At 39.9% G+C, this 112,904-nt stretch overlaps 6 protein-coding genes across 8 annotated transcripts; 2 read left to right on the top strand and 4 right to left on the bottom strand.

Moving 5' to 3' along the window:
* Nucleotides 1-6,338: 6,338 nt before the first annotated feature.
* On the bottom strand, nucleotides 6,339-20,861 carry utp4 (UTP4 small subunit processome component). Its single transcript, XM_080875077.1, has 17 exons — nucleotides 20,713-20,861; nucleotides 19,114-19,278; nucleotides 16,041-16,229; nucleotides 15,847-15,931; nucleotides 15,367-15,456; nucleotides 15,038-15,249; nucleotides 14,788-14,959; nucleotides 12,933-13,024; nucleotides 12,622-12,718; nucleotides 11,998-12,062; nucleotides 11,136-11,255; nucleotides 10,581-10,737; nucleotides 9,453-9,559; nucleotides 9,271-9,366; nucleotides 8,998-9,183; nucleotides 7,656-7,766; nucleotides 6,339-6,591 (listed from the first exon to the last, which is right to left on the bottom strand). Exons 2-17 carry the CDS (start codon nucleotides 19,270-19,272, stop codon nucleotides 6,475-6,477), a joined length of 2,055 nt encoding a protein of 684 aa, XP_080731203.1. The 5' UTR covers nucleotides 19,273-19,278; nucleotides 20,713-20,861; the 3' UTR covers nucleotides 6,339-6,474.
* Nucleotides 20,862-21,059: 198 nt separating this feature from the next.
* On the top strand, nucleotides 21,060-24,879 carry chtf8 (CTF8, chromosome transmission fidelity factor 8 homolog). The gene is made up of 3 exons (XM_080875078.1): nucleotides 21,060-21,224; nucleotides 22,444-22,567; nucleotides 23,452-24,879. The coding sequence occupies exons 1-3, from the start codon at nucleotides 21,205-21,207 to the stop codon at nucleotides 23,716-23,718; spliced, it is 411 nt and encodes a 136-aa protein (XP_080731204.1). The 5' UTR covers nucleotides 21,060-21,204; the 3' UTR covers nucleotides 23,719-24,879.
* A 1,679-nt stretch (nucleotides 24,880-26,558) lies between these two features.
* has3 (hyaluronan synthase 3) lies at nucleotides 26,559-47,162 on the bottom strand. The gene is made up of 5 exons (XM_080868414.1): nucleotides 44,109-47,162; nucleotides 36,141-36,234; nucleotides 35,515-36,050; nucleotides 33,788-33,889; nucleotides 26,559-31,912 (listed from the first exon to the last, which is right to left on the bottom strand). Exons 2-5 carry the CDS (start codon nucleotides 36,232-36,234, stop codon nucleotides 30,983-30,985), a joined length of 1,662 nt encoding a protein of 553 aa, XP_080724540.1. The 5' UTR covers nucleotides 44,109-47,162; the 3' UTR covers nucleotides 26,559-30,982.
* Nucleotides 47,163-47,300: 138 nt separating this feature from the next.
* tango6 (transport and golgi organization 6 homolog) lies at nucleotides 47,301-69,025 on the bottom strand. The gene is made up of 18 exons (XM_080868402.1): nucleotides 68,814-69,025; nucleotides 67,595-68,235; nucleotides 67,277-67,393; nucleotides 66,869-67,013; nucleotides 66,497-66,603; nucleotides 66,094-66,256; nucleotides 65,240-65,307; nucleotides 64,451-64,563; nucleotides 63,685-63,861; nucleotides 62,794-62,920; nucleotides 62,019-62,219; nucleotides 60,084-60,227; nucleotides 58,721-59,206; nucleotides 56,877-56,934; nucleotides 56,636-56,794; nucleotides 52,239-52,390; nucleotides 49,833-49,946; nucleotides 47,301-47,643 (listed from the first exon to the last, which is right to left on the bottom strand). Exons 1-18 carry the CDS (start codon nucleotides 68,863-68,865, stop codon nucleotides 47,467-47,469), a joined length of 3,201 nt encoding a protein of 1,066 aa, XP_080724528.1. The 5' UTR covers nucleotides 68,866-69,025; the 3' UTR covers nucleotides 47,301-47,466.
* A 4,414-nt stretch (nucleotides 69,026-73,439) lies between these two features.
* LOC308392637 (uncharacterized protein) lies at nucleotides 73,440-75,590 on the bottom strand. Of its 2 annotated transcripts, XM_080875756.1 has the most exons (4): nucleotides 75,041-75,590; nucleotides 74,860-74,918; nucleotides 74,317-74,773; nucleotides 73,440-74,231 (listed from the first exon to the last, which is right to left on the bottom strand). In XM_080875756.1, exons 1-3 carry the CDS (start codon nucleotides 75,043-75,045, stop codon nucleotides 74,361-74,363), a joined length of 477 nt encoding a protein of 158 aa, XP_080731882.1. In that variant the 5' UTR covers nucleotides 75,046-75,590; the 3' UTR covers nucleotides 73,440-74,231; nucleotides 74,317-74,360. The 2 variants fall into 2 exon arrangements, with proteins under 2 accessions (XP_080731882.1, XP_080731881.1); XM_080875755.1 differs by having other exon boundaries at nucleotides 73,440-74,773.
* A 12,952-nt stretch (nucleotides 75,591-88,542) lies between these two features.
* cry2 (cryptochrome circadian regulator 2) lies at nucleotides 88,543-106,549 on the top strand. Of its 2 annotated transcripts, none has more exons than XM_080874420.1 (13): nucleotides 88,543-88,832; nucleotides 92,814-92,922; nucleotides 93,612-93,754; nucleotides 94,778-94,962; nucleotides 95,134-95,222; nucleotides 96,822-96,962; nucleotides 98,666-98,791; nucleotides 99,078-99,263; nucleotides 99,386-99,537; nucleotides 99,933-100,135; nucleotides 101,494-101,574; nucleotides 101,675-102,129; nucleotides 103,866-106,549. In XM_080874420.1, exons 1-12 carry the CDS (start codon nucleotides 88,675-88,677, stop codon nucleotides 102,121-102,123), a joined length of 2,022 nt encoding a protein of 673 aa, XP_080730546.1. In that variant the 5' UTR covers nucleotides 88,543-88,674; the 3' UTR covers nucleotides 102,124-102,129; nucleotides 103,866-106,549. The 2 variants fall into 2 exon arrangements, with proteins under 2 accessions (XP_080730546.1, XP_080730547.1); XM_080874421.1 differs by lacking the exon at nucleotides 103,866-106,549 and having other exon boundaries at nucleotides 101,675-101,809; nucleotides 101,917-102,099.
* Nucleotides 106,550-112,904: the final 6,355 nt, after the last annotated feature.

Raw genomic sequence — 112,904 nt, 5'->3', positions numbered from 1 at the left:
TAGAATAGCCTGCAACCCCATTGCATCTCCCTTCTTATTAACCACTAAAGTAACAGATGAAAGGCTTCCTAAGAGAACCAAGGCACTCAGCACCAATGCTCAAGCTAAGCACTCTGCAGGTAAACCAGGGACCTTAATTTCAAAGCCAAGACCACCATGCTTCGTCTGCAACGATGAAACACACGGTGTCGCCAAGTGCCCAACCTTTGCCACAAGGCTTCCTGATGAAAAGAGAGCTTTCATTCGTGAAAACCATCTTTGCTTCGGCTGTTTAAGAAAGGGTCACACTAGTAAAGAATGCAAAAGAAGGCACACATGCACTATATGTGGTCGAAATCATCCAACTTGCTTGCACATAGAGAGAATTGAGGGAGCCAGTGAAATGTTAAACAGTGATTCACCATCTGCAGGAAATGAGACAAAGGAAGTCCGCAATGTCATGTCACACACATTGACAAGATACTCCTCAGCTACGTCTAGCATTGTTCCAGTTTTTGTGTCATTGGCAGAAGACCCCCACAGTGAGATTCTCACATATGCTCCGCTCGACACACAGAGCGATTCAACTTTCATCTTGGGAGATCTGGTCTCTGCACTAAATGTGAAGACTCAGCCAGTGCAATTAAGGCTCAGTACAATGACAGCAGTAGACACAGTCATAGCTAGCAAAGTGGCTTGTGGATTGCAAGTTCGTGGGCTCCATAGTGAGTCGCATGTTCAGCTACGCCAGGCATACACAAGGGATTTCATCCCAGTCAATAAGTCTCACATTCCTACAAAGGACACCGCACTTCAGTGGCCACATCTGAGGCAACTGGCAAACAAGCTGCAGCCACTTCAAGACTGTGAAGTGGGATTGCTGATTGGCTATGATTGCCCATCAGCACTGGCCCCATTGGGTATCATACAGAAGGGCTACATGTTACATATTATATCCCAAACAGTCCATTAGAACTGCTGAATAACTTTTAAAAGAACATTAATACCGATAATAGTCATTTTCAAGCTGACAAAAAGTGATTGGCGCCTATATCCTGTCACTGAAATAATATTTCTGCTTCAAATTTTATGGACATCATTCCCAAGGGTTATATGCAACACATTTTGCTGCAAATTTAAATCAAGCCTTTATTGCACAGTGTATAAAACCTCAAATTTCAAAAATGTTGTAATTCAAAAATAATACAAAACAAGGATAATGGCCAAATGGAAACAGGTGGGAGGAGATCTGCTTAAACAAATTAGGAACACTGAGTAATAGGAAAGAGAAAACAAGCGGTAATAAAAATGTCGATCCAATACAGCACTTATTAATTGAAACGAAAACCAAAAACGAATAACAATTACATCCAATTAAAGAAGAAACCACCAGTTAAAATAAACTAACAAATAGACCAGAAACAGGGGGTATAGCGGAAGCTCAACACCAGTAAACCATGGAACAACATATATATTAATTCTTTGCATACAGTAACTATGCTAACATGTTAGGAAACACAAAATAATTGAATAATCCTACAAACAAATTGCAATCAAAGCTGAACTCTAATGTTGTGAACAACACAGAAACGCACACAGCAACACGAACATAAATTAATGAATAAATAAACAAATAAACAACCAATAAATATTATAGGAGACAACGATACAAAACAAGAAACATTTCAAATCCCTAGAAAAATTGACAGCGTCCCTAACTTTCTGACCAGCATGCTTCACAAACAAATGGGGTTTTTTTTTTGCTCTTGTGGGGCTTTTTTTGGGGGGGGGGGGAACAATGTTTAAAGCAATAACAATAATAATATTTATATTTATGACAAGGTGCAATAATAATTAATGTGCAATAATAACAGTGTGCAATACACATACACTTCTTCTTTTTTTTATTACTAAGTTAATATACTGTGTTGTGTTGTTTGTGTTGCGTTGTGATGTGTCATATCGTGTCGTGTTGTATTATATGTATTGCCGACATAGGACAGTTTTCCAATCTCATTGTACTATTGTACTATGTATGACTGTGCAATGAAGAGTTATCTTATCTCTTCTTGGCACAGCTCCTGTGGTACCACCGTGGGTAAATGTTGCAGCCAGTATGAATTAGACAAAACAAGGTAACACGAGTATTTTGTTAAAAGTGTTATACAAATAAGTATGTAAATAACAATCTTGCAAAATACTCAGATCATAAAGCAGTCCACCATTCATTACAACTACAATAAGTCATATGATGTGTGGTCTGTGATATTTTTAAAATTACATTTTGTTTCATGATTTTTTTTATCATCTTTTTAAGCTGAATAGGCTGAGGACATGTAAAACAAAAGCATTTATCCATTGAGTGTCACCATCGTGGTTCCCACAATAGTGGCATAGGTCAGTCAGGTCATCTTCAAATACAAGAAGCAAATACTTTACTTTTAACAATAATGAACTCTGTTTGCAAGACTACATAATAAGATTATAGCAAAAAAAGAACAATATTAAAAACACATTCAAGATAACAGTCTGTATTTTACCATTTAATTTATATTTGTAATGATACCTGTATTCTCAAGAAGACATATTGCAATCTGTTGTCTCTGACTTGCAATACTTGAAGCAGAGTTCTCAAACTCTACTGGAACATCTTTTAAGATGCACTCTGCAAACTGTGAATAAAATATATAACAATGCAGTCATTATTTGAAGTAACATTTGCTATTCAAAAAATTTGAATCATATTTATTTTTAGAAAAATCACAGTAAGTGCTTGTGTTGAACAAGAACGAGGACACAAATGGATACAATGGAGGAGACAGAGCAGAGACTAGAACCAAAAGCAAGTGGTTTTATTAAGGCAGGTAAACATGAACAAAACGCCAGCAAAGATGGAACAGGAGTAACAACTAAAGTGGGAAAATAATTATGAAAACTGTTATGAAACTATGATAAATATGAACCAATTTCGACAACTATCACAGCTCCTTCCTGAAACATCCTTGCTGCAGGAAGGAGCGCTTTCCCAGATAATTCATCCCAACAGCAGTTAGACTCTATAACTCAATCACGATGTCATAATTCACTGGACTTTGTGGACATCCATGGTTACAATTCATGCACATTGCACCTTCTATGTTTATGGACGTGCAGGTATACAGTATATGTATGTATATGTATACATATGTATATTTAGTGTGTACATATGTGTGTTCATGTATATCTATACGTATAGATATCTATTACTTTATGTGAACAGTAGTGGTAGAATGGTTATGTTAAGTTATGTTTTTGAAATGGTTTTCTAGGGATTTGAAATGTTTCTTGTTTTGTATCGTTGTCTCCTATAATATTTATTGGTTGTTTATTTGTTTATTTATTCATTAATTTATGTTCGTGTTGCTGTGTGCGTTTCTGTGTTGTTCACAACATTAGAGTTCAGCTTTGATTGCAATTTGTTTGTAGGATTATTCAATTATTTTGTGTTTCCTAACATGTTAGCATAGTTACTGTATGCAAAGAATTAATATATATGTTGTTCCATGGTTTACTGGTGTTGAGCTTCCGCTATACCCCCTGTTTCTGGTCTATTTGTTAGTTTATTTTAACTGGTGGTTTCTTCTTTAATTGGATGTAATTGTTATTCGTTTTTGGTTTTCGTTTCAATTAATAAGTGCTGTATTGGATCGACATTTTTATTACCGCTTGTTTTCTCTTTCCTATTACTCAGTGTTCCTAATTTGTTTAAGCAGATCTCCTCCCACCTGTTTCCATTTGGCCATTGTCCTTGTTTTGTATTATTTTTGAATTACAACATTTTTGACGTTTTATGCACAGGTTGAAAATGACATGTTATCGGTATTAATGTTCTTTTAAAAGTTATTCAGCAGTTCTGAGGGAATGTTTGGGCTCCTGTGTGTCACATTTAACCCTTCTTGATGATACCCAACAAGTTTGAAGCCGAAATATTGTTTCTGTCACGAGTTAGGACACACACACACACACACACACACACACACACACACACACACACACACACACACACACACACACACACACACACACACACACGTTATATCAGTTGCACGGAAGTATCTGGCAACGCAAGTAATCCGGGCGCTGCAGCTTTAAGCAGCTGCGCGCGCTCCCGCGGACGGCAATCACTTTCTGGCACATCACCTGCTGCGGTGAGATAAGGAAGACAGGATAAACGCTTGCGTCGTTGTTTCACAGAACAGCATTATCAAAATGTGGCGATGGTCACATTATCCAGCAGACGTCACCGTGGAGATGGGCTCGAATGTTTCAGTGTTTCACGGAGCCTCGCCCTGTCCAACACTAGTTAAAAGTACAAACCGTGGATATATAAGTAAATAATATTCTGCGCTTGACAAACACGTAAATTCCCACACTTGCTCAATGAGCAAGACCTACCACACCTGGTGCACAGGTGTGCACCTCCCACTACACCCGCTATTGTCAGTGCTGCCAATTCTCCTGGGGATCTCGGAATTCCCAGACAATACACAATCGTCATTTGAAAAAAAACGGGAAAGTGGGTGGAGAAGAAGCAACAGTTTCACGAAAATCCCACAAATGTGTTCATCCGCCCACACTTTTCGATCAGACAGAGGGCGGAGATTGGTTTTCACCAGCATGACTACGTCACTGGAGGTATGCGACTGCCCAATGTTGACCCCAACTCTGCCCGTGGAAACTTTTATTTCCTGTGTAGATTTAGAAAAAAAAAAAAGGCAAACTTCAGTCAGTAGTTGCATATCTTTGGTACAGAGTCCCTACCCAAGTCAAAGTTGTTGCTGCAGAGGCAACACTGAGAGATGATACTTCTTCCAAGGTGATACTTGAATGTGCCATAGTTACAAGTAATGTTATTATTTTGGAGGATACTTAAAGTAAATACAGTTAAGCATATACAGTGGATATTATTCTGGTCTCGGACAGAAAAAACAATGTCAATCGGTTTATTTTTCTAAGCGCTAAATTAACTCAGGTTTGAGGGGGTATTCAAGCCTTTCCCAGCTGTGTTCAGTTAACTGTCGGGTTCACGCTCAAATCCACACCACTGATCAGTTTAAAATCACTAACCTGGTGTGAGGAAACCGAAGAACCCGGAGAAAGCATGCAAACTCAAAGCAATGACCTCATTCTGAAATGTGTGAATGTGAGCTTGAATTGTTGTCTGTGACTCTGCAGCCCACCACATCTCTTAAGTGGCATGCTTTAGCTAATCGACACCCTTGAATTGGGGAGGGGGGTGATTTATGGATATTTCACAGTCATTAATTACCCACATGGGAAGCACAGTTGTGCATCAAGAACATCCTGAGCTCTCATTTGGTGGGTCCTCTCGGGGTTCCTCCCACAGCCCATAGACATGCAGTTAGTGGGGTCAGGGTTTGCTGGTGATTCTAAATTGGTTGTCGGTTTCTCTGTGTTAGCGCTACATAAGCAGAGTGAATCAAAGACCATCTATACTGAGAGGTGACAAGTTTTAGATTTAATAGAATATATTTACCATTTGTATACTTCAGGTAATGTAATGCTATAGACTTTTCCCCCCAAGTGTCTATAAATGATTCTTTCCCAATTAACTGGCTGTAGCTCAGGTGGCAGAGCAGGTCAGCCACTAATCAGAAGGTCGGTGGTTCGATCCCAGGCTGCACGCCAAATATCCTTGGGCAAGATACTAACCCTGTGTTTGCCTACTGGTGGTGGTCAGAGGGCCCGGTGGCGCCTGTGTCCGGCAGCCTCTCCTCTGTCAGTGCGCCCCAGGGCAGCTGTGGCTACAATGTAGCTTGCTATTGCCAGTGTGTGAATGTGTATGTGAATGGGTGGATGACTGAATGTAGTGTAAAGCGCTTTGGGGTCCTATGGACTAGAAAAGCGCTATACAAATGCAGGCCATAACTGTGCAGATTAATTTATTCCATTAAAGGGAACAACATGAACATTTTAAAAACACAAATTAACACCAAAGCACAGGTTTAAAAACGTTCGCTTCATATGTCAACAGTACTGTAATCAGAGTGGCATTTGGCTTTATTTTCTCTAAAAGCATACAGTTCTGTGAGATATAAGTCATGCATGAACTAGTTTTCAGCACTACTGAGACAGGATGTTTCCAATTATAGAGATCTTGTGCAAATGCAAGTCCTACATATTTGTTTAATAGTCACACGGAAGGAAAAGGAAATCCAGGTTAAAGATTAGAAGTCATCCAGGTCTTTGTGTCTTTGAAACATTCCATCATTTGTCTTTTCCCCATCATATAGCTCCAGTCTGGTTTACACTTTTGGTTTCCAGCAAGTTCATAACATTAAGTGAAGAAGAGACAAAGATTTCAGCGCACTTCTGCATCCAACACAGATAACAGTAAATACTTTATTTTATTTTCAAATTACATTATCAAAACTTTTTGTACAAAATGGATACTTAATACAACGAGGTAACAATCTCATCCTATCACATGTACTTTTAGGTTGCAAACTTCTTCTGGCGGACAGGTGCTGGCAGCTGAGACATGATGTCCAGGAGGGGGCGCTCCACTACCACCAGAGAGAGATCCTCCAATAGACTGACACACATGAGGTGCTGTGGGACAAAAGATCAGTAGAAGAGATGTCAGCAGAAAAGTGGTAACTAAGTGGCTTGGTGAAAGAAGCATCAAAATTCTGGATCCATGGCCAGGAAACGGCACAGAACCCACTGAGAACTTGCAGTGAATCCTCAAGAAGCTGGTGGACAAACAAAACCCACAAATTCTGACGAACTCCAAGCACTGGTTATGCAAGAACGTATAACCAGTATAATATCCACAGAGGCAGGTGTCTGCCACAGCCAACGAACCCAAGTGCTACAATCTACAACACACATTAGCAGAATGTGAGATACAAGTTGGAACGGCATAAACTGAGACACACAACCAAGTGGTTGTGATAGTGTACAGGAATATTTGTGCCGCCGTCTCCCTCTGGAAGATATCAGCAGCTGTGGTTGTGAACAACAGTGCCAAGGTCCTGTGGGACTTGAAATTCCAGACAAACAAGGAACTGCTAGTTCTAAACTTCCAGGATCTTCTCTCCCTTACACGAATCTAAAAATAAAGTGCTCTGCTATTGGACTGAGCTACAAACAATGAACTGAAAACCGTTGCTGTACATCCACCCTTACCTGACATAGTGCACCTTACAACACAAAAACATATTTTATTTTCCAGCATGTTTATAACTTTAGCCAATAGCAGGACTTTCTCTTTTCATTTGCTCTGGTTAACTTTGTGTCTTCCTCACTCACAGTGAAGAACAGTCACACTTTAGTGACACGTGGCTACAAGTGTGCGAGCTAGTATAACAGCTTCATGTGAAGGATTAATGGAAGCTGAAAGTTATTTTTTATTATTTGTAGTTTATTGTTTATTTGTTGCAACAACAATGACATTGCTCAAATGTCTCATTTGAAACAAGGTGGTTTCTTTGCTTTTTGACCACCGTGCAGCTCTGAATTATTTGTCTGACTGTGATGATGTGTATTTCACAAGGTGGGATTTCATCCTTGAAAATTACTACATGTGCGCTTATAAACATAGATGAGTGTGAAGCGGACGCTACTGTTTGAAGGAGTAAAATGAAAGATTGTAGTCACCATAAATATCCTACCTGGAAACTCTTACAGATCTTAAAGGCATGGCTTTGTCCAATCCTCTGTGACACAGGAAGGCTCTTTAATGTCATTTGATTCCAGAGCACTGCATTCAATTCTGGGAAGGGCTGCATGTAGATACAAAGACACAGAAATACACAGTGACAGAAAGAGATTAGTAAAGCCTCAAGATTCTCAAAAAATCTTTCTAAAAATATAGCCAGCTCTTGACAGAGGCGGTCGCACTTTCTCCCTCTCCCTTATCTTTCCTGCTTGGCTTCTCATGTCTTTTGTATAGTCTCGCTTATTCTAACCCTAAGAGAGTCTCCCAGACTTGTTCTCTAAAAACCTAAAGAAGAATTATGGATTTGATCAACTGGTCCCTTAACAGAATTGACACCCTCCTGGGCTTGGGAGAGCCTGATTGTCCTGCGGAGACGTTTGTTGCCAGATACTCGATGGTTGGTTGCGTCGTGTGTCTGGCGACACTCTCGATGGAGGACATTGAACAGCTGATTGGAGCTGGCTCGGACCTGGCTTATCGAAGAACATGAAGCGGCTATAGCTGTTCAAAATCCCACAAGGCTGGCCGACATGATAGACGATGGGCAGGGCTGTGAGTACTCAGACTGTGTTTGTTTTTAAACGCAATATGGATAAGATCTTGAAGAAGAACAATGGGAATTGAGAGACCTGTTGACCAGTGACTGACATTAGACCAACTGTAAAATTGGAAGCAGTTTGTTCGCACTAACCAAAACAACTACCATCTTCCTCTCATGCGACCCCCCCTGGCGCCAGCTGGATGCTCAAGGCAAAAGCTGGCGGGAATAACAAAAATTCTCCCAAGGACTTCTCGATTAATTGTCCTAATGGATACATACAAACTAATCCAAAGATATTAGTTAATCAGTCATACAAGGGAACATCAGTGAAGAGGAGTATAAATGCAGACCACAGAATGTTCAACAAGGTCTGAAATAACTGCTGAACTGTCCATAAATCCTTGGAGAGGGTTAAAATGTTTGCTCATGACTCAGACACACACAGATGTTTAAACTGCAGTGGTGTCCATAGTAGGAAACCACAGAAACAGCTGCTGCTCTCCACAGAAGTCTGCAGTGCTTTGTAGTTTTGTGTGCTCAAAAACAACACTGCTGAATTAGTTATGATGTAGCATGAAGAGAGAGGCAAGCACAGTGGTGTTAGTCACATGATCAGGGCTGCCACTGGTTCTGGACTTCCTGTTATTAAAGCTTATCGAGACCATTGAATCATATTCAGCTTTCTCCTCCATCTCTATCACACTGACGCCTGGGCCAACTATTTTAACACAGCTATGGACATGCACACACATACCAGACTCTGATCAATGATGCAGAACATGTATGTGTCGTGCAGAATGATGTGATCCGGGTTTTTCGGGTTGAAGGTAATGTGGGTGATGGGCGTGTCCCGCTCCAGCCACAGGGAAAGCAGTCCTTGTGTCTGCAGTCTTCGACTCCACTGTGTGTACTCCTTCTGCACCAAGGAGAATTCAAAGATCTGCACACGACAGAGAACACATGCAGTTACAGGATCTGTTGGTTACTATGAGATCTGAGTAAAACTAAATCTTAAGCTGTTTCTGACCTGCTGGTCAGCATGCACAGAGATGAGATTGTTGGTCACTGGGTGGATGGCGATTGTAGTCGGACAGGAGTTGTACACAGGAACCATACAGTGGAGCTACAACAAAACAAAAATTACAATTTTACAAACTCCAATCTATCAAAAATGATTCAAGTTTGACACATCAATAAATCAGAACTCACCTTCATCTTGTGGAGGTTGTAGATGTGGATCTCACAGTCAGTGTTTGCTGTAGCCAGCCATTTACCATCATCACTGGCACAAAGGAGGTGCACTGGCTGTCTGGAACCTTGATATCCAACACACATACATACACACACCAGTTATGCAAGATGTTATCAAACAGTTACAACTGCACAGTATAGCTGCATGTAGCATTGGCAGGGAATGGCCTTCGTGCATTAGGATTTGTTTACATGTGACCACACTGGCAATTTGCATCATGGAGCAGAAGCAGTGAGGATCTCTGGCAAGAAGCCTGAGGAGAGTTAAGCAAGAGTTGAGTCTACTGCTACAATCTACAAAGAGGAAACAATAACTTGACAGAAAGAGCTGCATCAGGTCGGGAATGCCTACTGGTTACCATTTAAGTCCGGCTTTGATCTGTCCCTGTAAATATCGGGCTTTACAGAACCGTCCCTAGACATTTGAGGGAGAACATTTAGTGCAATCATTTCTTTATATTTTCCTTCCAAGGGGCCAGACCTTCTTGTACCGTAATCTTATTACAAGAAGCTATGATGAATCCAAATTTGATATTTTTGATGCGTCATAAATATGTATAAAGGAGGTCAGAACAGCGAGTTTACAGGCATCTGTAAAACATGGTGGAACGTCTTGCTTGGCTTAGGATTATTTTTGAACCAGAAGTATTGTTAAAATTATTGCAATTGTAATTAAATGAACACACAATCACTGTCAGCTTTTTGATCACCATGCAATATCATCTGGACAGTGGTTTCATTTATCAGCATGACAAAGATCCCAAACAGTCTCCCAGCGCAGTAAAACTATACCTGGATAGAAAAGTGGAAAAAAAATGCACACAATGGTGTGCGTGTGTGTGTGTTGGACTCTGGACTCACTAACAGGCTCCGAGGAGCATGGAGTCTAGGAGCCAGCTTCAAGTTCCAAAAACGCATTCACTCGAATGCATTTTTGGAACTTTAGCCTTGGTGAGATCACTCAGGCCTGGGCATTAATTTGCTTCAAAATATGATGCATGTACACAATATATTGTGTTTAAGGTACTGTCTTGTCTTTCCGTTTGGTTTGGCTTCTGTGGGTTGTGCTCCTGGCTTTCCACTCACCGGTCTTATGTTTAAGGGTATGAAGATATCTGCACTCCTGTTGACTGACAGCAACAACAATAACTGAAGATTGGCAGGAGGAAGCAAAGAGTTTGGAGGAGTCAGAGGAGAAGCAGAGCTGGTGGACCGAGCGAAGCTCTTTAGGCAGCTTGGACACCTGGAGAGATGAAGACACAGAGACCATCACACTTTGTTATATTTAGTCAAAGGCATCATTTTACTCTTGTGATTATTTGAGCAGCTTTACATGTAAAAACTTTTGTTGGATGGTAAATTGACACATCCAGTGAACCTGCGGTCTACACCCCGGTAGCTTGTCAAGGGGGGTAAATGTTAGTTTTAGCCACTCTGTGGTGCATTGAGAGAAGAGCTGTGCACTGTTTGCACTCACAGTTCTTGACAAGAGGGACATCCCACACAGTACTTAAGACACATACATTGCTGAAGTTACTTTACACCTTTAGAAAAACAAAAGAAAACAAAAACTCCTGCTATGATTTAAAGTTGTGTTATTTAAGTGCAATGTCACAGGCATGCTCGTGCTAAGGTACCCACCTTGTTAATGCTGATGGTGTTGTTATACTGTATTCTGTAGAGACGAACACTGGAGACAGTGGAATATGCCAACCAGCCTCCACATGCAGACAAAGCACTACAGCAGATGTGATCCTCTCCCTGCAGGAAGCGACACACAAAGTATGGATACATCAAGCACACTAGCGCCTAAAGCTAATTCTTCAAGGGTCATTGTTAAGTGTCTTGTTCAATCTGACTGAAAGGAAACAGAAAGGCCACACTAACACACTAGGGACATCATTTCCCTGCAATTAAATTAAATGTATTTTATTAGAAGACAATGTAATTATATTTAAAGCTGGTCACATTAGAATTAGAAGGTCAAAGTCTGTTTTTTTAATTTTATTTATTTATGTATTTATTTAACACACTATAAAGACATAATACAATTGCAGTGCACCCCCAATTTTGTTGCACATGTACAATTACAATAAAGGACGTTTCTATTATTAGGATGTTTTGCTGGACTCTTACCATGTGTGCAATCATGCTGCTGTAGTTTTAGCAAATGTCCTATAAAGTTATTTTGTGAATCACAGGACGTACACAAGAAAACTTCACTGTAAAAACACTTTTCGCACATATAAGGGCGTTAAACACACAAACAAGACAGATTATATATTTTAGTGTTTATGTCAACTAAACACTGATAAGTTACCAGATTTCATGATTGTAGAGAATTGTTTTTTCCTGTACACTTTCTAAAAATGTGACATTCCTTGTGAACAGAAAGGCCTTGACGCCACAGCTCGAAAGGAAGCAGCCAACTTTTAGAGCGTTGCAGCAAACCAAATGTTGCTCTGAAAGAAACTACGGATACATCGAAAATATTAACACATACCTTCCTCTTCAGCTCGATCAGCTTCTCTGGTTTCCTCTTCACAGGTAGACGGTCACCAGGTTTTCCTGTGTGTACATAACAGAATTATTACACTTTAGCTTTTCCACCAGTACCTACTCGGCACAACTCAATTAAACTCCACTCGGTTTCTGCCACATCTATTACAACTGAGCACCACCTAATGCATGTGGGATTGTTACAGCAGTGCAGCCAAAAGTCCTGTGACGCAGTATGTGACACAAACACAGCACAGCGATGGAGGTCGTCAAGGCGATGGTACACCTGCTGTCATTATTATTATTATTATTATTTACTCATCAAGGATTCTCATTACTGGACTGTAATTCATGCAAAGCTGCTGTAGTATTCAAGAATAAACTGTGGAACTGGAAATAATCATTTGTTTTATTTGTCCCTTCAAGGGCAATTTTCATTGTTAGCAAATCAGTGAAGGTGCCGAGTGCACAATTAGCACGACGAACAAAGCTGAAGCAGACACAATAAGGGGATTATTCTCAATAGCAGTAGAATTTTTTTGTTTCATTGTTGATTAACTACGTAGATCAAAGAGCTCCTTACATTTTCTTATAGTTAAATGTTTCTCTATTCAAGTGTGTTGCTCACCATGTCCTTCACTTTCTCCAAGTTTCCACAGCTCTAAGCGATCAGGGAACTGGAAGAGAAGGAGTCCAGCTTTCTTTGCACAGCCAACCAGGCTCCTCTACAAGAAGACAGAAAAAAAGGTCACTGCACATTGTAACAGGAACAGTCATGGACAACATTGTTTTAATAAATGGTATTAAACATTATTAAAGTGCTTCAGAATAATTTGTTAACAGGCTAATCCATGAAATACAGATAGAATAACAGGTTAGTTCAATTTTAAAGACGCCACTTTAGCTGAATTGACTTGTTCGACGTTTTCTTCTACTCACATGTGGAAAAGCTATTTTGCGCAGTGCTGACTCTTGAGTGTTCTTCTCCACCTTATCCAGCAATGGGCGCACCACCAACTGGGTGTCCATACCTGAAGGAAAATATCGAAACTTTACATCTAAACTTTAAATCCCTGGGTTGCTTCTTTAGCCACTTTGATTTAATGCGCTGATTTGCATGATCCCAAATGTTTTTTCCTTTTGTCACCTTAACTTTTTACAAACACACATCATGAGACCAGCATGACTGAATTTGAATGTAAAACTAACGGCAGCAACAGCAACTTGACTTTTAAAAGACAGGCCCTCTCTATACCCAGCTCTATTATCCATCTGGACACTACCATAACCACAAACAGACCACTAATAGGGACATGACATTGTGTTCAATAAGACTTCTATACAAGCCACCTTCTTTGTGCAACCAGGGTTGTTGCCTGTACTGGCCATTAGAATGAGCACAGATTTGAAGCACAGAAGCGAGCCATCCTTTATTTTCCACATTTTCCAGCCTTCGTTTCTCACATGTACCAAACAGCAGAAAATAGTCTGCTCCAGATGCTTCTGGACAAGTGGAAATACTCAGTGTTATTTAGGTGAGGTTGCTGCCTTGAGAGGATGCACTGGAGGCAACACTGGTGATGCCCTCTTTGTAGAGGTAAATGCAGTTACCTACACTTTGCACATCAGGCAATCTGACATCACAGACTTTGTCCTGGGGAGGTGGCAGGTTAACACAGTGTTGAATACTTGCATTCCTACATTCATCTCTAGATCAGTGATTTTCAGAGTGAGCCGGGGCCCCCTGGTGGCCACAAAGATACTACTGCAGAAGGGCCGCAGAAATAACAGAAATTCAGCTTGAAATTACTCTGTGTACAGCTACATATTCATATAAATGTATTTTTTTTTATATAAAAAGCAAATTAAAACATATAATTTGAGATGGTTAGTTTGTGATATTATTCATTACGTTGACCTGAATTTACTGCTTTTGTATTTAGGTTTGTGTCTAAGTGGCAGGTGAGTCTCACTTTGTCTTTAACACTTTGCGTATGACTGGGTAACATTCACAAGGACATAACTCTCCCTCATCTTTTGATTAGAGTGAAGATTTAAGCTTGGGTGGGCTCTATGGGAGTTTCTTGTTTTTAAGTAGGCCACAGCACTCTTGAATTTGGGAATGGGTGCTCTAGAGAGCAGGTCACAGGAAACTTCAAGGCTGAAATATTGGCTAAAAAAACCAAAAAAAGACATGTTAAAATATGCTGCAAATACTAACTTCTATGTTTGCTTGAGGTGAGGAGGATGACATTTTATTAAGACGCTTTGTCCCTTTCCTTCTCATTCATTTATTGGGGAGCCCGTCTCCAATGATTAAACAGCATGAACCTTCATGCTGGCACACATTTAAATGTCTCTACGGCACACGAACACCTCTGACGTCTGTCCCTGTGCCTTTGGTGTACTACATATGAGCTCACGTGATTACTCCTATGTATTTTTAAAAGATAAATTTATGTGAATGCATCACTTTGTTTGAAATTACACATTAATCTCTAAATTTGAGCATAATATCATTTTTTCCTATTAAATGACCTAAAAATTACTGACTGTACCTTTAATCTAATAAGGCAGCTCTACTCCTTTGGAAGATCAAAAAACTAGTTCAGTTACAGCTTCACCTACAAAGCTCATCTTTCGCTACCAGCCATCATGTCAATAGCAACATTAAAAGAACACTTAGAAAACATCTTTACTGACAGAATCGTGGACTCATCGCCTGTATAAACTTTGAAACATCAACAATAACCGATTACATATAGAAACTTCCAAAAGCAGATTTAACACTTACCTCCAGAAACCACTGCGGTGTCTGTGTGAGCAAGTGCACTCACATCATGGGAGTGGTTTCGAAACGTCCTGGTCCGGACCCACTCTTTATCATGCTGGTCCACGGTTGAGGAGATGAACTGGAACTGGATGACAGTGCCCTCGGATGTTCCAGCTATGACACTGCTCTCATCCTGTGAAGCATTTATAACCAGTGACTTTACAGGTGTGTGCACCCATAGCTAGCTGCAGCAGTGAGTGTATCATCTCACCTTTGAAACGGACAGAACCAGAACATCCCACTTGGTGACCAGGTAAGTTCTAACCAGAGTTCCTGTGAGTCCGTTCCAGATCTGGACCTTTCCTGCAGAATCACCACTGATGATGGTGTGGTCGGACAGATAACCAACACTCCAAACAACCACTTCTTTATTCTTTGATGCTCCCATAGCCCTGTCCACCAGCAGTCTGCGTGTAGCATGCCCTGCAGTCACAAACACAATCACATCAGTAAAGAACACACATCTCTTCTCATGCTCCATTTCAGTTTTAACTGATTGTATTTCTGCTAATTGTGCAAAGCAGCTCAAGGAGAAAATACCCGTCTCTGCATCAAAGATTGTGATCATGTCAGTCATTCCAGCAGCAATCTGTGCACTCGATGGATGCCAGCACAAAGATATGATGCGTCCTAAAGAGGTCAAATACAACTGAATCAGGCGGGTTCACAAACACAAATATTTGTTTAAGACAGTTTTGTCATCCAGTGGTTAATAACACAAATGATCTCATCTTCTCATTAGTATAGGTGCTGTCTCTGTCTCTCCAGAGCGCAGACTCCAAGTTGGAGTCAGAAAAAACTCGATGCACCATTTGTGGTACAAATTTGTATTATGCAAAAGCACAGCCTGACACCATTTTAAGTTCAGTTGATCTGTTTTCAATACAACACACAGACGACAATCGCAGCTGCAGTAATATTAGCTGTTCTACTGTTCACTGTCTAACGTTTGTAGCCATTTTAAAGACAGAAATGTAGACTCTTTAAAGAAAAGACCTGTGAACTAGTTTGTCGTCTTACCTTTATGTCTGTTGAGGTTTCTTTGAAACTGGATCCTCTCCTCCAATATTGCAAATATCTTTACAGTCCCGTCCTCACAACCAACCTGACCCAGAAAACATTTCTTGTGATTAATGTATCAACAAGACTTCCTGATGAGTCTGACACAGGAAATATCTGAAGTGTAAAATAACATCCAGAAGGTTTACACTCACTGCCAGCTGTGTTCCCTGGCTGTTGCTACTGATGGTCCAGATTGGTCCTCCATATGCATCTACAGTATACTGGGGCCTCAGGTTCTCCAGGTCATACTCTATGATCTCTCCATTCAAACCAGCACTGAACAGTCGATGGCCCACCCAACACAGAGCCTCAGTAGCTCGGCCATCCTGTCCTGGGATCACCTGAGAAAATTAAAACCAGTGTGGAGGTTAGGTTCATTTGGTCTGCAGCCGTGAATCATCTACCTTCCTTCTGCCATTACAGAAACAACAGACACAACACAAAAGCAAAGTACAAAATACCCAAACCAAAAATTTATAATAATTTTAGCATCATATTATTACCCTCAAGACCACTTTTACAAAACTCCATTATGCGATTGAGGGGTTTGAAAAAATGTAGAAAAATGCAAACCCTGAGCTTTGGCACCTGACACATCTCGCACTCACAGCAGTGATCATCATGCCTGTGGCTACATTTAACCACTTTCATTGGCTTTTAGCAATAAAAAAAAAAGAAAGAAATTTGGACAGTAACCAGAAGCCTTGGTCTTGAACATCCACCCATCATCCACACTTCAAACGGTGAGGTGGATGTGTCTCTTTGTGCAGTTCGAGTGTCTGGCTAGGCTCTTTAACATGGTTACTGGGGGTGAGGGGGTTCCCATGCCTGCCACTCTCCACTTGTCGTGGGAGCTTCCTGACATCTTCTCTCTCACACACTAACACACAGCAGAATTGTATTTTTGTTTATCTCCTTTTATTTTTTAAGGTGCTATGTGCATTTTTAGATCTATTTGGTACAGATGCAGGAGTTGGAGACCCAGTGTCTCTGTTGGCTTCATCCTTGACTCCTTCAATAATGAGGGAAATTACTGCACAAAAAAACAACACTATGGTTTAAGAGTGTGACAAAAAGTGATACAGAGCAGTGAAGGGTTCCCTACAATTAATCTTCCAGCCATTATCAAAACTACACTATACTGCTGAAGTAATCACTTATCTGCCTTCACGCGCATTTGAATTTGATGGACGTCTCATTCTTAATCCATAGGGTTCGATATGATGCCAGCCCACCCTTTGCAGCTGTGACAGCATCATCCTCCCTGGGAAGGCTTTCCACAGGTTAGGAGTGTGTTTATGGAAATGTTTCATCATTCTTCCATAAACACATTTATGCGTCCAGACACTAATGTTGGATGAGGAGGTCTGGCTCAGTCTCCGCTCCAATTCAAATTCAAATTCAAATTTTATTTGTCACGTACACAGTCATACACAGTACGATATGTAGTGAAATGCTTGGACAACTGCTCGTGACCTAAAGAGAACAAAAAGGAAAGGCTATGAATAAGATAGGAAATAAATATGAAAAATTAAAAAGGGTAAATTTAACTAGGAAGGAATAAAATATAAATTAAGGTTAAAAATGAAATAACTGTACAACACAAATTAGAATGAAGGGTAAATTTAACTGGGAAAGAATAAGATAAAATATATAAATTAAAGTTGAAAATAAAATAACTGTACAACAAAATACACAATATAGAACTATATAAGAATGTATGAAGAAATCTAAATATAAATAAATATATACACAATAACAGCAGCTGTACAAGTATTAACCGGAAATGAAGAATATAGTGACCAGTGTTGTGCAAAACCAAAGTCCAGAAAGTCCAGTGTGTGTGTAAGAACCATATGTGTGGGTCAGTACTGTGTGGTGGTGTGATTAAGAGACCGTATCGCCTGCAGGAAGAAGCTCCTCCTCAGTCTCTCTGTGTTGGTCTTCAGGGAGCGGAATCGCTTTCCTGACCTCAACAGAGAGAACAGTCTGTTGTTGGGATGGCTGAGGTCCTTCACGATCTTCCTGGCCTTGGTCCAGCACCGCCTGCTGTAGATTGAGTGCAGGTCAGGGAGCTCGGAGCGGATGGTGCGCTCAGCTGACCGCACAACCCTCTGTAGAGCTCGTCTGTCCTGCATGGTGCTGTTCCCGAACCAGGTTAAGATGTTTCCCGTCAGGATGCTCTCTATGGTGCACGAGTAAAAGTTCCTGAGCACCTTGGAGGGCAGTTGGAAGTCTCTCAAGCGTCTGAGGTGGTAGAGACGCTGTCGGGCCTTTTTCACCCCCATCCCAAAGATGTTCTGTTGGGTTGAGATTAGGACTCTGTGCAGGTCAGTCAAGTTCTTCCACGCCAAACTGTTCATGTCTATATGGACTTTGTTTTGTGCACTGGTGTGCAGTCATGTTGGAACAGGAAGGGACCATCCCCAAACTGTTCCCACAAAGTTGGGAGCATGAAATTGCCAAAAATGTGTGAGCATGCTGAAGGGTTTAGGGTTTCTTTCACTGGAACTATGGGACCAAGCCCAACCCCTGAAAAACAACCCCACACCACCAAACGTAACACTTGGCACAACACAATCATACAAGTACTCTTCTCCTAGCAACCTCCAAACCCAGACTCATCCATTGGATTGCCAGATGGAAAAACGCTCCATTACTCAAGAAAACATGTTTCCACTACTCTAGGAACCAGTGGTGGCGTGCTTACACCACCTGTATGTGACGCTTGGTGATGTAAGGGTTGGATGCAGTTGCTTGGTCGTGGAAACACATTCTATGAATCTCTCTATGCATTGTTCTGGAGGCCATATGAAGTTTAGAGGTCTGTAACAAATGAACCTGCAGAAAGTTGGAGACTTCTGCAGACTATGCACCTCAGCACCTGATCTCACTCTGTGATTTTACACATCGTACCATTTTATGGCTGAGTTCCTGTTTACAGTACTACTAACAGTGGACTGTGGAATGGTTAGTAGAGAGGTAATTTCACAACTGAGCTTGTTGCACTGGTGGCATCTTCTCACAGTACAATGCTGGAGTTCACTGAGCTTTTGAAATTGATCCATTCTTTCACAAATGATTGTAGAAGCAGTCTGCATACCTAGCTGCTTGATTTTATATACTTGTAGCCAACTCGGGTGTTCCAATGGATGATTTGGATGTGTGAATGAATACTTAGTGCATTTAAACCATGCAGTAATGTCATCTATCTGATGGCATTACCTTTTCTTGGAAGAAATTGTCATTGAAGTTGAAGATTTCTACTGCGCCATCAGCCCGGGCCACAGCCAGCCGCTCAGTTTGACTGTTGAACGCCATGGTCCGGATAGCACTCGGCATGTAGTCGAAGAAGCGGACTCGGTGTACTTTAAACTCGCCCATTATTGACTAGAAAACAGGAAAAAAGGTAGTCTCATTTCAGTGACAGCTGGGCAAAAGAAGCAAAACAATACTCATAAAACAACCTTTAATGGCATTTTGAAGTTCATTGAAGGTTTTTCTTAGTAAGAAATTGACAATTCCAAAAAGCCCAAATTATTTTTTGAAAACACTTACTGCCGATCTGAAAATGTACCTAGAATACATAGACGTTTCTTACAATTTGCAGTTTTATCATATAAAACGCTTCGTCCTTTTCCACGAGCAGTCACCTCTGCCTGCCAGTATATCACAAAGTTTGACAAGATTAAGACCTTGTATCAAAGCAATAAAATGAAAAGTTCGCCATCTCCAGTTCATAAAATATACAGAAATGAGCAGTCTTTTCACTGTAATGGAGATTAAAAAAAAATCATCCAAAAGTTCAGGAAAAAAACCCAGATAGATACAAATGATAAAATTTTTTGTACATGATTAAGTGAAATAACTATTTGATGCCTTGAAGCCCAGTCAAAATTCTGGCTCCCACAGACTGGCTATGCCCCCTTGTGGCACATCTCAACATGAGTTTTGTCTCATCTATGGTGATGGCACACCATAGATGAGACAAAACAGCTGTCAGATGAGCTCTGATGAGATACAAGACCATCAGAAAGGAGCTTTGTGAGAGGGTGACAACTTCCGGTGAATCGGGATCCTGCTATGTGGAGTTGTTTACAATACATCTGCTCCCTACACCATCTTGCTGCGGACCCTAACTCGGGGAATGTTGAATGCCCAGTCCAGATACCTCGAACTCCGGAGTTAGCGCGTTCAAGAAAAAGCGAGGGAGGAAAAACAGGCTTTTGCATCAACACCACATATGAGTGGACGGAGTGAGGCCTAGGGTCTTTTCCGGAGCACTTCAGAGTTTGTGTGTGTGTGTGTGTGTGTGTGTGTGTGTGTGTGTGTGTACGGCGTCCATTTCTGTGTCTCCATGTTGGGTGAGTGTTTATATATGCGTGCATGAGGGTGGGAATGTATGTTTGTGTCTGTGTGTGCTTGTTTGTCTGTGTGTCAAAACGCGTCTTAGACTCCCTCTTTCTCTTATAACATCTCAGCCCCCCAGGTGTGGGGGAGCCTGAGATGTTCTACTTTGTTCGTTACAACGGGCTGACATGTGGATAAACATAACCAGTTAATGTGAACTGTAACACCGGTCTGCCACCTGAGGTACATAATGAGTAAACGAGTTAAAAATCTCTCACACGCTGCGCTGAATATATTAATCAAACAAATATCACAAAATTCACACATCTAGGTAAAAAAAAGTGCTCGCTCTGTGTGCTAATATAAGAAGCACTGCGACAACCTACTCGTTAGCAAAGTGTAACACCTTACAGCTCATTACAAACACGTCGTGTAATTCAGTTGCATTAATTATTAATGTAAAACATAAGTTACCAACTGTGCCTCTTCGCTGTCGCCAGACTATCTTGAACACCAACTGAGACACGCCAGGACCCACGTTGTTACCCTTTGAACCGGTAGTGGATTCATGGACATACGTCATCACGTCGACAGTACGGACAACGGCTTGGATAAAATGTAGTGGATAGTAGTTGCATATGGATTTATTGGAATGGTTCATTCAACTGCTCCAAGTATCAGGGAGTTGGTAATTGGTGCATGGATTCTTTGTGGAATGGGAATCTCCCATCGTGTGCTGTAGATTACATCCCGGAGTCTTGTTACTTCAGTTCAGTAGGTGGCGGTAATACACCTGGTTGTTGATGTCAAGCGCCGAAGAAGACGACGAAGAAGAAACGCTCCCAGTGGGCGGGAAATACTGTCGGAATACGAACTGAGTGAAGAGTGCTGGTTTGTTACTGCAGCTGAAGCGCTACATCGGTAGCAAATTAGTTAGTGTTATTGCCAATCGTTATTGACGGGAGGATGGTTCAAATAATGATCAGGTAAAACTGATGAGCGAACTTTATCTTTCCATTACTTAGTGCCAAATATATGTTTATGGGGGAAATACTCAAGGCAAGTTCACGCTAATGATCGGAACAACTATAGTGTCATTAGCCACATTTTAAGAGGAGAGTAGAATTGATACTTAAATTTAAAGCGGGATTTATGGTCCAGCAACACTTCTGACAAAGACTAGACCATTGAAAGGCTTAATGTTTGGTTTGTTAAAAGTAAGAAAAGGCTCATTTCATATTTATATCCTGTTCATAGCCTGTACATAGCTTGTACTCACTACAGCCTGTACATACTTATAGTTATAGAATATTCACAACATACTTCATACCGTGTACATTATAACATACCATAATAGACCCATTTCTGTAATATACTTACATATCTATACTATTGCTAATATATATTGTAATATATCTATAGCACTAAAGCACTTCTGGATGGATGCAAACTGCATTTCGTTGCCCTGTACCTGTGACATGTGCAATGACAATAAAGTTGAATTCTATTCTATTCTATTCTATTCTTAAAAACTCAGGACCTGGGTATTCAAGCTCTAGTAAATCCTCCTGTGGTTTTGCCATGATGCTGACAGAGAGGGAGAGAAATGTTAGACATCCCTGTGTAGGCTTGGACAGGTGCATTCATCAGAGGATGAGATGGTTTTTTTTTTTTCATTTTAACAAAATTAGGTTTAGGAAATTTATATCATTATACAGTATTGCTATCACATTATACATGCGGAGATAAAATACTTGTTTTAGCTCAATAAGTTTGTAGGAGAATGAGGGAAGTCAAGGTTTAAGTCTAAAGTTGAATCTGTTTCGTACATGTGAGTGGTGTGTGCCTGAGCTAACAGTGTGAATATTTATATTTTTTCTTTTTAGAATATATTGACACTTGAATGTTTGTTTTTTTACAATTAAGTTTTTAGGGGTACCTTTTTATTATAGAAAATTATAACTGTAAAATGTATTGAAATCTTTCACCACAAGGTGGCAGGATTTTATCAGAAAGTTTTGCTTAATTGTCCAGCATTGCCATTATTAAACGCAACTTTGAAAGGATGTTGTATTGCTCTTGAAATATAACTTTTAATCTGATGTTTTTTTATGTTAATTAAAAACATATGCTCTTTTATCTACCGAATTAAACAGGCTGAGTATGACTGCTTTATAGGCTGTTGATATGCATCTGCTCTTGTAGAGGCAGCCCGGATGGCAGCAGTCCCCCCGAGTGGCTGGTGGTGGAATTACAGGGGGAGATGGTGTCTAGACACAACTCTGGTCTGGCAGGAAATGTGATGGGAGATCTACTGTATACCAAAGAGGTACACAACATGCTGAAAAACACAGTATAGCCCCCCAAAAAAGATCATTTATGTATTTACTAAAATCCAGCATCATTTCCCTCAAAAATAATAGCAGTGTTTATAAATCAATTAAAATTAAGTTTATACGAGAATAGCACAATCTCACACAGAAGAAAGTACTTTAGGTAGTAATAAAGCAAGTTTATTTATGAAATGGGACAGTATTGGTACAAAATACAGACTGACATGAAAAGCTCTGTTTTCTGAATTTTTTCATTTTCAGTTTTGTTTTGAGTTGTCATTGTGTCACCCAAATGCAAGTTTTGGATAATACAAAGATTAATTAAAGAAATGCAAATAGTTTACAGGCTTCCAAACTTAGCTAACAATGTTAACAGAATGTGAAGAAACAGCTGCTATGTTATGTCGAAAACATCTGTGTACTTTGATTAATTTAATTCAGTTTCAAAATGCAGTCACATCAGTGCAAAAATGGCTGGTGAGAGAAAATGAGATGCTTAGGAATTTTCCATTCCCAGCATAAACACCATGGTCATACCAGCCACACAGACTCGTGAAGTCAGCATACTTGATGATAATATCAACATGTACAACTGAAGTAACAACAATGTTCGCTTCCACTTGTCTCAGTTGGGCTGTGCCTGTGGCTGCACAAGACTGCCATCAACTTGGCACTTAAGCGTCTGTTTGATACCCCTTTTTAGGGCTAAGACAGCAGACTTCCAAAAATGAACCCATGAGTCCTATTGTGTCAATAAATAACCAAATCATCAGATCAAAGAAAAAGTGGTACTTAAGTTGTTCTTGTAAATGGTCATCGTGTTGGGGGAAAGCTGAGAATCCACTGCCACTGTATTATTATTTTGTTTCCCATCCACCAGGGGGTGCCAGTGCTGATTGTAGGACATCACATTATCTACGGGAAGCAGGTCAAACTGGAGAAACCCTTTGCTGTTCTCACCAAGCACTCGGGCCATTCACAGGGCAGTCACAGCAGTAACAACGATGAAATAACACAGGAAGCAATGGAAACAGACCAACAAGGCTCTGCTTCCACATCTTATTCTGTGTCCGCACTCATTAAAACAAAACTGATTTTTAAGATCCGCCCCAAACCTATCATCACTAATGTACCCAAGAAGGTGTAGCAGGACTACATTTCATTGCTGGGACAGAGTCCCTGTCTGACTTGTCTTATTCTAAGAAGTATTTATACTGTGATGGTTTCTGATCTGAATGTTGTTGAAGGCAGCTTTTGGAAAGCAAAATAAGACATCAATGGGTTTGTCACTACCTGACTTTCTGTCCAAATTTAAAGAAAAACTGCAAATGAAAATTGTCATTTCCTTTTAATCATAGGAAAGACTGTATATGCTGGGCGGACTGATGGACAGGTGAAGCGTGTCTGAAGGCAAAAATTATATTTGTCATATATAATAACTGATGCACTCAACCTCAACCTTCGTGCCTCGCAACAAGAAGGTTTTCTCTTCCTCCCACAGGATGAAGGCCTGCAGTTAGTGGGTCTTATCCTGTCTGTATTTCCTTTCCTGGGTGTCCCGTGCCTGTTGCGCCTGTGGTAGCTGGGATAGGCTCTAAACCTGTGACCCTGATAAGGACAAGTGAAAGAGATGTTTGTAACAGCAGTTTTTGTGTGCAGTCATGAATATATATTATAAAGAAATACTGGTGCAGACAAAGTTTTTTAGGGGCTTTGAACCAGAAATTAGACATACTTTCACTTACACTTTCTGTTTTACTTTTATTTTTGGTAAAATAGATTTAATTAAAATGGATTCATCGAGATAAAAATCAGATGATGCTAATTGTTTTGTAGTTTTAGTTCACCTTAACACTCTGGAGGGGAAGGGCACTGCAAATCAATACACATTTATTCGGAGTAACACATTTTGATCATTCCAGAGATTTGGGAACTCTGCCAGTGCACACTGAATTTGTTCTAGCATCACATAGTAGCCCAGAGTCTGAGAGCATTTTGAATTGGACTTTAAAAAAATAAAAAAATAAGCACTCACACACTCTCTCACAGATGCAGTGGATTTGGGTTCAGTATCTTCCCCAAAGATACATGCACACTGTGAGTCACTGAGCTATCTTCTCATCCCTTCTGTGTTTCTTTACTGTCTTTGGATTGATGCAGCAGTTGTATTATAATAAACTGAAGTGTAGATGATGAAATTGAATGATGTTAAAACTGAATAAATGTGATGTTTGAAACAAATACAGTTAAAAATAAAGGTTTATGGGCAGTTTAAGAATATGTACATGAATAAATTCAATATGTAATACTGTAATTGTCTAATGTGTTTTTGTTTTATCTGAATATTCCGTTCAGTTTGATTTATATAGCATCACAACAACAGTTGCCTCAAGGTGCTTTACATTATAAGGTAAAGGCCCTACAATAATAGAGAGAAATCCCATCAAACAACCCTCTTGGAGCAAGCATTTGGTGACAGTGTGAAGGAAAAACTCCCTTTTAACAGGAAGAAAGCTCTGGCAGAACAGATTTTAAGGAGGGTTCGCCATCTCCCACAGTCAGTTGGAGGTGATGGGAGAAAGACAGGATAAAAGACACTGTGGAAGACATGCATAGCTTGAAATGAATCGCAGGTTATGATGGAGGAGGCCTTCAGACAGGTGGGAACCCTGGCATGAGTCAGGGAGAGGTTGAACAGCCTGATGAGGATCCTTGCCAGCTGGCAAGGCTTTGACCACAGCCCTGGGGTGACAGGGCTAATATAAGAGAGGCTATAGTGGCATTGCTTTGGATTGTAGGCAGACTAGAGGTAAGTCAGCAGGGGGCTGAGCATTAACTGCAGTGTTGAATCTGTTAAAGACTGGCTCTCCTCACCACCCTCAGCTCTTCTGCTGTTGGATGGCAGGAATCCAGTGATTGTCTTCTTGCCACTCCACATCTCTCATGTTGTTCTGCTGGAGTATCCACTCCAGCTTTCTCTTGTAATTAGTAAATTGTATTTCCACTGTATATATCAGAAATTTTTAAAGCTTTTATTTTACAAGAAGTGCAGAGAGCAGTGGGAAAAGCAGGGCTGCAACTTTGAAATCATTTGCGTGGAATCCAAGACTGTCCTTCACGTGACTCCTTCAGAAAGCTTCACGAGGAGGAACAGGACATAGACGTTATTTCACTTTGGGAAATTCACATTATAGCAGCAAGGAAAAGCGAATTAAAGATATAGCAGAAAAAATAAATGAATAAGAAAAAATTCTGTACAAAAAAGCAAAAAAATAAAACCTATAAAATGTATAATATTTACAAATATTTATAAAGAGTCAATGCACTCAAATTGAGAATTTTTTGTTTCATATGCATATAAAGTGCAGTAGGATTGATGCTATAAAGAACTGTATAATGTTTTGATCCAGCCTAGGAAGGATGAACTTAATTAAAATTTGTGTAGAATCGCTTATCAGAATTTCCACTTTATGTAATTTGTCTGGTTACATTTTCACTATTTTTGCTTTATCTAGTTGGCAAGGGATTTTGCAGATTTAATGCCATGTTTAGAGTTCTCCAAACACAGTCTTGGCACCAGAAATTATGTCTTCCTATCAATTCTTTAATTCAATTCCAGTTTTAGTTTTCTCAGGTGGGAAGGCTGTAGTAGAGCAGGTCATGTACTAATGGGGAGGTGGCTCTGTCCCTGGCTGCTCCAAGCTATCTTTGGGCAACATGCTGTGTTCACTTAGTCTGTCTGTCTTGTATGTCTCTGTATATCTTTGTTTAATGTGTTTTTTTGCTTTTTCTGTGTCTGTACTGTATGTTAATGAACCAAATAGCAGCGTGAAAGGCAAAAATATTGCTGATTGCAGAAAAAGATAAGAAAAGACACAAAAAAGACTGAAGAGTGACGACACTAAAGAACGATTCCAAAGTGACTTATTAAAAATGAATTTTATGTTTTCAAGTGAACAAAAAATACAGTAAAAAAACAGTCAGAAAATGATTTTAAACAGGGGGGAAATCCATGTAGTCCTTTAAATGAGACATTTTCTGTATCATATGAATAGGATTTTTGTGTTCTAAATAGAAAGCAGTTTAATGACTTTCAGCATCCTGTTGATGCCCAGAGATGGAAACAGCAGAAGATCAAGAAACAAGAGCTACAAAATGTCAGAGTTGTAATGTTCCTTTAAATGTATGTGACCTTTTCACCTTTCAAGTTGAAGCTTTTACATCTCAAAATAAAGCAATATGAATATAACTTAAATATTTTAAAGTGTCCATTATGCAGATGTTTCTCACACGAAACATACAGATACAGGTTTTTGGAACATATCCTAGAAAAAAACTTTGGTGTTTAGTCTTTTTGTTGGTGTGAACAGAAAATCAAAATCTAGTGTAAAATGTGTAAATGACCCACATCAACATAACTGTATCCAGCAGAAAAACACACAGATATAATATATAATTCATTATATAAAAAAGACTTCTGAATTAAACTACAACACACCGAGAACTGTAAAATAACGATTCTAACAATGACACTGCTCAGCCACAACAAAATGCAGCCCTACCTTCAGAGATGTTTGGATTCTCTTTTCTGGTAAATCATAGTGGATGATAATGCTGTTCGTGATTCATGAGAAACACGCAAAGTCTAGAAAACTTCCACACCTATCCTGTATACTTCCAAATGCAATCAGTGTCTCAGTAGGAACAGATTTCAGGTCTGGTTTTGATACAGTACACACTTTAGCATGTATGCAGAAGGGAGGTTCATAGTACTGTCTGAAATCACTATATAACTTCCAAACATCATTAAACTTTAATACAGTTGTGTCAACATACTGTTGTCTGATAAGATGGTCACTGTTTTTAGATTTTGACAAGAAGACTTTGATACCCCAGTAGAACAAATGACAATTGCACCTCGACCACATACTTTGAATCATTAAAGGTATTAATATGGATTTTTTTCTCCTCATAGTTGCTGCAAAATCAGTTGTTTCAAAAATTTATCACAACAATGTTTAAGACAGTTGTTTATATTGGCATGCCTACGCATTACTAGAAAAACGCCCATTTTAGGGTTATCCCCAGGAATTTCAGAATTGTAGTGCCATGCTGTAGTGGCAGTTTGCGGCAGTGTAAAATCTGTAGGCCTATTGCTTTAGTCAATTTGCCAGCTTGCTAACTAGCACAAAAGATATTAATGTCTTGAATGCCCCCTTCCCGATTTCCTATGTTTTTGTCTGTTTGTCACACTCAAATGTTTCAGATAATTAAACAAATCTAAATATTAGACAAAGATAACACACGTAAACACAAAATGTAGTTTCTAAATGATGGCATTTATTATTAAGGGGGGGGGGAATCCAAAAATAATCCAAACATAAATCGACCTGTGTGAAAAAGGGATTGGACCCCCCTGTTATAACATAAATTAACCGTGGCATATCACATCTTTGGATGTGATATCCATGTTGAATTTCTGTGGCCACATCCAGGCCTGATTGCTGCCACATCTGTTCTCAATTAAGAAATCACTTAAATAGGACCTGCCTGACAAAGTGGAGTAGACCAAAAGATCCTCAAAAGCCAGAGTTGATGCCACGGTCCAAGGAAATTCAGGAGCAAATCAGACACATCTCTCAGTCTCGAAAAGGTTATAAAGCATTTCTAAAGCTGTGGGACTCCAGCCAACAATAAGAGCCATTATCCACAAATGGCGAAAGGACGGAACAGTTTTGAACCTTCCAAGGAGTGACCGGCCGACCTAAATTACCCTAAGAGCACATTGATGACTCATCCAGGAGGTCACAAAAGACCCCAGAACAACACCTAAAGAACTGCAGGCCTCACTTGCCTCAGTTAAGGTCAGTGTCACAACTCCACCATAAGAAAGACGGAAAAAAATGGCCTGCATGGCAGAGTTTTAATATGAAAAGCACCGCGGAGCAAAAGGAACATCAAGTCTCAATTTTACCAGAAAACATCTTGATGATCCTCAAGATTTTTGGGAAAATACTCTGTGGACTGATGAGACAAAAGTTAAACTTTTTGGAAGGTGTGTGTCCCGTTACATCTGACATAAAAGTAACACAGCATTTCAGAAAAGGAACATCATACCAAGAGTAAAATTTGGTGGTGGTAGTGTGATGGTCTGGGGCTGTTTTGCTGCCTCAGGACCTGAAGACTTGCTGTGGTACACAGAGAATTCTGCGGTCTATCAAAACATCCTGAAGGAGAATGTCCGGCCACCTGTTCATGACCTCAAAGTAAAGCGCACTTGGGTTCTGCAGCAGGACGATGACCCAAAACGCACCAGCCAGTCCACTTATGAACGGCTGAATTTAAGAAACTACATTTTGTGTTTACTTGTGTTATGTTTGTCTAATATTTAAATTTGTTTGATAATCCTAAATATTTAAGTGTGACAAACATGCAAAAAAACAGGAAATCTGGAACGGGAAAATACTTTTTCATATCACTGTATGTATGCATCTTAACTAAATACATTTAGGGTCTTCACATGGGGAGATATGCTAGCTGGCCTAATAACAGTATAACAGTTTTAATAATGTAACAGCTTTCCATGACTGTTTGAAGCTATATTAGTAATGTTTCTTGCAATTCCTCATTTGTCTAAATCTCTTCTTGCTGTTACTCAAGTTCAAAGCAAATATTAATTTGAGAATAATTTTTCCCTGCACTGATAAACTAAATCTTGTGGTTCACCCACCTGCCAAATCTCAAGAGCCCTACAGGTACCGGTCAAAGCTAAGAGTGAACCATACTTTTTTAATCTACTCTTGGCTACATACAGTAACTGAAAGAGAGTTAAACAAATCAGTGTGAAAAAGCATCTTTAGTGGAATGCTATGTGGCAATGCTAATCAACGAGGTAAACACAGCAGATCTTTTTCAAGCACTAACACAACACGTTATGGTGGTGTTTGGTGATGAATTTAGCAATATGTATCATCTTAGGATCAACATGTTTCAAATTATTACAAAAGGTGGCAGCTGGTGCACAATCATGGTAAAACCTTACAAACATTATTTTTGTGACCTTTACAATTTACTGTTTGTAATCTGAGACAATGATCTAAATGGCTTGGAAAGAAAGTGACTGGACTTCTTAATTACTTGAAGACGTTTCACATCTTATCTGAGAAGCTTCTTCAGTTCTAAAACTAACTTGATCTCGTGCCTCACAACACGCCGCAAGGTGCGAAAAAAGGTCACTATCAGCAGAGGCTTCGGTTGAAACCATTGTGAGGCCTTGCCTTTCCCTATTATCTGACCCACTGAGATCACCTGATGCAAGAGCTAAGTGGAGGGTGAGGCGCCTGGGAAGGGAACACAGAACTGCATAGTAAGTGGCAGACAGTTGGTGTCGTAAGCCATCCCCTCTTTACAAAGATGGTCATTCATCTATGCCCACTGTGAATGACCAGTGGACCTGAAGAAGCTTCTCAGATCAGAGGTTAAAAGCCTTAAAGAAACTTAAAGAAGTCCAGATGATTTCTTTCCAAGCTCCTCACCTGGATCACCTGGATGACTGAGAACCTACACAGACAATTTGAGACAATGTTACTTTACTGAAATTCACACACTACACTAGTAGATACATAGTATAATGTATATACTATTAAAGTATAAATAGTAAAAATGGAAGTAGCGAAATTAAGACAGAATATTTATGTAATCTTTTTTCATGCACCAACTGTACAGATCTTAGGATGTTACAGAGTATGGATGTATTTTTATGTATAACTCACACACTAGTGTATTTTCTGTTTATTTCTTAAAGACTCTCTTCCTACTTCCTACCTCTCTATATTTTTAAATTCATGCTGACTGGCCAGGACAAATTCATCTCTTCCTCTCTTCCATGTTAAACACATCTTCAGTTGAATTTGTTGGCAGTTTCATATTTTTTAAAATTTGCTTTGTCTCTGTCTGGACTCTACACCTACTGAGCCTCCCTAATCTTTTCCAAAGCAGGTGCTCTGACTAATCTAAGTAAACATCTTAAATATAAAAGTTTCACATGTATTTTTTAAAAAAAAAAAGTAAAACACTGTATGACACTTTTCATTACAAAAAGCAACCTGTACCCATCAATTACCTGATGTTTTTCGTAGCAAGTATATGGATATTTTAAAACATTATGACCTATTCTGCTTGGTTAAGGTTTTCACTGTGAAGCACCATAAAAATGGGATAAATGGAAGAACTGTATGGATCTATAAGTCCCCACAACTAGAGTCATGCTTCTCAAATTTAAGAATCACAGTGTTGTAGCACCAGCAATGAAGATGTGTTTTCCTTGTTCAATGTTTATTGTTCCAGCAAGGTGAGTAGAGACCTTGCTTGAATCAAACTGCAGTGAAACTCAGATGAGCAATATTTCCAGTTTAGGCCTCTTCATATGGCAGATGATACTGTTCTTCCCTCTTATTACACCGTTTGGCTACAATTGCCAAATACAGTACCACAAGAATAAGCCAGTAGCAGGCGTAGAGTATCGTCCCTGCTATCAATAAGGCTTTCTCAGTCTCACTGAATGGCTCCTGTGTTTCACAGTAAACTGTATATGCCACACCTCCAAGCAGCACCATAGCCCAAACTGTAACTGGCACCGCTCCAATGAAGTTGACCACAATCTTCCTGCGGCCTGATGTGCCCCATCCAGCCTTGTTTATGGTAAGCAAGGCAAATATTTTGGCAGGAAGAAGGCTGGACATGTAGAGAAGTGAGTAAAGTGACATGAAGATCATGACCAGACTGCCACGCAAAAAACAGGCGTAGGTCGCCTTCACCATCCCAACCAACTGGACTGTCAATAAGAAGAGCAGGATATTCCACAGCCGTCCACGATAGAAGAGATGGATGACTGTAGCAACCAAGAAGAACGGGAAGAAGCCAGTGACCATGGATTCATAAGTCATCCAGAGGCTGTGTTTATGGAACCACAAGGCATTGTAGAGCCATTCACGAAAGTAAGACTTGCTCCATCGAGTCTGCTGGTTGAGCCAACGCAGATACTGGGTTGGTGTCTCAGTCTGACACTGTGATCGAGCTGTGAATTTTGTCTTGTACCCAAAGCTAAGCACCCGATTGGTGAGGTGGCGGTCATCTCCAAAGCTGCACTTGGAGCCTAAAAAGGTCTGATGGTACCATGGCTCCAAGAAGTGCTGTAGCAAGGAGTTCCTGTACATCCCGAGAGGGCCACTGATACACTGGACACAGCCAAAGTAGGACTGGCACGCACGCTCAATGTTGAAGGCCATCCAGTAGCGCACACTGCTTAAGAAGGAGATCCATGAGTCGTACTTGTTGAGTATCTGGAAGATAGGAAAGTGCATAAGAATATATTAAGATTGAAAGAAAGGAAAATCACAGTCAGGTTTCATTGTATCTTAACAGTTACTGAAAGCTAAGATTTTTCCATCAACTTTTCCTTTTTTTTTCAGGTTTAGAGAATATTGTCTTGAAACTCTCCAAGGAGCCTTCACCTTTTTTTGTCCCAGATATAAATAGAATAAAATAGACACATTTTCAGGACCTAGATGACATTTCAAATGTAGTTTTATACATTTTTGCATTGTAGTTTTTTTCTGTGAGGATTTTACATTTGAGTATTTCAAATGTGCAAAAATATGCATGGTTAGCCCACTTTTCTGAGTTAGATACAGCTCATTTCTGTATCTAACTCATTAAATTGCTAATTAATCTATCTACCTCATTAAACTCCTTTACTTTAATTAATGTAAAACTTTATGTTATTCAAGGTTGTGGCTGTAGCTGGGCTGGTTATGCTCCCTGCTCTGTTTCTCATGTCTCTCTTTGGCTGTCAGCAATATATGAGGTTAACCCGCTATAGGTAGGCTGCATGTCTGTTCACTTGATTCTGTCAGCTTAAATAATTAGCGTTATGACAGCTGATAATTCACCTAAATGTAGCTCACTGAACTGTCTACTTGTAAAATTGCCTGATTTGAGCAGCAGCTAGTGTGGGACTTTTGTTCAGAGTTGTCCTATGGACTTGGGCTGCCATAGGAGGTGCAGACCTGCCATTGCCTTTACGGAGAGATTGTTGAGCAATGGATTGTGGGTGGAACTGGCATTACAGTGTCCTTAGTGTCCTTATTTGAGGCCTGACTGAGCACTTGGTTTTTGGGCTGAGTGTCCATAGCTGTCAAGTTCAGCTTTGTGAATACTAATTATCTTGTTCAATCCTCTTCGTTGCTGGAATTGGCTACAGGAAGATGAGCTAGTAACAGTGTGGATTCCCCTTTGGCATTTCCTTTATTGTACAGCACTTTGGATGTGAAGCTGATGTTACGTGCTTTTCTTTTTATCTCCTTTCGTTATGTCCCCCAGCTCTGGTAAGTCTATTCCAGCCTCTCTTGCTTTTTATTTATTGATTGATTGACTGATTTTTGAGCACACCATGAGACCAATTTGCATTTCAAGTAGAGCCTTCAAGCTTCACAATATAGCCATGGTCTTCCGACAACAAGGGAAAGCATCGTCTCATGATGCAAATGTTGTTATAACTTCAGTCTGGATACGACCACTTGCTAGGCTAGCTATAATTTCAGTTTTTCGTTGAAGTGCCCAGAACGGTTCTTTGTGAATGACGGCCACTGTTGTGTTAATAGCCATGCCAAGGACAAAGAAAATGGATTGTCTGTCTTTGAATGATTTAACAAGGCCTTGTCTTGCAGTGAAAGCCATCCGGCAGTTAGTTGTAGGGCTGCTTGCCAAATCACAATATCTCCTATTTTTACACGTGTTCAATGTAAAAGGATAACTGTATGACTGAGAAGGATTTAGAGCTGTCTATGACATTTCCAATTGTTGTGATATTTTAAAGTACACTAGAAGGCAAAGTGACAATCGGTGACAAAGGGAAGCCCTGTCCAACAACACCCACCGCTATGGAGCCGCTACTCCTCCACATTGAAAGGAGCCAGTTGAGGTGGTTTGGGCATAAGCGAGCATATTAGCAATCTGAAGTTTGCCCTGTACTTTGATGCAAAAATGAACTGCATACTCACAGACACAGCGTAATAAAGAAGATAAAAGCCATTTTGATGCATAAAGGGTTCAGTATTCTGTGACTCTGATATTTAGATATTGAGTTTAATCAATAACAAGAGAGGAAATTCAAGTTGACTTTCTCATTACACTTTTCCTCTGCAGTGCTGTTTTACCTGCACGTCTCCACCAACCCCTCCCACCATTGGATCTTCCTCAAGGATCTTGAGCATTTCTATGGTACATGCTGGGTCTAAAACTGTGTCTGAATCACACACCTGGAGAAATAAAAGACGACATAAAAAACAAAAGGTGAGGCCTAGTGGGGGTTAAACACGGGCTCAGACAATTACAACCAGCAGTCTAAGACCCCAGGTGTTGCCAAACACAGGCTGGTATTGATTGTAAAATCCAAGAGAAAAATGAGAGGCTGCTGACAAACATCCCAGCTGGTTCTCTGTAATTTCAATGCACCTGGGTCAGCTGTGGACTCGACCTTTACCCTCAGCAAGGACAAAGGCGTGCAACAGTTGGCCATGAAGAAGGAACTCAATATCCAGCATTAACCCACAGGTCTGGATGCAGACCCGGAAAGTCTTTCCATAAGCAGTTAAATAACAACAACAACAGTTTCAACAGTCTTGCTTGACTATTACTTGTGTAAAGTAGTTAGGATTTCATTCTTGTTTTACATTACATTGCAAGTCCTTCACGGATGGTGAAGATTTTCATTCTTCTAATAAACAGATGGTTTATTTTTACTATGAAAAAAATCACAAGTAATGTTACTGTCATGTTAAATACAAAAGAGGTCATTTTTGGGTGTGCAGGATTTTATACTGCTGACAACGCATTTCACAGTGTTGATGTAAGAAAAGTCATGCGTTATAATTGGTGGGGGAATCCGGCTGTGGGTAAACAGGAAAGAAGGGGGCTATAAAACATAGTTTGTAACCTGGTCTGGTCCTATTTTTAAAATAACGTAGTTTTATTTGACAGAAGGATCAATTTAAATCAGGGTTTGTGAAGTTTTTAAAAAAGCACTGGACCGAATCTGCCGTCGGGCTCTGAGCAAAAGCCTACTGTGCAATTAGGAGGTGGCCAACCTGCTGAAATCACAGAGGACCCAAAGAAAAAGAGAGTTCTATTCCAAGGATCTGGTATGGAAACTCGTGTTCCACTAACACAAGGCCTATTAAGGTAGATGAAAACTCTCTTAGGAAGATGCAAGAGTCCGATTATTAAGATATGTGATTGACATCTTGTTCCTCTGAGCGACCACCTTTTCCTGTATGAAACCAGGCTGAAATTCTGACTGTGGTATCCTTGGGCTCTGGACTGCAGGTCAGAATTACACTGTCAGCACTAGTAGGCTTTGAAATGAAAAGAAATCTTGTGTACTCTATTTCACTGTGAGTGTGGTTTTTCTAATGGCCACATAGAACTTATGTACTTCTTGCTCTAAGGCAGTATTTTGCCCAGTTTTTAACATTAGTGTGTTAGCATTAGCATGTAGTTCAGAAGAAACAGCTAGCACAGGTAGACATAAGTGCAGGTTTTAAATGGCATCTGTTATCAAACATGGTTCTCTGGCATTCAAAAATGGATGTATTGGAGAGCAACTTGGGTTTAGTATCTGGCATACAGGCTGGACAGCCAGGGATTGAACTGCCAGTCTTCTGATTAGTAGATGGCCTGCTCTAACTCCTGAGCTACAGCCATCCCGTTTTACATTACCGTGGTTAGTAGCTAAGTGGTCAGAATGACTATACAAACTATGCAGATCATAACAAGTGGTCAGGATGAATATTCAGATTATACATCAGGTCAGCCTAAATTGTTCAAATGAATTCTTTGCCATTGCAAATGTACATATATGTGATGGTGTCTGTGTAGCCCTTACCTGCACGTAGTCCACACTGTCCCCCAGCGCTTTGAAGGCAGTGTACATCACCTCCCTTTTACCTCCCCACTCCTGCATAATGCAAGAATAGCGGCAACCTCTGACCATCCTTGACACCTGTGCCATCTCTTCCATGTGCGCTGTGCTTTCCCCCCCACCTCCACTACCGTCCCTGTGATAGTTCCCCTTCCACACCATGCTGCCAGCCTGGTCCGCTCCTCCCATCACTTCATGGAAAATGTCCATCATGTAGCGATCCTCGGGTCTATTTCCATCCACAACCAGCACCACCTTCAAGCCTGGAAAAGAGATTCGGCAGATGCTGTGGAGACACTTCCTTAGGTAGTCTGGGTCCTCTTGGTAAGCTGCGATGCAGAGGGCCACGGAACGCCGGAGGTGTTGAGGTCGGGCAGGACTCCTCATCCGCCGATGCTCCAAGAATGCAAAGAGGCTCTGGAGAAAGAGGTGGAGGGAGAGGAAGGCACCATATAGGCCAAAGGACAGGTGGTGCTGCTCAGTGTGGATAAACTGGTAGCCTTCACAATGAAGAAGGGAAAAAAAAATCAGTAAATACGATCATACATTTTAATTATCATATACTTTTTGTGTTTGTGATTGAAATGAACCTGTAACATAGGCCAACAGAATGGTGAAGAGGACCACCGCAGCAAAAAGGGTGGTGACCACAATGTTCAGCGCATTCCTGTAGCAAGAGGGCATCTGAAGATGGAGCAGGAAGTGAGGCAGAGGGGTCCACAACAGATGTCAACATGAGAACAAGGGAGTGAGTGGAGATGGGTTTAGGAAAAGAGGGAACAATTTGTGGAGGGAAGAAGAGGTCAAGAAGAGAGAAAAAAAACCTCACGTGTGTAATCTTAATTTGTTGTCATATGGAAGTAATGAAACAAGACATGCTTTGAAAAAGCACAAACTTTATTCTGAGAGTCACTTAGACTCAACATGAATTTATACAATTGCCATTTTCTTTGTGTGTTTTTCAAAATAGTTGAGCACCTTGAGGCAACTGCTGTTGTGATTTGGCGCCATATAAATAAAATGCAACTGAACTGAGCTACAAACATCTCAGAAACAGCAAAAGCTACTAAAACAACTAAATCCCCCATTCTGCCATTAGAACCTCTGGTGCTCCTTTCTTCCACATCTCCAGGTTAGGGCTAGGGTTAACTTACTGCACAGGAGAGACTGGTTTATTCTTTACATTATTACATTCAGCTCTGTTGGACAAGCAGATTTATACACTTTTTTGAATGGATTCACAGATTTACATCATGGCATCATGCATTCTGCCCGCAGACTACATCAGGAGAATCTGTTTTATCGGCGCTCCTGACCGAAAGGAAAATTTTGCAAATAGAGGTGTTGGATCACATGACATCACAAAACATTTATATTCTTAATCACTGTTTTCATGAGTCATTTAGTCATTTACACAACAATTTAGTGTTTCTAGTAGCTCTAATTTGTCTGAAATATCTCCTCTCTCCTTTTCACTTTGGCATTTCTTTCCCCTTGTGCTCAGTGTGCTTACAGCAGTCTGAATCGTGAAATAAATCAACATATGAAAAATATACAAAAAAGACTAAACAGATTCAAACTACAAATTAAATCAATTGAAGTCAATTAGATAGAAATGATATAAACCATTGCAGCACAGTACCTTTAATACCTATGACATGCTCTAATTGCTGTAATAAAATATCGTCAACAGTGTCGAATGCTACACTGAAGTCTAATAGGACAAGCACAGAGATGAGTCCACTGTCAGAGGGCTTAAGAAGATCATTTGTAACCTTCACTAAAGCTGTTTCTGTGCTGTGATGAGCTCTGAAACCTGACTGAAACTCTTCAAATAAATGATCCCTCTGCAGATGATAAGCTGGAAGTTTTAAAACTACTCTTTCAATAATTAAATGAAGGTTGGAGATTAGCTAAGACGGCTGGGTCAGGTGATGGCTTTTATATTGAATCCTTAAACTTAATTACAGCACTTTTAGAAAGACATTTACTCTGATAAAATGTTTCCCCATTGCTGTATAATCCATTATTGTAAATGTAAAGTTATTAGTAAATGGTCAGATGAAAGATGGTTTTTGGGGAATACTGTTAAATGTTCAGTTTCTATGTCATATGTCAGAACAAGATCTAAGTGGGATTAAAGTGGTGTGTGGACGCTTTCACATTTTGTGAGAAGCCAACTGAGTCGAGTCTAGTTTAATCTATCATTTTCAGTATTTACACAAATGTTGAAATCACCCGCAACAATTATTTTATCTGAACTAAGCACTAAATGTGATAAAAAGCCCCAGAAACCAGATAGAAACTCTTAATAAGGATCAGGCAGACGATATATAACAACAAATAAAACAGCTTTTTGAGTTTTCCAATTAGAGTGGACAAGGTTAAGAGTCAGGCTATCAAATGAGTTAAAACTCTGTGTCTATGGTTAATAAGCTGGAATGGGACATTGTTGTTATTCTGCACCCTCAGACTGTGCTTCGAGGATTCTGACAGTTAGTTTATCATGAGGACGTTGATTTATTTCAACATATTCAACCTGCTGTAACCAGGTTTCTGTAAGGCAGAGTAAATCAATATGTTAGCCAATTATTAAATGGTTTACTAACAGGGACTCAGGGGAGAGAGACTAATTGTTTAATAATCCACATTTAACAGTTTTACTCTTTGATGTAGTTGTGGATATTATATTGTTCTTTCTGTTTATTTTTTAATATTTAAATACTACTGTTACTGCCCATCACCCCTCCCAGGATATGGGCTGCCAAAGGTAGCCCTCCAGAGATTTCTGTCCTGCTTTTCTGTTCGGAGGGGGAGGTGTCAGGCATGATGGAAAGAGAGAAACTGCAGAGAGCCATGTAAGACCGCAGCTCTGCTTCCTCGTCCCAACTCTGGATAGTCACGTTTTAGAGGGGGTTAATAAATTTGTCCAGATTTCTAGAAATGACAGCTGCTCCATCCAAAGTGGGATGGATGCCGTCTCTTCTAATAAGACCAGATTTTCCCCAGAAAGTTTCCTAATTATCTATAAAGCCCATTTCATTTTTTGGACACTGCTCAGACAACCAGGAATTTAAGGAGAACATGCGGCTAAACATGTCACTCTTGGTTTGGTTTAACCACAAAGATGTCTGAAAGACTTCTCAAAGCTAGCTACTTAGAAGCTGAATCCAAAAAGCAATACACCATCGCAGACACATTAATATGACCTGCCTGCAAAGTCATTGCAAATGAGATGCTCAGCCCTGACCCAGTTAAAGAAACAGCCAAAGTTCTTCTATCAGATATGAGAGAGGGACTTTCAACTGATGAGGTGATGAGTCCGCTTTTGAATGAACTGAAAACATGCTAACCATAACTTTCTTTTAAATAGCAGTTTAATTATTTACATTTAGCTATGTGCTGCTTTCAGCTAACCATTAAATCGATTTATCACTGACGTATTAGTAATCAGTGTTGGGTGTTAAAAAGTAATATCACATATTGCATTAGTTCTTAATTCTAGTAATTTGTTGTTTGATGTAGTTACTTTTCAAATAAAGAAAAACAACAAAAGAAATATCTTACGTGCATTTGCAATTTCTTTGTCTTCCTATGACTCCTTGGCATGAAGCTTGGCAGCATGACATCCTCAATACCACATCACAGCCACAACAATTTATCATAGCAACACTAACAAAGCTATATAGAGAAATCCCCAGAATGTCAGTCACACACACTCTCTCTCACACTCACACACACCTTTTGACTAGTTGTTTCTGTACACATTAGCACATCCTTTTTTCTTTTTTTTACAAAAACCAAATATGCAAGAATGATGATGGCTGAATGATTCAAATGCTAAATGCAATGCTTAAAAAAATGCAAATGCTAAAATGACAGAAAATCTATTCAAGTTCTGGTGATGCAGATGCACAACAAAATGTGTTTCAACTGTAAAAACTGCCAATAGACTACAATTGCAATATTACGAGTATTTTACAACCTACTGACTCAACCAATGTCTACAATAAAAGCAGGTGGTATCCACAGCACTGGTCTTTAACGCTTTCACACATAGTGGTCACTACAGTGGACAGCTATTCAAAGGCTGTTTTCTTGTATTTGTGTCAGTGTTGATGGTATACTTGCACATAAACCACTACATTGGACACTGATGTGTCACTCAATACCAAATTCATAAGTCAAAACACATGTTGTCCACCTAAGTGGACATGTAAAAAACTCTTTGAAAAGTACATGTTTAAAAAAAATGAAGTTCAAAAATCTTTTTTTCATACCTAAAGATGAATAAAAATACTTAAGAAAGAAATCCTGATTGAGGTTGTCATAATTCATGCATGAACTGGTTAAAGAAGAGTAACAGGCGGCAGGAAGGAAGTATGCTGAGCTTTTGGGAACAGAACCACTGGTAGCTCTAGCAACTAATGGCAGCGAAATCTGATGAGTGGATAGAGACAGAGTTTTATTTGGACTGTTACCTTCAAAACAGGGTTCTAGTTCAAATTCGGGGATCTAGTGATCCCAATGTTGCAGATTTGAGTGGGTAAATGGAGCAAGCGGCTAAAAAGATCAGGCAACATTTGAAAAATCATCCGAATCTTCTCACTGTCAGTAAATACTGCTAAATCAGTGCTAAAACTATTGTGACACCTGACCCAAGCTAAAGTCTGGGCAGAGTCCTGGCAGAGAAGACATGACATCAGGATCAGTGGGACCACTTTCCTTAAAGCCACATATACAGATAGATAAAGTTATTATCCACCTTTGCCCCCAGCCATAAGCCACCTCAGTGGGACCTTCCAGATAAATTAGACCATCTCAGTAAAGACGAGCATATCAGCATTTGTTTATGATGACTATCATGTTGGATGCAGCCACACTTTAGACATGTACATCACTGAAGACCTACATATCAGCCTCAAAACCTCTGAAGTGAAAGACTATCTTCAAGATCTGCTGAACCATGAGTGGATTTCAGAGTCCCGGTCACCCTACTCATCCCCAGTTGCCTGTATTAGAAAAAAGTCAGGTGAACTGAGATTGTGCTGAGATTTCAGGGGACTCAACAGAACGTCAGTACAGAGGCACAGAATTAAAAAATTTCCAGAATTCAAGATAGGCTAGATTCCCTTGACAGCCGCTTCTGGTTTTCTGCTCTTGATCAGGGCAAAGCATATCAACAGGGGTTCCTGGACCCTAAAGGTTGCCCCCTCACAGCCTTCATCACACCTTGGGGCAGCAAAACTGCATATTTAGGCCTTGAGCCTCAGCAGAGTTTCAATGAAGCATGGAGGACTAATTAAGAGGGCTTCAGGATGTAATCTGTCAGCTGTATTTGGAAGACAACCTAGTCCACTCTCCTTCATTTGATACTCATGTCGAACACATCAGAGATACCAAAAACATGGTGGCAAACTCAGATCACAGAAGTGTGATGTCTTCGAGAAGAAACTGGGTTTCCTCAGTCAGATGGTGCTAGAAAAAGGATAGCTGAGGACCCAGCTGAAATAGCTCCTGTCCAAGCTCTCAGAGAATGCAAAGAGATGTGGACCATTTTGTAATGCATGCTGACCCTCACCCTGCCCCACCCTGAGCCTGGTTCTGTTGGAGGTTTCTTCCTGTTAAAAGGGAGTTTTTCCTTTTAACTGTCACCAAAGCACTGGTTCAAAGGGGGTCATATGATCTGTTTTCTTTGTATTATTGTCGAGTCTTTACCTCACAATATAAAGAACCTTGTGGCAACTGTTATTGTGTTTTGGTGCTATATAAATTAAATTTAATTCAATTGAAATTAATTGAATTTATCTAAAGAAGCAGATTGGAAAGACTCGCTGTCAAACATAGTGCCTGCCTACAACTACACTTGGAAGGAGGCTACTGGGTTTTCCACATACTATTTGCTGTTTGGCCACACTCCTCGGCTTTCTGTAGATGTCTTGTTCAACTTGCCTTCACAGGACCAGCAAGCAAGCTATGAGAAGTATGTGACAAAATGGCACTCTCAAATGAAGGAGGCTTATGAGATTGCACCTATTACAGCTCAAAAAGAAGCTTGGCAATTTCAAAGAGAGAAGTCCAGAGAAGCTTTGGTCATACTGGGGGGATGCAGTGTATGTGGTAGTGAGTCAAAAAGCCCTAGCATCCCAGTTTATGAGTTCAAACCACAAAAGGAGGAAAGAGTGACACAATACACAGGAACCTGTTCCATCAATGTACCAGCCTGCCCGTGGAAAAACCAAACAGATGGGAACAAAACAAATAAAGAGAAGCCTGAGACAAAAGGAAGGAGAAGCTCAACAACGTATTAAGTTTTAATATTTGTTTAAGTATTAAGATGGGAGCTATTTGCCCCCAGGGGCTGTGAGGTCTTGATGGCCTGTAGATATACATAGAAGGTGTGAGAGACAGTTATAAGAAACTGATGCAGATTGAAGACACTAAGATGAACAGAAGTGCATTAATGTGTAAACAAAGATAAGTGTGGTAGAGTGTTGGATAAATATTGAGTCTGGTTACAGGAGAAAAGTCATAGTAATGTGATAAACTTGTTTATCGATCTAGACAGGAAAAATAATGTATACCTGGCAAAGACAACTGATGATTAATTGGTACTGTGGGTTTTATTTGGTGAACGTAACACAGTGTGGAAAATGTTTTATTGAACAGTTAAATGCAGTGTTTACAACCATAATTGTTACTCGGGGACAAGCACTAGTAGTGGAAAGAAATGTAATGAAAAAGAAAACATGTTAACAGAGTTTTATTATTAATTAGTTCAGGGTGTGGCACCCCATGTTTTAAGCATTAATAACAAGTTTCAACATTTTTCTTGATGTTGTTTTAATATGTTTGTTGTGAAAATAGTTCATCATAGTACAGAGTGAAAAAATTAATTTGCCCTCATCTGGCATTAAGGCAATACTGGGTTGCGTCAGTCAATGGGACTTGTGCCTCAGACAAATGAATGACTGTCAAAGTAATCGCTTACTAAAGTAATCCAAGCCAGTCATGGTTATGGTAGCTGACAGTAACACAGAACTGCTATTGTGTTGTACTTATGAGAAGTCGTGCTCATTGTAAAAAATAATCATGTGATCATTAAATGCCTCAGAGACTTCATCAATAACCAACGCCTCGTGGTGGCGCTGTGTGGCAGACAGGATGAGGACCAAAACACAGGACTCAAAAAAAAGGAGTGAACTAAAGGAGGCAGCTTTGTTGCTGAAATAACGATATTTAAACATAGAAGCTCTGATAACCAAAAACTCAAAAACAAGGAACCAGAAGTAAACAACTAGGGGGAACAACGAGGAATAAACTGGGGTACCAAGGATCACACAGGAAAACACACAGCACATGGGACGACACGACAATAAGCAAAGGAACACAGAGGACTTAAATACACAGAGGATAACAGGAGGGAACACAGCCGGACGTAAACAGACACAATGTGTCAGGGAGGAAGCAAAGCTGAATACACTGAACACGCAACAAGGGACTATCAAAATAAAGCAGGAAACACACACAACTCAGATTCAAGACACCCAAGCTTAACACAGTGTCTAGGGAGACACGAGTAAACACAGGAGAAGATAAACACTGAGTGAGGGAGAACTAAGAACATTATGAACCTAAGAATCACAATAATTATTAAAAAACAAACAGCATCATGACTACAAAACACTGGGTGTGAATTTGTTGTGCCTAAAATACTCTGAAATGTTCGTCTTAGACATCTGTCTCAAGTCAATTAAAGCTTGCTAATGTGCTACTGTTACAGCTACCATCATATAACATAGCACACCAAATAAGGTTGTAGCAAAGAACGATTTATTTCCTATTTGTAATAGGAAGAACATTTTCATTCTTGCATGAACGTTCCACAGTCTTAGGCATTTTAGATTTACTTAAGTTCTTACTGTATGCACTGAGACTCTCTAATAATGGCAGGCATTGTGCAAAAAGGACCAACACATTAGGGAGGTCCAACACAGCAGTGATGCTGTGGAAAATCAAACAGTACAAGGTTTTTCATTGGAGACACCAGAAGCTTCAAATGGGTACTCTTTGGCTATTTTTTCAGATAGTTGCTGTCTTCTTCCACACAGGGAAAATGTTGCATATGCTAGGAGCTAACACAAGGACACAATAACAATGTTATGTTCAGACTGATTCACATTGATTTTTTTAGTTTTCAGTGTAATTTTAAAGCAGAGTAAGCTGAGCAATTCAAGCTAAGTGCCGGGCAGAAATCTCTACCATACACTGTAAACATTCAACACACATGCCTGAACACTATCCTACAATGTAACTATTGATTAATACGGTTTTTCTAACTTTTCATTCCGTTTTTGTCTCTATTCAACCTTCATTTAGTTAATCTTTAGAACTGCATACCAAATCTGAAGAGGTATCCAAAACTGAAGCCTAAGCATAGTCTATTTAATGAGCTTTTGTAAGATAAACCCACATTTTAATGTAGTTATGTTACAGAAATAAGAAATGACTGATTTTGCTATCCTGAGGGCAAGTGAAAAACATTTTAAAGACCTTACCTTCCTGAACCAGTGCCCCCTCTGTATTTTCCAGTTTTCAGTCCGTCAAGCCAGGACATCCAGCCCTCTCCTCTCCTTTGCACACAACTTTCCTTGTTCTCTCCCCCTCCTTCCTCCAGCTCACACTACATCTTTATTCCAGCTTGCTTGCTTAATTCACATCCAAAAATACACCAGGCTGCTTTGACCACCACACTCCAACCAGCGTGCCTGTAAGTCACCCTCCTCCTTCTCCTTCGATCTTCCAGGAGTTTCCCAGGGGATGAGGTCCCCAAGCTGAGATGTGATCAGAGGTGCTCAGCCAGCAGCTGACGTTGGTGCAGTCTCTGTCGGTGTTAAGCAGCAGTTATTCTGCCGTCTGTGTGTTGCTCTCCATCCTATGGACATGGTCAGAGCAAAGTGAAGATGCCTGAGATTCAAAGCAAAAGGTTCCGTCTCTGCCTTAGTTTTGACGTCTTCTTTGTCGGGGGATTTCTCTAGCTTCTCTTCTCTCTTCTGCAGTCTCTGCTCAATTTTGCACCTACTGTTTTCAGCAGAGCTGAAAGCGTCCTCCTTTATCACTCTGTCCAAGCTGGTCGACTGAGAGCCCAACACTGCTGAGCGGCTCCTTCACCACCTGCTCCCCTCCCCTCCCTGGGCATCCTAACCAGCACCCGATCTCTCTGCAATGCAGCCAGCAGTCTTTAACAAGTCTGGGTGCTCCTTTCACTTCTCTACCTTACTCAAGGCAGCCCTTATGGGCTTATTCATCTTCCCTCCCTCTCTTTTCCTCTCCTCTTTGAGGCTGAGTTGCTGACACGCTTATACCTGGACAAACTGCAGCATGCACTGGAGAATCGATAGATGGCTGGCAAAGCACAGCGATCTAAACACAGCCATGTAAACACATTTCACTATCCATGCCAGGTAACATAATATACTAAACTTGTACACTTTATCTTTCTCTATGACACATAGTGAGATGTAGTAGTTATTGTAATAGAAGTCGCATGACTTTAGCCAGGGGCGCGTAAGGGGAGAAAAGTGATGACGAGGGGCCCTAGAAAACAGTAAAATAGTCAATTAGTCTTTTCTTTTAAAAGAAAATTATTAACCTATCACCATAAAATAATGTCTGACTCACAAGGATACTTGTGAACTTGATTATTTTATAGCATTAGTTTTGTTTTGCTATTGGCAACAAAAAATAAAATCCAATCAGCCTCTGACCCCGCCTCCCCCTCCTTCTTACACGATTTGGTTTGGTCCAGGTGCACGCGCTCTGGACTGACGCTGAGCGGTAAGATTGGAGGATAGCTCTGTGCAAAGTTACAAGTTAGATTCAAAGAACAAAAGAGAGACAGGTGGAGATTAAACTCATAGAGAAGTCCACATGAAGGAAACTGCTTTACTTTCCATACACTAAATCATAGGTGTCAAACTCTGGCCCGTGGGCCAAATTTGGCCCGCAGCCTAATTACATTTGGCCCGCGAAGCCATACCAAATTACTATTAGAGCTGGCCTACTGGTGTTATACAGCTAATATATATATTGTTTAGTATTAAGCTTTGCTTGTTCCATATTCAGTTTTTTAGCAAAACGTGTTTGAGTCTATAAGAAAAGATTCATTCTTATATCTGGAGGAATAAATATATTTCAATAAATATTAACGTTAGCCTGCGACTTTGTTTCAGTTTTGAATTTTGGCCCACTGTGTATTTGAGTTTGACACCCCTGCACTAAATCATTTATGTGACAACGTGGTGCGGGGCCAAACAGACAAACACAGGCTCAGGCTTAGCTGTCCCACTCCCGTCTCCCCATACCCACACTCCTGACACTGAACCAGCCCCACTGTGTCTAATTGTGTCTAATTTGAGGAGGTTCATTGGGAAATTAATTCTATTCCACACACTATTCATTGTGTAATAACAATCCATTATTACAAAAGTATAATCCACATAAACAGAGAAGTGTGTATTTTGCTCTACATATATTTTGCACACTGCCTGTGACTGTTGCAGGTGATGAGATCTTTCAGGAAGCAAAATCAGATTAAAACCTGTTTGAGTTCCACAAGGTCTCAGGACAGAGATATGTTTTATTGTCACCTAGCGTAAAATATTACGCCTCGGGAGTGAGAATGTGTTGTTTTAGTTGGCTATACTAACATATAACATAACCCCGCACACTGTCTCGCCCATCCCACTGCTGTCAAAGCGTTTGCTCATAGGGGGTCATATGATTGTTGGGGTTTTCTGTTTTCTTTCTATCATTGTAGAGTCTTTACCTTACAATATAAAGCACCTTGAGACAACTGTTGTTGTGATTTGGCGCCATTTTAAAAAATTGATTTGAATTATTTTATTACCATGTAATTGTAGCATATTTCAATCAGAATTTGGATTCTTCCTCTCTTGCAAATTTCTTCTTTGACAATCTCAATGTAATTTTTTTTGTTTAGGATAATTGCCTCCCATACTTTAGAAAGGCCCGTGGTAGTGAAGTGGAGAGAAGTGCAAATGTGTGATGTGTGATAATGTGATAATGTGCAGAAGTTCAGGGCAGTACTGTGGCATGAGGTTTTCTTTGGGCTTAAAGTTTTATAGTTTTTGTGGTATACAATATGAATATTATTTAACATCTTCATGCGTGCTCAATCATAAGGAAATCCCAAAAAGTAGATTCTGTTCATCTGGTTGTAGCGTTTGTAGTGGGTGGTGGTGTTTAGAGCTGCCTACCAAGGGGTTGAGGATCGAAGCCAAAAACTTTGAGCTGTTATAGGTGACCGAGTTGATCATACAGACAAAGGGTCTTTTCACGTTCTTACAATACCAACTCTGTGTAAATTGTACTCATGGCCATTGATCAATGGTTGTTAATCAGTGGTCATGACAATTTGCATATTAATGATCAATGAACTGACCTCACAGTCCATTGTTCATTAAAGGGTGCTAGTTTCACTCACTGTGCAAATGTACTGTTTATAAGGTTGGGGAAACCTGCAGTCAGCTGAGACTGAAGAAGTCACTTGGACGAGTGACGAAACATTTCTCCCACTGAAAACGCTACATACAGATGAACCGAATCAACCTTTTTGGGATTATTATTCAACATTAATATATATTAAAGTCAGTATTATTACAGTATTTAATTCACATAAATCTAAAGTTAAAATATTTTTCATATTTCAAATCACAAATCACAGAAAATATGCTTAAAAATTTATTGTGGAATAGGGTGGTACACTAGGTCACAGTCCTTGGTATGCATGGATGTAGGATTTTCTGCTCTTTGTGGTCAACCACATTTCTGAAGACTTAATCCACATTACACGGAGGCATAAATTGTAGTGCAAAGAGCCCACGGAAATTAGTTCTATGGTAGGACGACAATCTTCTTCTCCAGCTTCTGCTCAGGGAAGATGAACCTCCTCATTATGTCGTCAAGCTCCTCCAGAGCCAGGTGGGCATGAAGCACGGATACCTCATCCAGGTCAGAGTTAACCACCCATTTGAGAGCTCGGTACAGGTCCAACAAAACATCACTGAGAACCTGGAGGAGACAGACACTAATGAAACTTTGGAAAAGGTGACACTAAAGTGACACAAATGTGGGGGTGCTGAGTTTGCTACCAAGTACATTTCATACAATATGACTCAAAACACTCCTTATCCTCCCATACACTTAAAAAAAAAAAAAAAAAAAAAAAAAAAAGCATAATAGTAATTGGTTACTTAATAAAAAGTCTGCTTAACTGAACTACATTCATTTTTTTATTTGTACTTCAACTATTGTTCATTCATATTTACCGAGCTTTAGCATGTTTATTTTAGTTGCCTTTTTTGCTTTTTTCTATTAGACATTATTTAAAGTATCGTCAAATTCAAAGCCAAGGAAAACTTTATTTGTTGGTCTCAACATTGACCAAAATATATTGTTTCCAGTTATATTACCAATTGATAATTGCCCTGAATCCAGACCCTTATACTGTAAGGCAACTGCTGCCTTGGAAAGTTGCTTAAAGTAGTTTAATCAGCACAACCCATTTTTACATAAAGTGGGAACCAGTTTACATAAAATCTGGAATTTTAGATAGATATAGTTATTGTTATAATTTGGTTTAGGGTCTGATTAAATAAAGTAGGAACACAGCATTTAGTATTTCTAATTTACCTTGAAAACTATGATTAAAAAAAAATAATGTTCCAGATTTCAAATGGATTCTGTCGTTGGGGGAGGTGAGGGGGGTTAAACAGTCCTTCTGGTTTCTTCCCAGTCTTGTCTTCCAATAATGTCACTGTGTGTCATTAGTGCTGTGCAGCTGGTGTCACCATTCTCCAGCTGTTCCAGTAATTATACAACCTGGACTAAGTCAAACAGCTAGCCACTTCACTGGGGTCATGACAGGTGATTAAAAGCTATATAACACCTGAGCCAGCTTTTTACATACAATTAGCAGCAGCTACTACAGCTTTAAAACCACCAGCCTATTATTATTAGCTCTATTTCATGGCTTTGATCAGTTTGGCCATAGACAGAGGAACTGTAAGGATGTACTGTGCTGATTGGGTCTTATGGGTTGCTAGGTGGGGGTGGGGGGTTCTGTGTAAGAAACAGACCCCAGGACTCTTTGGTGTGCTTTTGTTGTTTCATCCTGAGATATTTCTAGTTAGTTCTCTGACTGTTTCCCTGCTTTCACGGTTTTCCCTGGACTTAGTTGCTAACCAGCTTGCTGGTCTAGTGAATCACCTGTGTAGCTGACTCAGTCTATTCTCCACATAGTTCTCATTCACCATGCATACACCTACAAAACCTAACATTAAGGCTAACAGACGGATTTTTCCATTTCAGTTCAGGTAGACAACAATGAAGAACCACTTACAGCTAAAAAGACAGAGCGAAAGTGGCTAAAGAAATAAGTTTTACGTCATGGTCCCTCAGTCCTCTCTGTGCGACTTCACTGGATTTTATTTTTATCTCTCCTCTGCCTGGTGCACTCCAAATGTACCTCCTCCTCTTCCCCACCTCTTTTCCTTGACCTCGATAAAAACGTCATTGATGAAAACGGCATCGAGGTCAAGCAAAAGTGGGTAGGAAATTTGAAAAGGACTTAGGAAACGAAAAGAGCGTGCCGAGAATAAAAACGACCTTACGTTAGTCTCTCATTAACAACATGATGTCCGGATGTTGAAATGACAATATGCAGGATGTGGAGAAAATGGACTACAAAACATGGAAAAGTGTTTGCCCCCTTCCTGATCTCCTATTTTTTGGCATGTTTGTCACACTTAAATGTAAATATTAGAAAAAGCTAACAGCCTGACCTCAAACTGAAGCGTATTTGCACATTTGCAAGTGTTTCACTTTTAGGAGAAAAATATTTAAATGAGTCACGTAAATGTTAATTAAAAAGTTTAAGGCACACAATTTACTGCAAATTGCACGCAGTCAAACATGGAAAAAACAAAAGAAAACAAAAAAACGTGTCTTGTGCCTGTTGTCTGTAAAAACAGCCCAGCACTGTCAGAAACACCCCTTATGGAACTGTGTTAATGTCACAATAATAGAACATTCAATAAAACATTTATTCACAATAGCACCTTACGCGGGTCCCCAGTAATACACCTACCAAATATGAAGTAACATCTCATCTTAAGGTCTTCTGGCATTAGGTTTAGAAAACTGAATCCAGTGCTTCCGAAGACATTTTTAAAAATACCCAGTGAGCTGTGAGAGTGTACCTGTGTGCTTTTGTCCCCAAGACCACGGAGCAGCGACGCAATAACGTGGACAGCAGCTCTCCTCACCTCTGCCTCCTTCTCCGTCTTTATCAGTGACGTCAGACAGGAGCTAATCTGCACAAAAACAGCATGCAAGATGTTCTTTTTAGCACTTTTCCAGCGTTTTGCTGCACCTGTCCCAACTTTTTTTTAGTCATGCTGTTGTCATCAAATATGAATTGAGTTATTTTTCATGAAAGAGTCAAATGTAAAATATTGCATTCCTTGTCCAATGTATCTGTTCCTATTTTACACAAGTGTCCCAATTTATGGGGAATTATATTTGTACAAAGTGTATCCACGACAGATAATAACAGTTAATAATGCTTTAAACTAACAAGCACAGATAACACAACTGTAGATAACTGTGGAAGCATGGAGTCTCACATTTCAGAAACACAGAAAATTATTTTCCCAATTGGACTTAGTGCAGTTTGATTTATTTTAAATACCTACCATCTTTATCTTGCACAGAGCTGCTGTAACTTTTGATTTGATTTTTGATTTTATTGATTAGCATTCAAATTCAAATCTCAGTGAAAACAGTGAAAAAACAAACAAACAGTGAAAACAGAACAAAAATCTACCATAAAGAAAGAAAGCATGAGACAAGGCTAATCAAAAGGTATTGGCTGAAGCATTTGCTTATTACGCCAACCCTTTTCACAAAATATCTTTTTGTATGCAGCTCCTGTACACAGGGCTTGAAGAAAATAATAAAACAAAGCAAAAACCAAACAAACAAACAAACAAACAAACAAACAAAAAAAAAAAACAAAGAAAAAAAAAAACTTTCCACCTTAGATAAGTAACTACATCAAAGCAAAAGAATCAAGAGGTTATTTTTTTTCTCCTTTTTGCTCTTTTAATTCTTGATTTATATATTTTTCTAATACTCTATTTTTAAACATATTTTTAAACAAGGAAAATGAACTACACCTTTTTAAATCACTGTCATAACTATTCCACAGGTTAACTCCTCTAACAGAAACACATCTCTGCTTTATATTTGTCCTTATCTTGTTTTTTTTAAAGAAATCTGTTCCCCTTAAGTCATATTGACTCTTTCTGACTTTGAACAGCTTCTGAGTACTGGGGCAAAGCAAGTTATTTTGTGCTTTATACATTATCTGTGCCATTTTATATTCAACTAAATCATAAAATTTCAGGGTATTCAGATTAATAAACAAAATGTTAGTTGGTTCTATATAGTTTGATTGGTTTATAATTCTTATAGCTCTTTTTTGTAACTTGAAAATATGAAGAGTGTTCGTTTTATATGCATTACCCCATATCTCCAGACAGTAAGTCATATATGGAAGCAACAGAGTACAATAAAGTGTGTATAATGATTTTTTGTTCAGGACATGCTTTGTTTTATAGAGAATAGCAATGGTTTTTGACATTTTTGTTTTCACGTGGTTTACTCTCAAACTACTCTCAAAATATTACCTACCAAACCAAAATAATCACAAATACATCTGGTTGGTTATTGCAGCCTTGCAGCCTGGTTGAAAGAACTGGTGTATTTTCAGTATTTTTGTGAGTTTTGCAGTTTTCATTTCAGTATCTATGTAATATTACAGACATGAAGTCTGTTAATTTAACAACATTGAAAAATTACAAAGAGTTAGTCACTATAGAGCTGAGCTGTGCATCTCAGGACAAACATTCAGTATATTTAGAGTGAGATCTGTTTGTGTGCTGCAGACATATACAGAGGTGGCTCATTCATGCCAGCTGGCTGCAGCATGGAACCAACATGTCAGCCAGTTTACAGAGTGAAGTTAAACCAAAGTTCTTGAAAACCCACTTGTTCAACTCAATTATTTTACTAATTATCTTTTCACTGTTTCTATTGTAAATTATTGTCCTGTGTTTACATTGTTCCATCGGTTGTCCTGTATGAGGCATGAGTTATATAATGCTGTAAAATGTTTATTTGTAAAATCTTGTTGGTTTTATTTTTGTCAGTTGAAGCTGTACAGCTGTTTGTTTGATTTGGTGACTGGACTGAGAGTTCTCTCTCTTTTCTACTCTCCAGGAGCACTCAAAGCACCCATTCATACAAGAATCATGCTTTTCTATCTAACATTCACAGACGTTCATACTCGATGGATGCAGCAGAGAGCAACATGGGGTTTAGCCCAAGAATATCTGGCACGCACACTGGAGCAGCCTGGGATCGATCCACCAAACTTCTGATCAGTAGACAACCCGCTCTACCTCCTGAGCAACAGGAGTCAGATGAAGCCTCTAGAATTTCATGCCATTTAATTTATACTCTAACAATAACCTGTTTTTTGCTTAATGGGTTCTTAGAAATGTTAATGTGTTTATTTTCTATTGTCTATTGGTTAACCCTACCTCTTGAGCTAGTGACCCCAGGGAATAGTCCAGTCTCTGACAGATTTCCCCCAGGTTGGACAGACTGCTAGCCCGGATGCTTTGGTCAGGGTCTCTGGATTCTCGCAGGAAGATGCCCACCAGAGGACGGCCAAGGTGGGGAGCTAGTTCTCCTAAAGGAGAAACATCAAGCAGACAGGTTAGATCTAAGGCTCCATAAAACTGACCATTTATCAGAGGATGTCATGTCTGTGGTTCTCTAGGTGATTGTAGTCATCTTCTGTGGAAAATACAATATATGGACAAAAGTACTGGGATGACCTCTTAATATTTGATTCCAGGTATTTCCAGATGTATAAAAATTAAGCACTTAGTCATGCGGTCTGCCTTTAAAAACATTTGTTAAAGAGTGGGCTAATTGTAAAGGACTCAGTGAATTCAGGCATGGTACTGTAATAGGATGCCACCACTGAAACAGTCAATTTGTACATTTTTTTCCTTCTAGATATTCCACGATTTACTGTAATCAGTATTACAGCAAAGTGAAAGCATTTCAGAACCACTCAATCACAAAGTGGGAGCCCAAGTAAAGTAACTGAACAGGGTCAAAGGGGTTTCTGGTTACGTCACAAGTTATGATGTAGAGTTCAGAGCCAGTTAGATTTGTCTTATCCAGAAACAGACACCTTGCACCTTAATGATGTTAGCTTGTTCTACAATAGCCTTTTTTCAGCTCAGCTGCTCTCACTTTATTTCCATCTTTCACTAGCCGGTCACAACTTGCTTTAACAGACTCCATGAAAGAGAAATGCTGTTTTAGAGTCCATACTTGTATCAGTGTGTGTCTCAACTACACACATTAATATTCAACATTGGTAAAGCTGGTAAAACTGATGCACTCCAACAAATACATCTGCACGTCCTCTTCCTGTACATCCTGATAAACATCATGTTTTGAGAACAGCAGCTGGTTCAGAGCTCTTCCCTTTCGGTACATGTCCTATCACTGGTTACTATGAGAGTTCACAGGACTGTGCAAGGCCATTAAGCCAGTCACAGTTAGCAAACCAAACATTCATTTATTAAACATTTGCTCAACCAGGCGAGTCAATTAAGAGAACTTTCTTACTTAAAAACGATGGCCTGGCAAAAGCCAAATCTTGGCCAGTCTTGTGGGAGCATTTTAGCCAAACAGAGGAGCTCTCTGGGTGCCTGTGCAACAAACTGAATCTCGATCCAATCTCTCAGCAAGGATATAAACCATCTAATTGTCCCAGAGAAGTGGTACGATGGCAATCTGGCACAGTAAAACAGAGTGGGGTGGGGGGGGTTCTGTCAGGAAAGATTTTTATACACAGGGTTCCTTCTGATGGGGATCTGCAAAGAAAACAAGCGTGCACTGTGGTTTTTGTGTGGCTGTGATGACTACAACAAAGTAGTCACTTTTTTACCCGTTTCTTAAGGTCATGATATTCAGATATTGTTTATCTGCTGTGGATGGCTTTTAGACGTGACACTTCTTTTACCCTTCACTTGTCAAGTTTCCTCAGTTTTTTAAGGACACACAGCACACCATGCAGACATGTGCCATGTTTTACCAACGTGTCAGGTGGCTAGCTCTTTGGTCAGCACTTTTTGGTGTGAAAATGTCATTTCCTGTTTTGTACAGCTTTTTGAGTATGTTGATTATGACTAAATCGAATATTACATCTAGGGCTGCAACGATTCATCGAGAAATTCTATTATAAAAAATTCTTGTCAGAAATTATTTTCTTCGATGTTTCATTTAAGGCAGGGGTGGGCAACTCCAGGTCTCAAGGGCCGGTGTCCTGCAGGTTTTAGATATCACCCTGGGTCAACACACCTGATCGTTGTGTTAAACAATGTAAATGCAAGAGTGTCACCCACATTTGCAACTAAAAACAGACCTGTGATACAAAAATATTCAGAAGCAATTATTAGAAACCTGATAACACAACAGCAGCAGTGATAATGATGCTGGTGTAGTTTAACGTGGAGCCAGAGTCTGTTTACACACTGTGAAGAGCAAAGAGGCAGAGCCGTTACCGACACACTGAGCTCAGGCAGCAGCGCTGCTCCCGTAACCACCTTTCAAACCTTTACTGGGAAAAACCTAGCACGAGCTCCATCCACACCGTTTGTTTTACACAGTGAAAAATCTGCAGTAAGCCTCCAGATGTTTTAAAATATGCTGATGAACTGTTAACTTAATCTGAGAGCATGTTTAAATTATACAGCTTATTGAAGGCTGATGGCAGCTGTCCTATTCTGCATAACAGGGGCGAGTCTAAAGGGGGGCATGGGTGTACTAGACCATGTTTCAAGGATTTCACAAGATTATTAAAATTAAAAGTGAAATAATATAAAATATTGTATTCATTAAATTGCATTAAAATGTGAACTAAAATAAAATAAAAGCTACTTTTACAAGCCAATAAAGACGTACATGACAAGTGAATTATTGTTAATATTAATTACCATCGGTCTTCAGCAACACAAAAACTTGCCTATTATTAATGTCAAAGAGGTCGAGTACAGGTACATTTTATGCCTTAAGATATATACACCATATAAACCATTTCATTCTAATTTTAAATAAGATTTTTCATAGTCTGGAGGCTGCAGATGGCTCAGGTCTCCTGGGTCTTTCTCTGTCTGCCTCTGGCTCCTAGACACAGTTAGTGTGGCTTCTTCTTCCATCATTACCAAGTATAATTGGTGACACACACACGCGCGCGCACACACACGCGCGCGCACACACACGCGCACACACCAACAAGATTGTGGTCAGCTGCTGCGTTCTTGTATGCGTTTTCTTATAGGTGCAGCAGTTAGAGACTAGAGATGGCACAATACCACTTTTTTATGTCCGATACCGATATCATAAATTTGGATATCTGCTGATACCGATATGAATCCAATATAGTGTATTTTTAATCAATAAAGCTGTTTTTCTAATATCTTGCTGCATTGTGTATAAGTTCATAGTGAAGTTTTAAAAAACAAAACACTAAAGCTATTCTGTTATACCTGTATTCAAAAAATACACTGCACCCAAAATATTTCATAGTTCAGCAACACTGATCAAGCTAATAAACTTAAACCTGCACCATCCTCCCTATTCTGGTATTTTAAAGAGTACTTAGCAGAAATATTAAACAACCTAACTAATAGGGTTGCAAACTCCCAGCACAAAAAAAAAAAAAAAAAAAAAAGCACAGAAATCAATTATTTTTCTACAATAATTAAATTGATTCAACATCTTTCTTCAACAGAATTGCAGACTGCACAGATCGTACCTTCCCAAAAGTACTATAGCTTACTGGGTTATATTAGACTTAATAGTTCCTCTATACAATAATGGATTTCTATACATTTTACATCAGATTAAAACTGGGTGTAAGATTCAGATAATTATTTATTAAAAGCTCGACATTTTAAATGAGAATAAGAAAGAAAAGTATGTCTTTGTGCCCCCTTTTCCCTGTTTATGCCCTATCGGCCCCCCTGGCTAAACTTTGCTAGATCCGCCCCTGCACAGTTACCAGCGTCAGCTACGTAGAAAAAGATCCTCGAGTAGAAAGTAAATAAATTCTAACAACAGCTGATCAAGTTTAAACATGCTGCTGTTGTTCAGCTGCTGGTTTCCTCTTTCTGGCGCAAACTGGGCCAAAAACAAACAAGAGAGACGGACTCGCGACAGAAAAGCCGATCAGCTGATCATTGATCGGTTTCATGATTGAAGTAGCAACAGGAGAGGGAGGGAGAGAGAGGCAGTCGCTCCATATATCGTTTGTTAAGCTTAACGCGGGAATGCTTTACAAACATTCAGAGATGAACTGACACACTTGCTTTACTTCTCTTTGGGATCACTTCCTCAGAGGCTACAAATGCTCAACCAGACCGCCGAGAGGTCTGGCAAGCCACAGCCGCTCTATCACGTGATGCACACTGCTCCGACGTGCTACGGTTATGAGCCGAGTTACGCCATGTCGCAAGTCTTCTGAGGTGCTTTTGTGATATTTAATGGATCGGATTACATTTTTTATTTCTCTCCGATATCCGATCCAGTAATTTAGGTCAGTATCAGACCGGTACCGATACGTAATATCCGATCGGTCCATCTCTATTAGAGACACATTGTGTTTTTCCACTTGTGCTCTGTCTTGCTATTCTTGTCTTTTGACCTATTTTCTTTTTTATATATACAGAAATAAGATGAGTTTATAGAGAGTCTATAGAGCTCATCAGAGAAAAAAAGCAATGTTGTCACAACAGTGCGTTCAGATCCTGATTCAACACACAAGAGCACACAGCACTGACAGACATGAAACAGAAGCAACAACAACAAAGTAACATCACAGCATAACTGTTAAGTTGAATCTGATGATGCTCACCCATGGCCCTGCTTGTCCTCATCAGGACCTCTCCCACTTTAAGGCGGGTTTCCACGGAGCGCTCTTTGTTGGAGGAAAGGAGGGAGGGTCCATGTTGGAAGTCTTTTAGGAGCCGTTCCAGTATTTTGTCAGGGTAGGAATCAGCCAATGCAGCCAGACCTAAAGACGGTTTATAACGAGTCCATCAATCATCAGCAGCATCTGAATACTTCATCAACATTGGGATGAATCACTAGATTACCTTGAATGGCTGACAGGTAGACAAATGAGTCTACATGCTCCAGGCTTTCTAAGAAGAGCTGGAGAAAAATAGACCATCAGCATGATTTATAACCACATGGTCTACTGTGTAAAAAACACACACAACATCAAAACACATACAAACAGCAGAGCCAAGAAGAATACACACCACTCCATACATCAATCAAACAAACAACTTTTTTTTTTTTTTTTTAAACTGTAGTTTCAGTTAAAATAAGGAGAAAGGACAGTACACATGAAAAGTGACCTCTAGAAAACTCAACTGTGTGACAAGGCAGAAAAATCAATAAAGGGGGGTTTTGCTGAAGGATGGTTGAAGGGGATGGGCTTCTGATCAAATAGAATAATACATTAGTTGGTATCTTCTCTTACCATCTTAACAAGCCCCAAGAGCTCAAAGCTCTTTTGAGCTGTCTCAAAGAGCTTCAGCTCCCTCATTTATTATAGAAGTCTCAAGAGACAAAGATATTGCCAGTGCTCACATTTTTTTTTTTGAAACAATAACACACTGTGACAGATTTTATTGTATGTGTGCCAAAAAAAAAAATACACCAGATGAACATGGAAAAGAAAAAAAATCCATCTAAAACTTGACACAGACTTGAGAGCTGTTCACAAAAGCCTAAACAGAAATGGGCTCAATGGAAGAGTAGATGTCAAGAAGCCATTATTAACCATAGAGAGGGAAACTGGGAGGAAAAGCTATGGTACGCTAAATTACTCAAGAACTGGGCTGAGAATCAGTGACAACTGGTTTTTTGGAGTAAAAGCTACATTAGCTGCTCCCCTGCATGATTTGGCAAAGCTTCAAGCTGGATGCCCTTCCTGACATCAAAGCAGTGACCTTTCACTTGCCAAGTGAAAGTGTTAACTAGTACACCATGGGGGGCATAACAGGTCTTATGGAGTGATATAATCTCTCCAGTGTGTCCTGGGTCTGCCCCAGGGCCTCCTCCTGGTGGGACATGCCCAGAACACCTCACCCAGGAGGCATCCTTGTCAGATGCCAGAACCACCTCAACTGGCTCCTTTCAATGTGGAGGAGCAGCGGCTCTACTCTGAGCCCCTCCCGGATGGCTGAACTTCTCACCCTCTCTCTAAAAGAGAGACCAGCCACCCTTCAGAAGAAGCTCATTTCTGCCGATTGTATCCACAATCTCGTACTTTCGGTCACTACCCACAGCTCGTGACCAGTTTAAACAACTTTTAATAAATTGCTGGACGCAGTTTGTGGGGATGAACAAAAGTATTTTACCAGCATAATATAATCTGCAGTATGATCATTGCTTTAACAATGTAACAGATAGCTTTAAGATGGCCTTAAGATCCTCCTAGCAAAATATATACAGAAATGAGGGGTAGCTGAAGACCTTTGTACAGTGCTGCAAATGGTAATGATACTGGTTCTTATATAATGATTTTCTATTTAATGTCTAAATGTTTTTTCTATTTAACACTGACATACTGTCACACTAAGATGAACACACTGGGAGCAACTAACGCTTCAGTATCTCACCCACTCTACACAGGCCACACCAACTCCTGTATATTATATGTGTGGATAATCATTTAATTTATTTTGAAATAAAGTACTTGAATCAAATTTCTCTACCTAAAAATTTAATTTATAATTTTAATTTATACAGGACTTGCAAATGTGAAGAACATAACATCTACTCAACTTGACAAACAAAAAGAAAAGAAAAGCCTAAGTTAAAAAAAAAAGAAAAAAAGAACAGAACAAAAAAAATGCAAACACCAAAAAAGCTAAAACATATTTAAAACAAAAAAACAAACAAACAGAGCAGCTACCAGGTAACTTACCGTCAGGATTTTCTCCTGCGCCTGGATGGCCTCTGGCTTTCTATGTTGCACCATTTGTGTCAGTACCCTCAGGGCGTACGCTCTTGTTGGCACGTCTGGGTCACATGCCTCTATCAGCCAGTCAGAGATGGGCTTGGAAGGAGGGCAAGAGTCACTGGAGCCAGAGATCTGTCCTTCACATCCTGGACTTATTCCTGACCCTCCAGAAGATGCTGTAAGTCTTTCATGGCTTTGGGCAGGTTTATGTGAGTCGTTTGCTTCACCTTTCACTACATTTTTTACAGCTGTTTTATGGTTTCTGGGGGGCGGTGCGTCAGTGACAGAGATAGCCTCACTGCTGCTGTCAGGGCGGTACGCCCCGTGAGTGGCAATGACCGCTCTCAGGTTGGACGCTAGCTCCTGAATAATCACGTCAGGATGCTGCTGAGAGAGTATCTCCAGAGGTGGCAGCAGCTTTGACATCGACAAGTAGTCCTCCACACTGAACTGTAAAGTCAAATGTAAGGGTTTCTTGAGAGTTTCTGTTATGCATTTACTGTTATAAAGTGTGTTAAAGTTCTAAAACTTTGTTTTTAATGTTGCTTTAATGTTCTTCAAAAAACAGATTTCAAATTGTTTGCACATGTACACAGAAGTACATAATAGCTAAAGCTGGAATTATACTACCTGATTAGATCTCCATATAACAGGCATATGTACATCCTCAGAGTCTCAAAACGTTCCTTAAATAAAAATTCTAAATGTTTTTTTTAAAAAGCTATCTAGTGTTATGTGAGGCATGATAGCAGATAAGCAGCAAGAAATAGAGGGATGCATTTTGTAAAACAAAGTCAACATATGAACATCACAGGTTTAGAATGACTTAAAATTACTGGCGACCACCGGTGCTACCTCTCAGCCTCTTAGAAGACACACCTATGGTATCAATTCAAAATTCTTTATCTCCTTTTTCTCAAGTTATTGCATTCATTAGATTTTCAGGAAAAAGTGACCTCTGAGAGGTTGAGGTCACTGAGATTTGGACTCATCTGAGATATTTAGTAGATATGCCCAGATTAACAATTTGAAGCTCCTACATCACCTTTTATGGTTGGAGGTAATTAAAAACCTTTCTTAAAACCCCCCAAAATAACAAACAACTACCAACTGTAGCTGTCTATAAAAACACATAGAAAATGACCTTTGAAATTTAACTGAAGCTGCTGTCTTGAGCAAAATTAATGCTCAAGACCTGCAGATACTCTGTTATTGTACAAATATAATGTATAATCAAAGCTACAAAAAATGAAACTACAGAACATTATGAACTGAACGTGAAAGAGCCACATGCAGCAGAATGGAGTTATCAGTCACTTGTGCATACCTGAGGCTCAGACAACAGCGCAGACACCAGACCCATCCCCATTCTCAGTGTCTGGCTCTCTGCTGCACTGCCAGCATTCAGCCCAGCGGTCAGATCCAGGCCCGCACAGGCCCTCTGGAGCAGAGACATCATAAAGTCCACAACCTATAACAAACCCAGACAGGGGTCAGTTGCTCAGTGATGAAACATCAGGGAGGCAAATGTAGAAAGACTAAAAACAACAAAAGCAATTTGAAAAACTGAAGTGACAAAATTCATTTGAAAAGGGTGAAGTGCTAAGATATTAGCAAGCATAGGTGTATATGATTGTAACAAATACTATCATAAATAGCATACTAATAAAGTACTAGAATTTATACCCAAAGCTGAAAAATTTAGATGGATTATTTTTAAATTTTTTCTTTTTCTTTGAAACTTCTAAGAAGTTTATGCTTCACTGTTGGGAAATAAAATTATAGTATTTTTTAGCCTTTCACTTAGTACAAATGAGCAGAAATGAGTGTCTGTGTGTTGCACCTGTGCAGTGTGTGGATGCATCTTGATAACCAAGCTTCTCAGCATTGACCAGTAATTTAGCCCTCTATCTTCTCATCCAAGCACGGCCTCCAAAAACTAACATGGTAAGTGTGGTGAGGTCCAAAAATGTGAACTCCAGAAACTGATGGGTAATAAATGTGTCCTTTCATCTGATTTCAGGTTTTGTGTCTACAACTTTGAGGACTGCACATATTAATATTGCTTTCGGTTCGATTGCACGAAGAACGATGCATTAAAGTCCCAACTGCTCCAAAACCAGTAACAGCCCTCCACTTGTGCCGTCAACTGACAGTGACAGTGCAAAACTGAAGTCATCTGCTTTAGGAAAAATGACACTGAAGACATCCATTCTGTTCCTTCTGTCTAGGAGAAACTAAATTACATATATCGAATCAATTCAAATCCAATCTGGTAATGGCTTGCTGTATAAATGTTGTGTTTGGTCCAGAAGGTCCAGACCAGAAGCTTTATTTGAGAATTCAAGGTGACATTTAACCAGCATGGCTACCACAACATGCTGCAGCACAGCTTTGATCTTACTGGGAAAATCATTAATTTTTCAGCAGGAAAACGACCCCAAGGTGAGTAAGGTCTGTCTGAGCAAGAAGCAAAGTGATGGAGTGCTGCATAAGATCTCATTATCTCCACTCACAAATCTTGTATAGAGCGAAATTAGTAAAAACAAAGGTTTACACGTGTAAAAAAAGATTCACAAGGATAAACTAAGATTTTAAAATGTGTACGGTGATTAGTGTTTACATTTTGAGTACTCACACACGCATGCTTGGATTGATACACTAATACTGAGCAATAAAAAAAAAAAGTTAATAGTGACAGATTATACAGGTGACAGAGATGGAGTAAAATATTGGTAGTGGTAAATGTATGTTTTCTAGTAGAGGGGTGATCAGTCGTTCTGCTTATTTAGAAAAACAGGAATTCACAGGAAGTTGAATTCCCCGTTTCCTACTAGTACTTGAACAAACATTATATTACTGAAACATTGAGGAGCCTCAAACCCCATCTACACATGTGACCTGTGTGTATCGTGCACACATATTTAAGAATCCGTAAATGAGCAAAAAGAATGTCAGAAATGTATTTATTTTTTAAAGACATCTGCATGCACAAGAAGAGTTTTGAGAGCAGAAATAATCTGATTTTTGACATTGACCTTAAAAATGTGTGTGTAAATTATCAACGTTAACATTTTCACATAAGCAATTGTAAAATACTGCTACATGTGTTTAACTTGCCCTCTTTTAGTGTATGGACTGGTACACTCATTTCTGCTCAAAATATATACACAATCATTGTCATACTTTACACCTCTGGATCACATCAGATCTGTGTACCTTTTAAGACTAATTTCATGCGTTTCTGTATGTCTCCACTCACCTGTGTTGTTTTTCTCAGGAGATGAGCGTGCTGCAGGGACTCAACCATCGTAGCCAGTACATGAAGCAAAGCCAGTCTTTGGGCTTGTTTCTCAGCTCGACCCAGTAGCTGCTGCTCCACTTCCAGCAGCGTCATGGCCGACATGTCAACCTCTTCTTCATCCTTTGTTTCTTCATCTGCAACGGCCCAGCTGGTGAGCTCCTACAGAAGGAGCAAAGTTATCTGAGGTTGCTTTCTGTCACAGAGCAAACACTGTAATATAATCTAGACATAAAACACTCCAATTCCCAATCATAACTACATAAAATGATCAATTTCTACTGAGGCTGATGAAAGCTCACATAAGCACTATTTATGAGGTTCAGTTCTTTTAAAACTGATCCATATTTAAATGAAAATGGCCAAAAAAATAATATAAATAAAGCAAATTAAAACATTTTGTTCTGATTTTCACTGCAATATTTGGTTGTTCAACTAATTAGATTCATTATTCTTTCAGGAAATCAGGAAATTGGAGGACATGTAAGAGTTGACTTGGATCGTTGACTGGTCCATCTTGGTGGGGTCCTAGGAGTGGGGGCTTTGGTATGAATTTCAAAATCCTATGTTGCCTTGTTATCAAGTTATTGCATTCACAAACTTGGGTTTCCACCTGGCAGGGTGATGATAATATTTCATCAGTCATTTAAGACAGAGGTAATGATTGAATGCTGGAAGTAACCCTCACTTTTGACCATCATAGGTCAGCAGTCTATCCTCGTGCATCCCTGTTTACCTGCAGCAGGTCAAGGAAAAAGTCTCCTGGCAGATCACAGTCTTTGAGGTCAGCCAGCAGGTGCATCAGACACTCCACTCTCCACTGGTCCCCTGACAGTCTCTCATACATCTCATCATCTTCATCACTGGGAAACAGCATCAGAAAGAACATATTTAATATACTACTCTGCTTAAGCATTATGTTTTTTTGGACGCCCCATTAATGTTTGGTTAAATAAAACCAGTCATAAGTGATCACACACATACATCCCTCATTATTCTAACTTGCCCCATTTTTAAATCATCTCCCTTATGAGATGATATGCGATTTTCAAATACAGAGGCAAACTATGTTTCTTAATGCTTAATTCTTCATATTGACAACTTATGTAAGCATATAGGGAACAATATAATGAGATTCTAAATATTATATTACTTTGGACCTCTGACCTCTTCTGCAAGGCCAAATACTGCCTGTGTTTGCATTGAAAGAATAAGCTGCCTAGTTAGTTAGAAATATACTATAGTATAAAATTATATAACAAGCTCAAGTGGTTCATGTACAGTTATTTACCAATTAATACCAAATGTTCATTACCTATTTGTGCACGATGTTTGAAAGCAAAATAAAACAATATTCCCTTAAAACTAAACACTGCCTGTCAGCTTTGTGCTGTTCGACTGCTTCTTGTTGTTTGTATACTGTCGACACCTTGTGGATCAGACGAAAACCAAAAACAAATTCAGATTTTTGCATGTCATTAAAGATGTATTAATAAACACTTAACTTGTAAAACTTGAACATTTTACTTGTAATGTAACATTTTTACATTGCTGTGCTTTTATTTTTTACTTTAAATTAAGGTTTTTAATACTTAGGATCTGTCATCTGTATGTTTAACATCATTACCTGCAGCTCTCTCTGCAGCTGAGCCTGGCCCCTCCTTCACTGCCAGCAGTGAAGTGGAAGTTTGCTGCCACCTGGTTATTCCCTCTCTGGAGGCCTGAAAGCTGCCTCAGCATTGACAAGGCTGCAGACATCTCAGCGTGGGTCAAGTACCACAGCAAGATCTCCTGACAGGGGGCGCTGTGGAGCACAGAGCGCACACAGGTAATTACTGTGTTCTACATCCAGAATCAGTTTAACTTTTCCAACAAAATTAGTGACTAAAAATGTTTGTTGAGCAGCATTTTAATTGTGATTACACTAAGACCAAAACTGAATCCTTCAACCCTTTCTTCCAAAATGGTCAACTCAGGTTTAGAAAAAAAAGTGTTGGTCAAAGTATCCAACCAATTAGCAGTGATCCACACGGCAAAGGGTAATATTATTGTAGCCACATCCATTACACACTCGAAGGCAGCGGTCCCCAACCCCCGGGCCACGGAGTCGTTTGGTACCGGGCCGCGAGCGTTGAGGCTCAGGTGTGAAATGCATGCTTTTCAGGGTTTTATCGTTTTTTTAGCGTTATTTTATCATCGGGTTTATGGTTAACTCGGTTTTCCTGGGTCTTTTCACATGTGTTATGCATAAAACTTATTTTTTTTCGGCACCGCAAAAAAGATTGGGGACCGCTGCTCTAAGGCATGAATGCATTTAAATACACAAACTGATGAAAAAAGAAGCTGAAGAATGAAACGAAGTTAAATCGCAGCTAAAAACAGAAAATGTTTACCGGAGGTGAGAAACATTCTTCTTGGTAAAACAGAAGAGTGTGAAGATAACAGGAAGAACTTCTTCTAGAGCTCTGAGAAGAGAAGCTGAGGGAGTGTTTTCAACCATGCAGACCTGGCAGCAACAGGAGACACAAGACAAGCATCAAGTAAACAGCACGACCAGGATTCACCCTGTGAAAGAATTCTGTTTATCAAAGCCACAAGCTGCAGGTACAGGCATGAAATCAGCTGATGGTTCTTTTTTAATGACATTTCATTCAAATCAATTTATTCAAGTTCTGCAGTTTTCACTAGATAATGTTACAAAAGTTAATCTGTGGTCTTCGTAAATGGTAAATACGCTGGTTCTTATAATCACACTTTTCTACTCTGAGCACTCACAGCGCTTTACAACTTGCCTCATTCACCCACTCGCACAAGCACTTTTTTCTATGCTACTTCAACGCCACTGAGAAGACATGTCTGACTCAACTGCAACAACAATTCAATGAAACTCAAACGCAGGTTACTCAAAGACCACAGTTCAGCTGGATTAAAGCAGAAGAATAGGAAGAGGCAATACAATAATGCAGCATGAGTAGGCTGGCTAAAAAAAATGGAATACACTGGACCTAGTTATTAGGAAGATGCTGGATGGCACATTCAGAGATCATCTTGATGGCCCTATTCTACTCCACCAACATCCTCAATGCCGGACACATCCTTCCCAAAGAGCTCTGTTAGATGAAAGAAATTCACTCCTCTTACATTCCTGCTTTTACATGTCTGTAAAGACCTTGCGTCCTCACCTTGTATACATCTTCCACACACTGTGTCAGTTCTGACTCTTCCACAGCAGTTTGGGAATCACACTCACCTGGAAAAATGCACATAAACTGATTTATCATCCATATACTGCTCATCCATCCATCCATCCACCTTTATTTATAAAGCACTTTTAAACCACAGCTGATGCAAAGTGCTGACAACACAGCCTGGACATCTTCCTACATGAATTACACAAAGTAAATCCTCATCCTCAGTCAAACTCACCTTTTGATACTGGCTTTAGTTGTTAGCATATATCGTAGTCATGTGCATTACTTAACAAATGTATAAGACTACCAACCCAATGTGAGCTTTATGCCACAGGTGGCCTAAGTTAATAGTGTTGGAATTTTTGGTATTAACAAATGTTGGATGTTTCTATAATGGTTAATCCACCAGTGTGTTCTTTAAGCAAATCAAAACTTTCATGATAAAATACAACTATTGTTTACTGTGTACCAAGACAGCACTTTTTTTTTTTTTAAGATGCCAAATTACAGTTTATTACATATATAAAATTCCAGAAGGGAAGTCTTGATGCATGCTCAATCATCCAGGGAAGTAAATCCCAAAAGGCTGATTCTGTTCATCTGGACGTAGCGTTTTCAATGGGAGAAACATTCAGTAACTTGGATGAGCGACTAAACGTTTCTCCCACTAAAAACACTACGTCCAGATGAACAGAATCAACCTTTTAAGGCTCCAGGAGAGAATTTGCAGAACCTTTCAGAGAAGTATGTTGGGTATTAACCCCCCCAAATATAGATATATATATATATTTTTTTTTTATCTTGTCATATTATGACGTAGAGATGAAGATGGTTGTGTTACTGACTGGGGATAGTGGTGCAATGGTGCAGTGCAGCAAGCAGAGGGCTGAGAAGGTACTTTTCGGCAAAGCTAGATCTTTCTTGCACCATAAAGATCACCGCCCTGGTGGCCACAAGCTGGAATTGACGGGATGTCAGCTTGTCTTTGAAGTGCAGGAGTTCAAGGATCTGGAAAACAACACAAACAGCAAGCAAGCTGATTTATTTAAACAAGAAATGTAAAGAGTATATAAACTAGACAGAAAAATGAATAAAGAAAACTGGTTAAAGCAAGAAGGAGTCCATAAGGACAGCGTTAGTTTTAGCTTATGGTTAGGATAAAGGTAAGGATCAGTCAAATACTGATTAAGGTTGTGTAACACAGGTGACTGTCATTGTGATGTACTCTCCACAAACACAGGGGATGACCTGAGGGCAGATGTGTCTGAAGTAGGCGTCAGCTGAGGCAGACTGCTGAGGGCAGGCAATGAGGATCTTTGCCACAGCATCGCATTTCCTCCAGTCTGACTCACCCCCTGAAACAGGACAGAAACAGTGCGTCTATTTGGTTGGAACCACAGACATATATTGGCACAATTGGCATCACCCACTGGTCTGTGGACTTTGTACTTGTTTCTAGAGCTCACATTATCTTCTGGCAGCATTTTATATGATTCAGATTTCATAGATGAATTAGTGATCACAAGCTGGTGATACACCAACCACAACATTTCCACTTCTTCATGATGTGCTAATTCTTTTCAAAATACTGTACATGCTGGCTGCAATTACACTTCTCACCTGTGCCACCCTCCAGAATTGCTCTGATAACAGCCTGCACACCACTGGGCTGCATCAGTCGCTCAGACAGCAGCTGACCACACAGACGCCTCAGCCAAGCTGGAGCCCTGCAGCTGCAACCACTGGAGCTCTGAACTGGACCAGACTGAAAGGAAGGAGACATCTAAAGTGAGACCTCTGAAGTAAAATCTTTATTATTATGTGAAAAACAAACAGGCTTACAAAGATTGAATAAGATTAAAAAACATGACCTACACAGCAGCCCAAATGAATTGATCCAATGAGGAAATCAGAACAATAAGCCTTGATGAAGTTTGTCTAAACTTTGGGGTGATTTCAAGCAAACAAATCACCATCCAGCAGCACAAATTTATATTTGTCAAATAAAAACCATGCCGTCATTATCACCTGTTTGGCTCCTCCTTGGAGAATAAGGAGCTCTTTGATGACAATCGGCTGGTACACTTTTCCAAGGAGGGTCTTGAGGGTCTCCTTACATGTTTGACATTCCTCAGCACTGAGCAGCTGCATTAAAAAAAAAAAAACATTCAAGAAGAACGAAAGAAAATTAAAACAGTATCTTCCAAAGAGACTGCTGGGTCTCAAAAATTAAAAACAAAAACCCATCTCCCACCCTGCCTACCCCACTATTAAGTCAGTTACGTCATTATTCCCTGACATTTCAATTTGTGCAAAAATAATCCTGACAGTGAGAACAATAATTACCTTTTCATCCTTGTGGTGTGGCATGTATCCCAGCTGGCATATTGCTGCAATAATGTCTCCCAGATATCGGGTGAACACGAGTGTGGCAAGAGACGATAACTCTGCCAGCTCCAACAGGACCTTAGTGGTGGTAAGAAGGCGGCGTGCCATTCCAGACACCGGGCCCACATGGACTAGTTTTTCCACCATGGCTCCAAAAGCTGACCTCCGTCCTAGTGGGACACCCACTCCAGGGGCCAAGTATGGGCAGAGCCCCAGACAAACCACAAACTGCAGAGCAGCTCCGATTGTCTTCTGCTGGGTGATGCTGAGGATGTCAGGGGCTAAAGGTGGGGCCATCTCAGGGGTACGACTTTTTGGTGCCAAGCAAGATTGATCCTGTTGGAAACGCTCCAGTTCATCAGAAAGGTGACGTGATAACGTGAGTAGCAGCAGGAGGCATTCCTGGACAAAAGCCCATGTGGCATCATCTGTATCCACACAGAACCAATCTGCTGTTGCCTTAACCTCCTCCCTTAGCCTCTTCACAACCTCAAAGTTGCTCTCCCTTTGAAGTTGCTCCAGGAGATGGGCCCAGTTGGCCCGCAGAGCTGCCAGAAGGACCTCCTGATGTGACGGTTGAGCCTCATGTGCAGATACCTCTGCAGACACACAGAACATCACACTACACAAAACTTCTATACAACACTATAAACCTTTTTTAATGAGAGAAAAATATTAAATTCAATTCAATTCCGTTTTATTAATACAGTACCAAATCACAACATCAGTCATCTCAAGTCGCTTTATATTGTAAGGTAGATCCTACAACAATATATAATAATTGGGCTTGTTTTCTCTAAACATCATAATATACACATTAAAAGTGTCCTCAAGTACATCTGTCATCCTTTTTTACTTTTAGGGGTACGATGTTTTGAAGCGTTTAGCTTCCAGAATCATAATCATAATCATAATTATATAAGCAGGTATTGGAGAATAAATTAAAAATTATAAATCAACTTGGGGGTTTTTTCGTTTTTGTTTTGTTTTTTTGTTTGTTTTTTGACAAATCACCAGCTGTAGCCAGAAACCAAAGACGTTCTCTACCGACTGTGAGACCAAAGGCAAAAGTTAAGACAGCTAAAATATTTGCTTTATATTATTCAATGTACTTAACCGATGTGCTTCCGGAATACATGCGTTTATTTAGATTAACGCTGTAAAACAGTCCACTTACCTTTAAGAGGTCTGGTGAGGATGTTTATCGCACATATAATCGCGGAAGTCATTTGACTTTCATACAGATTACAAATTTTACATTCCAAGTCTGGGTACGACTTCAGCGTTTGATTTAAAGTAAGACAGAATAAGTTGATCGTCGGATATAGACGGCTAAGGCTATTAAAAACATTTCCAACGGGCGCCGAAATAAGACGTCAGCACGCTCCTTTCATGGAATTGGCTGGCAAGTAGTGATGGGTCGGTCGCGAACGAAATGGCTCTTAGATCCGATTCTTTGAAGTGAACGATGCGATCCGACTCCTTATTGGTAGTCGGGGTTTTTGTTTTTGTTTTTTCCCTTCTCCTGCCCTCTCTTTCACTTTTTTTTGCTTCACGCTGCAAGTCACCCTTGTGTTTGCGCTGAGAAGAGATGGCAAACAGAGCCTTGCATTTGCACCCCTCCCCCCAGCGCTGAGCTGAGGGGGCAGGGCCGTAGTTACACTCATATCAGCACACAACAAGAGCAGGAGGGAGAGGGAAAGAAAGAGAGCCAGGAGCAACAAGAGACAACACCATCACATTGGAAAGGTACAGTAAAGAAAATGAGTGACACCAAGAAAAGAAGCAAAGTCTGGAACCATTTCAATCTTATTGACAAAACAAAGGCAGAGTGTAGAGTCTACAAGAAAAGGATATCATATAGAGCCGGCTCCACAAACAACATGCACAGGCACCTAAGAACCATCAGTGCAATGGGAAGATAAAACGAAGTCAGTTGAGTGTGATATTAATATTTCTAAATGCCAACGTCCCCCTTAATTAAAGATCTGAGCGTTCTTTTTTTTTTTTCATATTTTATTGTGTTGTGGTTTGCAGTGTTTTGTGTTGCTTCACTTTATATTTGTTTAAAAGGAAAAAGCTGAAAATTGAAGTAGTTAAAAGTTGAAATGTAAATAGTTGGTTTTTGTATTTTATTTATTACATTTTGTGGAGTGAATAAATAAAAGTATATTTACAGTGGCCCCTAGAGACAAAGCACGTACAAACTCCAAAACACAACGGAAGTGCTCCAGGATGCTAGGGGCCGTGTTGAGATAGATAGATAATCTAAGTGCTTTGTAGTTTTGGACGCATTTCGTCTCTAGGGACCCCCATAAATATTTATTTATTTATTTATATATATACACACACATACATGCATAAAGAAAACCACGTTTCTTTATATTACTAATTCCTTTTGTGCATAATTGTATATTGTTGTTGATAGTTAAAGCAACAAAACAACCTGAAGAGCCGGTTGGGAGCTGAAAGAGCTGACTCTTTAGTGAGTCAAGCCGAAAGAGCCGGTTCTCTAAAAAGATCCGGAAATCCCATCACTACTGGCAAGTGCCGGAGGGTCGTTCCCAACAGTGGGTTCAGACTTCGGGGTGTCACGTGATGCACGGGACTTAAAACAGTTCCGGCAGTGCTTACCGCTGCTTTAAATGGAGACAGTCAATTTTGGGAAATTATTAATCTATAAATGCATTAATTTATCTTATTTACATAACAGATGCAATTACATGTTGACATATATTTGTATTTTTACAGTAGAATATATGAGGGTTAGTCTGAACAGTTACTAAGACCCACTAGCTAAAAACAATTTTGGCTGTTCACCAAAAGCCAAACCCCCAAAGAAGCCATACTAATTAAAATAACATGGCTACAAAAATCTATTAACAAAATAATGAAGATTGTTATTTCAAGATTTTGAACATCTAAAGTAGAGCTGGGCGATATGAGATTTTTTCATATCACGATATGTTTTTTTCATTTCAGGCGATAACGATATCTATCACGATATAAGCCAAATAACTATATTTGTAAGATTTAAATGTGCCGTTGCTCACAAGTAAAATGTGAAATAATCAGCAGCTTGTTTTTATTTAAATATTTATTTCCCATAATAAGTTCAACAGGGTAGATGTACTTAAGGAACATGAGACTTTTTCAGATAAATAAAGGCAAATATTGCAAACTACACAAAAGGCAGCCGCTAAAGCGTTTAAGTTTCAAAATAGAACAAACAAAACAGACTAAATTGTCAATTCCACTTAGAAACAAAATATTAATTCTAAAAATAAATCTTAGTTTGTTTTACAGAAGAACAGACAAAACTGACTAACTTTTGTCAATATCAAATAAACTGAGAACTAAAAGGAAATTCTCAATCTCTCCTTGTTGTATAGCTTAACTTTTCAAACAGTTTTAACAGTTACTTTAGTCTGACAAAAGCCGAATGACGAATTAGCGCTTCCAGTCAGAGACTGAGGCTACGTCCACACGTACACGGGTATTTGTGAAAACGGAGATTTTCCGTTTTCGTTTTAAAAAATAATCCCGTCCACACATAAAGGCAGAAATGAAGGAAAACGCTGCTATGAACATGCCAAAGCAGCAGGTGGCGCTAGATTCCTAACCGTGCCGAAATGTTGGCCAATCAGAAGTCTAGAAGCCTCGGTGGGAAAAAGTAAACAAAGCTGGGGCATAGAAGCAGAACCGAGTCGTATGTGTGGAGGGACAGTAACTGTGTGTATATGTAAGCATTTAAACACTGCAGAGAGTAGAATTAACAGTATTGTAGAAATTCATTTCACCGAAACAATAACGTGGCGCACAGTGTGACGCATGCACCAGTTTATTGTATTTCCAGACTTGCTTTCGGCACAATTTACAATGAACGCTACTCTGTTTTTTGTCAGACTTGAAATAGCCGAAATACCTTCACCCTACGGAACTTCTATGGCTCTTCTGTTCGACAATCTCTCCGGCATTGGAACCATCATGTTTTCTCTTCGGTCACGCTCGGTTGATTTTTCTAGTCGGCACACTCATTTCCTCCATTACGCGCTGGCTCCATTACCCGCTGGCTGCTTCCCAAACAAACACACGTGCGGCTTGGCACTTGTGCTGTACGTAACAAGTCACGCGACGTGACGCTGCGGCTGTGATTGGTTCGGCTCTGCGCTACTTAATTTGGATTGGCTGACCTTTTTTTTTTTTTTTTTTGAGGACAAGAGCAGCGAGGTCTATCGGGATAGCTTAATTTCTCTATCGAGTAAAAGTTATATCGCGATACATATCGTTATCGTTCTATCGCCCAGCTCTAATCTAAAGTTAACAGTACCATGTGCAGTACTTGTATAAGTTATTAAGATAGAGGAAAAGCAGAAGGGAAGAGACTGAGAAGAGCAAGCAAGTGTGAGAGAGAAGACTTGGCTTGAAATGAGGAAGAGCTTACACCTGCCAGTCAGCATACCAATTAGGCAGGAGGGGGACAGTGTCCCAGAGACAGAACATGTAGACACTCAGTGGCAGAGGTGTGGACTCGAGTCACATTCGAGTCATTAATTTTATGACTTTAGACTTGACTTGAAAAAATGTTCTAAGACTTGTGACTTGACTTGGACTTTTACACCAATGACCTGGGACTTGAATTGGACTTGAACCGGTTTACTTGAAAAGACTTGATATTTCACCCCAAATATAAAATTTAACATGCATATTATATAGAGATTGAAAATGTGACGTCATTCAGGGGTAGAACCGCAAAGGATTCTGGGAACTCGTGGCAAGAGGTACTAGCGCACGCAGGCTTTCAATTGAAATCAGTTACACAGCGATAAAAAGAAACACAAAAATGTCAAGAAGCCGTTGTATTATTAACTGCAATAGCCGGTCGCATGACAGCCACGGAAAGCCGACGGGTAAAGAGATCGGTTGTTATCGGATTACGTCGTTGAAGAGAAATTGTTCGAGCCATGTTTCCGAAGTAACAAAGAGGCGACTGGATTGCAGCCATTCAAAGACCAAATATAACGTCCCAGAACACTCCAGCTCACAGGTTAGTCTGCTCCAAGCATTTACACGAAGGTCAGTCTGCTGTTGTAGTTAATGCGTCATTTTCATAACATAATTGGTGATATAGGTTACAAGCAAGTCTGGCGCTGAACAGAAATTGTCGCGCTATGCTCCTTTGTTTATTGTGCATAAATAGTGAATTGTCCTGACACAATATTGCGTTTCGCTTCTGTTATTACCATGGTACATTGACAAAAACATATACTTTTATTCACAGGATAAAACAGGTTTTTTGTATCACTAATTGCCCAGTACGATTACAGCATACAGTATTATTGTCACTGCTACATTTCTGTGATGCTACCAGAAATTATTTCCACTGCTAATTAATTACCATTGAGCTCAAAGGTTATATTAATAAACGGTTAACGAATGTGTATTTATGACGACGATTTGTGAGACTGGTAAACTTATGATATGATGGTCTTTACTTTCTACACGGTGCATTTCAAGGTCCTGTACCCATCCGTCGGTAAACTGTACCTGGGCTTGTTGCAGTGACCTGAAGTTACTAAACTTCATGAGTGTATGCACTCACTCCAAGAACCGTATGATTATAAATATGCATATAAATATGCTACGATAAGATAGCTGACTTCATCTAACTAGCAAATGTTGTCCAGGCTACGTTGGTGATGCAGTTTTTTTTAATGTGTATGATATTTTTGTCATGCGATTTTTAAGCCGGCCCTATAAGCGCATCCAAGAATAACATGCAGCTTATCTCAGAACTGTCGGTGAAAATTATTCTTGGAGCTAGGTTTAACTGAGCTGCATTTTAAAGAGGTGCAATTTCACAATTTGTGTATATTTTCTAAGTTCACTATTTTGTCATGTGTTGAGAAAAAACACAGGTTTAAAAATTACATGGTCTAATATTTACATTTAGCATAACTGCAACATGCTTTTCTCTTTTTTTTTTTTTAAAGACTCAAAAGGACTTGAAATTCAAAGTTTCAGACTTGTGACTTTACTTGGACTTTTACACCAGTGACTTGAGACTCGACTCTGACTTGCCTGACATTACTTGAGACTTTACTTGTGACTTGAGGATAAAGACTTGAGACTTGCAAAACAATGACTTGGTCCCACCTCTGCTCAGTGGGTTCTCTTGAAACAATCCACCCCCCCCTATCGTCTTCTATCCATTCTGCATAATTTAACAGATCTTGCATCAGAGATATTATCGATTAAGCCCAATTGGAGTCTGGCTTTTAGTAAATATTTTTTAATCAACATTATGTTCTTAAATATTTTAATTATTCCTTGCCCCTTATTAAAAGTAAATTCTTTTGTGCACACTCTTTTGCTTCAAAAAAAAAAAAAAAAGTGATTATAAGTCTTTATTGTAAAAAGCCTTCTGCTTGGATATCAATACCTGATATTTTTTGGCAAACTTTCAGAACAGTCATACATGCATCTATATGCTTAAATTGTTAAACACCAGCTTAGGAGGAAATAAGTGGCATTGTTTAAGTTTAAAGCAATTTATTAAGTATTTTGGCAACTGGGCAAAGAGTCATTGACAGACCTGAGAATAGAGAAGAGCAGACAAGTTAATCAACCAGTTATCATTCACACCACTCAAATGAAAAGCCAAGAGTAACTGAACTCACCAAGAGTTAATAGGCAGCTTTGGCTGGAGTTTGAAGATTGCATGTCAAGAAAGTGTGTAGCTGGTGTATGGGAGTAGCGGCATAGGTAAGCCAACAGACTCTGTGGGGGTGTAGCGGGTTTGGGCAAACACTGCTCTTCCTCTTTGGTAGCGTGAACGAGAGCCAGTAGTGTAGACTGGTTCCAGACCAGACACGTCACTAAAAACAGGCTTGTTTTCCTCACCGCTGGTATCAGTGTAAACACGGTCCCCCCCTGTATAGCCACTAGTGAACCAGTCATCCCCAACCATCGTGTTACTCCCGTAACTACGAGGACCAGCACTGGAGTCTGTGGCGATGTGGGCATAGCCGTCGTTTGCCTCATAATTTGCACTGTCTTGGGAATGGTCATAAAAAAATGCTCCCTCCTGCATGGGGTATGTGCCCATATCGTCATATTCCATATCAAATCCATAATCTGAGGAGAAACAAGGCAAGAGCCAGAATGTATTCAAGGCCACTTAATTTTGTTCAGCTTTCTCAATTTTGTTAGTGTTATCATACCATATTCTACAGGAACACAGATGATGCTTCCAATCAGCAGACATGAAATCCACAAAACCCTAGAAAGTCATTTCAGAACATAAGGTTTAAGCCAATATTTAGCTGTTTTAGTACCCATTTATCTTGATGCATCAGACAGGCCCTTTAAAATTTAGCTTTAGACTTAAACATAATTACTCACCTCATTCTGCTGCAGTTTGAGTTCTGACCTGCCCCTGAGAGCCTGCACTAACAAAAATGGAGAAACCCTGGTCAACCATAATATATCAATAATCCCAGCCCAAAATAAGCCACAAACTCATAGCTTCTACCAACCCTTAACTTGTGCCAAGAACTTCTCCTTAGTTGATGCAACCTACAGAAGCTGCTTTTATATGATCCTCAGTGCAGCAGGAGCTGATTGCTTAGTGATAGCAGCTGCCTTTGAAGTTAATCGCAAACAGCCGGCTTCTCAGTTCCCTCACTTCGCCTTTACCCTTATAATTGACAATCCATTTATTTACACTGATACATGGACCAGAGAACCACCTTAGCTCTGTATTGCAAAACAGAATTTGAGGTTTAAGGAAGTTTGTATTGAAAAACAGTTCATCACTCAAAGCTTTTTAACACAGTCCTCTTTAGGGACATCTGGTGGCCAGAAATATGAAGAGCAGCTTGAATCTAAAACGTACAATGAACTGCTTCATTATGACTGCCCACTCTACAGAGCTATGGTGCTTTGAATATGTTTTTTGGGGGGTGAAAAAATTATCTTATGTCTATTTTAATAATAAATAATTCAGACAAATAAACCTTCCTTGTTTAAACATGTGCCATGGTTTGTTTTCTTTTTGCTTGTGACGTCTTGATGTTTGTTTTTTTTTAACTAAAACTAAAATACACTATATATAACAATGTACAACACAATCTTATAATAGGTTAATAGGTTAACATTAAGACTGCCATAGCAGAAGATCTAGGAAAGAGATATGTAAATGAGAGGGAGACACTATGGATGGCATCGACTGTTAATCCTCGGTTTAAGGACCTGCCCTTCCTGTCTGAAGCAGAGACCTATTCCAGACTGTTGGACACTGTGGTGACTGTGATAAAGAAGGAAGAAATGTAAGTAAATAAATGAATTTATTTGGAAAAATTCAACTGAAGTTATAAGCAAGTGAATAAAGTAAAAAGCAAAAAAAAAAATGCATATTGATGACATTTGTCATCAAATATTAGTGAAAAACAGGGTGAATCTTGGATTTGAATTTGGGCTTTCTGACATTAATATTATTTGAATTTAATGTTTTTCAGCAGCAAAAGAATGAGGAGACTGACAAACAGGTGGAGGAAGAGAATGCCACAGAGGAGGCTGTGGAGGATGCCACCCACATATCAAAGACAGCTTTGACTCCATCCCTCGGCCACCCCTAAAGAGACAGAGGACCTCATGTGCATTGGTGGACTTGCTCGGAGCTACGTTTGCCTCTACTAGTGACAATACTGCACCAAAATCAGACCATGATGTTGCTGCAGCTGAGATCAAGAGGTATAGAGATGAGACCCCTTTGCCTCTCACAGGAAATCCTCTCAGTTGGTGGAAGGACCATGAACAGGAATACCCTCAGCTATCCAAAGTAGCAAGGAGTTTCCTATGCATTCCTGGAACAAGTGTCTCTGCAGAGAGAGTTTTCTCCTCTGCAGGAGACATAGTAAATGCACAGAGAAGTGTCCTGAGAGCTGACCATGTCGATCAGCTTGTATTCCTGCACAAAAATCTGAAAATTGAAAAATAAACACTGAGAAAACACTACACATGTAAAATCTCTGATATGAGAATGTTTGACATTTTGGTTGAGTCTCATAAGCACTTATTTAGATGAGTAAATTCCTTTTTTCAGGTTGTACTAAAAGTGTTCCATTGATGGACACTGCAGAGCTGTACTTTATTTTATTAACACTTAATTGTAATAGCACTTTACATTTTTTGTTAATGTTTACTTGGATGGATTCTTCAAGCAATTTCATTTTTGATTTATATTTGTTTATATTGAGGTCACATAAAAAGTACTTTGTTTTGATGCTCCATAGAGCAGTTTTTGGATAAGTATTTTACAATCATAGTACTTAGAAAGACTTCAGTGTTACATGTTTACTTTTTTCATGTTAAAAAATACTTGATATTTCAGTAAAGTAGTTTTTGTTTGTTTATTTGACATGACTTCTAATAAGGCAGATGTTAATTTCTCCATTCATTTTGAACTTAGAGAGTGTTTTTGTTTCAGATGTTTCATGTCAAGCATTAAACAGTTTGGACTGTTTACTGTGAGTTTTCCTAATTAAATTTAGTCCTACTAAACACAAATATCGTCTGGCTTTTAGTATTGCAATATATCGTATCGTCTACCCTGTATTATGATACATATTGTATCGCCAGATTCTTGCCAATACACATCCCTAGTAACTTCCATAATTATAGCTATATGTAACCTATAGTGTATTCCTTATGTCCATTTTATACCTGGGAGCACAAGTGCTGATGAACTGTTTTTTATTTAGGCACAGGCAGAGCGTCCTCTTTTCCTGGCTCTAATTATGACGCACACTGGTTTGCTCCCTCTCGCACAAAATCACCCAAACACAGCACAAATCCCACTAATGATTCAATTCCTTATAAACCACTGAATCTGGTACTGAGGTAGTGACGTGCTGAATTAAGCTTCGGACGTCATTGATCATGTGACTGTTCAGACTAACAAAGCCCTGGCATAGTGTTTCTGAAGCAGTGTGTTGATGTTTTTTGACAAATATGCTGGAGCTTCAGCTTCCATTACTACTTAGTACTACAACTATTAATATCTGAAGGCTGTGTCTAAATGCTGACCTTTATGGGACTACTGTTGTAGCAAAAGGATTTTTGTGTGAGCCTATTTTAGTCTGCATGTGTGAATTTTGTAAAGATTTGTGTGTGCCTATTGAAATCTCTCTCTCTCTCTCTCTCTCTCTGTGTGTGTGTGTGTGTGTGTGTGTGTGTGTGTGTGTGTGTGTGTGTGTGTGTGTGTGTGTGTGTGTGTGTGCTCTCAGAACTATACACATGTATTTAGAGCTCTTTGTGCATTTTCAGATCTATGTGTATATAATCACATTTGTAAATGTGTGAATACATCTGTTCAGTGATTTGTGCTGATGCAAGGCAGGCTTAGGCTATGGACTGTGGATTGTGCTTGCTCAAAGCAGGGGCGGATCTTCTGTAGTGGCAATAGGTGGCATGTGCCATCCTAAAATAATCTCTTCCCACCCTAGTGAGACCCTAGTTTTGCATATGATAATGCTGTTTATTAAAAAACCCTAGGCTAGCATTAACCCTTTGTGCAAGTGTAGAAACAATTAATATGAAATACATTTTTCAATTACACAATATAAACATATTGTGTAATTGAAAAATGGTTCATCCCACTGGGTCCCCTCAAAGTCATTAGTTTTCCTCACACAATGAGAATGTATGGAGACACAGCAGATGTAGCTATGAATGGTGTAACAGGAGAAGGTGAAATACAAAGCAAGATGAAGGAGAACAAGCTGAAAAGGACAAGCAACAGAGGAAGAAGAAATTGGCATATAGCCTAAAATCCAAACCAAAGAAGAAGAACACATTAAAAAAAAAGCTCTTAGAAAAAACGGAAAAAAGTGACATATTGCCCTAACTGACAGAATACCTGAAGCAGAGTGGTACAAAAGAAGAACAAGACAATAAGGATTTAAAAGAAAGTATCCCGATGGCAATGCAGGTGAATGATTGCACGCGTACAAGTGTGCAATCATCATCCATTTGTCTTTCGCTCTGTGAGAGACCTCATCTGGAAGAGAACAAAGAACAGGTCCTTCCTGAAAAAGAAGTGTTGTTTTGGTAATATCTGTTTATACAAGTGATTTACAAAACTCAGTAAAGAGGAAAGCCTTGTGTTTTGTCTTACTTATAGATGAAAACAGATCTAATTGTTCTACAGGAATGTCATCCATGCTGAGATGATTTGACATTCAGGAAAAATCAATGGGGTAATGATATTTGGTTCTCACATGGCTCAAGTCACATTGCTGGGATAGCTACTCCCAAAGGTAAAACCATAGGATAATAATGGATTGCATTTATACAGCGCTTTTCTAGGCACCCAAAGCACTTTACAATTCCATTATTCATTCACTCTCACATTCACACACTGGTGGAGGCAGCTACAGTTGTAGCCACAGCTGCCCTGGGGCAGACTGACAGAAGCGAGGCTGCCATATCACACCATCGGGCCCTCTGGCCAACACCAGCTGGCGGTAGGGTAAAGTGTCTTGCCCAAGGACACAACGACCAGGACAGAGAGCCCAGGGATCGAACTGGCAACCTTCCGGTTACAGATGAGCTTCCCAATCCCCTGAGCCACAGTCACCCCGAAGGAATAAAGAAGCAATCCCAAAGGCCACGGTTTTTGTTTTGTTTTTTTGTTATTAAAGAGATCATACTCAGTATATACTGAGTAACATTTATGGTTATATTTCTCTCTGGAAACACTGAACAACTCAAAGAAACAGAAACACCCATTAACTTCCTGCTTGAAAAATGTACCTTAGCTGCAGTCCATCATGTTGATTTTAGCAGAGCTAGAAACTAATGTAAATGAGTCACGAAAAGTTGATTCTGTTCATCTGGACGGATCGTTTTGTGGGAGAAATGTTCCGTCACTCATCCGAGTGACTTCTTCAGTCTCAGCTGACTGCAGGTTTCCCCAATCTTATAAACAGTACATGGCATAATGACTGAAATCAGCCCAGTGAAGGAACAATGGGCTGGGAGGTCAGTAAACGAGACACTATTTTAATAGACTGCATTGGTGTTCAGTAACAACATCTACTGGATTTTAAAAGGTCATAGCAGGCAACCTGGACAAAGAGTGTGGTGAAAGACTATAGATACGTTTATTCTGACATCTGGGACCTATACTACGAAGCAAGTTCAACATATCCAGGATATTTTTTCATTACCCTAACACTGTTGATCAGGATAACTGGTCACAGAAACATGGCTATCTACAAACTAGGTTAACCCAGAGAATACTCACATGAAAGGTGTGGTGTTGGCAGCATCTGACCAATCTAAAAGAGGTGTTTCACAGATCATATCACTTTTCTCCCACAGAAAATGATCTATATGACACCTACACCAGAGACATTATCAAATGGTAATGAAATTATCTATAAAGAACACAAAATAAAGAAAATAAAATAGTGGAGGGCAACACTGTTGTAAGAGACTTTCTATGAACAGGAGACCATCATCGATCAAGTGGTGATATAGAGCTACTCTAATGTGCAGCCAAGTGACGGCACATTGGTCATTGTGTTCAGAATATGGGGTTGTCGTGTGCTTAGCAAGCAGTAGGAATGTGTCAATAAAAAGTGACAAAACTACACTGATCTACAATAACGCCTTCAGGCTGCACGGTTGCACGTTCCAAAGATCAGGACCACAGTAACTGAAGGCCCCCTCAGCACACTTGGGTCTGATTTACATTTGGGACAGAGCGAGCAGTGTGATCTCACTTGTTTCCCCTTTTCAGATTCATACTTTTCTCTGTCTACACTGAAATTGAGAAGAAAAAATTCAAAGAAGACAAAAAGATCTGCTTCTGTTGTAATACTTCTGCCGTGATCTTCAAGAACTGTGTGCTGCAGAGTATAGACTGAATACAGTGTGTGCACACAGTGTGCACACTGTGTGGGATCAACATTATTTTCTTAAGTAACCTGTGACGGCTCATGTGCTTTGGATTTTGTAAAGGTTAATCAGTTTACCTCAACCTCAATTGTAACTTTTTGTTCCATGGCTCTGGTTCTTTTTTCTAGTGTAATGGTTTTACAAAAACAATTATGTTTGTTTATTTAGTGAAAATATTTTTTAGTAAGAATGACTTTTATTTCTGTCATCATTCTTTCAAGTATAGTTTTTTCTTTTTAATTGATTACTGCTTTTAATTTCTGGAAATATAAAATGTCATCAGTGACCACTGTGTCATTGCTACAATTAGACAATTCTCAAAACCAAGCCTGGAATTCTTGTAAAATGAAACATAAAACATTTTCCTGTATAGGGATTTGTAAATGTTGTACATGTTTTTGGCTGGGATAAGCTTTATCTTATTCCAAACGTGAAAAATTTATGGGAATTTTTCTATGAAGGTTTCATTAAAATCATTGATAAACATGCTCCATTAAAAAAAATAGAGATTTTAAGGTCGTAAAAATACCTGGTTCACACAAGAACTTTTAAAGTTACTTCATGAGTGTAATGTGGTGTGAGCCAAAACCAGAAAAACAGATCCTAGCTCAGATTGGAAATGCTTTATAGAGCTCTGCAATAAATGCATTGTGACAATAATAAATGCAAAGGCTGCATATTTTATCTCAGAAAATGTGAACACTTCCTTAAAATTTTGGAAAACACTTCATAATAATAATAATAATAATAATAATAATAATAAATTTTATTTATGAGCGCCTTTCAAGTCACCCAAGGACACTTTACAATAGGATAAAACACTTAGTAAAACAATGGCAGAATAAGAACAAAAAAATAAAGCGAATATGCAGATTTGAACAGATGAGTTTTGAGTTGGGATTTAAACTTCAGTTACTAAATGGATAAGATACTGATTCAGATCCCCCCTCACATACATAATCAAAGATAATGAGAAATTTGACAAAAAGAATGAAATACATAGTATTTTTAATAAGTATTTTATTAATTCCTAAAATGTTATTAAAACTCTAAATGCTACCTTGTGAAATGCATCTGGTCTGATTTGAAGCTGTGAGAAGGATGGAACAAAACTGTGTTGGTGATGAAAGGTTTAGAGACTGTAAGAGGACACAATTTGGTGGAAAGACAATGTGGAAACAACTTAAGATGGTAGAATAAAAGGGAAACATGGGGACATCTCCACAAATGAGAAGCTACTTGTTTCCAATTAACTACACAGGCAGCTGTTACCACTGAGCAATCAGTCCCCTCTGCAGCAAAGATCATATAAAATCAGCTCTTGTTGTTTCTAGTTAGTATGTAGAAGCTCCTGTTGCAATAAGGTACAGTGCTGGTATTGAGGTTGCATTGTAGTTTATTTATTGGTCTATTATGCATCTTATTATTTTTTGTGATCCTGTAACAGACTCTTGGGGAGGTTGAAACACCTTACTCTACAGCAAAATGAGGTAAGTGATGCTATAAAACAACTAAAAAAAGAGTGCCGTAATCCAGCGGTGTCTGCATTAAAGTCAGAAATTTTAAAAACTGTTCATGTGCAGTGATGCTTCATAGGAAGGGTGCATTATGGGTGTGGATTGGATGTGTACATATCATGAATTTTATTTTTATTTTTTTTTAAAAACATGGTCTGCAGGTGGTTGTGGCTATTATGTCTCACTGGAAGCATCACTTGTGCACCTGTGGAGAAAGGCAAGAGTTTTACTAAACTTAAATGATTGACCAGTTAAAGTTAATGGGAGCTTAAATGTATTAGTAGCTAAGCTTAAAAGTCTTAGCTTCCATTAATTTCTCTTCTAGGGCTGGGACTGAACAGAGCTGAGACACCACAAACTCTTCCTTGGTATACATTCAGGGGAACGGGGAGTGACTCTGACAAAGCACCAGAACGCACTAGTAGTGGCTATGGAGTACAGAGCAGTCCTCCATATACCCTGTATGATGCTCCAGCAGCTGGTTCGTTGGGATATACAGTGGGTCAGTATGGAGCTCCAGCAGTTGGCTTTGCAGTAGGTCAGTATGGGTCTCCGGGAGGAGGTTCGGACAGATATGCAGCGGGTCAGTATCAGACAGGACCTACACAGTTTAACACTCAATCTGGCATCAACAATGGTGAAAACGAGCCAGTTTTCAGTGACGTGTATGGTCTGGAGCCAGTCTACTCCTTAAGTTCCCGTTCACGCTACCACAAAGGAAGAGCGGCTTTCGCCCAAACCCGCTACACCGCCACAGAATCTCTTGGTTTGTCTGTGCCGCTATTCCCATACACCAGCTACATGTTTGCTCCTCACATTGTCTACTGAAGAGCTGGGACTAGCTCTCTTGAATTGGGTTTCTTAAGCTAGTGATGGTTGATGGACTTGTCTTTACCTTGCAGGTGTTAATGTTGTGTCTCTGCTGCTTATGACTCAAAATTTGTCAATAAATGACTTTGGTTTGACTTGTTTAAATCAATTCTGATGCCTTTTGCCATGTTTCCTGAGGCAATATTCCAGAAACTGGCAGTCTTGTCACTACTCTCTATATATATATATATATATATATATATATATATATATATATATCTGCAACATTGCAGACATAGAGGACAGTTACAAGTACCTGGGGATCCCGCAGGCAAATGGGAACCATGAAGAGGCCGCTAGAAAGGCTGCAACCACCAAGTACCTGCAGAGGGTCAGGCAAGTCCTGAGGAGTCAGCTGAATGGTAAGAACAAGATCCGGGCCATCAACACATACGCCCTGCCCGTGATCAGGTACCCTGCTGGGGTAATAGGCTGGCCAAAGGAGGAGATAGAAGCCACTGACATAAAGACAAGAAAGCTCCTGACCATGCATGGAGGGTTTCACCCCAAGTCCAGCACCCTGAGGCTGTACGCTAAGCGGAAGGAAGGGGGCCGGGGACTGGTGAGTGTCAGCACCACAGTCCAGGATGAGACAAGGAACATCCAAGAATACATTGGGAAGATGGCCCCAACTGACCGAGTGCTCAGTGAATACCTCAGGCAGCAGAAACCCAAGAAAGAGGAGGGAGACGAGGAACCATCATGGAAGGACAGGCCCCTGCACGGTATGTACCACCGGCAGATAGAGGAGGTGGCTGATATCCAGAAATCCTACCAGTGGCTGGACAAAGCTGGACTGAAAGACAGCACAGAGGCACTAATCATGGCAGCACAAGAACAAGCTCTGAGTACAAGATCCATAGAGGCTGGGGTCTATCACACCAGGCAAGACCCCAGGTGCAGGCTGTGTAAAGATGCCCCAGAGACAATCCAGCACATAACAGCAGGGTGCAAGATGCTAGCAGGCAAGGCATACATGGAACGCCATAACCAAGTGGCCGGCATAGTGTACAGGAACATCTGTGCCGAGTATAACCTAGAAGTCCCGAGGTCAAAATGGGAGATGCCCCCAAGGGTGGTGGAGAATGACCGAGCTAAGATCCTGTGGGACTTCCAGATACAGACGGACAAAATGGTGGTGGCTAACCAACCGGACATAGTGGTGGTAGACAAACAGAAGAAGACGGCCGTAGTGATCGATGTAGCGGTTCCGAATGACAGCAATATCAGGAAGAAGGAACACGAGAAGCTGGAGAAATACCAAGGGCTCAGAGAAGAGCTCGAGAGGATGTGGAGGGTGAAGGTAACGGTGGTCCCCGTGGTAATCGGAGCACTAGGTGCGGTGACTCCCAAGCTAGGCGAGTGGCTCCAGCAGATCCCGGGAATAACATCGGAGAGCGCAGTCCTGGGAACAGCTAAGATACTGCGCAGGACCCTCAAGCTCCCAGGCCTCTGGTAGAGGACCCGAGCTTGAAGGATAAACCGCCCGCAGGGGCGTGCTGGGTGTTTTTTATATATATATATTACTTTAAAAACCTTAACTGTGAAAATGATCAAATGTCAAAATTTGAGCCATGCAATTTAAACACGGACAAAATGGTCTTTACTGTCACCTTGAAGGCGTTCTTATATATAGCTTACTGTGGACACAATTGCAGGGCACAGAGGTAAGGTTAAAGGATGTTTTAATAGTCTGACTCAAGCCTTGGGAATTACAGGCAGCTTTATGATGCTTGTGCAGCAGTACCAACTCCTTGGGGCTAAGGCAGCGGTGGGCAATTCCAGGCCCCGAGGGTCCTGCAGGTTTTAGATCTCACCTTGGGTCAACACACCAGAATCCCATGATTAGTTCGTTACCAGGCCTCTGGAGAACTTAGGACATGTTGAGGAGCTAATTTATCCATTTAAATCAGCTGTGTTGGTTCAAAGACACATCTAAAACGGGCAGGGACACCGGCTCTCGAGGCCTGGCGATGCCCATCCGTGGGCTAAGGGCACTACAGGAAGGTCATCTAGCTCATCTTGCAGCTGTTTGTCAAATGCAACTACTAATCTAGTTAAGAGTGGACTTCTGTAAACCAGTCCACCTCCAAGTGATAACAAGGAAAAAGCAAAAAAAAAAAAAAAAACCTTATAGCTCTTTCTGAGTCTCACCTGAACTCAAAACATTCATTACAATGTTGTTCGGTAAAGTTGGGCAGCTATTAGGTCTGTTGGATGCAAATTGTGACATTACAGCCAAGGCTCAGCCATAAAGCCCCGAAACTTAACTGCTGAGAGCAAAAAGCGAGAAAAAAAAAAGCGGTAAATGTAAAACTTTTATTTTTCAATGCCATTTTTTTTTTAATGCTAAAATTGAGTGTCGCTGTTCTGGAATTATAAATACACATTTACAGATTCCTTTGAAAATTCAGAAATGTCTGTACAGATTTACCGATTTATTCAAAACATTTAAAAATTGATTACACACACACAAATCTGCACACAAATCAAAATACACACTGAAGGAAACGGTTTCCAGGGCCTAATCCGTGGATCGACTTCCTCCGAGGCGTGGACGTCTATCAGCAGAGAATGTACCTTCACCTATCAGCAGAGAATGTCCCTTAATCTGTAACACAGTCAAATATATTCTCAAGTAACATTCAAGCATGCCATTCAGCGTGTTAGTACGAGCTCGGGAGCAGCTTGGGAGAACAAGAAAACAGAGACTGCTTCAGGTTGTCTTCCCAAATTGACTCAACTTTATTCACAAGTACAACAGTTTATATAGAGGGAAAAATTCATGAGTCAGCAGATTCTCAGTTTAAACCAGTACAGACCAAGATAAGGCAGCGTCTTCCTGCCCTTGGGTGAAGAAGCATCCTTTGTGTAGTGTATCAGTTCAGCTACAATTGTGATTATCTCAGCGACATATTTTCAAGGCACAAAACGAAGAGTTCTTTCATTAGTGAAATCTGAAACAAACCATCTGGCCTTCAACAGGCGTCTCCTAAGAGATTTAGAAACTAATGTAGCTGAGGGAGTGATCTCTGTGGTATTTCAACCTTGTACCAGCCTGTGATTCTCACACATCAATTCTTGGGTCAAAGAGAAAAATAACTAAAACAAAGGGGCCTTATTGAATGACAGAGTTTTCCTGTATAATGTCACTATAAAACAATATCCAGTAAATGCTCCCATGGTACTAAAATACCTAACACACACATGCACAAAATGTTTTGCCACAATGATAGTCTTATACAACTGCTAGAAATAGAACTAATTGAACTTGCTGAAGCCTGTACAGGGAGTGCAGAATTATTAGGCAAATGAGTATTTTGTCCACATCATCCTCTTCATGCATGTTGTCTTACTCCAAGCTGTATAGGCTCGAAAGCCTACTACCAATTAAGCATATTAGGTGATGTGCATCTCTGTAATGAGAAGGGGTGTGGTCTAATGACATCAACACCCTATATCAGGTGTGCATAATTATTAGGCAACGTCCTTTCCTTTGGCAAAATGGGTCAAAAGAAGGACTTGACAGGCTCAGAAAAGTCAAAAATAGTGAGATATCTTGCAGAGGGATGCAGCAGTCTCAAAATTGCAAAGCTTCTGAAGCGTGATCATCCAACAATCAAGCGGTTCATTCAAAATAGTCAACAGGGTCGCAAGAAGCGTGTGGAAAAACCAAGGCGCCAAATAACTGCCCATGAACTGAGAAAAGTCAAGCGTGCAGCTGCCAAGATGCCACTTGCCACCAGTTTGGCCATATTTCAGAGCTGCAACATCACTGGAGTGCCCAAAAGCACAAGGTGTGCAATACTCAGAGACATGGCCAAGGTAAGAAAGGCTGAAAGACGACCACCACTGAACAAGACACACAAGCTGAAACGTCAAGACTGGGCCAAGAAATATCTCAAGACTGGTTTTTCTAAGGTTTTATGGACTGATGAAATGAGAGTGAGTCTTGATGGGCCAGATGGATGGGCCCGTGGCTGGATTGGTAAAGGGCAGAGAGCTCCAGTCCGACTCAGACGCCAGCAAGGTGGAGGTGGAGTACTGGTTTGGGCTGGTATCATCAAAGATGAGCTTGTGGGGCCTTTTCGGGTTGAGGATGGAGTCAAGCTCAACTCCCAGTCCTACTGCCAGTTTCTGGAAGACACCTTCTTCAAGCAGTGGTACAGGAAGAAGTCTGCATCCTTCAAGAAAAACATGATTTTCATGCAGGACAATGCTCCATCACACACGTCCAAGTACTCCACAGCGTGGCTGGCAAGAAAGGGTATAAAAGAAGAAAAACTAATGACATGGCCTCCTTGTTCACCTGATCTGAACCCCATTGAGAACCTGTGGTCCATCATCAAATGTGAGATTTACAAGGAGGGAAAACAGTACACCTCTCTGAACTGGGAATGTACAGGTTTTTTTTGTTTGTTTGTTTTTTTTAATGAAAATGATTAGTCTATCACAATGAGATAATGCTTGCTTCACATGGTACTTATAAACGTGTTGATTTCCTAGCATTTTATTTTTGGCAACAAAGAATAAATTAAATTAAGTCTGACTCTGCTCCCCCCTCCTTATTTCATGATTTGGTTTAGTCCAAGTGGTGCTGATGCTGAGATTAAAGTAAGGATGGCACCTTAAAAGTAAAGTCTGGGTTTCAAAAAAGAAAAGGGAGACAGTAGAAATTAAACTCATAGCAAGCTCCACATGAAAGAAACAGTTTGACATTTACTAGTATCAGTTAGCTTACTTCATTTCTAACAGAAAATGTGTTCTGTTAATATAGCCAAAAAGCAATTGGTGCAGACAGACCCTTTCTACATATGTACGCGAAATCAATTCTCTGACAATCCACTGCCAGGCCAAACAGATCAAACCCCTGGCTCAGGCTTAGTTATAGGTGAGCTCTTTTATGTCAAACACTGTGTCTAATTGCAGGAGGGCCTTTGGGAATTTAGATTAAAACCTTTTTGAGTTTAACTAGGTCTAAGGACAGAGACATATTTTAGTTGGCTATACTTTGTTTGAAAATTAATATACAAAGAATTATTAAAATTATAAAATTATATTTCCTAAATAATACTAAATATTATATTTACACATTTAAGGAGTAAAAAAAAACCCAACTTTCACTTTTTTATTTTGGTACAAGGTACCAATCAGTGTAAACGAAATGAATGAGTAAATAAATAAATAACATTACCATTAAAAAATAAAATGTAAAGAAAATGGCACATGTCTCAACAATCTTGAGCAAAATCTAAGCAAAATATATATCCATGTTTGCAATGTGCTATAGTGTTAGTGCTGGAATGGTTTCCAAAATTAAACGGTGGGGCCCAAGGTGATATTTGTTTTCACGGGTCCCCAAATCCCTGCAGGCACCCGTGCTGGTCTGTATCAGAAAGGTGACACAACCTCTCACCGATGCTGCCTGCATCTGCAGCTTCAACCAAGTACAAATCTCCAGTTTTGTAACTCATGTTCACGATTTCAATTCTGTCCAACCAGCAAACCGACACAACCTAACCTATAGTCATGCCCACAGAACAGGCCACGCCCCCGAGTGTCAGTTTTCGTTTGACAGTGAGTAAAGTTTGTTGGGAGTCGTTGAGTTGTCAGTGATTTTAACCTTTTTGCTTAATTTCGCCTGTTTTTTCGGATTTTACTATAACGATGGAATAACAAATAAGAATGGTGGTGAATTCAGTCCACTGGTTTCGTAAATGTCTGCGGTTGCACGATAATCCTGCGCTGCAGGAGGCCCTGAATGGAGCGGACGCAGTGCGCTGTGTTTATATTCTAGACCCCTTTTTTGCTGGAGCTGCTAACGTGGGAATCAACCGATGGAGGTTTGTGACTTTATATTGTGACAGTTTGGGGTTATTAAAGGCTAACTTAACCCAGTGAAATACAGGAAGAGCATTTACTAGGTCAATATTTACACGATCCATTACTCTTGGGCCTCGGCTCCACGTCATTTAGCTAATGCTAGCATAGAATGCAACCCGATTAATGCTAAGCGCCATTGAAGAAATACACAACTTTAACTTATCGTCGCATATCAGCCAAGTATGTCCACTTAAAAGGCGAAGTGTTTAACGTAAATTAAATACTGTACATTCTTGTTCGGCTTACACTCAAAATTACATTTAAAAAACATTGGAGCTAATTCTTGATGGTGTCTGAAAGGCTTCTGCTAACCAAGTTAACTTACAACAGTTTGGTACAGAAACTATGGAGACAACGATGTCCATTTAACATGAGTAAAAGAAAGGTTCGCATGAAATGGCAAAGCCCGTTAATCTCGCAAGCGGAGAGAGGTGCACTATGGGAGTTGATGTCAATTTCGATTTGCTTAGTGAGTAGCTATGCGAAAATTATTACAAAATAATTCATTGTCACGCCTGCCAAGGAAACATAGAGGTTGCTATAGTAAATTAATTGATAATGACGCTCCAACACGACATAGCTGGAATAACTGCATAAACGTCAACACTCCACCACGTTTCAGAAGAGAACGCTGTACTTTCTGTTTACTACAGGTATACTACAGGCAATATATAAACACATTTATCCAAAATTCCTCAAATGTCAGTGCTTCTCAAGCGCAACGGTTTGATACGTTATGTTAAAATTTATACCACTATAAAGTGTATTTTAAAATTCTATATATTTAATAATATTAAGGTTGTTGCATATTCATCAATTTAATTTTTTCTAGTTATAATATACTAGTGGCTTGGATATGGGTATTTGGTAATACAAAGTACTGTGTTCACTCAATAGTAGTGCTGGAGCTATGGATTATGTTTATCTGTCTATTGTATCACTTATTACTATTACTTGGTTACTTGAGTATTTGGTAAATATTAAAAGGTAAAAGACAAAAAACCCCCACAGGTCTTTTAAAAAGAACTGCTCATTGGATTGGAATATAGAATTTATAAGGTTTTTAAGTTTAACTGCATAAATTTCTTATATGCAAAAAGTAAAACAATCTCAGGTACAGTCAAAGGTCAGTCAAATAAAATAAGGTACACACGCAATCTAGATCAAGGTATAAATTAAATTTGGCTTTATTAGGCTTTCTTACATTAATAGAAGGCAAAATCATTCTGACGGTATTATATCACCTGGATGAGCTAGATTTTGTGTCTGTTTATATGTATGTGGTTTTTGTGTGTGTGTGTGTGTCTGTGTTTAAGTCAGTTAGTGTATATTTTGTGTCTGTAAGCCTTTAAAGGAGTATGTTGTGGCTGCAATAAACAAAAGCAACAAAATCAGCATTTAGAAGTTTGCCTTTTGTGTTGATGCAAAAATTTGTGCTGCTGAAAACAGCAAGTTATAATGCTGTACATGTTAATATGTAATTATTAAGAATTATCAATACTTACGGCAACTAATTTCCCAGTGTACTAAAAAAAAGTTTAGAGGAAAAAAAATTGAATAACCGACTTGTCTAAAACTAAGAAACACTCAGATATTATGTTAAATTTGAGAACTGTTTAATGAACAGTGTCAAAACCAACAATAAAGATATTTGAACCCATTAATCCAATTCTTCAGTAATGAATCATGCAGCACCTCGCATCGTTTAGAGCAGGTCCCCTACTGATCGGCGGGTTAGTGGTTCAATCCTAGGCTCCTCCAGTCTGCATGCCAAGTATCCTTGGGCAAGATACTAACCCCAAGTTGCTCTCCGATGCATCCATCGGAATCTGAATGTGTATGAATGAAGTTAGGAAGTACTAAGTATAGAAAGAAAGTGCTTTTGTGAATGGGTGTGATTGGGTGAATGGGGCATGTTGTAGAAAAGTAGTTTGAAAAGAATCAGTCCATTAACCATTTACCATCCCACACACTGCGAATGCAACATTAACCCCCGGCCTCCCAACCGGAAAATCTTCTACCCGGCACGCTGTGCTGAGCATGTCTGTTTATATACTACCACATAGGGAAAAATATGGCAGCAGGAGTTTCAGATAAGTGAGAGAATGACACTTGCTGTCGTTTGGATTTCACTGGGAGGATGTTGAACAAAATGTGATAATTACCAAAACATGCCTTAAAGACCATTGCTGCAAAAAGTAGCAGTAACACTAATTTATCCAACAAGCTGAAAAGTCATCCACTGCAAAATGAAGCCTGTTTTAAACGCGGCATTTCAGCGTCTCCCCGCACAGCAAAGAAAACGTTAAATAAACCAGCTCTGATATCTGCCACTGTTGTTTCTGAATGTTTCTGTAATTTGAGGTCAGCACATTTTTATTTTATGGTTTTTACATGTTATAAGCACAAGAGTACCTTTTTAAGGTCATTTAATTTTTATCTTGTGTATTTTTGCTTGATGTAGTTTTTCTTTTTGTTGTTGTTATATTTTGTTTGGTAAAGGTTTAGTGTTGACCACTGAAAGAGACTTTCTGTGGCAGTATTGTCATTTGTGAAAAACATCTGTGTGCAAATATTGAATGGTCGATTTGAATGAGTATACCAGTGCAATTTTAGGCACTATATGATTGGAAAAAAACTTTTTTTAGGATGCTATTGAAACGTATCGCAATATGTATCATTATATAGCCCACAAAAAATTGCAAAATTAGATTTTCCTCATATCACCCAGCCCTAACTCCAAACAGACAAGAAGACAAACACTTAAAATAAACTGATCTTAATTATGATATTTAAAAAAAATCTCTTACTTTAAAAGATGTTCACGTTTTAATATAATATGACAAATTAACATCCAAAAAACTAAAAAGCTGCGACTGAAATGTGTGGCACGTTGTGCTGTGGATTATGAATGATCCACACTGTTCAAAGCTGATTGACAGCTACTTTAACAAAAGTTAAAACCTAAAATAATTTAACAATTGGGGGAAACCTCGAGCCTTTCCCTGCCCAGCCAATAGTAAGTAATCTCTCCGGTGTGTCCTGGGTCTACATCAGGACATCCTCTCAGTAGGACATTATCAGCTGCAACTCCTTAGCTGGCTCATTTCAATGTGGAGGAGTAGCGCCTCTACTCTCAGCCCCTCCCATGTGACTAAACCCCCGGCCTATCGTCCACCTTGAACTTAAATGTCTCTAGGGCCAGATATCAGTACGTCCCACTGCAGCGGCGCATGGTCTAAGCACAGGGTGAACGGGCGTCTCAGGAGGTAATAAAAAAAGGGAGTCTACCACTCACTGGATTACCAGACACTTTCTCTCCACTGTACTGTATCTGACCTCTCTCAGACAGTCTCCGGCTGATGTAGTAAATGGGGCAACCAAGTCCCCTTACCTGCTGGGACAAAACGGTCGGAGTAGCCTACTACGCACAGTTTCTGTTGCCTAAACAGATAAGCAGCTACAGCTGTGGTTTGTATATTTTAGGCTTACTGTAGATTTCCTTGCTGTAAAACAAACACTGCTGGATTGAAGCTGCAGCATCACATGATGATGACTGAGCATTAAAGATTTTAAGTAAAGCATTGACCCAAAAAAATTGCTCAGGGTTTTTTGTCATGTTATTTAATTTCAAATTCAAATTGAATGAATAGTTGCAGCCCGACTGAATAAGCTGCATTCCTCACTCTGAAAAAGAGACTGGAAATCTTTCTTTTATGTTTAAGAAAAACATTGCTTTCTTGACTTTGTAAATAAAGACCACAATCACAAGAGACAACCTTCACTCTCTACCTGCACAATGAGCCTCGGCCACCTTTTTTACTGGTTCATCGCTGTTCTTTCCTTGGACCACTTTTCATAGATACGAACCATAGGTGCTGATCACTGCAAACTGGAAACACCCCACAAGGGAGTTTATGTTCATGTTTATGTCTGTGCAGGTTTCTCTTGGAAGCTCTGGAGGACCTGGACAGCAGTCTCAAGAAGCTCAATTCCAGGCTTTTTGTAGTCAGAGGCCAGCCTACAGATGTGTTCCCCAGGCTTTTCAAGGTCTGTATTCCTGTCAGTTGCTTCTCCTCTGTTATTCCTCATCTGCAAAGAATGTTCAGATAGTACAGATGCAGAATTTGCATGTGGGATATATTTATTTTTACATTTTTCTCACTGAAATTGCTGTTCTAATATTTTTCTGCATCTAAAACTAGATTAAAGATCTAGAACTGAACAAGTTCACATTCATACGTCTATCATTTGCATACAAAAACCAAACCTTTTATCTATGTTTTCAATGCTTTTAGCTAATGCATTACAATCAATTTAGCTCTCTGTTAACCATTTATCTAGTTATAAGGTAACATTTTATGCTACCTTATAACAAACCAATTCTCTGGCCCATTGTTTCTTTTAGGCCTGCCATGTGTTTCGCTGCTATCATCTGCTACCATCAGTGTGAACAGGAAACACAACAGATGAAGTGGCTGTCAAATACATTTCATTTTCTTTACTTCTTATTTCTGTTCAAACTGACCCATTTGGAACAATCCAGTTTGGCATTGTAAACCGAAGCTTGAATGCACAACTTGAATACAACAGTTTGACTTGGTGGTCTGGGTTATAAGTAGGCACATGATAGATCTATACAAGACTTACAAACTGTTAAAGCCAAAGATTTAATTAGTTCTTTGATCATTGTTACTATTTAACATCCTTTTTTCGAATTCTTTTATTCTTTGCTGCAGGAGTGGAACGTGACCAGGCTGACCTTTGAATATGACCCAGAGCCTTACGGGAAAGAGAGGGATGGCGCAATCATTAAGTTGGCCCAAGAATTTGGAGTGGAGACCATTGTCAGAAACTCTCATACCCTCTACAACCTAGATAGGTTTGTGTTTTCCACACAATTAGTCGATTTCTAGTGGTATTCCCACCACAAACGCAGGTATTATGCAACTCCATTTAGTCTCTTCCTTCCTGTATCAGCAGTCCATTCTTGTATAACGACAGGAGCTCTTTATTGACAAGTGTTTGAGAAGTAATTTTAAAAAGTAATTCTTTTACCTTAACAAAAGGTAATGAATAAGTCTTCATAGTCTGCTGCAACCAGTATTTGATAGCAAGCTTATGGACTTAGGTATCATTTTCCTTTTGTTTGTTTGTTGTTTTAACTTGTTAATCCAATTCTCAGTTACGTATAGTCAAGCCCATTTGGAAAATGACAATTTTGACCTCATACAACAACAACAGTGGCTTTAAAATTAAGCAGTTGTGAATTAAAGTGTCGACCTGCACCTTTAATACTGAAACTGATGATTGGGTTTCCTGCCTTGAGGTGATGTCCTAGATTTAGCTTCTGCTGTCTTTGGTTGATACTTGAATACCTTCCTCAGTTTTGTATTCAGGAAGTGAATCACATGCTCAGTCAAACTGAACTCAAGTGACTGACTAATCCTATAACAAATATGTGAAATTAATCAGCTAGCTGATTAAACACAGATGCTCTTGCAAACTTACATCTTAAGAACAGTTCATTAATAGTTTTGTTTATTAACTGTTGTAACATTACTCAGTGTTTTCCTGGGTTAATATCACCGTGTGGTTCACCTGGAAAATAATTTCCTGATGGCTTTTTGGTACCAACATCTGGCAACTCACTTAATACAGTCTGTCCCTAATCATTAAAAAATGTGGTAATGTCAGTGTTACATCAGGGCGCACCAATTGACCATTGCTTTTAATCACTTGTTCAAAGGCTGAGCATAGTGTTGTCACGCCGTGTGGAGCCCCTTTACATATTGCCGGCACACTGTATTTCCCAGACTTCTCTCCCAGAGAGGCCACTGGTAAACTGATACAGATATGTTGCTGTGTGTTACTCAAATTTTCTTCCTTTTCTGTTTTGCTACAGGATAATAGAGATGAACAACAACAGTCCTCCTCTGACGTTTAAGCGTTTTCAGACTATTGTGAGCAGACTGGAGTTGCCTAGGAGACCTCTGCCTCCCATCACTCAGCAACAAATGGACAAATGTCACACCAAAATAGAAGACAACCATGACCAGCTATACAGTATCCCTTCTTTAGAAGAATTAGGTACGCATAATTTATCTTTTCACGTAAAGTTTTTCTATAACATTTATGTTTTTAATCTGATTTTAAGAAAAATAATTAATGGTTTGCAAACTACACAACTCTACTTTCCTTATTTATTGAATCTAAAGTTAACACATTGATCTGTATTTAAACTTATTTTGATGTGCCCAGGTTTCAGGACAGATGGTTTACCTCTGGCTGTGTGGCATGGAGGAGAGTCTCAGGCATTGGACAGACTCGGTAAACATCTGGACAAAAAGGTAAAGCTAAAGTCAAAGTGCTTTAATTGGTCTAATCCAGAATCCAGGAGTTTATTTTGAATGCTAAGTTGCATTGGCTGATTTTTTTGTTTGTTTGTTTGTTTACTTTTGTCCTCCTTGTTCTTAAACTTTCAGTAAATGCCCACAGAATAGGGATAAATTAGTAATTTGACAGTGTTGCCTCCTTGCTCTGCTATCCATACCTACTTACCTGGTAATCTCCGGATGTAATGCAAGTTTTTCCGTGTACGATGGTTAAAATGGTTTTATCGTAACAATCGAGTATACAAGATGGCTGCTGTGTTTGCTTCGGATTACGCCTCACCCCTGTTGCTTGTCACGTGCTCCATAATGTTGTGCTGTGGACATTTATGTGCTATCTGTGTAGAGGAGTGTTGTTGTTTTCTGTTCTCATGCTGTCCTCCCAGGAGCCCAGCATGAGTAGAGGTCTCTTTTTTCCCCTCTTGGACTTTCCCATTGTAGTGTACATTTCAGTGTTTTTCCATAATACTACCGATCTCCGACCTGTCTCCCCATGTGATGTCTGTGTTGTGTATGTAAGGTCGGGGGGGGGTCCATTTCACTGCAGGGAAACTTGCATGTGACAAATAAAGTTTTCTTGAATCTTGTATAAGTTGCCATGGCAACATTAAGCCTGTTTGCATGTAGATCACTGAGTTTTTTTTCTTCTCACACACACTGCGAATGCATCAAACATTTTTAAGTTCATTTGTTTAACTTTTGTCTCATGAATTCTTGCTTGATGTAGTTTTTTTTGTTGCTATGATCTTTTGTTTATTAAAGGTCTAGTGTTGACCACAGAAAGAGACTTACTGTGGCAGTATTGTCATTTATGAGAAACTTGTGTGTGCAACTGATGGTTTTTGTATTCAAAGTAGAAAAAAAACATTGAATGGTTGATTTGAATGAGTATGCCAGTGCAATTTCAGCCACTATATGGTTGAAAATAACATTTGTTTTTGTAGTTTATTTAAACATATGGTGATATATATCGTATATTGTGATATAGCCAAATAATATCATGATTGTGACTCCATAAGGCTTTCATTGATATACTTTTTTTTCCGTTGTAATTTTGCATTTGTGAATCACTCCCTACTTTGACTCCTGAAAGCCTTAGCGTCTTTAAGGTGCTCTGTTTGTTTCAAGTCATTCTGTTTACCTGTAGCAATTAATTTAGAGTTACTACACATATTTCTGTAAGCATTACACAGCTAGTCTTGTCTTGCTTCTTTTCAGTTTTTACCCCTCACACGTAAAAGGCTGATGAGATATTTGCGTGACCCCACTTGGGTTAGAGAGAATATATCATAAAATATAAAATACTTTTTGGCATAGTGGTTGGACAGTCATAATTTAAGTGTTGTGGACAGCATGGATAGCTAAGTTTGTAAATGTGATAACTCAAAAATGAGGCGCTGTAGGAGCTTCAAATTCATATCATAGGTGTATCTGCTAGGAGGCTGAGGGGTCACACTGGTGGGGTCAAGCTTTTTTTTTTTTTTTTTTTTTTTTTTTTTTCACATGATACAGCCTCAGCTTGAAGATGATGATTCCTGATTGTGTCTGTCTCTTTAGGTGTGGGTAACCAGCTTGGAGCACTCCCGTGTTAAAACCTGCTCTCTATATGCCAGTCCTACCGGTCTCAGCCCCTACCTGCGTTTCGGGTGTCTGTCCTGCAGAGTTTTGTACTACAACCTGAGAGAGCTCTACATGAAGGTACTGTCATAGATAAAATGACTCAAAACAACCGAAGGGTGGTTTAAAATGTCTTCAATTAATATTCATCTAAAAAAGGCCTTAAAATGTTACATTGACCTAAATTTGTATTGGATAGTTATTGCATGTTTCTCTTGACTACATCAGAACTTCCAGCAGACAGTGATTCAGTTTATTTTTTAAGGTATTTATTAGTTTAAAAAAAATTTAATAATTTTTTTTAAATTACTTTTGCCAAGGAGTTCCCCTGTTTAAGAAGAGGCACCGAGGGGTGTGCTCCTACAGCAGGGGGATTACACTCTCTCAGCCTCTGGGAAAGTCTATGCAAGGGTATTGGAGTGGAGAGTCCATCTGTTTGTAGAGTCTTGGATTCTGGAGGAATAATCTGGGTTTTGTCCTCCTTGCGGACCTCTGGACCAGCTCTAAATCCTTTCGAAGATATTCGAGGGTGCCTGGGAGTTTGTCCAACCAGTTAAAGAAATGATTTGTTGACATGGAAAAGACATTCGACTGAGTCCTTTGACGTATCCAGTGGGTGGTGCTTCGCAAGTATGGGATCTCTGGCCCATCGTTACTGTCCATTCGTTCCCTGTAAACAAGAGCTTTATTCCTATTGATGGTAGTAGCTTTTCACTACTGATATACAGCAGTGACAGTGGAGTGTCATTCAGACTGGAGAGGTGTAGTCTGATGGTAACAAAGAGAGGGAAGGTAGTCAGAACTGAGGGGATTGAACTACCACAAGGCAACATTGCAGACATTGAGGACAGCTACAAGTACATGGGAATCCCGCAGGCAAATGGGAACCACGAAGAGGTTGCTAGGAAACGCGCAACCACTAAATACCTGTAGAGAATCAGGCAAGTCCTAAGGAGTCCGCTGAATGGGAAGAACAAGAGCTGGGTTATCAACACCTACACCATGCCCGTGATCAAGTAATCAAGGAGGAGATGGAAGCCAGTGGCGTCAAGACAAGGAAGCTACTCACCATGCACGGAGGGTTTCACCCCTAATCCAGCACCTTGAAACTGTACACCAAGCGGAAGGAAGGAGGCCAGACACTAGTAAGTGTTAGTACCACGATCAAGGATGACACAACGAACATCCATAAGTACATGAGGAAGATGTCCATGTCCAACCGCATGCTCAATGAATACTTGAGGAAGCAGAAACCCAAAAAAGAGGAGCAAGAGGAAGAATCATCATGGAAGAACAGGCCCCTGCACGGTATGTACCACCGGCAGATAGGATTTCTGGATGTCAGCCACTTCCTCTATCAGTGGCTGGACAAAGCTGGATTGATAGACAGCACGGAGGCACTAATCATGGCAGCACAGGAACAAGCATTGAGCACAAGATCCATAGAGGCTGGGGTCTATCACACCAGGCAAGACCCCATGACAAAATAATAGTGGCTAACTAACCGGACATAGTGCTGATAGACAAGTAGATGTAGTGATTCCGAATGACCGCAACATCAGGAAAAAGGAAAACGAGAAGTGCCAACTGCTCAGAGAAGAGCTCAAGAAGATGTGGAGGGTGAAGGTAACAGTGGTCCCAGTGGTAGTTGGAGCACTTGGTGTGGTGACTCCCAAACTAGCTTGCACTTCAATAACCCCTCATTAATGGGGTTTTAACACAGTGTTAACTGAAGATGAATTACTTTCTCATCCCAGTTTTTCCCCTGTCTGTTTTTCCATCAGGTCCGCAAACGCTGTACTCCTCCTCTGTCCCTGTTCGGCCAGCTCTTATGGAGGGAATTCTTTTACACTGCAGCTACCAACAACCCAAACTTTGACCGTATGGATGGAAACCCCATCTGTGTCCAGGTGAACCTTTGCAGGGAGTGGATGTATAAATAAGCATTACTGTAGGTAAAAGAGTTATTAGCACCTGTCTCTAGATAAAGTGCCACAAACTGACATTTTATAATACGCCCCCCCCCCCCCCCCCAAAAAAAAAAAAAGAAAGATAAACAGCTGCATTATCAATTTTGGAACTAGGTGAGAGAGACTGAAAAGTTGATTTCTCAGCTTATAAGTACAGGTAACATGTTTATCAGCCTAAATATATGTCTAAACACAGTTACTTACTATGTAACATGTTTGTTTCCAGATCCCATGGGACCAGAACCCAGAAGCACTGGCCAAGTGGGCTGAGGGTCGAACTGGTTTCCCCTGGATCGACGCCATTATGACCCAGTTGAGACAAGAGGGCTGGATCCACCACCTGGCGCGGCACGCTGTGGCCTGCTTTCTCACCAGGGGAGACTTGTGGATCAGCTGGGAGAGCGGCATGAAAGTAGGACTGTCTGTTTTTTCATTCAATCTGAAACCTGTTGTCTCCCAGGTGATGAACAGGTAAATTGACCTTATAAGACACGGTAACAGTGCTCCTTGCAATCTGGTTCTGTGTTCCTGCAGGTGTTTGAGGAAATGCTGCTGGATGCAGACTGGAGTGTGAATGCTGGTAGCTGGATGTGGTTGTCCTGTAGTGCTTTCTTTCAGCAGTTCTTCCACTGCTACTGTCCTGTTGGCTTCGGAAGGAGAACTGACCCGACGGGAGACTACATCAGGTATCTCGTACCATCACATTCTGAACACATCATTACCTCTGAGGGGAGGTAGCATGTAATCAATTCTGTTTGCTTGTTAGCCTGTTTTGTGACAGTCTAGCATCCAAAGTTTTCAAGATATCATTTCCAAATTTTGTGTTATAGTATATACCAATAACAGCTCAAAACATTGTGCACATGAGGACCAAATTGCTTTCTTTTTTTGTCCCTTGACGTCAGGGGCTTTTGAGCATGTAGATAACTGATGTCGTAATGCACTCATGTGAAAAGGATTAAAAATGTCTGTAAATTCTGGAATGGATGATTAAGCTCTGCTATAGGCTGACTTAAAGTGATTTGAAGTGAAACACATGCCATATTAAAGTTCAGATTATATTCTTTTGAAATCTCTGCAGGCATTACATCCCCATTCTTAAGGACTACCCGAACCGGTATATCTATGAGCCATGGAACGCCCCTGAGTCACTACAGAAAGCAGCCAACTGTGTGGTGGGAGTGGATTACCCCAAACCCATGATCAACCATGCAGAGAGTAGTAGGCTTAACATTGAGAGGATGAAACAAGTTTACCAGCAGCTTTCCCACTACAGAGGACTCAGTAAGTCATCATACCAAAGGGCAAAGTGTGCCACTCCCTTCATGTTGAGATTGGTTTGGATTAGGGCAGTGCAATATGAGTAGAATCTCACTGGTCCTGGTATAAGAATTTGTTTCCCTGGATTACGACATATATCACATCACAGTGCATTTTCTGTACATATATTACATAGTTAATGTAATCATTACATCAAAAGCACTATTTCTGTTTTACATTTAAATAAATCAAAAATGAAATGAACTTGGGGGCTTATGTGGCGTTATCCCATAGTGATACATGCTACATGACCCTATGGAGTCACGCAATTACTTCCCTGAAGCCTCTGCCTTTCATTACTGCTCCTGTATGTTTGTCAGGAATCTAGCTTGTGTACAAACACTGACTGCAGAGTGTCCAGTCTCGGTTGAAGTGCACCATTAAGCTAATACAGGGATGTGTTGGGTGTACAGACCATTCCACTCTAAAAACTGCACAATAATGCAACACAACAAAAATCTCCGTTATGAAAACTCAAAATGGCATTATAACAGTTGCTCTCCTACTGCTATAAGAAGAATAGCACCTCAAGATTTTTTAACTGTGGGCCTAACCCCGCTGCAGGATATTTTTTCTTGAAAATTCCATCAGTAATTCATTCTAGGAATGTGCAATTCAAATAAGAGAGAGGCTTCTGTGGATTGACTTCTATTGGACATAATTTGTTTTTGCATTCATGCACCTCACAGATGGTAACAGTAGCAGCATGACATGACAGTCTGTCTGTCGATAACCTGAACAGACTGATAAAAAACAGACACCCCAAGTCAAAATATACAGACACCCCAGGCCCGATTTAACAATCCAAGAAGGCGTCAGTTAAACAGAAGAATCTGTACTGATGCTGTTGTGTGCCTGTGACTTGCTAATAAGCCATATGCAGAGCTGAATCCGATTGAGATGCTGTGGCATGACCTTAAAAAGGTGGTTCATGCTCGAAAAACCTCTAGTGTGGCTGAATTAAAACAATTCTCTAAAGATGAGTGGACCAAAATCTCTCCACAGTGCTGTGAATGACTACCAGTTTATCACAAACGCTTGATTGCAGTTGCTGCTGTTAAGTGTGGTGCAACTAGTTATTAGGTTTAGGGGGCAATCAGTTTTTCACACAGGGCCATTTAAGTTTGGATTTTTTCCCCTTAATAATAAACACCTTTGTGCATGGAGGGAGTGTCATGTCATTATCTACCAATGACAGTGCTACCACAGTATATCTCGGCATAACAAATAATTGGGACAACATAAGAAGATTTCTCACTTTATCATTAGACAGGACATTAAATCAACATTGCACTTATAAAGTATGTATGTGTGTATGTTAGGTCTGCTAGCATCTGTACCAACAATCCAGGAAGAAGCAGAGCCACCGATGACTGATGAGTCCCAGACCAGCAGTGGCCCAGGTCGGAAGAAACAAAGAACCAAGATTCATTTTCTCCCTAAAAAGAATGTTCACAAATAAACTGTACGCAATTTGCTCATTATTGTTTTCTGTTTTCTTAGATTCTCCTCAAAGAGTTCCTGCAAACACAGAGGAAGATGTCTGCTATGAAGCTCCTGATTCTTCGACAGTCTGTCCATCCTCCACATCAGCCCCACATCCAGACCAGGAGTACCAGGCTCCTTGCATCTCCTCAGGTTGCCACACTGATCCCAGTCATCCTCCTTCCCTTTCCTCAATACAGAGACACAGCCCACCGTTAAAGTCCAAACCGTGCTCCCCTTCATCTTCTTGTTCATCTCAGTCATCCTCATTGGGAACAAAGAGAAAAGGCCTTAGCCGCAAGGTGCGACGTGGCCAAAGGCAGCGAGGGCGACAATACTGCACTCTAACAGCTCGTGAGGAGGCTACAGGACAAGAGGAGACGATGGAGGAGGACATGGAGCAGGAGGAGGAAAGAATGGAGGAGGAAGAGGAGACTTGTGCAGAAACTGCAGGACAGCTAGAGTGATAAAAGGTGAAACATTTGGTGTCTGCGTTTGTATTCAATACATAGAAACAAATAATTATTTACAAAATGTGGATTTTGTTGCTAGTGACTGACATGCAAGCTCAGCAAAGTCATCAAAAGAAATGAGAACAATACTGAAAAGTTGAAGTTAAGATATCTGCTAAAAAAAATCCCGTGCTCCTGTACCATGTCACACATTCTAATATGGCATTGCAGCACCTTTAGCTTTTATGTTGTATGCTATTGCATCACTTCAATAAGCTTGTGCATTGTCACATTTCTGGAGGGGAGTCAAGAACCGGTTGTCCCATTCCTTGAAATTGTTAGTCTGCTTGTTTGTCGATCTCACGTATCAATTCTAGTTGCACTTGCACTACAATCAGGTGATTTCAGTTTGTGTGTTGGAGGAGGATATTACCAGAGCAGTGAATATGGATATAACATTCAATTTTTACTGAGCACAGGGTAAGTTCAACCTGATCCAGGACAGAAACTGCTTCAGAATATCACGTTGCATAATCTACCAGACCTAATAGAAAGCAATATCCCTGTGTGCTCTGGTGAAATGGCCTGATGAGGTTCGGGCCAGTCACTCAAACACGACCTTAAGGTAGAAGGTCATTATTATATTCCATATGCCCTGTCATCGGGTTATAGTGAGCTGCCTGGAGCAGCTCCATCAGTGGGATGTGTCCCAAACTCCTGGCTTCCAACACCTTCAACACTCCTGCCCCTACGTTCATGTTGCTCTCAGTGGGTGGGGCACAGTGTCCTTAGCTGCCAGGGCAAAACAGCAAACGTGACACTACATACAATATATTGTTTAGCTTGTGTTTGGGGCCTCTGAAGCAGCAGGTCATGATGGAGATGGACCCTAGAGCCTCCTCCTCTGGGCTGGGCCTGGGACTGACTGACTGCCCACCACTGGTTGTGGCAGTCCCACTGGCCCTATGTGTATGCGTAGTGCTCTCTCGGCTGGGGGTTCCTCTGCCAGCGTCACCACTGGGTCCAAGCCAGCTGGGCATTGGCAGTGGACCCATTCAGTGCCTGGTAGAAGTCCCTCCACGAACTGCTCCAACACAATCAAGTGAAACATGTGTAGTTATTTATTATATACACGAGTAGTCAACTGACCTCATTTTTTGGGGGCATATAATGACTTGAAGCTCAAAATAATCAAAATATTTGGTAATACAAATGCAAAACGGAAACACTTAGGCATCATCCTGAGAAGTTTTACTTACTGTACAAACATTAACATAAGGTATCAATGCGACGCACTAACTTAACTGTCAAAAACTGGCCCGTTCAGAGTGGACGTTACAGCTCCAGGGTGCTGGCATTTTGAATGCTGACGCACTGCAATAGTGCTGTCATGGAGGGAAACCTTAGATTTGATTTCAGGAGATGACCTGACCTCTCCTTTTATTTTTATCCTGGACTTTTTGTCTTTTATTACATGGATTATTTACCTAATAAATCCTAATAGTTCAGTACATGTATATTCTTTATGTATGAGCTGCTCAACTTGAGCCTGACTTTTCTTGTATTGTGTGTAAAATAACTGAGTCTCTTTCTCACAAAGAGGGTTACAGATTATTAATTCTCTTTAGATTCTGCGTATCGAAATGCTCTTACCTTTACTACGCGGCGTGAATTCTATTGCTGATTATTATTTTATTACTTTTTATAATTGTGTTTGTTTTACAATTTTAAAATCTTTCCTGCTGTTTTTTCTTCAGGTGGAATGTAAAAGAAGAATGAGTGAAGAAATAAATCCCGCACACCGGGACACGTAAAGACACACAAAGAACAATCTTCTGGATATGTGGATAAATACAAACAGAAGCATGTATATAACACTAGTGAAAGATGTACAAAAGCATTTAGATCCTACTTCAGTCAAGAGAAATGCTAAAAAGCTGTCTAGATGAGCATTTTAATCATATCATTAAAAGTAACTTGACTGCATGTGGACGTTCATTTCCCTCAGAAATTCTTAAGTATGAGTAAACGTTTATAGAATTCCACCTCTGAAGCACACGGTGAATAAGAAGCAATGTCAACTTCTTCACACTGAAGCCATACAACACACAGTGGCACTTGTTCTTCCCTTAGCACTCAATGTGTCTGTCATATTTCTGCACTAGACAATCTCTAAGGTGAAATGACGATTTTACATACAGTGACTTGTTACTATGCTTTACGAGGTTTAACGAGTGATGATCTGAATTGCAAACTAAATGAAGATGAACAAGTAAAGCTAAGTATGCCGGAAACCATCTGTGGCGGAGGTGTGGTCCCGGGCGCGTCTGCAGGGGAGGAGTGGTTCTCACCGGCATCTCCAGCACCGCCCCGTTGACGCGCCCGGGACCACACCTCCGCCACACCATCTTGTGCTCTTTGATAGAAGAAATTCAACGTCACTTCTTCAAGTTCAACCTGACATAGGCCGGCCATCTTGAGAGTTCACAATTATATTTTGTACAGGGATGGTTAGCAGTAGACAACTGTGCACTTGTCGTAGCATGGGGAACCGTTCCAGTTAAGAACTGGTACCACACTGCACAGTCTTCATCTTTAACTACAGCTGCAGGTATCAGCCCACCAAAAGCTTCAGGCAAGTTTTACTGGGTTATACACTAGGTTCAGATTTTGCAGCATCCCAATATTCCCTTTAAAGGAAAGACCAAGGGTAGATTGGCTTTATTTTGTGCACTGTATAAAGTTGTATCTTCAACTTTTTGCCATCTTTTCTTACCAAAGACTGAGCATTAGCCCATGTAACATGGATTTTCTTGTCAAAGAAACAGACTAGACTTAACTTGCTCTCGACCAAGTTAAGTCTAGTTGTTAAAGCTCAAACACCTTCAGAACTGAAGTTGTTGTAACACATACAGCCAAATTCAAAAAAGTTTCGGGGGCTTTTTTGTTTTTGTAAATAGTTTTGATGAAGAAAAGCACCAAGACTTCTTTTTTTTTCTACTCAAAAAAATACACAGACGTGAAATGGTTTTATGCTCATGTTGAGCATTAAATCAGCTGGGTTTTTCTTCTTCTTCTCTTTTTTCTTCTTCTCAGTCTGAATCTTGCATGTGGCTTCAGTGTGAAGACAGTTTTAGGAGGCACTTGTTTACACAGCTGCTCCAAGCTCCAACTGTTTGTAAATACTGTAAATCCCCAATTTTGAATATATCTGATATTTTTTGTTACTAACTATGGTAACTAGGGAATTGGCTAATATTTGATTGTCTATGAATCCTTTGTGTATTTGGTGGTTTGTGGAAAAAATGGCAAATGGCTGACTGAATATGACAGTGGATCCTGTAGATATGGTGCAGGGGGATGGCAGGCATGAAAGAGAGTCATTTTCCTCTGTGGCAACTTAAGATCCTGCTTGTGTCACCTGAATATAGCAGAAACAAGTGTTGTGCTTTTCTCCTCACATTTATCTGTTTGTATATAAAATTAAATATCATAACCTGTCTATTTTGCTAGAAATAGTATGGAGGGGTTTTCATAAAGGCTCATGGCTGCCCAGAGTGTCCACTAGAGGGCAACACCAGATCCAGCAGTGAGTGTACTACAGTGATTCCACAGCTTGTTTTTTCTCTTCGCCTGCAGGAATAATAATGATAATAATAATAATAATAACGATAATAATAATAAAGTTAAACTGACTATCATTCCCTTGTTTCCTTCAACCAACAATTTTAAAAAGAAAGTGTTTTACTTTTTGAATAGATTGGATTAGCTTAATCGCTTTCTTTCACCAGCAAAGTTCAAAGATCTTCAGGATCATGGCTCAACAGCTATGAATAAGTAAAGTGACACACATCGGTACACCCTGAAATAATTTTGCACTTGATATATTATCTGCTGATTATTAGTAATTTAAAAAAAATTCTAGGTGACAACTTTAACTTTAGCATAAAATATTTTTATGAATAATTAGTCACTTTGCCAAAACAAATTGCAGGAAATTGTATTTTTTTAAGTCAGCTACCATAGACATCTCCAACTTATATTGATAGACAGAAATAAAAGAGTACTTCAATAAAAGATGTACTTTTCCTTTGTGTCAAACAAATCTCCGTAAATGTAATTAGTAAATATAATTATGAAGTCTATAACTTGTAATTTATATGCACATGTTTGTGTAAAACAAAAAAGGTAAATTTGACAACCATGCATAAGTCAAATTTACCTGCAGGAGAAAAAAACAAGTGGAAACTACGCTGGCCAGAAAAGTTCAGTTCCAACTTTTCCTAGAAGCAACAGCAGTGCTGACATGCTGGTGTGCTCCTTCACATTCTACTTGCTGACAGCATAATGTGTTGCCTGAGTCCAGCATGAAATACTTGGTTATTTATTTGTTTTGTATTCTAAACATAATGTTTATTTTCATTAAAACTGATGAAAAGTTGTGACTGGAATGCGTGTGGGTTTTTCTTTGTTTGTTTTTAATAATGTGCTCTCAGCTTGGTCCATAAAATGATTCCTTGCTACAGAGAAATGCCTTTTCCAAGTCCAAAAAACACGTGTGGACTGGTTGGGTAAAATCGCATGCACCCAAAATATCCTTGAGAGGATAAAAAGCTGGTCCAGATTGAGGAGTGTTCCTCTGCTGTGTCTGTAGAAAGCTCTGTATGAATAAACTTCAACTCAGTTTACTTACCCATTTGAAATCAGCAGCATCCCACCACCACTGTAAACAGTGTTCAGAATAACGCTTCCCCCTTTGTATGAATCACTGCCAGAGCCACAATCTGCTTGGCCTGCCGTACCTGTCAAGCGCGTCTGGAGTCCCACAGGCTAGCTAAGCCCGATAAGTCTCCTATTTCAGCCTAACGTCTTCTTTCACCTCTGGTGTCCACCATATGGTTCTGGGATTACTGCCACCACAAAAGTTGTGTGAAGAACCTTGTAGCTGCAGATGAACGTGGAGCCGAACATGGTCCACTTGTACTCAATGTCCCCAGCCCCCCTTAAAATGCAGTCTGCCGGAAGTGGGAGTTGAAGATTTCGCGGAGTGGGCCTCTGACATATGTTCTCAAGCTATGCATTGAGCTGAGCCCGACTATATCTAATTGGTATCTCCCAACCTCACGCACCAGCTCAGGTTCCTTCCCCACCTGCAAGGTGACATTGTACCAAAGGCCAGTTTTGGAAGCTGAGCATTGGAGCACCACGACCTCTGCCTCTGACTGCCACTCGATCTACAAAGCATTGAACCCTTTGGTTGCTTGGCTGGTCTCAGAGTTAGGCAACCGTTTCTCAAAATGTTCTTGATCTCGTAAAGCCATCCTGAAATCCAAAGTTGCATTACATTCAGGCAGGAAAGAAAAATTCGGACAGCTTATAGATGTAGCTTGGATCACAGTTAGTAGCATTAGCTCATAGCTTAGCACTCTACATTCTTTCAAAATATCAGCTACAAAATGTGGAGTCCAAAATAAGTGATGTCTCAGTGGCTGCAAAGTCTTTTTCACCTCTGGTGCCTGTCCATTGCTTTGTAAGGTATTTAAACTCATACTCATTTAGCTTGATCTGCTGCTGCTTACCAATCATCGTCTTAACCTGGCTCCAGCAACTCTCTCCCATAGCTTTAAAGAATGGCTCATCTCCTTAAACCCCCAAATCAGTTCCGATACACTTCTCGATTTCTCTGTTCCTCACGTGTTCTCTTATTCTCCAAGATTGTGTTAAACACAGGACATAAAGTCCACTGCCTGTTCTCCTGGGCATGTCCGTACCTCTACAGGTATGTCATCTGAACCAACTGCCTTTACACACTTATTTTTTACAACTGTCATTGTTTCCTCCCTAATAATCCTCTGCGCTTGCTGCTTCGCTAAAGGTACTCCATCTGTCCTCATTTTCTACATTCATGAGCTCTTCAAAGTAATCCTTCCATCAATACTCTGCACTTGTTAGCACATTTCTCTTTTTCATTTTCCTTCTTTTTCTTTGGTAACTTCTTACTTTCAGTACTTTCCTATACTTCCTCATTTCCACCACCACTGCGCATCACAAGGACAAATGCACACACAGTGGAGCCCGTTCTCACTCCTGACGCGTAATATACCGACGATTTGTCACGTCCCAAAGTGTTCCATGGGAACGCGAAAGGTGTCCTTCTGCGTTCATATGCTACGCGCTGGATTGTGGATTAATCTTAACCACCACCTTAATCATGTTAGATAGTACGGAGCCCCGCAGGGGACATGGGAGAAAAGAAATTAAGACGGACTTTTGCAAGATCTCGCAAAAGTTTTGCGAAATCTCGCAAATGTTTTGCGAAATCTCGCAAAACAAACTCGGGATCTCACAAAACAAACTCAGGATCTCACAAAACTTTTGCGAGATCTCGCAAAAGTTGAATTCCAACAATGGCGGCAGCTACTTAGTTGTAATATTACTCTTTCTGGGTCACAAAATACACTTTTAAGATATTTTGAGGCGTGAATGTAGTTGTGTAAACATCAGATATCTGCTTGGTTTACAAGACATCACATATTTGCAAAAGTGCTCCGATGTTTTCGGAGATCTGACACCCACCATCTTGAAGCTAACGGGAGGTCAAGACCTACTACAGCCGGGAGGAACACCGCTTTCCCGGCACATCGTGCCTCGACCTCCCGGTTGGCTTCGATCTGGCGGCCTCCGAAGAATGCGGCTAAAACTTTTGCGAGATCCCGAGTTTGTTTTGCGAGATCTCGCAAAAGTCCGTCTTAATTTTTTTTTTCTCCCATGTCCCCTGCGGGGCTCCGTAAGATAGTGTTTTCCAAAGCGATTTGAGTAAAATAAACATACATGCGTAGATTTGTTCCAAACTGTTTTGATGTTTTCAAATTTTTCCAAACTCATAATATAGGGACATGTTGGGTGGCTGAAAGCGTAATATAATATAGGATAAAACACTTTTTTACTAAGTGTTTTATCCTATTGTAAAGTGTCCTTGGGTGACTTGAAAGGCGCTCATAAATAAAATTTATTATTATTATTATTATTATTATTATTATATCCGCGATTTGTCACCTAGCGTAAAATGTTACGTCTTGGGACTGAGAACGTGTTGCACATTGTAGTTGTTTTGTGTCTTTTATGTTTTTTATTGTCACATTTATTTACTCTTTTTAATTCACCCAGTTTGATCTTTATTTTGTTCTATTTTATTTTCATTTTCCAATTTATTTTTTATTTGAACTAAGCGGAGTGCTCCTCAGGTGTCGACACCTGCACGAGAGATGTAGGCTACTGTTGCAGTTTAACCTACAGAGTTTATCTCGTGTGAAAGATGTCACATTACAAATTCCAAACTTGTAGTGTGACATTTGTCTCTACGATGGCTTATGGGAGGCATATCGATGCTGCTTTCCAGATGCCTCGGAACTCGAATGTTGGAACTTGGGAGTGATGTCAATCCCAAGTTAACCCAACACTTACTGATGTTATTTGCTCTTACACTGTGTTTTGTAGAGACATGATTAGTCTTTCTATCCAAGTTTTTTCTTTTTAATAAAATACCCTAGTAATTAACCATTGGTGACTAAATCTGTGAAGTCCATCATACTGAAAAGGAATCTTGGTTTTAAACATAGTACTGTGGTGGTTTGCTTACCAAGGAGGCTCAACAATGAGTCGTCTCTTCCAGGGTGCCAGTCAGGTTTCTCTCCCTGACATATAAACCTAGTTTGTTTTGCAAACCATACACAAAGGAAGCTCAAGCACTTTAAGACCTGACACTTTAAACATCAAAAGAAAACCAGCCCAGTATACTTTGTGAACACCAAGCAATATATTAAACGCTGCAATTGCACATAACAATTCCCAAAACACCCATCTACCAAAATATGTAGTTAGTAATTCTTCTACCCATTGATTAAACTCTTCATAATGATAACCTTTTTAATTTACCAGGTTTAGCTATAGGGAAGCCTTACAGGACCGAGCTGCAGACCATCTTCCTGGACTGTGCCTTGAAAATAATCCTGAAAACCACAGCGGTTTTCTCCTTGGTGTTTTACAAACACGAGGTAAGCTAGCACGGGAACTCACTGAACGAGGTGGCCAAGTGTTGACCGTGATGCGTTGCAACAAACTGATCATTTCCACTCTGATCTCTCTCGCACTTCATTCTGTGTGTTGGTCCATATGAAAAGGAGTGATTGGCTGATTGGCTGGTTTCATTTTTTGGAGGTTGGGCAGTTCAGACTCCTTGCATAGTGAATGTAAAAGAACACAGTTTTTAAAATCAGCTTTTTTCACTAGCCATCACTCAACAAATTATAGCTTTGTTACTTTGTGGGTTACATGATGCTGAAAATTATTATTAGTTCTTGTTTTTAGTACTTTGTACTATGTTTATTTGTTGTGTGTTGTGTCTGTATTGAGAGTGTGCATGTAAGGATGCATGACTCGTGCCTGCAGAACAGGTGCAAATAAAATAACCTGAACATGAACCAAATCTCCTTGTCCTCTTTTTCTCGTCCCGAACATGCACCAAACACCTTCTTGGCACTTTCCCTCAGCACTACAGCTATATTTTCCCAGTCATCTGGTAATACTTCCTTACCACTGAGAATCTGGCTCAACTTCTGGAATTCTGTGCAACATTCGTCCCTCTTCATCTTCAACCATTCATTGCTGCCTAGTCATATTCTTCCCTGCCACCACCTTACAGCCTCCTGTTTCTTTTGCACCATCAGCATTTGATGTAGTTCACCTGTGTGCTCCTTCCTCCACTCTTATATTCTGTTTCCCCATCTGTTTGAAGTATGTGTTCACCTCAGCTTTAACACCATACCACTCGGTTTCCTTCACCTACATGTTAACCCCAATCACCCCAGGGGACACAATCTACCACTTCATCCAGCTTACTCCAGAATTCCTTTTTCATATCTGACATCCAATCTGTTAGGCATACTTATTGATAACAATTAACAATATCTCTTTTCCAGCTTCAAATTCATGATCCTGTCAGACACAACACTATTTAGATACTTCTTTTTCAAGAATACCCCTACTCCTTTTCAGAATCAGAATCAGAATACTTTATTGATCCCTGGGGGAAATAATTTTTTTGTTACAGTGCTCCATTATAAACAAACATTAACAAGACAGACAATACGCTAACTAAGAATAGTAATATATATATGTATATATATATATATATATATATATAAATATAAATATATATATATATATATATATATAAATATATATATATATATATATATATAAATATATATATATATATATATATATAAATATATATATATATATATATATATATATATATATATATATATATATATATATATATATATATATATATATATATATATATATATATATATATATATATATATATATATATATATATATATATAAATAGCTGGAAAAGAAACACGTGTAGTTGTAGCAGTAAACAGTGTGTTAAGTGGAACATGCTCCTGTGACTGACCAGCATGTCATGGAGTGGGTGGGAGGTGTTATCCAACATTGTCTTTATCTTGGACAACATCCGCCTCTCCGACACCACTTTGAGGGAGTCCAGCTCCATCCCCACAACATTACCGGCCTTACGGATCAGTTTATTAAGTCTGTTGGCATCTGCGACCTTCAGCCTGCTCCCCCAGCATGCAACAGCATAGAGGATCGCACTGGCCACAACAGACTCGTAGAAAATCCTCAGCATTTTCTGGCAGATGTTGAAGGACCTCAGTCGCCTCAAAAAACAGAGACGACTCTGGCCCTTCCTGTAAAGTGCTGTGGTGTTTTTAGCCCAGTCCAGTTTATTGTCAATGTGTACTCCAACATTGACCCCCTGGATTGAAACAGGGGTCAAGTGTTTCCTGGTCTTCTTGAAGTCCACGATCAGTTCCTTGGTCTTTGCCACGTTGAGCTGCAGATGATTCTGCTCACACCACGTGACAAAGGAGTCGACCACAGCCCGGTACTCTGTCTCATCATCCCTGCTGATGCATCCAACCACCGCAGAGTCATCAGAAAACTTCTGAAGATGGCAGGTCTCTGTGCAGTGGCTGAAGTCTGTGGTGTAGAGGGTGAAGAGGAAGGGGGAGAGGACAGTCCCCTGTGGTGCCCCTGTGTTGCTAATCACCTTGTCAGACACACACTGTGGGAGATGTACATATTGTGGTCTTCCTGTCAGGTAATCAACAATCCAGGACACCAGAGAAGCATCCACCTGCATCGCTGCTAACTTATCACCCAGGAGGGTCGGCCTGATGGTATTGAGAGCACTAGAAAAGTCAAAAAACATGACCCTCAGTGCTCGCCGGCTGTTCTCTTCATAGAACAGTTGAATCCACCTCCAATGTTTCCAGCCTTGCTTTTCTTTCAACTGGTCTTCTGCACACACAGTATATCTACCTTGCGTCTACATTTAGAGTCCCTACTCTCACATCCACAATCTCACACCCCTTCTCTCTTGCTGCCTCCTAACATGCTTTTCCCTCTTCTTTTCCTTTGCTTCAGCCAACAGTACATGATTGGGCAAAATGGTAAATAAAACTTATTTGTCTAAGGATTAACATTCATCTGTCAGTTTTTTTGGATCAGTATATGGGGTTGATGTGGATTATGGTAAAATCACCAAAAAGTAGTTATGGAGATGACTTTCCAAGTGTTTTATAATGAAATTAATGATCTGTATACTGTTATTTACATGCTCCCTCCTCTGGCCTTGGTTTTAGTCACTGACTACTGTGAATCATGTGAAAAGGCTTGTTCGTTCGTGATGTTCACTGAATAAC

The sequence above is a fragment of the Rhamphochromis sp. 'chilingali' genome (assembly GCF_963969265.1).
Source record: "Rhamphochromis sp. 'chilingali' genome assembly, chromosome: 2".
NCBI lineage: Eukaryota > Metazoa > Chordata > Actinopteri > Cichliformes > Cichlidae > Rhamphochromis > Rhamphochromis sp. 'chilingali'.
Note: the sequence above shows the minus strand (reverse complement) of the source record. Positions and strands in the feature narration are given on the sequence as shown.

What these genes read in the sequence shown, in the direction of transcription:
- chtf8 (XM_080875078.1), top strand. Translation starts at nt 21,205, where the DNA reads ATGGTTCAAATAATGATCAG. An exon ending in ATGGTTCAAATAATGATCAG is followed by an intron (nt 21,225 to 22,443) that starts GTAAAACTGATG and finishes CTGCTCTTGTAG; the next exon opens with AGGCAGCCCGGATGGCAGCA. An exon ending in ATCTACTGTATACCAAAGAG is followed by an intron (nt 22,568 to 23,451) that starts GTACACAACATG and finishes CCCATCCACCAG; the next exon opens with GGGGTGCCAGTGCTGATTGT.
- LOC308392637 (XM_080875755.1), bottom strand. An exon ending in CTGTGTTCCTGTAGAATATG is followed by an intron (nt 74,774 to 74,859) that starts GTATGATAACAC and finishes GTTTCTCCTCAG; the next exon opens with ATTATGGATTTGATATGGAA.
- tango6 (XM_080868402.1), bottom strand. Translation starts at nt 68,865, where the DNA reads ATGACTTCCGCGATTATATGTGCGATAAACATCCTCACCAGACCTCTT. An exon ending in TCCAAGGAGGAGCCAAACAG is followed by an intron (nt 67,014 to 67,276) that starts GTGATAATGACG and finishes CCTTCCTTTCAG; the next exon opens with TCTGGTCCAGTTCAGAGCTC. An exon ending in AGCTGCAGAGAGAGCTGCAG is followed by an intron (nt 62,921 to 63,684) that starts GTAATGATGTTA and finishes GCTGTTTCCCAG; the next exon opens with TGATGAAGATGATGAGATGT.
- utp4 (XM_080875077.1), bottom strand. Translation starts at nt 19,272, where the DNA reads ATGGGCGAGTTTAAAGTACACCGAGTCCGCTTCTTCGACTACATGCCG. An exon ending in ACAATTTCTTCCAAGAAAAG is followed by an intron (nt 16,230 to 19,113) that starts GTAATGCCATCA and finishes TAATTTTCTCAG; the next exon opens with GTGATCCCAGGACAGGATGG. An exon ending in AATCTTTGATGCAGAGACGG is followed by an intron (nt 15,250 to 15,366) that starts GTATTTTCTCCT and finishes TTGTGACTGCAG; the next exon opens with GGCATGCTACACGCAGACTG.
- has3 (XM_080868414.1), bottom strand. Translation starts at nt 36,234, where the DNA reads ATGCCCTCTTGCTACAGGAATGCGCTGAACATTGTGGTCACCACCCTT. An exon ending in ACAGTGTGGACTACGTGCAG is followed by an intron (nt 33,890 to 35,514) that starts GTAAGGGCTACA and finishes TTATTTCTCCAG; the next exon opens with GTGTGTGATTCAGACACAGT. An exon ending in GGGTTGGTGGAGACGTGCAG is followed by an intron (nt 31,913 to 33,787) that starts GTAAAACAGCAC and finishes CCTATCTTCCAG; the next exon opens with ATACTCAACAAGTACGACTC.
- cry2 (XM_080874420.1), top strand. Translation starts at nt 88,675, where the DNA reads ATGGTGGTGAATTCAGTCCACTGGTTTCGTAAATGTCTGCGGTTGCAC. An exon ending in TGTTCCCCAGGCTTTTCAAG is followed by an intron (nt 92,923 to 93,611) that starts GTCTGTATTCCT and finishes TCTTTGCTGCAG; the next exon opens with GAGTGGAACGTGACCAGGCT. An exon ending in GTAAACATCTGGACAAAAAG is followed by an intron (nt 95,223 to 96,821) that starts GTAAAGCTAAAG and finishes CTGTCTCTTTAG; the next exon opens with GTGTGGGTAACCAGCTTGGA.